General features: G+C 40.8%; 1 protein-coding gene across 1 annotated transcript; it reads left to right on the top strand.

Moving 5' to 3' along the window:
• Window positions 1-12,209: 12,209 nt before the first annotated feature.
• Window positions 12,210-108,003, top strand: top3b (DNA topoisomerase III beta). The gene is made up of 18 exons (XM_031300899.2): window positions 12,210-12,493; window positions 46,508-46,639; window positions 47,019-47,125; window positions 47,250-47,324; window positions 61,400-61,596; window positions 63,683-63,839; window positions 63,927-64,040; window positions 72,603-72,693; window positions 74,538-74,692; window positions 74,880-74,985; window positions 76,171-76,317; window positions 77,247-77,420; window positions 79,059-79,187; window positions 81,866-82,015; window positions 92,430-92,530; window positions 102,770-102,971; window positions 106,184-106,371; window positions 107,601-108,003. Exons 1-18 carry the CDS (start codon window positions 12,424-12,426, stop codon window positions 107,871-107,873), a joined length of 2,568 nt encoding a protein of 855 aa, XP_031156759.1. The 5' UTR covers window positions 12,210-12,423; the 3' UTR covers window positions 107,874-108,003.
• The last annotated feature ends 22,008 nt before the right edge of the window (window positions 108,004-130,011 follow it).

Genomic DNA, 130,011 nt, shown 5'->3' with positions numbered 1-130,011 from the left:
CGACCGTGTCACCTGCTGAAACTGTCAGCTGGCCACACTGGAGCTATTCAAAGACACAGAGCAAGCTCTCAAATAAAGCCTCAGACTGCTAAAACGATAAGGGCTATCGGTGAAATGATGTAATCGTGACGACAACAACGCCTTTGTGAACGTATTGATGTAAAATTTATGTTGATAAATTTAAAAATATGGGCATATCAGCGATTTAAAAAAGTGGTTCGCTCTGCGTTTCGCTGGGAAATGTGGAGGCCGTTTACTATGGCAGTGAATGGAGGGAGATATGGAGATCTTGTCATTTGGAAGCTCATCAAGCCAAAAGTATAAGGGATATCGCATAAGTGAGCACATTGCCTGAAACTAGACAAAAATACCTACGTTTTGATGTATAAATTGTTTATGACAAGTAGATATTGTGGGCGTGAGAGCAATTTATAGAGAGGGGACAAAGATTTTTTTCCTAAGCTTCTGCACTCTAACGATGACATCATCCACTCTGCCAGACGCAATACACAATCACTGGAAACGCAGAAAAATCCTGAAATGATCACTAAACTTAAACAGCTTTTTCACAAAAACTGTAAAAGATATCAAGCTGAAAAGCCATAGCCTAATACCTGAATATTTTGTGAACATTTTAAAGTTTGTTTGGCGTTTGTAGGTGAAAGCATGAAGGAGCTGAAAATTTTGGGAGCGGAAGAAGATTTGAAGGATTTGAAGCATGCTCTCATTCACTTCAATGTTAAAAAAAAGTCATAAAAAGCTTAATATTTTAAAAAGTATAAATGGTAGAAAAAAAGTTGAAGAAGTCCCATCATTAGCTGAAAGAGCTGAACATTTTAAAAGTTGAATGGTTTTAATAGCTGAACGTATGCAGAAGTTACAGAGAGCCAAAAAACGTACGGAATAAGAAGATTAAGATATAAGAAGAATAAATAAAGAACAGAATAACAATAGTTGGAATGCTGTTGAACAGCATTCCCACTAAAAATAAACAAAATGGCCGACAGGAACAACAATAGTTGGAATGCTGCTGAACAGCATTCCCACTAATAAAGAACAGAATAACAATAGTTGGAATGCTGCTGAACAGCATTCCCACTAATAAAGAACAGGATAACAATAGTTGGAATGCTGCTGAACAGCATTCCCACTAATAAAGAACAGAATAACAATAGTGGGAATGCTGCTGAACAGCATTCCCACTAATAAATAAAGAACAGGATAACAATAGTTGGAATGCTGCTGAACAGCATTCCCACTAATAAATAAAGAACAGAATAACAATAGTTGGAATGCTGCTGAACAGCATTCCCACTAATAATAAAGAACAGGATAACAATAGTTGGAATGCTGCTGAACAGCATTCCCACTAAATAAAGAACAGAATAACAATAGTTGGAATGCTGCTGAACAGCATTCCCACTAATAAATAAAGAACAGGATAACAATAGTTGGAATGCTGCTGAACAGCATTCCCACTAATAAAGAACAGAATAACAATAGTTGGAATGCTGCTGAACCGCATTCCCACTCATAACAATAGTTGGAATGCTGTTGAATAGCATTCCCACTAAAGAACAGAATAACAATAGTTGGAATGCTGCTGAACAGCATTCCCACTAATAATAATAAGAGAGAGAGAGAGAGACAGACACAGACAGAGATGGACAGAGAGAGACAGAGACATAGAGAGAGACAGACAGAGAGACAGACAGAGAGACATAGACAGACAGAGACAGACAGAGACAGACAGACAGACAGACAGAGACAGAGAGACAGAGACAGAGACAGACAAAGAGAGACAGAGACAGACAGACAGAAGTGGAACACTAAAGATATAGACTAATGTTCATATTACTGCATGTAGTATTCAAGTTGATTGTCTGTGAAAGGGTTGTCATGGTAATGTATGACCAGTGAAAACACCCTTTGTAGTCTGTGATGAGATCTCTTTGATCTTTAATCAGGTTAACGACGGTGTCACCTGCTGAAACTGTCAGCTGGCCACACTGGAAAACTGAAAAGCCATAGCCTAATACCTGAATATTTTGTGAACATTTTAAAGTTTGTTTGGCGTCTGTAGGTGAAAGTATGGAGGGGCTGAAAATTTTGGGAGCGGAAGAAGATTTGAAGGATTTGAAGCATGCTCTCATTGACTTCAATGTTAAAAAAAAGTCATAAAAAGCTTAATATTTTAAAAAGTATAAATAGTAGAAAAAAAGTTGAAGAAGTCCCATCATTAGCTGAAAGAGGTGAACATTTTAAAAGTCGAATGGTTTTAATAGCTGAAAGTATGGAGAAGTTACAGAGAGCCAAAAAACGTACGGAATAAGATATAAGAAGAAAAATAAAGAACAGGATAACAATAGTTGGAATGCTGCTGAGCAGCATTCCCACTAAATAAAGAACAGAATAACAATAGTTGGAATGCTGCTGAACAGCATTCCCACTAATAAATAAAGAACAGGATAACAATAGTTGGAATGCTGCTGAACAGCATTCCCACTAATAAAGAACAGAATAACAATAGTTGGAATGCTGCTGAACAGCATTCCCACTAATAAACTAGAAAATGCATTTCCTGCGGAAAATGCGTGGGAATGCTGAATTGCTAAAGCTAAACTGGATGAATAGCTTAAATCAGTAAGAAGAAGTTAAAGTAGTGATAATAGTTGAAAAAGCTTGAGAGTAAAACGCCATACAGACAGACCTGATATAAAGAAAATAAATGACAGATATTCAGATAGGGTGTATATTTCACATCCTTTAAGATTTTGATTCCATCCTTATGTAGTTTTATATCTGGTATTCTTTATAATCTTATCTACCTCATTGCTACATATTGTATACATGTAGTACTTATGTACTTTAAAAAGTTAAAACTAAAAATAAATGAAGAAAAGAAATAAAAGTTGGCCCCTTGAAACAAAGCAGTCTACCTCACAAAGACTGTCAGAACACGGGGAATACCAATGAACATCAGGTTTGGGATTCACTATGCCTTTGCCTTAGGACAAATTGGTGTGTATTAGCTAACTGCAGATGTTGTTGCCATTGCTTGTTTGGCCCCTGAATCTGTGATGTATTCAAGTTGATTGTCTGTGAAAGGGTTGTCATGGTAACGTATGACCAGTGAAAACACCCTTTGTAGTCTGTGATGAGATCTCTTTGAAAAACATTCCTACAGTTTTATTTACATTAAGATGAAGGTAGGAACGATTTAGCCTATCGGTGATCTGATCCATGGCTGTGGTAAGTTTAGCAGCAGCCGCCAGATGTTTTGTCTTGGCATGCACATATACTATGGTGTCGTCCGCATACATTAGTGTTTGGCCTTCAGGGCAAACAAACGGCAAATCATTAATATATAAACTAAACAAAAGCGGTCAAATATCGATCCTTGTGGTATCCTGTGCATAAGCCAAGAGCTGATTAACGATAACCGCTCACAAAAACATATTGTTCTCTACCAGTTAGATACGACTCAATCCATTTTGTTGCTAACGGGGAGACATTAAAATAAGACAGTTTTGCAATAAGGACCTGATGGTTAGCTAGCATGGTTAGCAAGGTGCATATGTAATTCAGGTTAACTGTAATATTAATTGCTTATTAATTTTGGCTAGCGAGAAACAGGCTTAAAACAAAATGTACTTACAAGGATAAATGAGTAGCTGTCTCTAGCTGTCTGCCTTTTAGTACAACCGGACGCTCACACACCCCATCCAGGGGGTCAATAGCCAAACTTGTTTACACATGAAAGTGTCCAGCAAAAAAATAAAAGTCAAGTCACTCTTCCAATGTTCTTTTGGAAGCTTTAAACGTGAAAAGTATGTAGTTACACAAGAAAATTAGACCAATATTAAAAAAACATTTACATTTCTGTTATTTGTTACTGCACTTTGTGGTGTTTATTGGCTCAAAACTTCCTTGAAGCCAAAGTAAAACCGCTTTCTTTTGAATATGATGATTTGTTTGAAGAAGTTGTGAATATCAGTGACCTTAATGCCCCAGTGTGAGCTGTGAATATTTGAAATTGACGATAGTACTCTCACTGGGCATTGTTAAGTTGCTGTATCACGGTATGTCAAATATTTTATATGTGAGTTTTGTAACACATTTGAAGTTTTTTTCAGTTTTATCCTGTTTGAGTTTATTCACCAGTAAAAATAGAAACATGGCTAATTTGTTTATCTTTAAAAAAAAAAAAATACAACGTAGATAGCTATTAGCAGAAAATGTCACACTGTAATATAATTGTTTCTCCATGATTGCTAATTTTAAGAAGTAGTTATAGTTATTGCAAGGTTTTTGACAAGAAGGCGATAAGAAGCCCTAAGTGCCATTAACAAGCACAGATTTCACAAGTTTAAGAGGGCAATTGTTCATGAGTAATGTATGTTAAAAAGGGGAAATGTTCCACTCAAATTAAGTAGTACTTGTAATAACTCCGACAACAACAGATCTTATCACGTATTTGCTTCTTTCTTTGGTCTCCCTAAAGGTGCAATAGAGTACAGTGTAACATAATGCATATGGATAAGAAGTTATATTTGTGTTTTTTTTTATTTGCATTACAGCTAGAGAGTAAAACGCCATACAGACAGACCTGATATAAGGAAAATAAATGACAGATATTCAGATAGGGTGTATATTTCACATGCTTTAGATGTTATAATGAAAAAGGTTATTCGTTATTGAGAGACGTAATGAAAGGTTACAGTCACAACCATCCCATGAGCTGAACCTATGATAAGCACATGGAGTCTCACAGGGATGCCAACTTAGCCACTTGAATCACTGTTATTCAAAGACTGTCACTATTTCTGTAATTACATTTAGTTGAGAACTGCTTAAGATTTTGATTCCATCCTTATGTAGTTTTATATCTGGTATTCTTTATAATCATTTATACCTCATGCTACATATTGTACATGTAGTACTTATGTACTTTAAAAAGTTCAAACAAAAAAGAAATGAAGAAATGAAATAAAAGTTGGCCCCTTGAAACAAAGCAGACACAAAGACTGTCGTTAGAACACGGACCCTTATACCCTTCAAATCAAGACACCCCCTGTAGGATGGTTTAACACGTTTAACTAGTTTTTAACACCCTTCAAATCAAGACACCCCCTGTAGGATGGTTTAACACGCTTAACTAGTTTTTTACACCCTTCAAATCAAGACACAGGCGGGGCTCCCCAGGGAAACTGAAACTGTTTCAGGGGAGGCCCAGTGAAAGGAAGTGAAAAAGATCTTATTGAATAGCCTAAAATGTATAGATAGATCAGAGATTACAGTATTTTTGGTAAAAATGAAATAAGATGAACAGGATGACTAGATGGTTAAAAACTGTTTGGTCTCAACTAAAGAAAGGACACCCAAAACTTTGCACTAATGTTTCCAACCTCCCCCTTTAGCACATTTAATTATATTACAATCACAATTACTATGGTGCAGCCTATTTGTCAATCAGTGCCCTAGCTGTCAATCAATGTCAGTGGATCAGAACTATAAACAAAGTCTTAAAGTAAGTCTTAAATAAGAACTATTGTTCTTAAAATATAAACAAAAGCTACTTTTTGGCTCCTACAGTACTGTTTCTTCCCATTTTTCCCAGAGTCAGAAACTAAAAAATGTCTGAGGACAGACCTTTTTTTATGTATTTGGTCTAAAGTTACATCAAACAACATTATTATTAGGCACCCCACAATGAATGGTAGTGACATTAGTTACATTACATAAGTTATCATTAAAAGATCTTATTGAATAGTCTATAATGTATGAAGAGGTAGATCAGAGATTACAGTACTTTTGGTAAAAATCAAATAAGATGAACAGGATGACTAGATGGTTAAAAAATTGTCTGGTCTCAACTAAAGCTAGGACCCCCAAAACTATGCACTCATGTTTCCAACTACCCTTTATTACATTAATTGTATCACATTCATAATTACTATGGTGCAGCCTATTTTTTCAAGTGGCCTAGCTGATTAGGTAAAATATCAGTGGATCAGAACTATAATCAAAATAAGGTAAGTAAACTGTTTGGTCTCAACTAATGTTAGGACCCCCAAAACTTTGCACTAATGTTTCCTACTTCCCTTTATTACATTAATTATATCACATTTACAATTACTATGGTGCAGCCTATTTGTTAATCATTTCCCTAGCTGTCAATCAAAATCAGTGGATCAGAACTATAATCAAAATAAGGTAAGTCTTAAAATAATAACTATTGTTCTTAAAATATAAACAAAAACTACTTTTTGACTCCTACAGTACTGTTTCTCCCCATTTTTACCAGAGTCAGAAACTAAAAAATGTCTGAGGATAGACCTTTTTATGTCTTTGGTCTAAAGTTACATATTATTAGGCTATAATAGCTCAGATGGTTGAAAACTAATGCTAGGACTTCCAAAAACTTATTTGGAGCCTAAGATATAGTTAGGTGTATTATATCTAATTGAATTGCCTAAATGTATGAAGACATAGCACAGAGGCTATAGTATTTTGGTAAACTCTTTTTATAAAATGAACAGGATGACTAGATGGTTAAATTAAAAATAAAAAACAGTTTGGTCTCAACTAATGCTATGACTCTCAACAACTTTTTTACACCCAGTTTATGGTTGAAAACTAATGCTAGGACTTCCAAAAACTTATTTGGAGCCTAACATATAGTTAGGTGTATTATATCTTATTGAATTGCCTAAATGTATGAAGAGATAGCACAGAGGCTATAGTATTTTGGTAAACTCTTTTTATAAAATGAACAGGATGACTAGATGGTTAAATTAAAAATTAAAAAACAGTTTGGTCTCACTAATGCTAGGCCTCTCAACAACTTTTTTACACCCAGTATTACACTACTTATAACAACAACCCATTTTCCCCAGAGTCAGAAAAACAAAATAAATGTCTGAAGACTGACCTTTTAAGTATTTGGTAAAGTCTAAAGCTACCTGAAACACCATTATTAGGATATAACATAATTTAGTTAAGTGTGCACATTCTCTCCAAGATTTTGATTCCATCCTTATGTAGTTTTTTATTATCTGGTATTCTTTATATTCATTTCTACCTCATTGCTACATATTCTACATGTAGTACTTATGTACTTTAAAAAAGTTAAAACAAAAAATAAATGAAGGAAAGAAATAAAAAAGTTGGCCCCCTTGAAACAAAGCAGTCACAAAGACTGTCAGAACATGTTTAACTAGTTTTTTACACCCTTCAACTCAAGACACAGTCGGGGGCTCCCCAGGGAAACATGAATCACTTTTATTTTATTTATTAAGACTCACTATTTCTGTAATTACATTTAGTTGAGAACTGCTTAAGATTTTGATTCCATCCTTACGTAGTTTTTTATTATCTGGTATTCTTTATATTCATTTCTACCTCATTGCTACATATTCTACACGTAGTACTTATGTACTAGAGTTTGAAAACACATAGTTTAACTAGTTTTTTAATACCATTCAAATCAAGATACCAACCCACTAGCCTAGTTTAACCAACAACACCTTGTGTTTCGGATTTACATTTTCCGGATATAACGTTTTTTCTGATTTCCGGCTTCATAGACACACCTCTTCCGGTCAATAATTTACATTTTCCGGATATGATGATTTTCTGACTTCCGGTTTCATAGATACGCCCACCTCCGGTTTACTATTTCCGCTTCCGGTTTCATAGACACGCCCCCTTTCGGCCGCCATGTTTGCTGCAGTATATAACTACTCATGGTAATGAAAAAAAGAATAAAAAAATGATTTCAATGATTTTAAATTAGGGTGAAATTATTAAAACAGCTCTGACCTTCTTGGTGGAGTCCATTTTTAAAATAGACCCATAAGTGGAGGTGATGGCTGCCTTAATGTCGTCCAGCCTGGTGAGGATGTTCTTGCTGTACACAGTGAGGAGCCACTTGTAGCTCGGCACTTCCATAGGTGCTGGAGGTTCCTGAAACGTCAGCTGTTGGAGGCCGTTCTTTTTTTTTTTTTTTTTTTTTAAAAAAACCTATTCCCGAGGTGGAGGGGGAAATTGTCGGATCTAAGCCCATTAGTTAGAACCGCCGCTGTCGGAGTATTATACAGAACGCCTAGGCCAAATTCCTCCAGGGCATAGAACAAATACAACCACTCGACCCGGTCGATTGCCTTCTCGGCGTCGAGAAGGCAATACTCCAATACTCCGGCTCCGGTTTACTATTTCCGCTTCCGGTTTCATAGACACGCCCATTTCCGTCCGCCATGTTTGCTGCAGTATATAACTACTACCATGCTTCAGGCATTATTTTGATAATTATAATGATGATTACTTGTATGTTTTCTATGTTAATAATTTGTTTCTTTCAGATCACAAAGAAATTGAGTGGGCTTCTGCAAAGGGAACAGTACTGTGGATGACGTCTGTGGGCAATGAAAGTGGTCAGGTGCTGATTAGTGTCCTGACTGCAGATGAAGGTGGTGGAATCGATGCAATGCCAGCTGGGTTGGTGGAGCGATACAGGAAGGCAGGTGTTGCTCCTCTGACTTTGCTCTATGTGGACTCCCACTGCTGCAAGGAGGCAGGAGACACAAAGCTGCAGCTTTAGTTACTTTGCAGATTCAGATTAATAATACAAAATAATATGAATAAATTATGATGTATATAGTGGATAAAGATGAGACTTTGTTGATCCCGTGGTGAAATTCACAATCTACCTGCCAAGTCATACTTCCGTTTTTATTTTGGTGAAAGTAACTCAAAAGTAACGCAAAAGTAGTGTAAAGCATTACAATCCAGAGACAGTAATATTGTAATATAACTAATTACTCTAAAATGACATGGTTATCAATTAATCAGTGTCTGGGAAAGAATTGCTCAAGGGCAAGGAATGCCTGGAAATATACTACGGATAGAGTGGAAAAATCATATGTAACTCAGCCCAGTCAATTTCAATAAAAAAACAAAATATAACATCCTAAGCCTGGTCACTCTAGTTCTTTTTTCAAGCGTTACTCAAACAGGACAAAATTGTGCCTTTGTTGGGGACTACTTTCAGCGGTGGATGAATCCACATTTGGTGCTGTAGTGAGTATTTGTGGCAGCAGGATGGTGTGTGTGTTGTTGAGTCAGAGTAAAGAACAGTGTGTGTTGATGGTGATGGAGGAACATGTTAGCCAGTGCAGCAGTGTGTCTCACTGATGACATGTTATGATCCATCAGGCTGTGATACACACACAGGACTTGTTAGCAGAGACATTCACTGCTGGTTTGGGTCTGCACACGGGATTGGTTGACTATAAGACAAATATACCATGTAATCAGCCTCATCCTGTAAATGCATTACTAGAGTACTTTATTTTCCTCTCATTCTTGAGAATGAAGAAGTCTTGAAGAATAATTCTGGTTTATTCAGACTTAGTTCTTGTACTCATTGTTTTGGCAATCATCCCCATCAGTACTAACAACATTATATTCATCACCTATTAGAGAAAAGAACCACTTCATCCAATGTTTAAAATGAATAAAATCGTTTGCCAGCCTACTTACTGGAGGTCCACAACTATCCTTTACAACTGTACTATTTTGTATGTATTATCTGTGTCAACTTCAAAAATTGCTCTTGAGAAATGTCATGTTTATTGCCCCACCCTTCCAACTGTTTCAATCTTTTTTAAGTATGTTAACACCCTTTTTCTTTTAATAGGCCCATTTAAACCATTGACATTGAAGCTGAGGCAGGAAAAACAAACAAAAGAAACCAAAACCTCCCCATTCCCTCAAGCGCCAACCCCTTGAACACTCGTCACCATCCAAAACCACAAACCGGGACCTAAGTTTAACGCTCTGAAGCTGTTCTGTTTTTAAAACATGTTATTACTCGGTGTACAGACAACATTAAATGAATATGCAATAACACCCTCATAACAGTAAAAGTAAACTTGGTAATAGAGATTATCTTTCAAGTGCAGCCACAAATATCTTAAGTCAATAATGTCCAAAAAAGAAGGGGATAGCATTGCACTTACATAGTAGTCACTCAGTAAATAAACTGTAGAAAGGATATGGGGAATGTCACTTTCCTCTCCTTAGAGAGGTTGCAACACTGCACCCGCACTTTCAGCTAACTGAAGATCAACGTTTGCGTTACCGTTGTACATGATGGGCCCACCTTTCTCTCTGGACATAATACAAATACATGAAACAGTATTTTACTATTATTGTTATCTTTATTGTATACATCCTTAAATACAACTACAGCAATATTACATACATTATGTATTTTTTCTTTCAGACTTGCGTCACTTTCTAAGAATCCTGGTGGGTTGGACACTTTTTCCATGGTGCATAACTTACTGGAAAAACTGAGCAACTATTGCCATGGTTGCTGTTGACAAAATCACTTATTAAATATGTAAATTGAAGTGATATTGGCTTTACAGAGCTGTCCGATTGTCTGATATGAATGACCGCATTGCATTATGGGATAAATATGCCCTCGTAGTTTCCTGTCTTACCGCATACTGTAATATTTCGCTGGTAATAAAACCGAGATAATAATATTAAAATAAAGTAATAAAAACCATGGTGAATAAATGCTGATTAATGTAGCAATTATAGTTTTAAAAATATAAAAAACAACTAAGCAATAGCCTACCTACAGCTGCTGCAGTCTCTGAAATACATTAGTTTTAAATTTGGGCTGAGCATTACAAAAAACCCTGCTTTCAGATAATTTAGATTTTATTGCCTAATTAATATTATAAAAATAATGAAGTCAACTACTACAACCCATTTTAGGGCACATTACAGTTATTCTCTTCAGCAACTTCAGTGGGCATTTGTTTCTCAAAACTGTGGCAAAATGTAGGCTACCTGACGGACGTATTTGTGGCACTGCAAAAATGTGGCCAGAGGTGCATTTATCCAATGAGACCTAAGTTAAATCAACACCTCTCTCAGCACTTCAGGTGGAAGTTGGACAAATGCCAATGCAACTAAGAAGGAAACAGGTAAGGGCCAGTAATTGGGCAAATCTACAGAGTCAAAAGGATTCACATCTTACAAAAGGGATAGGAATGAATGTGGGGAAAGCAATAAAATAAAAAGGAAATATTTTGAAATATGATTTCAGGAATTAGGATTCAGTGATTGGGTTACAAGCCCAACCGTTTTAATGCCATCTGTTCTACCATGGTTACTGCCTTAGCCTATAGTTGATTTTTCCATATTGAAACAAGTACATTCAAGCAAATGTAATTAATATGCAAGCTTATGTGAACACTGCTGCATGAGAGATATGGATATTGTGTACATTTATTTACCGATGGTTCTAAGAATATAGAGAATGGAAAACAAGCTGTGCTTTTTATATTCCAGACTTAAAAGTAAAGGTGTATAAAAGATTAACTGATGATGAAATGATAGCAATTTCATTTGCTCTACAGTGGATAGAAGAAGTCAAACCGAGAATGCTATGTTCAGATTTATGTGCAGCTCTGGCCAGTCTTAAGCATGCTTCATCAAGATGCAGAGAGGACATTCTTTATTAAATTATATTATCCTTATATAGAGTCAGTAGCCTGGGAATAGATTTTATGTGATATACAGTATATGATAGTTTTTATGGGTACCAGCATAGGCATCTGAGGGAATGAGATAGTAGATACTGGCTAAAAATGGATTAAAAGCAATATGTGAGGATGTGACAATACCAGTAAGCAAAACAGATGCAAAGCTTAAGATACAGTGGCAAAGTCTATGGGACACTGATACTAAAGGAAGACATGCATTCCAGATTCACTGGAAAGTGGGGGAGGAAAGGGTACTGGGGAAGAATAGGAGAGAATAGTACCTGTTTAGCAGAATGAGGTCACACAAAGGATCTCTGCACCTTATTAGGAAACATCCCACTGGAAATTGTGATGCCTGAAATCAAATGGAGACTGTGGATCATGTACTTCTATTATGACCTAAATACTCAACTGAAAGACTGGTGTTAAAGGATGGACTGGAACGTGAAGGAATTAAGCACATTCACATTAAAACAATCTTTGCAAATAACTCTAGAAATATGGTGTTTAAAGTCATCTTCACATAACTAAAACAAACTTGACTTATCACAAGAATGTAAGGAAAATATAACAAGGATACAGTAGGCGGCGATAATGCTCCGACTGGTTACAAGTCGCCTTTAAAAAGAAGAAGAAGAAAGTCCACGCACCGGAAGAGAATCGTGTATAGGGTTTACTGTCGTGGTCTATCGTGGTTCCTAAAACAGCATTTTAGCAAGCAATTATATCCAAAATTAACACTTTTCTTTATCGTGGATTGGTTGTCGCTAGAACCCATTAATCAGGTTTAAGGTAGTAACGTTAAGACTGCTTGTGAGCTGAGTTTGATAGTGGAGCTGTTCGCACTTCATTCAAAATGAAAACTGTTTTGATGGTGGCAGAGAAACCATCCTTGGCTCAGTCTATTGCCAAAATCCTCTCTAAAGGTGGGTACGAATTTATTTCTATGTAATATGCTACAACGTAAGACTTTAATTTAACACAAAGGGACAATCCCCAGGTTAATAGCAACAGACTAACGTTGGAGTAACGTTATCATTTTGCTTTGTTATTGAATACAGTGCCTTTATAACTAACGTTAGAAACCGGGGTGAAGTTAGTTTATTAATGTTTGACATTCGTCGGTTTTCATGGATGTTACCTTCAATAGGTCCGTGTCAAAGCCTAGATTTCACTCAGTTTCAGGGTATGCTGGAGAGCTAGTTTAGACAGACGTTTCACAGATTTTTTTTAACTCGAATTCATCTATAAATGACAACGCAGTTAAGAGCGCAAATAACTGAATGTCTGTCCAACGCGCCCGTCACAATAGACGTACTTACAAAACAACTGAGGTATAAAGGAGGAACAGTCAAGCAAAATAACAACCTAAATTTGTTTGTGTATGTGTGTCCGTGTGTATTAGAGCTTAGATCGGCCCAAAAAATAAAGCCCGAACCTGCCCGAGCACGTTGTGTCCGAGCCGGCCGGCCCGAAACATTAACTGTAATTATGAGCCCGAGCCCGATTTAAACCCGACAATTTTTTAATACGTGGGCCGTTATAACTGACGTTCTCAACTACAATTCAGAGTTGTTTGAACTGCAGAAATCTGTTTAGAATAATACAACAAGGACGAAGCATGTAAACTGCGCTGTTTGTTTAGAATGGAACGGATCGCAATTGGATCCGAATGAAGAAACGTAAAAAAAAAAAAGAAACAATGATGAACAACATATTGTTGTCACTGCCCACGACTTGTTTAAACTGCTTCCATACCTCCGACTTGCTCAAAGTTAATTCTCCTGTTTTTCTTTTTTTCTTTACATCTTCAAGCTCCCTGATGCGTGCGAGAGGAGGAGACTCCGCGCATGACACGTGCTGCATTTTGTAACTGCAGCCTAACTTTTGTACACATTTGTTACTTTTATATAGCCTATATATATATATATTTATAATATTTCTGATTATGGCATAGCTATCTCCCCACCCAAATAGGATAATAAGGTAATGGATAAAAAAAAAAAAAAAAAATTGCTTGATCAAGGGTCCGGCCCAGGCGCGGTCCGGCCCGGGCCGAGGATGTGGCGGAAAATAACGGCCCGAGCCCGATGGTCGGGCTTTGGCCGAGAATCTAAACTCTAGTGTGTACGTGTGTGCGTTTATGGGTGAGTGTATGTGTCACTAGCTATGTTTCCATCCACACGTTTTTATCAGAATTAAGTGATATCGAATGAAAAATGCCTTATGGAAACAGTAAAATTCGATTGAATATCGACTCAAATGAAATACGGTTGGTCTCATCGGATTTTATCTTGATCGATATACGGCTTATGCGATAAACGCTGATGGAAACGTTATTTGCCGAATAAATAATGATTTTGCGATTAAGTTTTAGGTCATTTTATGGTTGCAACCCGCCACAAAACAAAGAAGAAGAAGTTTTAGTTCATTTCCGCCCAGTATTTCCGCTCTGTTTGTACACAGATTGGCGGGTGTCAACAAAGACAGATGTAAGTGGACGAACAAGGAGACGCACTACCGGGAGTGCCAACACAAATGTCCCTTATGATGCAACGATCGTCTACCACAGCCTGTAGTACGATTGATGGCCAGCCCTTTCTATTGACTAAATCCCTATAGACTTCAGCAGGGGGTCTAATCGGGACGTGAGTCCCGTCTATTGCGCCATACACCTGTGGCACAGGGTGCACTCTGGAGTTATGCAGCAAGATATCATGCACCTCATCCACTCCAGGTAGGTATATATACCTTCACATCATCCTCGTTCGTATGGCATTGCACACGGCGTAAACACTGTCTAAAATCTATTCGATATACCAATTTGATCGCAAAACAGCATCTGACGTCATTACGCACAGGTTTTTATTCGCTTTAAAGCCGTTGGATGGAAACACACTTTCACCAGCTTTATTCGCATGAGTTTTTTTTACCGAACTTCAGATAATTCGATTGACAAGTGGATGGAAACTTAGCTTATGTGTGAATAGCCAATTCACAAAATAACAGCTGTGAAATGTGTAAGAAGATGTCTGAGACCTATTACAGGTGGTTTGATGTCAATATATTCATATATGAGAAACCTATTAAATTGATAACCTTTTATATATGCATTTTATATACTATAGGTCACTGATGAGGATGCTAAGGGATTTGCTAAAGACTTTTTCACAAAATAACAGCTGTGAAATTTGTAAGAGGATATCTGAGACCTATTACAGGTGGTTTGATGTCTATATATACATAAATGAGAAACTTATTAAATTGATAACCTTTAAATATGCATTTTTATACAATAGGTCACTGATGAGGATGCTATAGGGATTTGCTAAAGACAAACTAAAAGCTGTGAAATTTGTAAGAAGATATCTGAGACCTATTACAGGTGGTTGGATGTCAATATATTCATTAATGAGAAACGTGTTGAAATAATAATCTTTAAATTTGCATTAAATAGCTACCAGATCACTGATATTGATAAGGTATTTTCAAAGGATTTTTTCACAAACTAACAGCTGTGAAATTTGTGAGGGGATGTCTGAGACATATTACAGGTGGTTTGATGTCAATACATTCATTAATCAGAAAATGGTTTAAACTACCATCATTATTGGTAACTATAGCCTACATCTTTATTCGTTATTTATTTTTACTAATTCACAAGTGTGAAATGTGTAATGGCTCCCCCTCTATAATGGAAGTGGTTTGAGATTTCTATGTTGTAAAACAAAAAAGATAAAGATTAAAATGAGTGGAGTTGTAATTTTACAACGGTCCCTAACTACCTCTATAGTGACGGGCGCATTGGACAGACATTCAGGTATTTGCGCTCTAAACTGCGTCGTCATTTTTGGTGATTTTGAGTTAACTAAAACTGTGAAACATCTGTCTAAATAAGCTCTCCAACATACCCTGGAACTGGGGGGAATCAAAGTATTGACACGGAGCTATTGAAGGTAACCTCTACGAAAACCGACGAATGTCAAACATTAAACTAACTTCACCCCGGTACGTTAGAATACTTATAAAGTAGTACAGTTTGAGTGCTAATTATTTTGCATTTATTCCGTTCTGCATTGGTTGCTCCCATGTGAATTTAGTGTATTTAGTCAGGTTGTTGTCGGAACATCATACCGTTTCTGGACCTTGTCTTGGTAGGCGGTCTCATGCTCTCCACCTGAGATGAGTCCCACCACTTTCGTGTCATCTGCATATTTAATAAGAGCTGGAGGTAAGGATTGGTGTGCAGTCATGTGTATAATGTGAGTACAGTAGTGGGCTCAGCACCCAGCCTTGTGAGGAGCCAGTGCTGAGTTTGAGTGTGAAGTTAGGTTGACTGTAACCACGGTGTTCCCAGCGCGCAATATTTTTTCCCTACTATGGCCACGCCAAGACCCGCCCTTCATTAACATTCACACACTACTGGCCAGGCCAATTTTTTTATTTATTTAATAATGTAATATGAAAGTAAGTATGCAAGTAATAAATTAAACAGAAACAAATAAAAATATATATATGTAAAGAAGTGACAGTCTTACAAACCGCAGGAGTTCCCAATTAAAAAATTGTGAGTAGACATCAGATATTAAAATACCTTTCTTATTGGTTACTAATTCAAGAGACTCAAAGTATATGTCAGTTTCAATTTGGAATAGTTTAAAACATGGTGTTGCTTTGGAAAATTTTGCTTTGTGAATATGGAGTTTACCTAATAAAATAAAGAGGTTTACAATATTACATACATTCCTATCTTTACATTCAAAATATGTAATAATATGTTTCCCTTCAAGTGTAATTGTATGTGTTGTTTTAGATACCATATAATTTTCAAAACTTTTCCAGAAAGTAATACAGAATGAACAACCATTAAAAAAGATGGGTTAACGAAGAATCGTTAATTCTGTCTTACAAAACTACAATAAGTATCAACAGGCATGAATTTTGAGATAAACAGGTTGGTAGGATATATATTATGCAATATTTTCAAATGTAATTCCCTTACTTTGTTTGTGATACAATATCTAAAAGGAACAAGCCACGCCCTATGCCAGTTAATATCAGTAAAATGAGAATTCCAGAAAAATTTCCCACGGGGTGTTATTTTCTTTATATTTAGGAAGCATTTTCTAATGTGCTTATTAGTACATTTGCTGCTCAAAATATCAATACCATTTATATAAAGAGTAAAATTAAAACCAGGAACTTAATTTTGTTATAACTTTTCAATTCAATCTTGTAATGTTGTAGTTACATTTCAATAAAAATGTAAGACCTCCTACACTATTAAAAATGTTATTGGGGATAAAGTACCATAAAGACTTTGGTGCTCTCAAACATTCCTTCAACTATTTCACCTTAAGGGTGTAATTCAAGTCCCAAAAGTCCAGAAGTTCAAATCCACCTTCATCCTTAGAACCAGAGAGCACCGCTTTTTTTAAATGATGGGGTCTGTTTTTCCATACAAAATTCATAAATATGGTATTTATGTCTTTACTAGGGCTGTCAAAATAACGTTAATTTCGATTAATTAATCTGAGAAAAAATAACGCGTTAAAAAAAATAACGCAGATTAATCCATTCCATATTGAACTTTGACCCAGAGCCATTCTAGTCACCATTCGACTGTAAAATGACGGAGGGAGACGAGAAAGCGCTGCCTGGATCATTGATTGGAACATTTACTTATAAAAAATCTTCTTCCTGAATAGGGTTGGGTACTGAAATCTGGTGCTAATATGGCACAGGTGCCTTTATGACCTGCATCTACCAGACTGAATAGCGACGCGGATTTCGGCGCCTCATTTCGGTGCCACTGATATGTCTGTGCTTCTCTCGGATGCTCTAAAACAGACGTTACAGGAAACAGAAACATCGCAGCAGCTAACGTTAGCCTACCGCTAGCTAGTAGCTGGATTAAACACGGTTACAATGCTGACGGCTAACGCTAAACGGTGTAAAGTGTGACTGTATTTTACTGTAGAGGATTCAACAGCGGGATGTAACAATGTGCAGTTGCCGTTGTCGGAAAAACACAGATGGTGTGTTCAATGAAACTGGTAATTTACAGTTAAAGGCCCTTTTCCCATCTGGTAGTTGTTTTCCTCATTCAACAGCAATTTACTAGTGAAATCAGTTATTGTTATAGTTATTACATTATTATTAAATCATTTAATTTTGACCATATGGCCTTAGCAATAAACAAGTCTTCTTTAATGTTGCTTACTGTTGTTTAGTACCCTTCTTTTTTTTTTTTTTTCTTTTTAACTTTCTTAAAAAGTATCGGTTAAGGCACCGGGCAAAAATTATGTATGCGATTAATTTAGATTAATTAATCACAGAGTATGTAATTAATTAGATTCATTTTTTTAATTGATTGACAGCCCTAGTCTTTACATGTTGAATCATGGACATTAAGAGAGAGAGGGCAGGGTAGACAAATCTTGAAATCCCTTCTGCTTTAGTCAGAAGAATCCTTCCTAAAATAGAAATGTCTCTTTGAAGCCATACATTCAGTTTTGTTTTAGTCTTCTTCAATTTAGACGAAAAATTAAGTTGTTGACGTTCCATGTGGTCCTTGCAGATATGAATACCTAAATATTTTACACATTTCTTAACAGGTATATTAAACATTTTTTCCTCTTCAGTCTGATACAGACATAACAAATCTAAAATGTGAAATGTTAAGTGTTAAACCTGAAGCAGCTGAAAATTGGTCAGTTAGGGTTATAACATATTCAATCTGATATTTGTCATTCAATAAGAGAGCTGCATCATCTGCTAGTTGAGTTAATCTAATTTCCTTACCAAAAATAGACAAACCTTTTAATAATAGGATTATGTTGAATATGTAATGACAGTAATTCAACAACCAGCAGGAACAATAATGGTGAAATAGGGCAGCCCTGGTGGACTGATCTCAGTACAGGAAAATCTGAAGTGCTTTGAGTAAAAAATAGTGTTCTACCGTATCAAATGCTTTATAAAAATCAAGAAATACTATCAGTACATCAGTATTGATGTTATCAGAATAGTCCAGCAAGTCTTATATCTGAGCTAATGTGACAGTTAGACATAAAACCTGTTTATGTCTCACTTATCTCATGAAGACCTCTTTTTAACCATTTAGCAAAAATTAATAATAAAATGTTGTCAATATTTAAGAGCGTAATAGGTCTCCAATTTTCTATCATTAAGTGATCTTTATCAGGTTTAGGAAGAAGACATATTAAACCTTGGACGTTCGCAAACCATTTTAAATTGTTCAGATATAGTTGGTGTAAATGCTTTAACTGACTAGACAAATCTATCACAATCACCAAATTGAATATTTGACTTGTATATTTTACTATAAAATGTACCAACATATCTTGAAATGTCTAAAGAATTAGAGGTGATGTTATCATTAATTTTAAGAGTAGTTAAATTATTTCTCTTGCGATTTCGCTTCTCTAAAGCAAAGAAATAACTCAAATTTCTTTCCCCTTGTTCCAGCCATTTTACTCGAGACCTTACAAATGCCCCTTTTAGCCATTTCAATGTAAATGTTATCTATTTCCTCTTTAATTTTTTCATTGTTTCTTCTTCCTCTGAAAGATTATCCTTAATCATTAAAGCATTTCATTTATCCATAATACTTATCTCTTTGGCTGTGGGGCATAACTATGTGATGATTCTGACACAAATTGCAGACAAGAGGGAGATATAAGCCATAGATCAATTCTAGACTGTAAGGATCTACTGACGTTGCTCCAGGTAAATTCGTTAATGTCAGGGTTTAAAAATTGCCAAACATCTATAATTGCCAGTTGTTAACAGATATATACAGTACTTTTGAATCTTAAATGTGGGATTAATCTAACAGGTACTCTATCTACAAGATCATCTGGAGCATCAGTATAATTGTCTCCAGTAATCAAGTGTGCATCCTTATATTTGTTTTTAAAGGCTTCAAGTTTCATACAAAGTTGTAAAAGCATTATTTTTGCTAGAGCTGTATTGTTAGTTATATAAATTGCAAATTATAAAGAAGGAATTGTTGAAAACCAAGATTATCCATATACCCTCATTTGAGATCACTGATTCAACTATATCTCCTTTAAAATTGTTAAGGAGAATGGTGACACCTGCTGATTGTTGAGAGGCATGACAGAAATAACATTGATCGCCCCATTGTGCTTTCTAAAATTTCACATCACTGTCCACCGAATGAGTCTCTTGTAAAAATATCAAATCAGCATTTTTTCGTCTACTGATCAAAAAGATTGATTAACTTTTGGTGCTGTCACGGATACCCCTGACATTAAGAAATATAATTTTTAAGGAACTAAAATGGAAGTCTGTCATAATGAAAGAAAAAGAAAAAAAATCTGAACTGGATGTCTGTTAAGGTTATAGGAACTAGTTAAAGAAAAAAATACTCTGAGATAGGAAATATCAGAGATTTGCTTACCGTCAAGTTGAAAGCTCTGAACATGAGTACCTCAATTAACTCCTGAAATTCTTATTTTAACTATTAAATGAACATATTGCTCTTTTAATTGTATACAGGGCGAACAAAATAACCCATTAAGATTGGGTGGCATATTTAACTTGAAAATTTTACCTCACATTAAGGGAGGTTTAACAAGTTATGCAGTGTGTCTCACACCGTTAATGATGACAGCAGGACCCTGCCATTTAGTTTTCTTTCCGTCAGCGCGCGCTTGCTTCACAAGAGGCCACAGTTTATTTCTGCACTGTCTCGCCTGTTGGGTTAAATCCTCAGTCATCCGGAGGTTCTTCCTCTTCATGACATCAGCGTTGAGGGAAGCTCTCCATAGTTTGAATCTGAAGGTGCACATGGTGAATTGAATGTTGATGGGACGTGTGCTTTTATCCTCTCACGGGCGTCCGACCCTGTGCACGGTGTCCACCATGAATCCAAGCTTGATATTTTCCTCTGGAATGATTTCGGTGATAATCTCAGCACCTCCTTCCTCACCTCCTCATTGCTGCGTTCTGGAAGATTCAGAAGACGAAGATTCCATCTCCTACTGTACCGCTCTGACTCTTCTTGTTTCTTCACTGTGTCATCAGTTCTTTTCCACTGGATTTCCAGCCCTTTCACCTTTTCCTGCACTCTAACAATCTCGGCTGTATTTTTCATTACCATTTCTTCAAACTTCAAAAAAACGGTCATTCAAGCCATAAATGGCTTTCAGCATTTCAGCATTTGATACCGTTTCCTCTTCTTTGGTGCAGACCTTCTTAGGATTTGGGCTTTTCGAGGGAGTATCAGGAAGAGGTTTACATAAACTGGGAAACACATTTTCAGCATCTATATCCATTATCAGGCCTCCCTTTCTCACATTCTTGGCATCTATCTTGTACATCTTAGCACATGTGTCCTGGCTGTTAGAAACTTTGGTTTACAGCACACTGCACACGTGTCCTGGTTGAGCAAAACTTTGGCTAACAGCGAACAGTTCGTAAGCTAGTTGCTATTTCACTAAATTTGACCAGCTAAAGTCCTTTTGTTCGGCCAAATTAACTTAGTGGATGCAAGAGCAATGTTCCACTCCTTTGTTTATCGATGATATAGTCTCAATAAGCCAATTTACATGTCGGTGGCCATCTTGGACCAACCCCAACAGCCAACAGCTGTCGTTTCCAGCCCGAAGGAAAGCTCCGCAAGCTAAGCTTGACAGACTGGGGGCGGTTTGTGAGAAAGTCCATAATCCAAGTGCAGATGTGAATGGGTAGGCCTAGGTGGTCCAAATCAGTATGTCTGGTATAATAGTATTAAATGCTGAGCTGTAATTTATTTATATGGCTGCTAATGTTGTTAATTTCTTCCCAATTTTGGGTCAGATTACTACATATACAACATATCCGGTAAAGTAGTATTTGGTTTAGAAGCCTTTATTGGTGATTTTTTATGGTACAAAGTCCTGCTCCATTGCATTCAGTCTCAGGCTCACATTGCAACAACAGTGGAGATTCCAGAGACTCGAGGACATGCGGAATCACGCTGACTGGGCTTTTTCGGGAGGGGGGCTTAAAGACACAGCGCTCCAACAGAGCGTCTCAGACTGAGGGTGAATACAGGTGCAGCAGCCATGGGCAGTATGAAAAAAATAAATTGTTTTTTGAACATTAAAGCATGTAAACATGTTCTAGTAGAACCACAAAATACAAGTATGAAACAATATATAATAGGTTTCTCAAAGTACTTCATAACATTGGGAGTGAGTGCGATAGGTCTCTAATTATTTAGACATAGTCTGCAACAGGCTTTTTAGGGACTGGGATGATAGTGGCTGTTTTAAGGCAGGGTGAGAGGATGGCCTGTGCCAGATACAGGTTAAAGATATAGTTTAGTTTAGTTTGTGAAGACAGCAGCAAGTTGGTAGGCAGCCTTCCCTGGGTAATCGATCTGAACACCTGTCTCACCTCATGTTCCTGTACAGCAATATCATCATCAAGACAACAAGCAGACGCCTGTCCCGGTCATGGATGTATATTAACGGTTGGCTCATTGTTCAGATGCTACACCTAATGGGGTGTTTACACCAGGACAAAAGCAAATATTAGCGTTGCACCATTGATGTGTGTTTAATCGTTGGATCATATTTGGATCATGGTGTTTTATTACGCTACTCATGTTACCTGCTAGTGTAGAGTTGTAGGCACCAACAAAGTTTCTTTCTGTCATCAATATGGCCAAAATGACCACTATTGCTTAGGGGTATAAAGATTCATCAATATGAAACAAGTTCCCTAGCCACATGCTAACACTCACAACAGTATTATTGTGCTCATATGTGTACTCACGTAATATTCTTTATGATTATTATTGGAGTGCTCACAATGGCTGTGTAACATGGACCTATGTTGAGTTACTTTCTCTAAGATTACAGCAGCAAGGAGGCTGTTAAATTGAATATGGAGCTGATGTAGGCCTGCACGATATTGGGGAAAAAAACTGACATTGCGATATATATTGCTATATGAAAAAAAGACAAATTTTTACAAGATGACATAAATAGCTCTATTTGGAAATAGATAATTCTTGACTACTGGGGTGATTTTGTAGGGGAGTGCATCTACATAGAAAATAAAAATGAAAGGAACTTTTCTAATGTGAACTAGAGCTGCAAAGATTAATCGATTTAGTTGTCAGCTCTTAAATGAATCGCCAACTATTTTGATAATCGATTCTGTCGAATCTGTTTGAGTAATTTTTTAAGACAAAAGTAAAAATTATTTGATTCCAGCTTGTTAAATGTGAATAATTTCTAGTTTCTCCTCTCCTCTGTGACAGTAAACTGAGTTGAATTTGAGTTGTGGACAAAACAAGACATTTGAGGATGTCATCTTGGGCTTTTGGCAAACACTGATCCACATTTGTAAGCATTTTCTGGTTGCTTACAATATCATCTCTCAAAAAACTAAACATATTTAGTGCAGTTAAAAAACATTTTCTGAAATGCAATAACAACCTCAAACTAAGGCATACATTAAACATACATAAAGATTACCTTATGTTGTGCAACTTAACTTTCAGAACTACAAGTTTCAACCTGAGACTGATCTGTATATAGGCCTATATCGTAAATATTACTTATACTCAACATATTTTCATTTATATATTTGATAACAATGTCACACTGCTCTGTTACACTTATGCTAGTAGATTGTTGATCAGCTGTTTCTCCGTGAAAAGAGTGAGTGAGAGAAAATGGTGCACAACAATCAGCTGTTTTTCTGAAGGGATAGTCAACAAGTCGGCTCTTTAGATCAAATTGTGGTCACCACTACGTATTTTCTTGTGTTGGTTTTTGGTAGTTGTTGTGTTTGGTGTAGTTTCATTGTCCATACGACTGTGATTTACTTTTGTCAGGTCCACTTTGTGGAATGGATGATTAAGTTAGACTCTATGTTTTCTGTTCAGATGCTGAAGCATTGACGTTGTGCTATTATTGTGGTAAGCTAGTTCGATTTCGCAGTAGACACACTGTACAGAGTTTTTGTTTTAATTACATTTGAACTAATTCCAAACTTTGGACACTTTCTGTCGTTTCCTCCAGCCTGTCTCTTTTCTTAGCCCCTCACTATTTATGCTCACTTTCTTCATTTTGTAATCTGCGCCATCAGTCTTCATGGCATGTGTCGCCAGCAGCGTCAGCCCAGTGTGCGACAGTAATCATTCGTGTGGAAACACCGTGAGCGATACAATGTTGGTAACGTTGATTAAACGAAGCTTCGAGACGAATCATTTTGCATCGAGGTTTTTTAGTAATCAAATTATTCAAGTTACTCGAGGAATCGTTTCAGCCTAGTAGAAATACACTGATTGACTGACATGACGCCATTGTATTCATATAATGCTATCAATCCAGATTAAAGTGAATGATATTAATAATGCATGCATGTTGCTTCCTCTAATTTTCAGGTTGTGGTCGACTAGCAGGGCCTAGCCTTGGTTGTTTGATAAATTAATCAACATTGATTGTGATTGGTGGTTTGCTGTGCGTGCAGAGCCTGCATGTCACACACTATCAACAAACTATCCAAGAACACTTAAATCAGTGTAAAAAACGTTATATCAGACACAGAAATTAGTGTGTGTTTATTCTATGTTGGCCCGCCATGCTAAAATTTCTGCCGCCACGGTATCAGAAATAGGGCAGACGGGGGGTTGCACGTGACCTGCAGACAAGATGGCTGCGTAGCGCGGTTGCTCTTGCCCTTTTCCCCCAACTTTTACTTATTATCCATCCACCTCGCATTGTTAACTTAACAACTTTTTGCCCCGAGTCTCCGTAAGCCCCGTGTACACGATGGCTGAAGGTTTGAGAAGCAAAACAGGGTTTGACCCTCTGAAAGACGACGAAAAGCTTGAGTCTTTTAAGCTAGCTGTATCGTCCATGCTAGCTGCCGCGATGAAAGAGCAGCAAACCTTTATTGAGAAACAGTTTGCGAAGTTTGAAGAACAGCTGGACAACATAAAAACAGAGGTAACGACTAACTCAAATGAAATTCACTCACTAAATGGTTCCCTGCTCTCAACGGTGAGAAGATGGAGGTGATGCGGGCTCATCGTATTGGTCCAGAGCGCAACACCGGATCCCGCACCTTGATCTGCAAGATGCTACGTTACACAGACCGGGACCGCATCTTAAAGGCAGCCAGAGGCTCTCGGATAGAGGTCAGCGGCAAAGAGATCCGCTTCGCCGCGGACTACAGTAACTACACCATCAAACGGCGCCGCTCATTTTCCGAAGCGATGGAGACAGCGAGGAAACTCGGTTTCATTCCATTCCTGATTTACCCCGCTAAACTGAAGCTGTCCCGCAGGTCAGAAGTGCACCTCTTTGAGACCCAGGCAGAGGCTGAGGACTTCCTAACAAAGGAATCTGATGTCTGGTATTCAAACTACTAACATATGATCTCTAGATAAGTGAACTATTATCCCGCACAGCCATAACACACCTCAGGGGCATACTCAAGGTAACTGTAACTCTATATGTTACTTGACAAAATGAGGGATGCTTGTTTATTATAATACTTGCTTTACGTGATTTAACTTCCAAGAGGCTCTGATATGGATGAATATTTACAGTTATGTAGTTGAGTTTCATATCTTTTTTTTTTTTTTTTTTTGTAAATCTCAAAAACTCTAACTTTGGATAATTCTCATTTTGTACTGTGGCCAATCTCTGCTGTTTTTCTTTTTATGACACTTGACTGGTTATACAGAATAATGTACCGGGGGTGGGCTTTTGTAATGGTGTGATAGCCGGCTTTCTCAGTTCAGGTGCCCAAATAGTGTGTGTTTTATATGTGGCTACTGCCACCTTGTTATATGTTTATAATGTTAGATGCAAGTTTGTATTTTTTCTCCTTTTTTTTTTTTTCTTTGGCGACATGGGGTTGAATATTTGGATCTCCACATTTCTGACTATAATGTATATGCAGGAAAACAAAACTTTGCCCAGCCTTGTCTGTAATAATGACTATGCTACACATAGCTAGCTGGAATATAAATGGCCTAAATGCCCCCATTAAGCGCTCAATGTGTCTTGATTGGCTTAAAAGACACAGGATAGACGTGGCCTTCATTCAAGAGTCACATTTTAAACACTCTGATAAACAACGCTTGTCGAACCGTTATTACTACACTTCAGCTGCGGATACTTTTGATTCTAAAAGCCGCGGTGCCCTGGTGGTGTTAAGGCGTAGCCTGTCCTTAACAATAATTGGAAGCTATGGAAGTGAGGATGGTCGAATTGCTTACGTTAAAACCAATATATTTGGGCAAAAAATTGCATTTCTGTGTATATATGCCACAAATCATTTTAGCCCGGAGTTCTTTGGCACAATTAGCAAGACGTTATGTGACCTGCAGGACTTTTCAGTTATTATTGGCGCTGACATGAGTGCTGTCCTGGACCCCTTACTCGATAGATCTAGTGCACCTTCTCAACATATTCCTCCTTCGACAGTTGCCTTCCAAGGTTTAATTGACGATTTCAGTCTCACAGATCTATTTAGAGCTATAAACCCTTCTTCAAGACAATATAGTTTTTATTCGTACAGACACAAAACCTATTCAAGGATAGATCATTAGCCAGTAGGCTTCTGCAATTTTATACTCTGAAATTCATTCAGCTGTGATTTATCCTAACTCTTTATCTGACCATTGTGTTATCGCATCACAGCTCACACTTGCCAAGACTCCAACTAAGGCCACAAGATGGCGATTTAACACCACATTACTTAAAAACAATGATTATTGTGACCATTTCAGAAATTCTTTTAAAACATTTATCTCAGAGAATGCTAACTCAGTAGAGGACCCTCGAGTCTTATGGGGCGCAATTAAGGGATTTGTGAGGAATATCACTATTTCCTTTTGCTTCTTACCTTAATCGAACAAGGCTGGGCAAAATTAATTCACTTGAAAATGAATTACAAAGGCTAGAACAGGCTCGGCAGAGGGATGGCGCATCAGAGGACAATAAAAAGAAAATTGACGCAGTCAGAATGAAGTTGAACAACATTTTGAGATTACGAGCTGAATTTCAAATTCATAGGACCAGAAGGAACTATTATTTTAATGGCTCGAGGCCAAGTCACTTGCTCTCTCTTAATCTGCAAAAATGTGAAAAATATTCCAACATTACAGCTATCAGCTCAGACCAAAAACTGCTGACTGCTCCCAAAGAAATCAATACTGCTTTCCAAAATTTTTATGCAGACCTATACAAATCTGAAATATCATTGGATAATACAAGATTTAGAGCTTCCTACGCTTACGCCAGAAGATGCACAGCGCCTTGGTGAACCAATCACTCTGACTGAGTTGAGAGGTGCGATAGCTGGAATGAAAAAAGGCAAGTCTCCGGGATGGGATGGAATTCCCCCAGAGTTTTATATCACCTTTTGGGAAGAGCTGGGACAATACTTTTTAGCCATGGTTCGTAAAGCTGTTGAAGTTGGTGCCTTTTTTAATGACACGAATGCTGCCTTGATAGCTGTATTGCCCAGACCCAATAAGGACACCACTAAATGTGGGAACTATAGACCATTGTCTATCCTCAATGCCGAGATAAAAATCTTTGCCCGTATACTGGCCTCGCGATTGGACCCCCACATAACTACGCTAATTAAGAGTGACCAGACGGGCTTTGTGAAATCACGACTTGCTTCTGACAATGTACGGCGTCTGCTTCATGTGATTCATGCTGCCAAGGATATTCCCTCTCCATGTGCAATGCTGAGATGCAGAAAAAGCCTTTTGACAGGCTAGAATGGGATTACCTGTGGATGGTTCTACAGCGCTTTAAATTGGGTTCAACTTTTATTAATTTAACTAAACTACTATACAATAACCCATCTGCAATGATAAACACGAATGGCATCATATCAAACAAGTTTAATTTATCGCGCTCGTGCCGACAGGGATGACCATTAAGCCCTTTTCTTTTTATTTTGTCATTAGAGCCCCTCGCACAGAAAATTCGTCAACACCCATTTATTTCCCCCATAACTTTTAACAATACCACACACTCCATTTCGCTGTATGCTGATGATATATTATTATTTTTTGATAGAGCAGCCATATCATTACCGCATATTTTGGATACTTTTCACGAATTTAGCTCTCTATCTGGTTATAAAATCAATTGGACCAAATCGGCGCTTCTCCCTTTAAACTCTAAATTGAACCTGAGCTCATTACCTCAGCACATCCCAGTGGTCAAACAATTTAAATACTTGGGGGTAGACATTTTTCCTTCATTAGCCAATATTGCCAATAAGAATTAACAGGGCATCTATAATAAAGTTGAGGCGGATCTCAGTAGATGGTCTCACTTGCCAAAATCATTACAAGCTCGTGTGTCAGTTGTTAAAATGGATATTTTACCATGCATACATTTCTTTTCCTCAATGTTGCCCTTACCACCCCCAATTGATTACTGGAAAAGAGTCCACTCTTTGGTCTCTAAATTTATTTGGGGAGGGAAACGGCCACGGGTGAAGTTAGCAACACTTCAACGGCATAAAACAGTGGGTGGTCTTTCCGTGCCTAACTTTAAATATTATTTTTGGTCATTTGTACTGAGACCACTTTCAGATTGGCTTAACCCCAATTCTGTTCCCTGTTGGAAACCTATAGAAAAGGACCTGGCATCCCCACACAGACTGGAGGATCTGATTTACTGATTTACGGCTTGGTCCCATAATGAGTTTCCTCTTATCAACATGGGTTATTGCTGAGAAGGAATCTAAGAGCACATGTAAATGGCACTTGAATAGTCCACTCTTCAACAACTATTCCCTACTCACTGGGGGGGTCTCATTCTCATCCCCGGATTGGAGCTCTAGGGGTATATATGTTTTAGCTGATGTGTATAACGAGAACGGGCTTCGTGACTTTAATGATCTGAGACTGTCTTACCAATTGCCTGGAACATCTTTATTTCTGTACTTTCAACTACGGTCATCTATGAAAGCATATGGAGTACCATGGAGTTCTCCTCTAACTACTCACCCTTTGCACTCCATTCTGTACAATAGAGGCCGAAAAACAGGTTTGGTCTCCTGAATATATTCACTTATCCGGGATGCCTCTTATAAAACCCTCCCCATCTTACATGTATGGTCTAGCGATCTGGAACACTATATCGGAGATGATTCACTGGACTGGGAAAAGATTTGGTCCTCGATTGTCTTTGCTTCTAAAAACCCGGACCATCAACAGATCCATTTCAATTATATCCACAGAACTTACCTCACTCCTAGGAGAAACTTTCTCATGAAACGTTTAACATCTCCAGTCTGCACCCTGTGCTCAGATGGACTTATAGGCTCATACATGCATATGTATTGGGAATGCAAGGACGTGAGGCTTTTTTGGGGTGAGGTCTGTGCTACTTTATCTAATGTACTGGATGTCACTGTACCATGTTCTCCCACTGTGCTACTCTTGAATGATACCTCCCCACTTAAGTTGACATGTGGGAAAAGACATATGCTCTTAACGGGCATCACTGCTGCCAAGAAGTTGCTAGCTTTACGCTGGAAACCTCCACATACAATCACTAAGTCCCAATGGATTAACACATACATTGACATAGTTGATATGGAGCTATCAGTGGCAAGAATGCACAGTGCTGGAGCTGATACTATTCTAGCGTGGCAAACAATGGCAGATAAGATTGAGGAAATGCTGTAATTACTACCTGTAAGTGCACTTTTCTTTTTTTTGTTACGTGGTCTCTCATGTCCTGTAAGAGTTTTACAGAGATCCAGTTTTAATGGGGTGGGTGGGGTGGGGGATGGGGTGTCGCCTCTAGATCTTTTTTCTTCTTCTTTTTGATTGCAATTTACCTGTACTGTTGTCTGAATGCTGTACATGTTTACATTTAAAATAATAAAAATGTGTTCACAAAAAAGAAATAGGGCAGACGCACAACAGGGTTTCCACTATGTACAATGCGCACCGTAATTGCACGACTCTGCAGAGCCGTCTGCTCTACTGAACTCAAGCGAACGGTCATCCGCTCTCTCTCCCCATTTTAGGGTGAGCAACTGGAAGAGTGACAGGATGTCATCACTCACGAAGTCATGGCAACCAAATAAACAGGGCGAGTACTACTTGCCACTCAATCTTAGGCAAAGTGACAAACAGCGACGAAAGCCGCGACATGAAATCCGTACAACAGCAAAAAAGTTTTGGTGTCAACATCACAACTTCTGAGATGTGACTATCGCGCGTACGCACATCGCAATGTAGACAATGACACAAAATATCGTGCAGCCCTAAGCTGATGTTTATGTTACAGTGCCCCCCCCCCCCAAAAAAAAACGACCCCCCGTCCACCCAGAAAAAGTGACAAATAATATAATTATGCTTTATATAAAAAAAATAAAAAATAAAAAAACGGATTCCCGGGATAAAGCTGTTTTTACACCTAGAGGCAATTCGCTTCTCGTTCCTATCCTTAAAAGTAAAATTCATTTTAACTTAAGCTGGCGTCTGCGGAGCAGACGTTCCAACACTACGCTTTCACTGCAATCAATGAAACTGGCTACACCGTGATTGGGAGGAACGGCCTCCCTGATCTAAACCAGAGTGGTTGTTTGTTGTTGGACTTCTGTGCTAGTCATGGATTGTCTAGAACGAACACCATGTTCGAACATAGGGATGCTCATAAGTGTACTTGGTACCAGAGCACCCTAGGCCAAAGGTCAATGATCGATTTTATAATCGTTTCATCTGATCTGAGGCCGTATGTTTTTGGACACTCGGGTGAAGAGAGGGGCAGAGCTGTCAACTGATCGCCATCTGGTGGTGAGTTGGGTCAGAGGGTGGGGGAAGACTCTGGACAGACCTGGTAAACCCAAACGGGTAGTGCGGGTGAATTGGGAACGTCTGGAGGAGGCCCCTGTCCGACAGACTTTCAACTCAAACCTCCGGCGGAGCTTTTCGTGCATCCCTGTGGAGGCTGGGGGCATTGAACCCGAGTGGACAATGTTCAAAGTTTCTATTGCTGAAGCTGCGGCGGGGAGCTGTGGTCTTAGGGTCTTAGGTGCCTCAAGGGGCGGTAACCCACGAACACCGTGGTGGACACCGGTGGTCAGGGAAGCCGTCCGACTGAAGGAGTCTTTCCGGGATATGTTATCCCAGAGGACTCTGGAGGCAGTTGCAAGGTACCGAAGGGCCCGAAGGGCTGCAGCCTCTGCTGAGAAAGAGGCAAAGCAGCGGGTGTGGGAGAAGACATGGAGAAGGACTTTCGGTCGGCACCAAGGTGCTTCTGGAAAACCGTTCGCCACCTCAGGAGGGGGAAGCGGGGAACCATCCAAGCTGTGTACAGTAAGGATGGGACGCTGTTGACCTCAACTGAGGAGGTAATAGGGTGGTGGAAGGAGCACTTTGAGGAACTCCTAAATCCGACTAATACGCCCTCTATGGTAGAGGCAGAGCTGGATGATGATGGGGGATTGTCGTCAATTTCCCTGGTGGAAGTTGCTGAGCTAGTTAAACAACTCCACAGTGGCAAAGCCCCAGGGATTGATGAGATCCGTCCAGAAATGCTTAAAGCTCTGGGGAGGGGTTGTCTTGGTTGACACGCCTCTTCAACATTGCGTGGAAGTCGGGGACGGTGCCTAAGGAGTGGCAGACCGGGGTGGTGGTTCCCCTTTTCAAAAAGGGGGACCAGAGGGTGTGTGCCAATTACAGGGGTATCACACTTCTCAGCCTCCCCGGTAAAGTCTACTTCAAGGTGCTGGAAAGGAGGGTTCGGTCGATAGTCGAACCTCAGGTTGAAGAGGAACAATGCGGATTCCGTCCTGGTCGTGGAACAACGGACCAGATCTTTACTGTTGCAAGGATCCTGGAGGGAGCCTGGGAGTATGCCCAAACGGTCTACATGTGCTTTGTGGATCTGGAGAAGGCGTATGACCGGGTCCCCCGGGAGATACTGTGGGAGGTGCTGCGGGAGTATGGGGTGAGGGGGTCCCTTCTCAGGGCCATCCAATCTCTGTACGACCAAAGCGAAAGCTGTGTCCGGGTTCTCGGCAGTGAGTCGGACTCGTTTCAGGTGAGGGTTGGCCTCCGCCAGGGCTGCGCTTTGTCACCAATCCTGTTTGTAGTATTTATGGACAGGATATCGAGGCGTAGTCGGGGTTGCAGTTTGGTGAGCTGGGGATCTCATCGCTGCTTTTTGTGGATGATGTGGTCCTGATGGCATCATCGGCCTATGACCTCCAACACTCACTGGATCGGTTCGCAGCCGAGTGTGAAGCGGCTGGGATGAGGATCAGCACCTCTAAATCGGAGGCCATGGTTCTCAGCAGGAAACCGATGGAGTGCCTTCTCCAGGTAGGGAATGAGTCCTTACCCCAAGTGAAGGAGTTCAAGTACCTTGGGGTGTTGTTCGCGAGTGAGGGGACAATGGAGCGGGAGATTGGTCGGAGAATCGGCGCAGCGGGTGCGGTATTACATTCAATTTATCGCACCGTTGTGACGAAAAGAGAGCTGAGCCAGAAGGCAAAGCTTTCGTTCCTACCCTCACCTATGGTCATGAAGGCTGGGTCATGACCGAAAGAACAAGATCCAGGGTACAAGCGGCCGAAATGGGTTTCCTCAGGAGGGTGGCTGGCGTCTCCCTTAGAGATAGGGTGAGAAGCTCAGTCATCCGTGAGGAGCTCGGAGTAGAGCCGCTGCTCCTTCGCGTCGAAAGGAGCCAGTTGAGGTGGTTCGGGCATCTGGTAAGGATGCCCCCTGGGCGCCTCCCTAGGGAGGTGTTCCAGGCACGTCCAGCTGGGAGGAGGCCTCGGGGAAGACCCAGGACTAGGTGGAGGGATTATATCTCCAACCTGGCCTGGGAACGCCTCAGGATCCCCCAGTCGGAGCTGGTTAATGTGGCTTTGGAAGGGGAAGTTTGGGGTCCCCTGCTGGAGCTGCTACCCCCGCGACCCGATACCGGATAAGCGGATGAAGATGGATGGATGAAGACTTCTCAAGACCCCGCAGATTTTTGCACGTTGTCCATTAGATGGCAAATGTACAACAAGATATAGCCTTCATAACTACTTGTGTAGGTGTATTTATTACAACAATAACATGTCTTTTAAAAGATCTCTACATACCCACACATTACAAAATAAACTTTAATAAACTAATATCCTATACCGAGATATTTAATATAAATATCTATACCCTCTGCACCACTAAACAATTAGCCCCCTAGCAAGCAAGCTAGCTTTCTAGCCAGCCGGCCAGCCTCTCAATTATTTCAATGTAACAACTTAATGTTTATTTCACACACTCTTGTCACATCGTAGCGAAAGCACATTGCAATTTTTTTTCAGTAACTAGTGTATGATGAAGGCATGTTGGGTGGGTGAAATTAGCAAGCTAACGTTAGTTAACGAGCCAGCAGCGTGCTGTTTGGTCCCTCCACTCCCACTGTAGGGAGACTTCTTTGCCGAGGGAACGGATGACAGCCCAGGAGAAGGACAGTCTGGTTAGCCATCTCCCAGTGTCCGCCGAACCGAACAGAGCCTATTTATACGTAGGCTCTGTTCAGTTCTACCGCTGCTCAAGCAAACATTGTTTGTTCTGGGTATCGTAGCAAAGTTTTTATACCGGTTCACCTTGTTGAATGATGAATAGATTAATGCCGCCTGCTGGTATGGAGAATTATTTTACTCTCACGTGGGCGCAGAATGCACGTGGTACTTGGCCATCGGCTGTAGTCTCTGCGGTGTGTTCCAGTGCTAATTTTTGGCCAAGACAAAGGCAATGAGGGCCGACGTGAGGCACACAAAACTTGGCTGTTTTGTTGCAAAATCATGAAATATGCTACCCCAGAAAGGGTAGAACCCTATTGAGTTTGTCCTGGTTTATTAGGGGTCCAAGCCCGAGTCTGTAAGAACGGGCAATAGCAAAGCTATGCCGTTCGTACAGCAGGGCTGTAGAACCCTATTGTTTTTCTAAAGATTTTTTAGGGGTCCAAGCCCGAGTCTGTAAGAACGGGCAATAGCAAAGCTATGCCGTTCATACAGCAGGGCTGTAGAACCCTATTGTTTTTCTAAAGATTTTTCATTTTTAGGGGTCCAAGCCCGAGTCTGTAAGAACGGGCAATAGCAAAGCTATGCCGTTCATACAGCAGGGCTGTAGAACCCTATTGTTTTTCTAAAGATTTTTCATTTTTAGGGGTCCAAGCCCGAGTCTGTAAGAACGGGCAATAGCAAAGCTATGCCGTTCATACAGCAGGGCTGTAGAACCCTATTGTTTTTCTAAAGATTTTTCATTTTTAGGGGTCCAAGCCAGAGTCTGTAAGAACGGGCAATAGCAAAGCTATGCCGTTCATACAGCAGGGCTGTAGAACCCTATTGTTTTTCTACTGATTAATCGTTATTTAGGGGTCCAAGCCCGAGTCTGTAAGAACGGGCAATATCAAAGCTATGCCGTTCGTACAGCAGGTCTGTAGAACCCTATTGTTTTTCTAAAGGTTTTTATTATTATTCTTCTCCGCCTAAAACTCCGACTACAGCCTAAACCGTACATGGTGGGGGTTGCCATTTTCAGGACTGGTCTGAAACTCCGCAAGGACCTCAGGCGCAACAAATGACCCACTTCCACCACTAGGTGGCGCTATAGCAGAAAAACCGCATTTGGCCCTATAACTCGTACACCGTACATTCAAAAACCATACATCCACGCGTTCCCTGGATCCAACTGAATCACGTGAGATAGGCCACGCCGATTTCCGCCTAAACTTTTATGCGTGAAAAATCACGATTTATCAAAAACCTACTTTTTCGAACTCCTCCTAGACCGTGCGACCGATCGGCACGTAATTTGGCAGGTAGCATCTCCAGATGGGCCGAACAAAAAGTTAATAAAAATAATTTTGATAGGATAAAAACTGCGCATATTACCCACAAAATAAATTTTGTAGCTAAGTATGAAAACACCAACTTTGCCATATCTCGGCCAAAATAAATGCCATCAACGCCAAACTTTAGATTCTTGTTTAACATGACCCTCTGAAGGTCACTTACCCGTTTTACAAAAATTGGCCACTAGGGGGCGCTACAAGTACAAAAAGTTTATATTTCATGAACCGCTAATCTGATTTTTACAAACTTTGATGGGTACCATCTAGGGCCACTCCTGAGGCCAACCCTAGAGTGGGGTACCGAGGGGTCAAAGTGGGCGTGGCCTATGGGACCCACGTCTACATTTACTACTTACACTAATGTGAACAACTTTAAATTTACAGGGTAGATAGACAATGGGTCATGGACCACACCTACCAAAAATTGCACATGTGGACCACTAGGTGGCGCTATAATGGTTTTTTGCCTTTAACTCCCACATTACACATCGCACATAAAAAATACTTACATCCACGTATTCCTTGAATCACATCATATAGGCCACGCCCATTTTCGCTTAAATTGTTTTCCGCAATATCGCACAATGCGCAAAACCAACTTTTTCAAACTCGTCCTAGGCCGTGTGACGGATCAGCACGAAACCTGGTAGGTAGCATCTCCAAATGGACGTGACCAAAAGTTACCCAAGGAATTTTGCTACGTTGAAGTTTGCGCATTTGACGACCAAATTTTCCTAGCTAGCTACCACACACGTATCATATCATATCTCGGCCAAATTAAATGTTATCAGCAAATAAATTGTTCATCATCCCACTACGATGCTCTCTACCAAATTTGGCAAAGATCGGCCTTTAGGGGGTGCCATAAGCAACGTTTTGTTTTGGCCAATAACTCAATGCATTTAAATGGGGAATTTGCAATTGCAATATCTCTGCCACAGTAAAAGCAATCAACACGAAACTTGTAGTGCTCGTTTGGCATGCCACTCTGAGGCTCTGTACCAAATTTGATCGGCCATTAGGGGGCGCTATAATCAATGTAGACGAGTTTTGGCCCTTTTACTCAATGTTAATGGGATATTTGCAATGGAAATGTACCACAGACCTTGCAGCTCACACTTTTAAAGCTCACACTTTTAAAATAAACAAACTACTTAACCCACTTGACAAAGTTGCTACAACCTTCACAGTGGACAAATGCAACTCTTTTCTCTCACTTTTTCAATCCAAAATCAACACCATTCATAGGCTACTGTGCAATTAAACATTGCAGTTGGTGCTAAGTGGAGAGTCTGTCATAGTGTGATTGGTTATGTTGGTGGCATTGATTCTTAATTTCCCACGAAGCACCCACGGAGGAAAACATAAATCAGCGCCTATGACGCCATTTGCAACAACTTGACCACCTCCCCTGCTCCTTCATCCACCACACCTGCCTCCCCCCTCCACCCTCTCGGTCACTCTGTCATTTTTCTCTGCTGTCTCCTGCGGTCAGGGGGGTTAAGAAGTTTGTTTATTGTAGAGAATTCTTAAAGGTAGTCCGTATATGCGTGGAGGTGAACTGTTGACTGCTACATTTCCAACGGCGGCGTACCGCAGACGTCGCGGCTCGCGCCTCTCGATGTTTAGCGACGTTTGCCTCCCCGCCGCCCGGCTTCGGCTTCGGCCTTCGCACGTTCCCCCGGGCGTCAGGGGCGACTGGCGTGGGTGGCTTGGGCCCCGTCATAACTGCTTGCAGTTCTAGTTATTTTTGAGTTTGTGCCGGTTAGGGTTCAAACCCCAAAGGGGTAGCAATAGTAGGGGTGTGCATCTTTCCCTTATAAGACAATTTACTATTATTTTTTTTACTGTAACGTTACATCAAGAGCAACAGCTTTCCTGACCTCACCTGGAACTCCCAAACTGCAAGTAATACCTCTTTCACACCACCTACCAGGGGTTGGGCTAGGGTTGTTCAATTCAAACCAAGCCAGTCAACATGGGTATTTCCCTGGTCATGACAATTCAGAATTCACCTGGGTCAACCAGGGAGCAATGCATAACAATTACCTTAAGTGCTAGAAATGGGCGGGGCTTTCACATCATATTCAGTGAACGGGACAGCTAACATCACATACTCCAGTCCATCTGTATACCAGCAGAACTAATGTTTTGTAGCTACTTGAATCTGTCATTGTACAGATAGATAAATAAAGCTTAATTTATGATTGTTTTGCAGTGATTACGTTCTAAACCACAAATAAATAACCATCAAACATTTCTCAGATGATTTTTGTGCAAAGTGATTTCTCCTTCCCTGCATATTTATTGCAGCAGCTGGACAAGGAAGTGGGTAACTCTAGTATTGATTTTTGACTATTTTAAGACAAGGGGAGAACATTTATTAAAAGTAAAGTTGGGCTTTGCTGTTGGCTTCACGACTCATTTTAAAAAAAAAAAAATGTGCGCTCCCCAGCAGCCGCACTGAACTGCAGGCTGGAGATGGGGGGTCTCGTGCCAGAGAAAGGGAGTTTAGCAACAGTTAGTAACAGTTGGAAAAAAGGGGCAAGGTTGCGCAACTTCGGCTACATTGAACAGGTAACGTATGCGGACTAGAGCCAGACCATATATATATATATATATATATATATAATAATGTCCGATAAATGAATATTTAAAAAATAAAATAAAAACGGACGAAACACCAAGGGGGTAAGCGTCTCCTCACAACCCGAACCTCCTATGGCGCCATTTTGATGCTAATAAGCACTCACCCCCCGTTAGCATTCCATTAACTGCCATTCATTTTGACGTCACTTTGACAGTGAATAACTTTACATCTGAAGCGTTTATAGACTCTATTTGTCCATTGTTTATTTCTAAAGAAACACGACAATGTATAAAAGGTTCCATTACCTTGTACCTCACGTTATGGCTCTGTAGCAGACGTTTTTGTAAAAATAGGCTAACAATTGTGTCATAACCATGCGACTTTCTGTCGCACAGTAGAGAATTACTGTATAGTCAGGAGGAGCTCGCAGGCAGTTTCGACTTACATTAGCTGTTTAAGTTTAATTACTAATGTTAACTAGCATTTTACTTAGCTCGGCGCTCACCGGAAAAGTGCTTCTAATGGCCTTCACTGGTCTCCGTCCAGAGCAACGGGATCTGTTGGTCCACTCTTATATACTGTTTATGCAAAACACCCTTCAACCATGATACAGTATTAGGGGACCACTAAAGCCTATATAAAAGCATCCAAAAAGCAGCATGTCATAGGACCTTTAAAAAATAAAATAACAACAGACAAAACACGCTTCAACCATGTTATGAGTGTTGGCGTTGCATAGTTTGTCCACCAGAGGGCACTCTACAACGTCCCTGTTGGCAACACTCGTGTTTAACCCTTTAAGTTTCATATCTTAAGTTTGTATTTTTATTAGGGCTGTCAAAATAACGCGTTAATTTCGATTAATTAATCTGAGAAAAAATAACGCATTAAAAAAAATAACGCAGATTAATCCATTCCATATTGACGTTAGACCCGGAGCCGTTCTAGCCACCATTGGACTGTAAAATGAAGGAGGGAGACGAGAATGTGCCGCCTGGATCATTAATTGGAACATTTACTTGTAAAAATCTTCTTCCTGCCAACCCTGGCTACCGAAATCTGGTGCCACTAGCTATGTTTCCATCCACACGTTTTTATCCGAATTAAGTGATATCGAATGAAAAATGCCTTATGGAAAGAGTAAAATTCGATTGAATTTCATGAATATCGACTCAAATGAAAAGCGTTCGGTCTCATCGGATTTTATCTTGATCGATATACAGCTTATGCGATGAACGCTGATGGAAACGTTATTTGCCGAATAAATAATGAATTGAAATGATTAAGTTTTAGGTCATTTTATGGTTGCAACCCGCCACAAAATAAAGAAGAAGTTTTAGTTCATTTCCGCGCAGTATTTCCACTGTGTTTGCACACATGGCGGGTGTCAACAAGTGGACGAACAAGGAGACGCACTACCGGGAGTGCCGACACAAATGTCCCTTATGATGCAACAATCGTCTACCACAGCCTGTAGTACGATTGATGGCCAGCCCTTTCTATTGACTAAATCCCTGTAGCCTTCAGCAGGGGGTCTAATCGGGACGTGAGTCCCGTCTATTGCGCCATACACCTGTGGCACAAGGTGCGCTCTGGAGTTACGCAGGGAGATATCATGCGCCTCAAAAATTACAACCAAAGGGTTTCCGTGAAGTGTCTCTGAACCACGATCTCCCAGAACAGTTTGGAGTGCTGTCGTTCCCACACCACAGGCCGCCTCCGTTGTCGTCGGGCATTTACGTGCATCTGCATCATCATAGCAATGTGTTGATAGCGTCGTTGTTTTCTTATTATAGCTTGATATGTCGCTATCAGCTGGCACATAAGCACTATTACAACTTGTACAATATTTATCATTTGTTGGTAGATGGCATGATCTATTTTGTCTAGCAAAATTTTGTTCGCAAAAGTTAGCTTGAATGTTGTGCGATTCAGTGCGAAAATGAATGGAAACACCTTAAAATGTCTAAAATCAATTCGATATACCAATTTGATCGCAAAACAGCATGTGACGTCATTACGCACAGGTTTTTATTCTCTTTAAAGCCGTTGGATGGAAACACACTTTCACCAGCTTTATTCGCACGAGTTTTTTTACCGAACTTCAGATAATTCGATTGACAAGTGGATGGAAACTTAGCTATAGATATGTCTGCACTTCTCTCTGATGCTCTGAAACAGACACACCGCTGCACGTGACGCTAGTTAACACTATACTCAACAGCAGCTAACGTTAGCCTACCGCTAGCTAGTTAAACACTATACTCGACAGCAGCTAATGTTAGCCTACCGCTAGCTAGTAGCTAGATTAAAAACGGTTAAAATGCTGACAGCTAACGCTAAACGGTGTAAAGTTTGACTGTGTTTTGCTGTAGAGGATTCAACACCGGTATGTAACAACCTGCAGCTGCCGTCGGAGAAACAGACGATGAAACTGGTAAACTACAGCCTCGTGGTGCATTTGAAGTTATTGTAAATGGCCTTTTCCCATCTAGTGGTTGTTTTTGTCATTCAACAGCAATTTACTAGTGAAATAATTTATTGTTATTGTTATACATTATTATTATTAAATCATTTAATTTTGACCATATGGCCTTAGCAATAAACAAGCCGTTCTTTAGTGTCACCGACTGTTGTTTAGTACCCTTTTTTTTTTCTTTTCTTTTTTTAACTTTATTAAAAAGTATCGGTTCAAGCACCGTTAATTATGTATGCGATTAATTTCGATTAATTAATCACAGAGTATGTAATTAATTAGATTACATTTTTTAATCGATTGACAGCCCTAATTTTTATACATTTTATTTATCAGAACTTTAATATATTTTGATGTTCTGTTCTGTTGTGACAATAAAACAAACAAGTTTATTTTTAAACTGTGTAATCATATTATTTTAGTGAGGACTCATAAATACAAATAAAAAAGGTTTGGGAAATCTGTTTGTTTTGTTATGCATTTCTGGATTTTTTTTTTAAATGTATATCGGCCGATATATCGGAATATTTTATATTTTTAAATCGCCAAATATTTGTATCGATATCTGCCTTAAAAATCGGTCGGGCTCTAATGCGGACCGTTAGCGGAGCGTATGTGCCGCAGAATGTAGGTTTTAACTGGCTACACCTGCTACGCACACACGGCGTAGGATTGTGTGAGTCACAGGCAAGACGGAGAGCTTTTGCTTTGGGATTTTTGCTGTTGATATTTTGTGAAAACACCAATTGTCAACCCTACAATATTGTCGCAATATCGACATCGAGGTATTTGGTCAAGAATATTGTGGTATCTGATTTTCTCCATATTGACCAGCACTAGTTCAATCCCTTCGTGATGAAGAATAAACATGCTAATGCCTACTCAACCATTATGTTGTGGATTAGAGAGACATGATTTCAAAGATATTTTCAATTTAAGATTTATGATAATGTATATTTATTAGTCCTGGCAGTTCTGGTAATGGGCCCTCATGTATTTGTCGTTCTCATTTGTCTTCTTCCTCTTCTTTTTTCATCTTCCTCCTCTTCCTCCTTTTTCTTCTTCCTCTGCAAAATGCCCAGCCCCGACAGCAGCTATAATTTTACTTATATTTGAGGAAAATGTATTTTTCAGAACATTACTTTTAATTGATTATAATATTCTAGTACTGTTTCCAACCCTGCTGAACTGTACTGTATGCTACTGTAATGTGTACTGTAGTGGAGAATACTTAATACTTCTCTTTTGACTGGATAAAGGCTATACAGAATGGACCACAATTAATACAGGAATCAAAGTTGTGACAACCAGGTTTCCAAAATGCTCCATATGGACACAATAATTATATCAGTTAATGTAAAATTGATAAGCTATTAACAGCCATGTATGGAATGGTGCTAGACAGCCAGTGTCTGAAACTGGAAAACAATAACAATGAGTAAAATTGACTATTTCTCAAAAACCACCATCTTTACCTCGTGCTGCATCTGAACAAACATATTTTCTTGTTTTTCACCAAGGTCCTAAATTGACATTAGAGCACTTAGTCCTGTTTAGCTGTGCCTGGAGATAGCACATATACAAGCTATGGTGATAAGCTCAAACTCCAGAGAGTAGCTGGTCGTGGGGAAGCAGCTGGGTTTTTTCTTGAGCACAGGCATCCTCAGGGACACAGGGATGGTCTCTAGACCAAAAGTGTTGTCGAGTCCCCTGCAGGAGTGGCTGGTGTGGCAGCTGGCCTCATGGATCACCTGAGGCACCCGGTTCAAGTCAATGTTCTCCCTGGTGAGAGATGAGGAGCAGGGAGAGATTACAGACAGGCTTTCATTCAGTCATTTGTTAATTTAGTGGTTCATGTGGTAAGTAAGCAGTTGGTTACATCTTCGACTGTGAAGAATTCATTTTAAGATCCCCCTGTTTGTATTTAAAGCTGGCCCCTATAATGGCCTCTCTCAACTCTTTCGTAGGTGAAAACTCAACTCAAAACCTAAAGTCCTGATAAACTGGAAGTTTGGATCTAAGGATAATTTGCAACATGTATTCATGTAAATAGTTGTTGCTGAATGTTACAGTATTCAAATTATAAAATTTTTTTTTTTGACTCTGTTTAGTATTATTTTTAAGTTATTTGGTCCTGCATAAACAGTTGAGTGTTGCAAATCTTGCTAAATATAGCTTTGGAGCTGATATTTTGACTGAATATTTTTCCAAGAAGGAGTATTTTAATTTCCTTTTTAACCTTTTTTTTATTTTTTTTTATGGGAAAGTCAGTGTTAATATTCATTGGAGTTAATTTTTTCCCTACTTTTCACTGGCTGTAATATTACATTCAATGGTTTTATTTCATAGGTAGATATTGTACTATGTTCACTTCAAGGTTTTCTACCTCTATGTGATTCCTATTTTTTAAGAGTTCAGGCCTGAGGAAAACTATATGCCAATATTGACTCATGGACATATTGCCACCTGCTGGCAACAGGACATCAGCCTTATATTCAACGCGCTGTAATTAAACTCCATTTAATTAATACAATTCTGTGCAATCTAACAACCTTTTTAAGATGAAAGGTTGTTTAAAGCTTAAGTTTTCGTTGAATGGCGCTGCTATGGCGTGGCAGCCATATTGAGTGTTGAGCCATAAAACCGAAAGATGTAACTTGAGTGAACATTGGCCAATCTCATGCTTGATAACTGTCAAGGCATCATTGCATTCAGCAGAGACTTCCTTTTTAGTTGGAGATGGTTTATTATTATGACGTAAGCACTTTAAAACACAGGAAGTTGTACAACATTTGCAAAACACTATTTTCAACACTGCACACTCCACGCGGTAAATCAAGTCTAACTCATGTGCACGGTGCCCAATGGTCGGTCACATGCATGCGGTAAGGTGCGAGGGCCTGTTGGTCGCTGATTGCAGCTTAAATTATGGTTGCACTCTTTTGTATACTTATACTCACACGTAGCTCCAAGTTGCGATGCTGCGCTCGTTGATGTGGCTGGGCAGGTTGACCAGCTGGCTATAATAGTCCTGCAGGCTGTATGTGCAGAATGATTCATCCACACACTGACTGCCCAGTGGCATGGCCAGACACTGGTGGAGGGCCAGCAGGCACAGCAGAAAGACTCGCAGCAGCTGGACACAGAAAACAACTAGGGTTGTGTTAGTGTGGACAAATGTTTCTGTGTCAGTTACTTTGCCAAGTTCCCCGGTAGAGTGTAGGGTAGGGCTGGTCGATATGGCCTGAAAATAAAATCTTTATAAAAATTTTGGATGCTCCAATTGCAAAAAATTCAAGAAATAAGCTAATGCACAACATTCCCCGGTTGAGTGTAGGGTAGGGCTGGGCGATATGGCCTAAAAATAAAATGTTCTTTTTCTCATGTAAAACAAAAAATTATTTGTTTTGATTTTTCAATTTTCAATAAACATGATTACCAAAAGCAAACCGAGATCTACTCAGATTGTCTTCACTGTTATTTGTAAGTGATCAGAATGGACTTGTGTGTCATTATTTTCATGGTCCAGACATCACCAGCCTGTGTATGGGTTGCCGTTGTAATGACCTAGGCGTCCATAACAACGTAGCTACGCTGGTGACGTGGCTTTCCAACGCAGGGGCATGAGCGAACTAGCGAGCCAGCCAACGGCTAAATAAGTAGAATTTACCAACTTATGCCAAATGCTTCATCATTACACTCCGGTCACAGCGCCCTCAATCACATTGCTATTGCCTTACGAGTGAAAACTCATTTTCTGTTAACCATCAGCATGAAAGCATGGCGGAATTGGCCAATAGTCCAATCGTGGTTACTCAAGAACGCTGACTGATGGAGCTTTGAAATAATCAAACATTTAAGCTTTCTGGAAGAAATACAGTTAAAGTTATGTGAATAAACATTTATAAAAGAGTAAACATTTTATTTTAAACATAAAAAAAATTATTCAATAGCAATGTGTCCTCCATTCAAACATTGGCTCCCTTTTAAAAAAAATCCATGTGTCTGTGCTTGCTGCGACAATATCACAGTATCATGTTCCGTTTAACATTAGCTTTATCTTTAATATCGCAATCAAAATCATATACTGTACATAGTGTTAATTACTCCTATGGAGTGCAAAGCAAAGTTTTGGTTAGCAATCATATGGAGAAGAGAGAGGCGGTGTGTCAGATCCATGGAAAAGATAAGGGAATTCACTTGTCACTTGCTGATTAATGGGGCTCAGCGGTCAGACATCACCAGAAACATCTCTAAATGCTCAGTAGGGCGCAGATTCTAGAGATTATTTTATAACGTTGTTTTGATAAGTTAGTTATAATTGCCTTGTCGGGTAGGAAAAACAAATCGTGATCAGCCCTTCAATTGTAGGTAAAATTTGATAAAAAGAAAAATTATCATTCAGGATATTTTGGGCTCCGTACTCTACAGACCTGTGCAGGAATCTTGTTCTGCTCAACACTTATGATCTTTAGCCACACTAGTGCAGGCTCTAAACTTTACAATGCAGTTTTGCACCGATGAGAATGGATTTAGTCCCCAATCTCTTGTTATGCTAGGAAGGGATCTCACAGCCAGTATGGATAGAAAGGATAATTACAGCTACCCATATCTATTTCAATGTGGAAATGGGTGTGTGAGTATTGCATTAAGGTAGACTTAGAAAATGTGATCATATCCTTCAAAACCATAACTAGTCTACTCTAAAGTCCAGCCAAGTGTAACCATGTGGTAGCTGTCAAAAACACCATCAACAATAAGGCAGGGTTCTTACCTGGATCTGTTCCATTGCTGAAGTTTATGACTGCAGATTGGTGTGATTGTTTCTGTTTTTTGTCCTGGTGATGTTGATGTGTGCTATATTTTTTTTCTTTTGGTGTGTCGTTTGCTTGGAGTTGATCTGCAACCTGTATCTCAACATGCCTCTATTTATATGTCCTGTTCTTCGTGTGTATGTGTGTGTGTGTGTGTGTGTGTGTGTGTGTGTCACAATTAGCCTTGACAGAATAATTTTATTCAGATCAGACGTCAGCGTGTAGCATTGAGCCCAGGTAACTAAGGACCCTCACTTACTGGAAAAGGGGCACCGCTGTCAGAGGTCTCATGTTCCTGCCTCACTTGCCATCACTCTGACCTCAAACTCCATGCATGACTCATTACCTAGTGTAGGCTCTAGTTTTAGAAAATTATACTAAGTCATTTTATGTGTACGTTTTGAGTGCATTTCAAAAGTTCAACAAAGAAATAGACATTTTTATTCATTTTAAATTTTCTGAAGGATTAATAGAGCCAACAATCTTCCTCTGTAATGCCATTCGAATTCCATTTATTATTTTTAATTGTCAAATTATTTTAACAGTTAATCCTGAAATTCAGCCAATTATTAATATTTACTACACTACTTGGCCTTATGCATTACAAATGCTATAGTCTCTATCTACGACGTACCACTTCCGGGATTGCTCCATTGCTGCCTGAAATTCCGTTGGATTTCACTCTTTTCGGCCGGATGTCCGTTACGTTTTGCTTTCTTTGTGTTGAAATTTTAAACTCGTTTAACTTCTCCTCAGATCTCTGCAGGATAAATCGAGACAGCTAGCTTTCTGTTGCATGTTTAAAACAACTTTTGAACGTACATGTTCCACCAAAACAAGTTCCTTCTCCGAGGCTATTTTGCAGTGGCACCGGGGCTCCGTGCTGTGCTTAGCTGGAAGCAGCACTTTTTACCATCAAACATCGCAGATAAAGCCTTCTGAACCAAACACTACTGTTAGAATAATTTCATTATCAAGTAATAGACAGAGACCACTGAAGAGAAATAAAGTTCATTTTACTCGAGAACCCAACGAGGAGGCCTTCTCCGCACTACGGAATAGTACAGACAATGACCGAAAAGCTCTCTACAGCAGCTTTTGTAATACAACGTAAAATGTAATAATCATGATACAAGAGTTGGTGTCGTCAGTTGTTTATCTTGTCAGAGTCAATGACGTCTCCCCTATCTGGTCTGAGAGGGCATCTATGCCCTCTGGAACACACCGTGCTTAGACAAGGACACGCAATGGCTCCAGTTATCTTGTTTAGAGGATTCAGTATAATATTATTCTATGCAAACAGTTTAATAATAACAAGAGAGAAAGTATGTAAATCAAAATTTCTCTAACAACTACCCAATGTTTCAGCAGGAATGCAACCCGAAATTGGGGAGAATTTAACAAATTGGCAGCCAAGATGACAACTTTTACTGCCGTTAGCATGTAGCTACTATAGTTAGCACTGGACACTAATAGAATATAGTAGCACTTTTTACAGTCAATAATCGCAGATAAAGGCTTTTTAACCAAATACTACATAACCGGGAATGTTTAGGAATAATGTGACCCGGAATTGGGGAGAATTTAACAACACTGGCAGCCAAGATGACATTTTACTGCCGTTAGCATGTAGCTAAATGCGACAGTGTTAACACCACCACAGTAGCGCAGTAAAAAAACAAACACTCCAGTCCTACCTACCTGGAGCAGATGACCAATCATAGCAGGCCGGCTTAGAGTTGCGTAACACTTAGCCGAGAGTAGAAAAAACTGTTGAAACTGGAACGTTCAGAACATCTGAATGTTTTAGCTCACGGGGTTTCTCTAAAATACGTTTACCTCATTATTTGACATGAAAATCCGACATTATAACATTGTAGATGTGACAGAAAATATGAAAAAACATAATGTTTTCACTTTAAATGCAGATGAAAAGTCCAGGAAAATAGCTCTGGCATATGTTTTATGCTGGCTAATGTAGGTAGTAATACACTGACTATAGATAAGTACCTCATACAACCCCACTTCAAAAAATCGGAAATATACCTTTTAAGCTTTAGTACAAAGAAGGGCATTGAAATGTTTTGAGGCCTACAACATCCTGCATTTTTAAATGACTTAATTGACTAATTACTATCTTATCTGTTCTCTTTGGCCTTAAGGAAATTGTACAAGTCGCAAGGGGCTCAACGGAGCATGCTCAGTGCACGAATACACCGGCAGCTTCCAGGGCCAAAATGTACGCTTTAAGATGACTTCTGTTTGTGGACATGTGATGAGTCTGGATTTCATCGGTGGGTATCATCCATATTAATTCCTGCTCACCCTAACACCCTTACTCAACTAACCTTTATTGATGACATTTCCTTGCAGTGCTAAAATGTAATCTCATAGTATATACAGGAAGAAAAAAGAAACAAGCTGATAATATATTCAGTACAACAAAACCTTGAATGACAGCTGTAAAGCAGCAGTCTGACATACAATGAAGACATTATGTTTATCTTTTTACAGAACTGTTGAATGTGATTGAAATACAATGTGTAATTGAGTATAAAGCACCTTTAACATCTTTATTTGGGTTTCAACCTCTTCAACCTCCTAACTCTCTTGATTTTGATTTCTTGTAATTTCTTACTTAAACAGTTTAAGAGCTTAGTCCTTTTTTTCCAGGGAAGTACAACAACTGGGACAAGGTGGACCCTGCAGAACTCTTTAGCAATGCTCTCACAGAAAAAAAGGAGGCCAACCCCAAACTCAACATGGTCAAGTTCCTCCAGGTAAATGAGCTTGACCCAGTATTGGTTTTCTCAAGACATTGGTGCTCACTGCATTTCGTGTGATTTGATGTGTCTTATGCCTTCTGTCTTTGGTGCTCACCCCAAGTTTCTGGTGTCATGTCAGGTTGAAGCCAGAGGCTGTGATTACGTGGTTTTATGGTTGGACTGTGATAAAGAAGGCGAGAACATCTGTTTTGAGGTAATTCAGGCCTGGTATACACCTGGTTATAACATGCAAGCTGTATCTGGATATGTTATTTGTATAATGGCATCCAATCCATGGCTCTTTATACCTGTTATTAAAAAGCGTTTTCTTTCTCCTGATTGTGATCGGCTCTCCATATGCAATTTTGAGGGGTTTTTTCTTAACAATGTGGTCACGCTGTACATATTGCATTTACACCTGCTGAGATCCAATCACAATGTGAGCATAAACATCTCCAACTGTTGTTTACAGCTTGGGGTTCCGCTAAGGCAAAAATAAATCAGTAAATACATTATGCAATGCTTTAATTGTCAGTTTATGCAAATTATGAAAAACAATGTTCACCACCTTTAGTGGTATCTCTCTATGTAGATAGATTTAGTTGTGTTTGGCGAGGTTATGAGATATATGTCGCTGAAATTTCTGCCTCCACCTCAATACAAAGGAGGTAAATGAAATTGCCTTTTTTGGTGATTAAGGCACTGTAGATTTCTCATATAATCTCTTATCTCATCGAAAAAGCTTATTTAGTTCACAATGGGGGCTGGTGGAGCAAAATGTATGTTCTGATGAGAGGCAAATATCAACAAATCTATAATAAGTAAATTTAATTTGGTTGATTGAACTCTCCAGTGACAATCTGACTGGCCCTGTTGCACAAAGTTATCACTAAGTGATTCCTTTCACATTATACATAATCATTTGACACTTTGTATAAAAAAGTTAGTGCAACTGTAAAGGTAACATATTGTGCTCATTTTCAGGTTCATACTTGTATTTTGTGTTTCTTCTAGAACATGTTTATAAGCTTTATGTTTTTTTTTTCTCATACTGCTCACCCCTCTACAGTTTTTCCGTGGATCTAAAAAGTCTAAAATTTAAAAATCAAAAGTATCGTGTTCTAGGTTTTTAATTATTTTAATTAACAGGTCTTAATTTTCCTACAGCCATGTAATGTTATCTCTAACGCTCGTTGAAATGCTACCGCAGTGCTTTAGAATGTTTGTTTTTTTATTCTTTTTTATTCCGTGGTGTTGCAGTTCTTTCTTTCACTAGTCCAAATATAATTTGCTACAAATGGGACCAACGTGCAACTTATGTTGCAGCCAATCAGCTTTTTGTGTTATTGGCACGAGTCTCTTTCTGATTGTACCACAGACATAATAAAAATTGTATTCTTCAGCTATGGAGAAGTGCAAATTTAGCGATACTTGGCTTGAAAAAAAAACTGACTTTAGTGCTTGGTTAAAGCCAGTTGCTAACGATTTGAAGCCTACTGTTTCTTATGCAAGAAAGCAATTAAACTGCTAATTGGTGAGAGATGGTATCAATGTTATCAATCCTCCCTTTTTTTATCCTGGTTGGAATACAACATATCATGCAATACACTAGAACATACAATACATTTTACCCAGAGAATACATTTACATGATGGTTACAAAGATACAACATTTTCCAATTACATCCTTCATCATCTCTGACATGGTCTTAAACCCTGTTACATTGAATTTGGTTTGTCTATGATTCTGATACACTGTTTCTATCCTTCATCCATACACTCTCCCTTTTTCCATGCACACCTTATTACAATTAATTAACTCCAACAAACATTTCAACCAATCAGTGTACATCTTGAACTGTGAAAATTATCTTAAACTCTTCACAATTAACCTCTTTTACAATTTTCATTCTAAACACAAAACAAATTCTCTTTGCAAACGTAATGTGGAACAAAATTGTTCCTCTTTACTACATAGTTTCTGTAATCAATAAGCAAAATTGTAATCACTATCAAAATCAATGAATTGCACATCTTCACTCTGGAGTAAGTGTAAGTTATTTTACCCTTTAACATTTACAGGCTTAAGTAACATCACTGCAACTTATGCAGAATAGTGATATTAAAATCAGATGTCTAAACCTATATGACAAATGCTAATCCATCATGAGGCTGTAATGAACTGATTTCCTTTCATGGATCTGTACTTTAGAAAGAAAAACATGAACAAATTACTGATACACGATAAACAACAAATTAACCAATGCAAAAAACTTTTCATTTGACTAGAATATATCTGTGATTGGGAGTTGTCTTATCTTTTCCCACATTATCACTGCTACTGTTTTCATGCATTCCATATGGTCCTAATGACACTTATGATACACCTTGCCCTTCTTTTTTCTTTTTTTTTTTTTTTTTTTTAAAGATAAAAGGTGCATTTACAAACAAATTCAGTTTACTGATATTAATCTTGATAGGTTATTTTCCATGCTAGTCACTCCCAGTCTTCAGACTTTAGCACTCTCAATTTGCTTACAGTATTTATATCAACCCTACTTCACTTCCAATTCAAATTTTCCAATAATTTATCTAGGCAGCACTGAATCATACAACATGTTCAAAAACTGCCTATGTTGTTGGTGCACTAAAATAGAACAATGAAATTAACTCACACCAACACCAACTGAATTCCCCTCTTCGTCACTAATCTTGGTAGAAGCTGTCACAGGAACATGACATTCAACATAACTTTTACAGACAATCACCAGGTACAGACAAAATGTTAGTTTATTTTTATATATATATTTTTTTATTAGCTTGACATGTCTTAACCTAAAATAAAATAATTAGAAGTAAAAATAATTCCTTCTTTAGAGAAAGTGTCTTTTTCCAAATGTGTACTTGCTTGATGCAGTACCTCCTTATCCTGCGTCGATGAGTCAGAGCACATCCGCTCTCTCACTCCCCCCCCTCTCCTCTCTCAGTCCGTCTGCAGGCTGTTCATCTGCTCTCCCATCAGACAGTCTCTTGATAGGTGAAGAATACCTTAGGTCACCAGGTTGACCTTTCTGAAATCTTCTCCTCCACGCTAGCCTCCTGCTCACAGTCTCACTTATGTGATCAGCACTGAACTGTGGATATCTTTATCACTTTCAGCATCATACCTCTTCTGAGTTCAGGCATGTCAGACTGAACTACTCAAACTTCAGTTCATCTGGATGTGTTTCACCAAAGTACTTTGTGGACATGAGGGACATTACTTCCTTAATGTCAGCCTCTGATCATACCCCTAAAACCATGTGGGTGACCACCTCACCCGTGGGCAGTTGAAAATCTGCGGCTCCTCCCTCTCAGCCTGTTCTGCAGCACCAGATGTGTTCCTGCTGCAAGTGTGTGAGGGAGAGAGCACGTTGCCGATTGAATTGAATACTGAACCCAGCATTCGTCGAATTGGACTGCTGGTGGTTGAGTCCACTGTTCTTAATCTCCTGGTCGTAGTCCTGGTTCTGGAACAGCTTGACACTGGTCTCGCAGCTTGTAGAGGGAGTGAGACGGGCCCGCTCTGACCACCATCGAGGCACACTGAATAAACACATAACACACAACTCTCCAAGAAGCATTATTTATACCTAATCATACTCATTTTAATTTTCTTGATTTTCTTCCTACATTCTCACCCATTACATCATTGATTCAAAATGTTGCTACAAAAATATTACCTAAGTACGAAAAGTATCATAAAGTATGTACTTAAAGTATCAAAAGTAACAATGTAGAAAAATCCTCACACTTCTGAAACTAGAAATGATCACAACAGTCCTGTCAACTAACTAAGCATTTAAACAGCTAAACATTTCAACCAAACTTGTAGGCCTATATATTTGTTGAACAGTCTAACAACAATAAAACATCATATTCCATAAACATATGTTTGTTCTACACAAATCCTAATTCATTTTTTATGATATGTCAGATTACAATAATATCCAAAAGCAATTTGTCTTGAAAATTAGCACTAGTCATTCCTGAAAATTACATAATTTATCTCTTTTTCCCTAAGTTTTTGGTGCTTGTGGTATAGCAGTTTTTACTATTTTCAACGTTTACCCTCCTGTAGATTGTAACCCCAATGCTACAGTTGTCTCTGTAACAACAATATTAGTATGAACTCCAGTATCCTAATTCAAAAGTACATTTATCTCTTTCTTTGTCTTTCTGTCACTTTCACAACACTCACTTTCTGTCTTTAACCACCTTAGTACCTTATTGTACCCTGAACTTTCCCTTAAAGTCATGCCTTTTTTCCATTATCCCGTAAAACTTTCTTTTCCCTTTCTACAGCATACACTTCTTCTCTCAGCTTTCCTGACCATCTTTTGTAACAATTGTTACCCATCATTAACTCAGTCTGTTTCATTAGGATTGAATTGACTCGCTGTTTCTTCACAGGAATCGGATTCATTCATTCTGTTTCCCACTAGGGCTGAACGATTAATTGCATTTGCGATAATATCGCGATATGTTAAAACGCGATTTCCTAATCGCAAAGGCTGCAATTTGGTCACATGACTCGCGAGAGCAAATCAGTCTGCACTCCGCAGAGAAAGCATCAACTAGCAACGCTAACGCTACACTGTACCTTGAGCTGATTTCTGTCATTCAAACAACTCTGAGTTGTAGTTTAAAACTTTTACGGCCATTTTAATAAAATAAAGGGTTTTATTCTGGTTCGAGTCCATACGTGCAGTTAATGGATACAGGAACGCAGAACTGAAGGCTCGGTTGGCAACTAGCTCTGATTAGCTGTTAGCTCCGGTTAGCGGTTAGCTCCGTTATAAAGATATGGAGTGGAGGAGCTGCCACTGAGAGGGGTAACAACCAGACTCTGATAAATGACGTTCGGGGAGCTTTCACAGCAGCGTGGCCGCGGTGTTTCAACGGTTTTATTAGTACAGTTAATCCCACGGCAAGAACACCAGCAACTAGCTAACGTAACGATAGCCTCTCTGAGCAAGTGCACACGGCAGCACGCAACTTCACGAGGGGGAGGGGCTGGAGGCAGCTCCTCTCTGTGCACTGTAAAAAATTACAGTTGTGTGTGTGTGTGTGTGTATATATACTATATTTTTACTTTTTTAACTGTCTAGTGTGTAATTGTGTGTTGTTCATACTATAAAATGATTTATTGTTTGTCTTTGTTGAATAATACAGAAGACAAAGTTTAAAAAAAAAATCGAATCGCAATATTTGGGAAACAAATCGCAATTAGATTATTTTCAAAAATCTTTCAGCCCTATTTCCCACCTTCACAAATGTCACTCATTTCCTTGGTGCAATGACATAACCACAGGTAACCGTGGAGAACTTTAGCAAAATCAAAAACCTTATAGAATTATCAAGTTTTGAATTATTTTATTTTTATTCAACGTAAAATCATTTTAGATGCGTCACCACTCAAATCATGACAAAGTGATGTCCTGGAGCCAAACATTCAGTCCCCTCGTCTCTAACTTTCACTGGAGGTAGGGGCTGGAAATTCTCTTCCAGGATGATCAGTCTCCTGCTTGTTTGGGCTCCAGACACAAATCACACATCACATGGTTAATCATTCACTTTTTTTTTTTTTTTTTCTCTTACTGCTGCAGCTGGGGTAGGGGTCAAAGGACAGCAAACTGCAGCTCCTTCTCTCCCCCTTAGATTCTCTATGGCTTGAGCCAACATAAAATGTTTAAATAAGCGTTTCTCTTTCTTCGCTTTCACCTTACGTACATTATCAGGATACTGTGACACTAACAAGTCCCATGCATTAAAGACTTCAGTCATGTAAGAAATGTCCCATGTCGAATCTACCACCTTCACCTTATCAACCAAATATTCCCTTATTAAATCCAAATCTTTCCTCTGAAAACTTCCATCAAGAGGGTAAACTGAATCAGACCATTTATTTAACTCAGTCAGATAAGGTTCGACATAAAATATCCGTAATTTATTTAAAATCCATTCTCTCTGTGTCATATCTCCTATTGGTTTCGTAACTTCTGCTTTTAAATGATGGTTTGTCTTTAGCCATCCTTTAACAATTTTCCTTTGTTTCTGAGGTAAATCATGCTCTTGTTTTCCTCTGTAATGTTAGGGCCTGACATGAAGTTGTACTAAGAGTTTGAGCCATTGTCAAATTGCAAATTTATAACAAATAAAGCAAGACAAGACAAAAATACACACAAACACGTACGCAGTACTTAATCTGAAATTTGAGTCGGTAATGGTCAGTTTTGAATCTTTCCAGCTATAAATCCCATCATCAAATTCACCTCCTAAACTCCTCCCTCTATCCTGTGTCCCTAAACTAAACATGCATCCAAACTTCCCCTGTCTTCTGTCCACCTGTCTACAGGGCTCTCGAAAATAATAAACTCAACACATTCATTGCTCGACTCTGCGCTATTCCATATACACAGAGAAGTCCTGCACCAAACTTGCACAAAAATCAGTTTATACCCGAACGGCATACCGACAAGTCTGGGCCACAATCACACACAGAGTCCTCTTAATATACGTCTCTGTTCTTCAACATTTATCTATGTTGGCAGCTTCAAACATACAACACGCAACAGACAACATACAACATACAACAGAGTCCTCTTAATATACGTCTCTGTTATCACATTTACCTATGTTTGAACCTTAAACTCAACAAAGACATCTCAATATACATCTCTGTTCTTCAACATGTATCTATGTTGGACCTTTAAACTCAACAAAGACATCTTAATATACGTCTCTGTTCTTCAACGTCTCTCCGTTGGTCTCCCAGCTGTCTTAACTAAAAAAAATCTTTCATATAACCTCACTCACAATCTACCTAATCGTGTTGGCCAACACTTGTCACAGGTCTGGATTTGATGATGACATTAGCTGTTAATCATAAAAACACCATTGACTCATTCTGGAATTTAATCATTCATTTTAGTATCCCCCAATTAATAATCTCCCAACCAAATCTTGTCTCCATCTTTTCCATCCCCACACACAGATCTTTAACAGATAAGCAACAAAAGGGAGCAACTCTTCATTCAAAAAAGAATGAATATTTACTCGCCTCCCGCTTGATCTGTATGTGTTCCGTGACGCCAATTGAGAGATGGTACTCTCTCGTTCTCTGAAGACAGATGGTGGAGACTTCATCATGACGAGTCAGATTTCAGATTAAATACAGCTTTATTCAATATTGCACCCACACAACATTGAAGGAGATAACCATGTGTACACACAAGATGCATGTACCCAGAGTGTCTCTCAGATCATAGGATTGCTATAGATTTTATACTTTCTGGGGCCGCCCCCCAGGAAACCCCATCTGGAAACCCTTACATGATCTCATCATAACAACGATATATTCCCATATGCTATGAGACACACAGCTCCTGTAGGCCTCTTCTCAGGTCACAGGTTAACTGTGCCTAAAGTTGTTGTTTACTCTAGAATGACAGAAAACCTAACACTCTTGACAGCTGTTCAATCAGGGCCTCTTCTGTATCTGTTATTCTCCTATGCCAACATCTGGATCAGATCCAGCTTCTCACGCATAAGACTGCATAACATCATTCTGAACTTTTACCTAGATTCTTTCAATAACACATTACAAAATATGAAATATGAAAATACATTTGGTTTGATTATATCACTTATCAATTGGTGTTGGGTGTAAGCGCGCTGGAGTCCCATGCAAAAAGTGAGCAACATCTAACTGCTGTGAAGGGTCTCCAGCAAACGAAACCCTGCTCTATCTGAGACACTGTTGTAGCACCTGTTTCTTTAATCCCACTCCCGAAAAAAAAAAAGTCTGCTCTGATTGGTCAGCGTTTCAGGCTCCGCATATGTGCTCCGCTCTCCTTGTTCATGTACTGTCAGTCACCAATCAAGGTTTCTAAAAATGTATGGCGTCAGGATTATGTCATATCTCCCGAGTGCGATAAAACACACAGATATTACTCTTCGCGCACCAAATAAACAAAGAGTTGTACAGGCAGCTGCTAGCGTGAAACAAAATATGGAGAGAGGGAAAGAATGGCACCTGCGTGTATAAAAACTAAGCATGCGCACAGAGCAGCCACCACGCGCCCGCGAGTGTCTGATTTGCGAGAGCTGGAGGCATACACGCTCTTGCAGGTAAACTCTGCTCTCAAAGTTGATTTCTGCTCCAAGGAAACCAAGGAGGCACTGGGCCTCTTATGATTGGTCACTTTCAAGGCGATCCCACCCCCGGACCTCCTTAGTTTACCTTGATTGACAGCTATTGTTCAGGAAGCACAAAGGTGTACCCAAGGGGGTAAGCGAGCATCCGGAAAGCGTACCTCCAATGGGGAGATTCTAGGCTAACAAGCCATCACCTTCCGTTAGCATTCCATTGACTCCCATTCATTTTGCTGTCACTTTGACAACGAATAACTTTACATCTGAAGCGTTTAAAGACTCTATTTGTCCATTGTTTATTTCTAAAGAAATGCAACAATGTATAAAAGCCTCCATTACCTTGTATCTCACGTTATGGCCCCGTAGCAGCCGTTTTTGTAAAAATAGGCTAACAATTGTGTCATAACCACACGACTTTCTGTCGCACAGTAGAGAAATTACTGTATAGTCAGGAGAAGCTCGCAGGCAGTTTCGACTTACATTAGCTGTTTAAGTTTAATTACTAATGTTAACTAGCATTTTACTTAGCAATAATTAACCTGTGCCTATATTATCTCCTTACATATACCTACACTCTCCGTCTCTGCAAGATTCGGAATAATTGAGATTTCTCTTGGCACAGCGACCAGAAGACTCACAACTTTCAGACAGGTTGCTCACGTTCTGTTGTTGGGATATGTGCAATGCTTTTGATATGTCCGTAAATCCTACAATCCTAAATCAGAACGCACGCCGCGACTAAAGAGTCCGATAGACGGTTAACCACAGGTCGACGTCAGGTTGCAAATTTCTCCATAAGTTGAATCAGACTCATCCAGCTAGTGCATCACTGGATTGGCATTATGTGCCCTGCCGTTCTATCTTTACCTTTTATCAAATCGCCTAAAAATGACAACAGGCTGCTACAGTATAACCATTCAATTCAATTTTATTTATAGTATCAAATCATAACAATAGTTATCTCAAAACACGTTACAGATAGAGTAGGTCTAGACCACACTATAATTTAAAAAGACCCAACAATTCCACTAATTCCCCCAAGAGCAAGCATATTGTGCGACAGTGGCGAGGAAAAACTACTTTAGGCAGAAACCTTGAGTGGTGAGGAAAATTCATTTTAGGAAGAAACCTCGGACATACCCAGGCTCTTGGTAGGCGGGTGTCTGACGGTGCCGGTTGGACAACATAGTGCTGCATAAATTAGCAAGCGGCTAGCCAACATTTAGCAAGCAGCTTAATCCCCATAAATACAACAATGAATTTCAGCCTGCATGCACGTTTAAAAAACAAAACAAAAAAAATGAATATTCAAATCCCAAAATTGAAAGTCGAATACCTACCCATCGAACGAATACTCAAATATTTGGATCAAGCCCTACATCACGCCCTGGGCCAATTAAAAATTGCATCGCAAGTAAATTTTTTACCGATTAACGATTCATCGTTACATCCATACAAGGATCCCATAAATGTGATGGCAGATATTTCACAACAATCGAACAATGGACTTTATTATCATTTAGTACCAAGTCGAGTTGAGTAACAGTTGATCAGATATTTTCTTTGGATACACTTTAGATGTGGACCTACAAATTTCTTTCATTGTATTGTAAATGAAGAGGAAATGTCAGACAAAGTAGGAGCAACAATACTGAAGTGAAACATTTTTCACCTACTTAATATTTTTTGTACAATTTAAAGGCAGTGGTCTGGGGCTACATGTGAATTGTACATCAGTGGTTTTGTTTCCAAAATGTTTAATTGTAAGATATGTAATCTACATTTACTACTTTAATTTAAAATGTGGTCACTTTAATGAAAGCATATTGAAACATTATGCAAGGAATATGAAAAAGGCGATGGATGATATAGGGGTACCAAGTTTGGTTGCACTGAGCACTCACTTCAGCTGGCTGTACACGAGAGTCTGCTCTCACAACGCAGCATCACAGACTCACTCGCCAATGCAAGGAAGATTGTAGGCCATTTTAAGCACTCACCACAAGCCTGCTCACGACTGGAAGATATCCAGAATGAAATGAATATGTAACACGGGAAAGTTGGGTAGGATTGAAATGAAATACTCGTTAAAGTGTGGAGCCGACAACGCCACCTAGGATTTTTTCGTGGAGGCATAGGACCTCTTTAAAATCAACTCAAGATTAAAATGGGGTGGGCGCCCGGATAGCTCAGCTGGTAGAGCGGTCGCCCATATATAGAGGTTTACTCGACGCAGCGGGCCCAGGTTCGACTCCGACCTGCAGCCCTTTGCTGTATGTCATTCCCCCCTCTCTCTCCCCTTTCATTTCTTCAGCTGTCCTGTCAATAGCCTCCCTTTGGGGGGGTTCCCCTTGGCTCCCTTCGGCCAAGCCTGCAGATGGAGAAACTCAGGGCCAGTCAACTGTCCTTTTTCCAACAACTACAACACCTACAGCATGCAGCTACACACGCAAACACCGACCTTAAAAGGAACTTACGCTCTCCCACTTTTGCCGCTAGTGGTCAGTGTTTGTCTTTGTTGCTCTGCAGCTTCCGTCACTTCTTTTGCCTCTTTTTTTTCTTGTCTGTTTCTCCCGGTTGCCTCCGTGCTGCTGCTGCTTCTTGTTGTTCCTTCTTGCCACCGTGCTACTGTGGCTTCTTCTGCTGCTCCTCGTGTTTCCTTTTTTTCTTCTTTTCCTCCCAGCTCCACACCTGCTTTTAAATAGTTCCTGCCTCCCCACCTGTTGCTCGTCTGGTTAATTTGGGTTACTGGCTGCCTGGTGAGTGTTCAGTTGAGGGGCAATCGAAAAAACCACGCTGTTAAAAACACTGCAAAAAACACTTAAAACATGCAGATAAAAATATGCCAAATAAAACAACTTAAAACGTGCAGATAAAAACATGCCAAATAAAACACATCATGTCGTCAAACACATCCATCCATCCATCTTCGTCCGCTTATCCGGGGTCGGGTCGCGGGAGCAGCAGCAGCTCCAGCAGGGGACCCCAAACTTCCCTTTCCCGAGCCACATTAACCAGCTCCGACTGGGGGATCCCGAGGCGTTCCCAGGCCAGGTTGGAGATATAATCCCTCCACCTAGTCCTGGGTCTTCCCCGAGGCCTCCTCCCAGCTGGACGTGCCTGGAACACCTCCCTAGGGAGGCGCCCAGGGGGCATCCTTACCAGATGCCCAAACCACCTCAACTGGCTCCTTTCGACGCAAAGGAGTAGCAGCTCTACTCCGAGCTCCTCACGGATGACTGAGCTTTTCACCCTATCTCTAAGGGAGACACCAGCCTCCTGAGGAAACCCATTTCGGCCGCTTGTACCCTGGATCTCGTTCTTTCGGTCATGACCCAGCCTTCATGACCATAGGTGAGGGGAGGAACGAAAATTGACCGGTAGATCGAGAGCTTTGCCTTCTGGCTCAGCTCTCTTTTTGTCACAACAGTGCGATAAATTGAATGTAATACCGCACCCGCTGCGCCGATTCTCCGACCAATCTCCCGTTCCATTGTCCCCTCACTCGCGAACAAGACCCCAAGGTACTTGAACTCCTTCACTTGGGGTGAGGACTCATTCCCTACCTGGAGTAGGCACTCCATCGGTTTCCTGCTGAGAACCATGGCCTCAGATTTAGAGGTGCTGTTCCTCATCCCAGCCGCTTCACACTCGGCTGCGAACCGATCCAGTGAGTGCTGAAGGTCACTGGCAGATGATGCCATCAGGATCACATCATCTGCAAAGAGCAGCGATGAGATCCCCAGCCCACCGAACTGCAACCCCTCCCCACCCCGACTACGCCTCGATATCCTGTCCATAAATATTACAAACAGGATTGGTGATAAAGCGCAGCCCTGGTGGAGGCCAACCCTTACCTGAAACGAGTCTGACGTACTGCCGAGAACCCGGACACAGCTCTCGCTTTGGTCATACAGAGATTGGATGGCCCTGAGAAGGGACCCCCTCACCCCATACTCCCGCAGCACCTCCCACAGTATCTCCTGGGGGGCCCGGTCATACGCCTTTTCCAGATCCACAAAACACATGTACCAGGGAGCCCGGTTGGGCATACTCCCAGGCTCCCTCCAGGATCCTTTCAAGAGTAAAGAGCTGGTCCGTTGTTCCACGACCAGGACGGAATCCGCATTGTTCCTCTTCAACCCGAGGTTCGACTATCGGCCGAAACCTCCTTTCCAGCACCTTGGAGTAGACTTTACCAGGGAGGCTGAGAAGTGTGATACCCCTGTAATTGGCACACACCCTCTGGTCCCCCTTTTTGAACAGGGGAACCACCACCCCTGTCTGCCACTCCTTAGGTACTGTCCCAAACTTCCACGCAATGTTGAAGAGGCGTGTCAACGGATCTCATTAATCCCTGGGGCTTTGCCACTGTGGAGTTGTTTGACTACCTCAGCGACTTCCACCAGGGAAATTGACGACAATCCCCCATCATCCTCCAGCTCTGCCTCTGACATAGAGGGCGTATTAGTTGGATTTAGGAGTTCCTCAAAGTGCTCCTTCCACCGCCCTATTACCTCCTCAGTTGAGGTCAACAGCGTCCCATCCTTACTGTACACAGTTTGGATGGTTCCCCGCTTCCCCCTCCTGAGGTGGCGAACGGTTTTCCAGAAGCACCTTGGTGCCGACCGAAAGTCCTTCTCCATGTCTTCTCCGAACCTCTCCCACACCCGCTGCTTTGCCTCTTTCACGGCAGAGGCTGCAGCTCTTTGGGCCCTTCGGTACCCTGCAACTGCCTCTGGTGTCCTCCGGGATAACATATCCCAGAAAGACTCCTTCTTCAGTCGGACGGCTTCCCTGACCACCGGTGTCTGTTGTAGCTGATGAACTGGACTCATTAACACTGGGATTTGGCTAAGGGGGTTGTTAACCATTGCTAAATGGTCTTGTATTGTGGCTGCTCTCGGTGGCTATAGGGGTTTTTGGATGTACTTTGACTGTGCAGAAATACTATCTTGTGGTGGGTGTTCCTGGATGGGCTTTGAGCATGCACATAATTCGGAGGGACAGCAACCTTCTCTCCGAACTCGTGCTGAGCAGGTAATTTATGTACTTCGTATTTGCTGATCTCACTTGACTGCTCATTTATTTTCCCTTATGTAGCTTTTAGCTGCCTCACTGTCGCCACATCCACATAATACAATCCTTCCTTGATCACGCACCGCCCCCACCCCTCCCCCACGCAGTTGCTAGTAGCCAAGAAGGACACGGCGGATTAAAAAAACTTGATGGACTCTTCAGAAGAGGTAATTATCTTCACTTGAGTCTCTGCGCGGGAAAGTCACCGGACGACACAATCTTCTGAACATAGCCATACTGAGAAATACAGAGAGAGTTGTGTGGAGCTGATAGTCTTAATTAGCTTTGTAGCAACTCATTTGGCAATGGCTTGAATGTAACGGACGTTCATTAATATCAAAAAGTTACTCACTAGTTTTTCACAGTGTTTCAGCAACCATTCCAGGTAAGTTTCAGCAGAAAAAAAATATTCAACTGACATGCATTCTTTAGGGTACAGCAGAGAAAAATTAGATATATATGATATAAAAACTTCAGCGGCTTTTTTAGTACAAACAACTACGGTGAGTTTGCATGAACAGAGCTGCACCGTCAAAACTGCCAACTTTCCTAAGGGGGCAGCAAAATAAGTATAGCAGTGGGTATAATAGAATATGAACAGTAGCAATAATAATGGCAATAATTCTTCAACCTTTATTTATACTAAATAATCATTGAGGGGTGACCCTCATTTACAATGTCACAGAGTCAAATTACAGACAAAAGACAAAAACAAAACAACAAAACAGAAAAAAAGCTACACCATCATAAGAAAAATAGAAAGACGTAGAAATATGACTAATAATTCCTTATCCATGTTGACTTAACCACCGGTAGTCAAGGCTGATTTTTTTTCAGAAGAATTATGTGTTTTATGAACATTAAAACATGTAAACATGGTCTTGTAGAAATCCAAAATACAAGTATGAACCTGAAAATGAGCATATGTGGGACCAGATGAGTAAAGGGTCATGGAAAATATACTGTAGTTATTTTCATTTTCTACCACTCGGTCATTATTTTTCTTGCCTCCCAGGTACTGGATGCCATTGAGCCAGTGATGAGCAAGGGGAGTGGCAGGGAGCGGAGTGTTTACCGTGCCAAATTCAGCTCCATCACTGACACTGATATCTGGAATGCCATGAATGGTCTGGGAGAGCCTAACCGCAACGAAGCCCTGTCAGTGGATGCACGTCAGGAGCTGGATTTGCGCATAGGCTGTGCCTTCACCCGGTAAGCTGCTTTCTACAGCAACACATTGGCTCTTGGCACCTTGTGTTAGATTTCCTGCAGCCGAAATTCAGAGCCTATAACCGACGTAATTTTACCAAGTCGGTTATTTCGGTCTTTTAATCCTATTAATATTTCCGCGGCCGCCCACTGTGTTAATGTACTTTCCCCTTAAAACATATTACGGCCGCCGCGTGTGTAGTCACGTGACTCTGCCCCATCCAGTCTGCGACCATAGGTGCTTTCCGATCGGATAGTACTTGTACTTTTTAGAGGAAAAGTACACTTCTAAGCAGTTCTAAGAACTACTCTCCCCCAAAATCTTTTTTCCCGTTTGCATTCCCACTGGCCAAGTGGCCATAGGGACTGGTAGGAGGGGTAAGGGAGTGACGCAAGCACAGCAACGGTCTTTATAGCATCATCACTAGACCTTAGCGCCACATACAACAACAACAAATTATGCTAATACTTGTGCACTTTTCCTATATTAAATGTACGTCCATTCTCGTAGTAATTCACGTAATGTTTTGCTCAACACAGACCAGGCTTTATTATACTCAGAACAGACCCCGCCTCTGCCTGCTGCGCTGTGGACGTGTGTGTGTGTGTGTGTGTGTGTGTGTGTGACGGCCGGCGAGCTGCAGGAAACGCTTGTGGAGTTTAACTCCGAAAAGACAGTTAACCTCAGGTTCCCGTTAATCTTATGATGGACATTTATTATTTATTTCCTACATTTTTAGGAAACTTTTTTTTTTTTTTACATTAAAACTTAAATTACTTTTTTATAAGACATTTTTATTTCATTGTAAAATCTACTGTTGTAGAGTTCAGTTCAGTTGTTTGAAATATTTAATAAATAAGCATTAATTGCTATCTGTGTGTTGTTTCCTTATTTTAGAATCACAAAGATAGGATTATGCACTCTTTCATTAGAAAAAATGTAATGTAATGTAAAAAAAATAACCGTGAACATATTTACAGTATAAGAAAAGAATTTTTTTTTTTAAATAATCGTTCAATAATCGTAATCGAGGTAACTTGTTCGATTAATCGTGATTATGATTTTATCCAAAATCGTCCAGCCCTAGTGTGTGTGTGTCTGTGTGTGTCTGTCACATCACACGCATGGAGCTTCACTACTCTCAGTCAAGTCTGTCTTTGCAGCTGGCTACAGGTGTCGTGCCAAAAAGTGAACAAAACTGATTGCTGTCTACCATACATGCAAATAATGAAATTATTCACAAACACGTTAGATAAACGCCCAGGCTCTTGTGTTTTCCAGCAAGTTGTTTTGTTGCCAGCAGTTGCGCACATTTTACCTGCCCTTTCACCTGCCCTTTCACCGGTTCAGCGCACTCTAGTGGCTTCCCCAGCCGCACATTTCTTCGGCCTTTCTGCGCAATGTAGCATTTCCTCAGCCGCACATTTCCCCTGCTGTTCTGCACACTGTAGAGGCTTTTCCATCATGCTGAGCCAGGCTCCCTGCCTTCCCTGCTCTGGCCACATCGCTAAATACTACCTCAATCTGTGACTGCTACACGAAAAAAGCGGACACGCCAAATCTCTAGATAAGCTGCAGCCTGATTGAACAATTCTGTCATATCCACATGACACAAGCCTTCCGTGATCGCGCACCACCCCCACCCCTCCTCCACACAGACTCTTCAAAAGAGTTAATTATCTTTGAGTATCTCGAGTTTCTGCGCGCGAAAGTTGCCGGACGACACCAATTTCTAAACATAGCCATACTGAGAAATACAGAGAGAGTTTTGTTGAGCTGATTAGCTTTGTATCAATTAATTTGGCAATGGCTTGTATGTAACGGAAGACTAGGAAGGAACATTAATATAAAAAAATACACTAAAGCTTTAAATAACACTCCAAAGATACATTTTGGCAAGGGAAAAACATGGCCATTTTAAAAGGGGTCACTTGGACTCTCAACTCAAGATATCTGAATGAAATGTTACTCGAAACTCACGGACTGTAAAGTCTGTAGAGCTGCACTTATTGTATATGTATGTATAACTTATTACAACTGATCTAAGGTAATAATAATTAGCCTGTCTTTTGTTTATATATTTTTCAGGTTCCAGACCAAGTATTTCCAGGGTAAGTACGGTAATCTAGACTCCTCCTTGATCTCATTTGGACCATGCCAGACCCCAACATTAGGCTTCTGTGTGGAGCGCCATGACAAGATCCAGTCCTTTAAACCAGAGACTTACTGGGTCCTCCAGGCAAAGGTAGATCCCCTGTTTCGCTCCCCCTGACACAGTGTCAATGATCTCCATCTGCGCTATATACTGACAGATATGCTGTGTTTTGGTCAGGTGTTTAAAGGAAAGGACAGCCCACTGACACTGGACTGGAACAGGGTGAGGGTCTTCGACAGGGAGGTGGGTCAGATGTTCGTCAACCTGACCAAGACTTTTTGGGAGGCCCAGGTAAGAGCAAATTGCAGAGCATGCAAGTCCTTTCCCGTCAGCAGAAAGTGTAACCAGCAGTGGCAGTGCAATTCCACTAGGAAGAATTCACGTGAACATAAAACAGCCTGCCTGATATATTTTTGTTAAGAAATTGCAGTAGAGATGTCAAAAATATGTTTGAGGTCTTTTAAATATAGTGTCTCAATCACATAATTTGCCCACCAGAGAGCACTTAAAATTAAAATAACAAACTTAAAGCTGGGGTAGGTACACACACACATGTACGCACACGCGCACGCACACGCAAACGCACACACACACACACACACACACACACACACACACACACACACACACACACAGATTTGCTCTATGGGTGATTAGAAAACGGCAGAGGAGCAGAATCGATTGATTGATGACCGTTGCAGAGAAATGCGCTTTTGGTCGAAACAGCGAGGCAGCTGCTTGCGTGTCCCTGGACATATTGTCCCTGATGTTAAATGTTTATCATGCTTCTTGCGGTCGGGGCAGTGCAGAACCATCTGGTCGTTTATACGGATTGCGCTCAAAGCGGTCAGCATCGGCCATAGTGGCTCCAAAAACTGACTTCTTCTCTTCTGTAGCCAATCATTGCAATGCGGTCTGTGAGACCGCATCGCCTTGTTACAAAATCTTGAGAACAAGCTTTTATGCTTCTTGCAGTCAGCACGGTCTGAGGGGTCACCGCAAACCATCGCAGTCATACTGATTGCGGTCAGAGCAGTAGTCAAAGAAGCTCAAAAAACGGCTACTTCTCTTCTGTAGCTAATCATTGCAATGGTGTCCGCATTACTACAAAATCTCGGGCGCACAGTCGCCCAGGCCGCAGTTGCGTGATATCATCACTAACTCTCATAGAATGATGTATATGACTATATCAGGATGAAATGAATAGCTAGTACTTGTTAATGTATGAACATGGTCCATATACCCGTGCTCATCTAAAAGCAGGTTAATGGTCGCCGTGGTGTTCCTGGTGCGAGGTGCGTGAGCCATAAAATTACATCAACACAAGTTTTCGCGGCACATGGTCGTCCAACAAATTTTTGTAACTCGCCGCACCCTGTGCTTTCCGTTTCAACATGGTCAGCTAGGAAGACTGGTCGTCCAGGTTGGCCTGTACAAACATCTGTATGATTGTTCTGTTGTCTCTACTACTTCTTGCTTATTCACAGATTATTTTGTTTGTATGCCACCTGGTGTTTCATCAAATACTGCAACGAACAATGCTTGTAGCAGGCATCTACGAAGGCCTTTTTTTTTTTTTTTTTAGAAGCAGAGAAATCCACCGTTCACATAAATAAATAACTATGAATCAAAAAAATCAACACACAAATCTCCGTTTTGCTCCGCAACCTTTCAACCCACGTCTTGTTTTTAGCTGTGGAGCTCCACCTTCCCAGCAATTTGTTTGGTGTCTTTGTAGCCCTTCCAAAAGCGTAGTAATCCGACCAAGAAGACCATAACTTTTTGGAGACATTTGCTCTGATGAGTAATTTCAAAGCGATAAATCCATCTGAATGGCTATTTAGTCATCGTTCTGTATGAAATTAATAATAATACTTTGCTCCATTCGCCCAGGAGCCAAGATGGCGCTGACTGACGGGTCTATGAATCAGTCATATGCAGTTTGACAGATAAATATGGCTATTAGTCAGCCAATAGAATTCCCTAGCAGGAGGGACTTGTATTCGGTGTATGTGTATTGAGGAAATAGACACAGACAGGTCAAGAGGATCCCTGGAGTGGGGTTATGCCGATGGACAATATCATCATCCATCGTGATTACTTTGTCAAGATCTGAACATGACTATTCTCACCAGACTTTACACAGGCTTTCCGCCAAATACATTTACCAGTGGCGCACCACCATAACAAAATTGTTGCCGCCGCTCCTTTAGCTATTTATGAAAAGTCGGAATTGCACGACTCTGCAGAGCCATCTGCTCTACTGAACTCAAGCGACCTGTCATCCGCTCTCTCTCCCCTTTAGGGTGAGCAACTGGAACAGTGACAGGACGTCATCACTCGCAAAGTCATGGCAACCAAATAAACAACAGGGCGAGTACTAGAGGTGTTGAAATTAATCAAATAATCGATGCATTGAATCGTGGACATGGACGATGCTGCATCGATAATCGGCCGGGCCATAATCGATTATTTCTGTTTACAATTTAAAGTATGCCTAACAACCTTTCTGTTTACATATTCTGTTATGTTGTGCACATTCAGGAAATGCCATGTGCTCAGTGCTGTAGTTTTATGTATCCAATTGATTTAGTAGTGGAGCACTGCAGAATGTTTTGTTTTTGAAGCTTGAAAAGCTATGAATTAAATATCCTATATGGCTTTAATAGAAAACTGTATTTGACGCATTGTGATGCATCGAGATATCGAATCTGTGTTTTCCAGGTTAGTGGGGGTGCATACCGCTCAAAACCAACATGAAAAACGTAGCTAGTAATGTTTACTCAGCGTTTTGTTTTGTGTGTAAACTGTGTGTAAAATGAGCAGTGACGTTAAATCACCGGTTTCAGGTGAAGGCACCCTACGGTACAGTCTATTTGATGGATGGTTTCAAGGTGATGGTCGGTAGCTAACATTAGCTGATAAGCCCGTTGACAGCGACGTTATTGTTCATATTTTGGCACAATGTTTCTGACCGTAGTAGTGGTCATAGTGACTGAAAGTATGATGTGAGATGCTAAAAAAAAAATACACGCTGTTTTCAGGTAACGTGACTTTTTGACATGCCCTACTATGCCATGAACTACTACAACTACTATTTCTAGTCAATGTTCCATTGTCTTTATTGTGACTATTATTGCCACTGTTCATCACACCCCCAACCAGCACGGTCAGACACCGCCTACCAAGAGCCTGGGTCTGTCCGAGGTTTCTCCCTTAAAGGAACACGCCGACTTATTGGGACTTTAGCTTATTCACCGTAACCCCCAGTGTGTCTGACGCCCCCAGCGCTAGCTAAACCTAGCACAGACCCTGGAGGTAACCGGTTCCAATTAGCCTACTGCTCCGTATAAGTGACAAAATAACGCTAACATGTTCCTGTTTACGTGTTGTGATTTGTATAGTCACATAGGTGTACAAATAACAAGGTCACTATGCTTTTACTATCTAGTAATTGTTGACTCTATTTCTCCAACTCTGAGCGAACTCTAGGCGAACTCTCTGCTCCTCACCACAGGGCTTTTGGTGCTGCTTGCAAATCACTCCGCCCAAATAGCAGAAGTAGCCTTCGCCTTTCTGAGAATATAGTTCCCAATTTGTATACGGTTAGAAGACGGCTGTGTCTCATATGACCTTGTTATTTGTACAACCTGTGACTATACAAATCACAACATGTAAATAGGAAAATGTTGGTGTTATTTTATTTTTATTTATTTTATATTATTTATTTTATTATTTTATTCGGAGCAGTAGGCTAATTGGAACCGGTTACCTCCAGGATCTGTGCTAGGCTTAGCTAGCGCTGGGGGCAAGTTACAACACGCACGGAGATGAGAAGAGTATGTATCAACTTGTCTAACTCTGGGGGTTATGGTGAATACGCTAAAGTCCCAATAAGTTGGCGTGTTCCTTTAAAGGACGTTTTTCTTACCACAGAGGTTTCTTCCTAAAAGGGAGTTTTTCTTTGCCACTAAATGCTTGCTCTTGGGGGAATTACTGGAATTGTTGAGTCTTTGTATATTATAGAGTGTGGTCTAGACCTACTCTATCTGTAAAGTGTCTTGAGATAGCTCTTGTTATGATTTGATACTATAAATAAAATTGAATTGAATTGTTCCTAATAATACTTTAGGTGAGTGTACAACCCCATTCAACCATATCAAATGCCTTTCCAGCATCAAGGGAAATGGCAGCTGTTGGGGATTGTCTATCAGCTTCAGATCACGCAAAAATAATGAGAGGCCTGATAATATCTGACGAGCTACTCCCGCTACCGGGCAGTCATTCTCTTTGGTCTTTACCTTTCTTAGGAACCAAAGTTATCAAAGCCTGCCTAAAAGTTGTGTTCCCTTCTCCGGTGCCTCTCTATATACCTCTAACAGAAGTGGAGCCAGTTCAGTACGACGGAATATTAACCGTTTATTAGCCCAACAGCATGTTTTTACAACAGCATGGCTAGCACCAACAACGGAAGCTAAAGTTACAGACAATCCATCAGGTGTATCTCAACTCAATTAAAACATTATTAACACTGTGTTTCTCTATGCTACCTTAGGGGTGAGGGTAGACTACCCAAGCCTCTGACTGTGTCCATTGGGATTATGCTGCCCCGTTGACTTGGGTCAGTCACTATTAAACTGCTGTACAGTAATAATTCAGTTCAGGTCGCCGCTCTCTGGTGGGGTATCAGCGTTCTGCAGAAACATCTTTTTGTTCTCACATGGAGAGCTTATTTCTGGTGCTGATGCAAAAGAAGATGTCAGTCTCTTTCCCAGCCACATCTGCAACTGGAATGTTTGTCTCTGATGTGGTTGAGTTCTGCACTAGTGTAGGTAGGTGAACTGGTGTGTTGAAAAGTGCATCTAAAGAATCTCCACAAGCAGTTCTGCAGGCATTATGTAGGAGTTGATCCACGTGCCTTCTCCAGACACTATCAGTGCTTTAGAATAGGATATTAGTCTTGTTTGCGCAAGAACAGTTGCAGGGACCCACTTAGGTTTGCCTATGTAGTTCCTGGCCAACACAGGTTCTCCAGAAGTGAAATATCTGTTCTTGGCCTGATGTTTTCTTCACATAATCTGCTTCTCTTCTCTGCTTTTGAACGGTGTCCTTTACTGCTGATGGTTTCAAGAGATTGAAAGTGGTGCGCAGATCTCTCTTAAACATCAGGCTGGCAGGAAATATCTTTGTTGTTGCCTGTGGACTGTTTTGGTAGTTCAGCAGAAATTTGTGCAGTCTCTGATGCAGTGTTCCTTGACCTTGTGATTGTTTCTATGTATGTTTCATTGTCTGGACGAACCTTTCTGCAAGGCCGTTTGTTGCAGGATGGTATGGAGCTGACTTAATGCGTTGCAATCCATTAGCTGGCAGAAATGCATTCATTTCTTATGAGACAAGTTGAGGTCCATTGTCTGTGTAAGAATAAGAAATGACTGTTGTCTTCTCTGTGATGGTTGACCTCGTGATAGCCACTTCAGGTCATTTACTGTGTGTGTGTGTGTGTGTGTGTGTGTGTCAACCTCTACAAGAAACATTCGGTCTTCAAATGGATCTGCAAAATCAATATGCATGCGGATGTCATGGCTAATGTGGAAACTCACAGCGATTAAGAGGAGCTGGTGGCGGATTGTTTCGAACCTTGAGACAAGATGAACAACTTTTTGCTATCTGTTCAATCTGTTTGTCTATGTTTGGCCACCAAAAATAGCTTCTCGCTATCTCCTTCATTCTCACTATTCCACTGTGTCCTGCATGAAGTTGCTGCAATACTGAATGTCATATGAGTGTCCTGACAACAGCAACGCCCACCTCTGCATTCGGGATCCAGCAAGAGATGGTATCCCAGTGTACAGTCCGAGAATGGTCGTGAGAGGTCGGTGGTCTGTAAACAGTGTAAACTTCCTTCCATACAAGTACTGATGACATTTTCTGACTCCAAATACAATGCTCAGAGCCTCTCGTTCAAGTTGAGCATAATTAGACTCTGCATTGTTTAATGTCCTTGATGCAAAAGCGATCGGCTTTTCCTCACCGTCCTGCAGTATGTGAGAGATCACCCCCCGTATGCCGTAAGTAGAGGCATCGCAGGGAAGCTGAATCGGAAGCGATAGTTTGAAGTGGGTTAGAACCTCTGATGTAGTCAATGCATCTTTTGCCATCTTTTATACTATTTCATGTTACTAGTAGGGCTGTCGATCGATTAAAAAATTTAATCTAATTAATTACATACTCTGTGATTAATTAATCGAAATTAATCGCATACATAATTAACGGTGCCTGAACCGATACTTTTTAATAAAGTTAAAAAAAGAAAAGAGAAAAAAAGGGTACTGAACAACAGTCGGTGACACTAAAGAACGGCTTGTTTATTGCTAAGGCCATATGGTCAAAATTAAATGATTTAATAATAATGTATAACAATAACAATAAATTATTTCACTAGTAAATTGCTGTTGGATGACAAAAACAACCACCAGATGGGAAAAGGCCATTTACAATAACTTCAAATGCACCACGAGGCTGTAGTTTACCAGTTTCATTGAACGGTGCGTCTGTGTTTCTCCGACGGCAGCTGCAGGTTGTTACATACCGGTGTTGAATCCTCTACAGTAAAACACAGTCGAACTTTACACCGTTTAGCGTTAGCTGTCAGCATTTTAACCGTTTTTAATCCAGCTACTAGCTAGCGGTAGGCTAACGTTAGCTGCTGTTGAGTATAGTGTTAACTAGCGTCACATGCAGCGGTGTTTGTGTTTCCTGTAACGTCTGTTTCAGAGCATCAGAGAGAAGCGCAGACATATCAGTGGCACCAGATTTTCGTCTGTATGCAAACGTCAATATGGAATGGATTCATCTGCGTTAATTTTTTTAACGCGTTATAAATTAATCGAAATTACCGCGTTATTTTGACAGCCCTAGTTACTAGATATAACAATGATAACCTGGACTACGACGGAATATTAACCGTTTATTAGCCCAACAGCATGTCTTAACAAAAGCATGGCTAACACCGACAACAGAAGCTAAAATTACCCACAATCCATCAGGTGTATCTCCACCAATGTGATTGTTCGGCTGGGTAAAAGTGACAGTGACAAGTGCAGCTGTTTAACCAAAATTGAACACTCTTCAACTTTCTGCTACCAGAAAAAACACTCCAAATGTGCAAAGCTCAGCACAGAATAAACGCTCATCGCCTCGCCTCGCCACGCCACTTGTGTTGGTAGCATTGTATAAATATGTGGCGCTCCAATTTCAAAGCATTAAAAACTGATAGTGGCCTCAGGAAAAAACGCTTTAATGGACACACAACCAGGTACAGTGCACCTTGACAATTTAGTTAATATAGAGCTACTGTGCAGGTGTTTTTTCCCTATCCACCAATCAATTGGTTGAAGAGTAAGTGTAAATGGACTGCATTTATATAGCGTCTTAATGCCTACTCAAAGTGCTCTTACATAGTACAAGCACCACTCACCATGACACACATGCATACACTGGTAACCGAGGCTGCCATACAAGATCACATAAACCTTCATCAAATAAACATTTACATGCTTTTTGTCACCGATGGCGCAGCAACGGGAGCAATTCAGTGTCTTGCCCAAGGACACTTTGACAGCTAGACCGCAGGGGCCAGGGATCGAACCACTGACCTTCCAATTGGTAGATTCCACCTAAGCCACAGCCGCCGAGTAGGTAGAATTTCAGTCGACCAAGATTTTCTTTGGTTGAATACAGCCCTAATTTGTTGATATGTATTTGTGTCAAGTATCAGTATTATTATTGGCCAAAAAAAACTGTATTGGTCAGGCCATAATCCTGATAAAGATTTTGTATTTTTTTTTTAGTAAACTAGAACATGAAAATGGATTTAAAATCAACTTTATTCAAATTTTTGTTTGTTTCCTCAATTTGAAATAACAAAATATTAAGGGAACTTAAAACTGGCAAAACTTGGCAATAGAATTTACAGGTGTTACACAAGTAATTTTCCACTACCTCTGTCACGGTCTTGTTCTAGGCCAGTTGGTCGTTGGACTTTTAAGTTTATTTTCATTTGACCAGGCGACAAAGACAAGACACTTGTGTTTAACTCATGTGTCTCTGTAGTCCTTACCTGCCTGTCTCACCCTTGTCAGCCTGTCTTTGTGTTATCGGTCCTTGTTGTATTGTTCCCACTGTCATGTAATTTAGTTTCCTGTTTTATGTTGTAAATTGTTGTAAATCATTCCCTGTTAACGTTTCCCTTATTTGCTCTTGTTTGTTTTACCAATGTTCTTTCTGTGTTCTCTGTGTGGGTTTCCTCGCTTCTTCCGTGTATGTTTCATGCTTCAGTTTCCTGTTTTATTTTGTAGTCCCTCTGTTTCTCCTGTGTCATGTCTTGTTTTACTTCCTGCCTTGTGTTTTCCCGCCTTTTTGATTGTCTGCCCCACCCTGATGTGTTTCACTTGTTCCTCAGCCCTCATGTCACCTGTCCCTCGTTGCTACCCTCATTACCTGTGTATTTAGTCTATTTGCTTTCTGTGTCTGTTGTGGGTTTGTCGTCAGTCTTTTGTTGTGAGTTCCCTTCCTGTGCTAAAGCTGTATTTCCGTGTTCCTGGATTTCTCTGTGTTTCTGGACTTCTCCTGTGTCGGGATTATTCCTCAGCTTATCATGGTTTGTAAATTCTCCTTCTGTTAATTAAATTATTCATACAAACTGCTGCTCCCTCCTCACCTTTCTGCACTTGGGTCCAAGCCTCACAAATCCTGACAACCTGATGGATTCATCCAAGGCACGGTCATCCAGAATTGGAACTTACCTTAGTTGACAACTGATATAAGATATATCTGATACCTCTCTTAATACAGGTGGAGTCAGTGAGTAAGAAAGAGAAGGCTAAGCAGAGGCCCCAGGCCTTGAACACAGTGGAGATGTTGAGAGTGGCCAGCTCTGCCTTAGGTATGTTCACATCAACATGAGCAGCGTTTCATTAGTTGTCATTTCCCCATAACTATTAGTTCTCCTCTTGGTAATGAAATTAATGAGAGTGAATACTTGGAAATTTGAGAATGTGTGTAAGCATGTAATAGTGGCTCGTATCGCAGCTGCTAACTGCAGCGATCTTGCTTAATACTGGACCATTGTCAAAGATTGTTGTTCCCATCAGTCACTTAGACACAACAACATAGGAAATTAGGGTCCAGGTTGAAAACTACACAAATAAAAAATGAGCCCTCACAATTGAAAAGCTGGAACTAGGGAATGTTAGGCATTTTTGCTTTAGAAATGAGTGTGAGATAATTTTTCTGTCAATTGACTAAACAATTAACTGACCAATTGCTTCAGCTCTAGTTTAAAGTAAATTTATGAATAATTTAAGAGTCAAGTTTTAAAGGTTTAAAGGATAAGGCTGGCATTCTATATTTTTCTTCCTGTCAACAAATTCCGTAAAAAGAGCAAAACCAACAATGCGTTACCCGGATTTTCCACTTTCCATTACCCACTGGGCCATCTGTGCTGTGTAACAGCTGCGCCGTGGTTTTGTTCCGTCCTCTGTCACGCACCATACCAAACCGGAAGCGTCTCAGAAGCACAGCGTCATGCCTGCCCGACTCACAGATTTTAGTAGCTCTACAAGTACTAGAAACACTCTAAGCACTCCTGCAATTAAACTTCATGCCTTCTCTTTTCTGGCGTTGTCCTTTTAAAAATGATCTGTGGTGTCTATTATGTTTTCCCACCTCCAAGATGAATCTCTCGTCGTGATGTTGTAGAGGAAACATACTATATATATATATATATAAGTATTTTGCCTTCCAAGCAATTCGTGTTGTTTTAATATGTTCTGTATTTAATGTAGTTTAGCACCCCCTGCTGTATAGTGGCGGTTTTGCATCACTTCCTGTGAAAACCAGAAGTAGGACAGATATCAGTAAGTTTTAGGATAATAGAAGATTATGTTTTTTTGGAGTTATTTACTGGAGATTCTGCTCTTACCTAAGAACAAATCCCAAATAAGAAAACACTGATGAATGTCAGAATCTTTGTGAAAACTGCGTAAGTGGGTTATAAGAAGAAATTTCGGTTACACTTTACTTGAAGGTATCTACGTAAGAGTGACATGACACTGTCATTAACGTGTCATAAACATAAACAAGTCATAAAAGTTTATGACATAACGCTTCTTTCAGTAAGTGTCATTCGGTTTTTGTCATGACAAGTTGTGGTTAGGGTTCATGTGTCATGACTGTGTCATGACAGTGTCGTGTTCATGACAGTGTCATGTCACTCTTATGTAGATACCTTCAAGTAAAGTGTTACCAACATTTCTTCATATGAACGGTTGAAGAATAAGCCTCTTGTTGATTTGTTTGTTTTAATGTGATTTGTTGACTATAAGAAATATTTGGAATATTCAGCCTTATTATATATTTAAAACAAATGAAAAATATGAAAATATAGGATGTGCAGTTTCAGAGATTATTCAATAGAAGGTATTAGGCAAATTGCACAGTAGAACTCATATATTCCATACTGTGGTTAAAAGAAAATCCACTTTTAAATTATATTTACAGCATTTAGTCTAGGACACAGTTGTCTGGAAATCTAAAAATGACTGTCTTCAAAAAGATTCTACTCAACTTTGATAGGATAAAACAAATGTGGAGTCCGGTATCCTGATAGTCCAACCATCACCCTAATTCAGACTGAGACCCAGTAAGATCAAGTAATAAAATTACAGCTCCAGTTTTGTGAGGGTGTAAGAAAAGAGAAAACATTTTTGATAATTTTTGATGCCTCAGGTATGGGTCCCCAGCATACCATGCAGATTGCAGAGCGTCTGTATACACAGGGCTACATCAGCTACCCACGTACTGAGACTACCCACTACCCAGAGAACTTCGACCTGAAGGGAACACTGGAGCAGCAGACCAACAATCCCTTCTGGGCAGAGGAGGTGAGCACCACTGTGGGGCCAAGGATACAAAAAGGAATAATGCTCTGATACATTCAAGGCCAGCAGTTTATGTATACAGAAACAGATTTATTGTAATTATGTCCATAGGCAGGCAGTTACAATTTGTGGATTGAATGTGGATACATATCAATGTGTGATTCTAAAACATGTTTTAACCCTCCATCAGGTGAAGGCTCTGCTTTCAACTGGATTAAACCGACCCAGGAAAGGAGCTGATGCTGGAGACCATCCACCTATCACTCCCATGCGTGCTGCCTCAGAACGGGAACTGGGTGAGTCATACAACTAATTAGATAATAGATAATACATATCACCTCAGATCAAAAAGTAAGGGCAAGACATCAGCTGTCAAAATAGCCATTTTATTGCATATGATATACTGATGACAGACTTATATACCGTATTTTGTTGTTTTTACTGTTTAGTGTTTGTGTGTTTTTAACTCTTTTATTCAAACATCACAAAGCCACACACCATATTTTTGCCATATTCACATGCTTTTCAACAGTCCCTACTTATGGCATTTTTTTTTCTCCTTGTATTCCAGCTGCCACAATAATTAGTCATTTTTGCACATACATCTTACAAAACCAATACAGAAATGACTGCCATGAAATCATACTAATAAAAAAAAATAAGGGCGGGGTGTAAATGACTCAGCCTTGATCATATTAGATTAAAATATTATAATCTATATTATCATTACCCTTATATTATCAATGCAGTAGCATTTTTTTTCTCCAATTCGTACAGCTCCCATACCCTTTGGTCCAAACATTATACGTTGGGGGTTATACACTTGATGGCTGCTGCTAACGTGATATGTATAAATATGCCTTATCTCTGCCAACGACACTGTCTGGTAGCACACCTACGAGAACCACTGTAGGGTCTTAGGGTATCTCATAGTGAAAGACTACTTTACATCAAAGACATCCTTCCTCACTTAATCTTGGGCATGACCACAGAATATTACCAATGTGCTGTCCACTGTTTGGTGCTTTTTATTGTGTATAGTGTAACCGTACATGACAAAGCATGTTAAAGACTTTTTACACTGATCAGCAGAACATGTTTTAATTGATTAAAGCGTCAATTTACCCAGATTTTTTTCCACTTTACTTGTTTTTATTAGTTTTGAGATTTTTGCCTCAACCCCAATACATATAATTTGTTATTACTTTTAGTCATGTGTACACACTAGAAGAAGTCCTTCAGGAGAGACTGTCTGAAAATCTCCGCTATTATACCCCATATTTAAATGATTAATATGTGTGTCCCCTCTTATGACTGCCGGCTTTTCACTTTGTATTCGAGTGTGGCCGTTTGGAACAACTACAAACAATTTGGCCTTCCGGTGTTGTCAGACAACGACACTCCCTGACCTTTAAATTCTACCATAGACGCCTTCATGTTCAGCCTCTAACCCAAGTTCTTCCTCTTCTGCTATTCCACAGGAAGTGATGGCTGGCGGCTATACGATTACATCACACGGCATTTCATTGCCACTGTCAGTCAGGATTGCAAATACCTACAGACCACCATAGACTTCAACCTTGGCACAGAGGCCTTCTCATGTAGTGGCAAAACCCTAATATCACCAGGTAAAGCCAGCTGGGCACACATTCAGCTTGCCTCTTGAGTACCAAGCTGCTGTTGGCACTTTGCACATTTGTAGCTCCTACTTCAGTAATATCTGCTGCTTTGTGTTCGACACAGACCTGCACTCGCTCACCTGAGCAGCTTTGAGTCTATGGTACTGGTACAGCAGTCTTCATGATAGATTGGCTTGACAGAGTGGTGACTACAGACCATACAGACAGAGAGGCCGGCTGCATACACAGGAGAGGAAATTAATTTTTACCGGACATTATGACTGGAGAGAATTAAATATGTCAGACTTTAACAGATTTACCGGCTAAAAACCGGTAATTACTGATAAAGGAAACACTGCTATGAGGGTTTTTGGACAATATTTGTCATGGTTTTGTTGGTGTCAATGAATTTCCAATAACAAATATACAGTAGATACATTTGCATAAATCAAGCATATTTGTCCATTCCCATGTTAATTATTAAGTATTAAATATGTGACAAATAAAAAATTAAGGTACATTTTGAAAAGACAAATGTGATTTATCATGCGACCAATCGCGATTAACTATGGACAATCAGGCAATTAATCGTGATTAAATATTGTAATCGATTGGCAGCCCTAATTGCTATATCACACATGTATTAGACAAATGTTTGTAGTCCTAGTTAATTTGCTCAGTGTATTTTTTTTCACTTTTAAGAGGTTGCTCGTGACCAACTGCAAAGACTAAAAACAAGGCATTACCTCCAAAGATCAGGGTTTGGGGGATCATTACATCACAGTCCTCTACAGGCATTACAGAATTTATATTAGACAGATAATAAAATGAAAAAAAAATGTTGAGCTGTTTTAAGAAGGGAGACTCTGCACTTGTTTCATGATATGTAATGATGGATTTATGAATAAATGCAATTTAAATGCAAATTCTATTCCCAGGTTACACAGCAGTGATGCCGTGGCAGGGAATTCCTCTTGAAGAGGCAATGCCAGCTTGTGAGCGTGGAGACACTTTCACAGTAGACGAGATCAAGCTTTTGGAAAAGCAGACCAGCCCCCCAGACTACCTGACCGAGGCTGAACTCATCACCCTCATGGAGAAACATGGCATTGGTATACCAATACTTTCTGTTTAATTGTAAGAGAGGAAGCAGCCTTTGCAAAGTGCTGGCCTCAAGGTGTTGCTACAATTATTATCTTGGGTTTAAACATGAGCACAGCAGATTGTTTTTGATTGTTTTTATTCCATCTGTTTTGTACATTCTTCCAGAGAAATGCATGTATTCAGAACCTTGCATAAAAAATTTCAACAAACTGTCTTATCACTTAAGACATGGTCAGGATATCTTAATATATTTTGCTTAGGTCTTATATGGACTCAGGATACAAAACAAAATAACTGTGGTGACAAACTGATGCCCTTCACTGAGGCATCCCTCTCTTGGTCACCTATACTAATTAAAAAAAACTAGTCAGACATTCTCTGCTGAATAGATTTTTTTTCTGGCCTTTGTATGTGCAAATAGTAGTCCTGTCAGTTAAACGCATTATTAACGGCGTTAACGCAAACCCATTTTAATGGCGTTCATTTTTTTATCGCAAGATTAGCGTTCTTTTTGGCCTAGCAAACTTTGTAGTTTTGCTGTTGCAACAACTAGTAACGTTAGAAAAACTACAACATTACTACTACATTCAACAACAGACACACTTGTTTGGGCTTGCAAGCCAGCCAAAGAGTAGCTAGTACATACCTGCAAACTACTCGCTTTTCGGTGAAAATCGCCGTTTTGAATGGGAAAATGTCATCCACGTGAATTGTGTAGATCCGAAGAGTTTTTATTTGGGGGGGTGGGGTCCGAGACCTGGTGCTAATACGGCACCGGTGCCTTAATGACCGTTATCTACCGGACCGAATAGCAACGCGGATTTCGGTGCCTTAATTAGGTGCCACTTAAATGCCTGCGAATCTCTCTGATGCTCCGAAAACGGACGTTAGAGGGAACTGAAACATCGCCGCACGGGACGCTAGTCAACGCTACACTTAGCAGCAGCTAACGTTAACCTACTGTTAGCTAGCAGCTGGAGTAAACACGGTTAAAATGCTGACAGCTAAACAGTGTAAAGTGTGACTGTACTTCACTGTAGAGGATTTTAACACCAGACTGTAGCTGCCGTTGTCTGAAAAACACAGACTCAGCCTCGCCTCGCCAGCCTCGTGGTGCATTCACAGTTATTGTAAAATACCCTTTTCCCATCCAGTGGTTGTTTTCGCCGTTTTGTGCTCCTTTTTTTTTTTTTTAGATCAACTTTTTATTGTTTTAAATTTTTGAACATACAGAACAGACAAATACAACTGAACAAGCTCGTTTTTTAAATATATATATAATATAAATAAATAAATATTTCGGTTCAGGTACCGTTTTAAAAGTATCGTTGTATCATGTTGATAAGAGCATTAAAATGAGAAAAAATAATGGGACAAAAAGAAATCAAGGGACATTTAGAATAGAGAAAAATGTGTGATTAATTGCGAGTTAACTATGACAATGCGATTAATCGCGATTAAATATTTTAATTGTTTGACAGCATTAGCAAATAGTATTAGTTATTAAGTCAATACTCACGACTTGATGCTGGTCGTTATTAAGCATTATGTTTTGAATAGGAACTGCATGACAACATTCATCTGCCAATGGATAATACTAATAATTAACAGTTTTACAAATTTGGCTTCTGTCCTCCACCCTCTAGGTACTGATGCCAGCATCCCTGTCCACATAAACAACATCTGCCAGAGGAACTATGTGACTGTAGAGAATGGACGCAAGTTGAAGCCAACCAACCTAGGCATTGTCCTGGTACATGGCTACTACAAGACAGGTCATTTACCTTATATTATTCTACATTCTATGACATGTATATGGGATTTGTGGCTGTGTGGTTGCACTTTTCTAGAACATTACTGAATCATATCTGGACACTGTGTCAACATATGCAGATAGTCCCATATAATCAATCCTTTGGGACATGGGACCAGACAGAATGGTTAATTAAATTTCATGAGCCACATTATTAGTCAGAATTGAAATTTGTGAGTGGCTTTTGTAGAATGCTATTAGTGTTTCCCCTGAGGCCAAAACAACATAACCGATCTGGTACAATATGTTCTGAGGCCTGCACTACAAAGCAAGATCAACATGCCCTGGATTTATTTCAGTTACCCGGCTTCACTTAACCTTACAACCGCGGTCCCGCATAAGCTGTGTCACGACGGTGGTTATCAACTAGTTCAATCAACCCAGGGTTTCCCAATCGCAAACATCTACAGAGTCGCATATTTTACATAAGAAGAGCAAACTATAATTCTACATAAATATGAATAACACAAACACGGTTTTACGAGCAATACACAATACAGTGTTCAGTGCTTCCTAAAACAGGAAGGAAAGCTGGCAAAAAATAGCCAACGCTATGGTCCAGGATTGCTGTTGTTAAAATGAACATAGTTCCTCGTGTGAATTTCTTATGTACAATGATCCCCTTACCCCCACCAATAAATTTCTGGAAGAAACTTGATACCATAATTCGGCAGTATATTTGGAATAATAAACAACCTAGACTAAAATACTCTACCCTGCAACATACCACAAACACGGGAGGCCTGGCCCTCCCCAACCTTAAAGTGTATTACACAGCCTTTCAGCTACGGGAGTAAGTGTGGATGGACCCCTCATCTACAGTTCCATGGAGAGAAATGGAGCAAAACCTCACTGGAAGTCTAAGACTGCAAGACCTTGCCTTTGCAGGTGTGTGTCCAAAAAAATGTATGTAAGCCTATGGCCTATTATCACCAACACACTGACCAACAACAACAGGTAGAAGAGCAACTACGCTATACCAATAAGTGGCATTTGAACACCCCAATATGGCACAACGCACACTTAATGTCTGGGAACAAACCCTTTGCTTGTAACCAGTGGAGTGACAGAGGTATTTATACTTTAGACCAACTATTCAATGAGAAAGGTATGTTGAGTTTTGAGGACCTGAGAGCTAGTTTTAAGGACATTTTTCTACCTTTATCTTTGCTTAAGATCAGCCCTAAAATGCTATGGAGTGCCATGGGGAAACAGTCTTGAGGTGCACCCAGTCATTAAATGGTTTGTTGATTTTCCTGTGAGAGGATTAGTGTCCAGGATTTATGCAACTGATGAAAGTATTTATAGGAGAACTCCCAATAGTAAAGAAATGGGGGTGAGGGCTGAGCCCTGAGAGGAACCTAATTAATTGGGAGACAGTTTGGGACAACATTTTCCACTGTTCCAAGAACCCAAATCACCAGTATATCCATTTTCAACATATGCCATAGGACATATTGGACTCCCCAGAAGAGATATGTCTCTAAAGTCATTCCCACTCCCTATTGCACGTTATGTCAACCTGAAAAAACTGGAACTTTCCTGTATATGGTCTGGAAGTGTGAACAGGTGCATGAACAACATCTTTTTATATCTGATGTGATAGGATGTGGAATTCCTACTGACCCGATTGTTTTGTTACTTAATGACGAATCTAAATTACACATGCTGGGGAGACAGAGGGAAATTTGGCTATCCGGCTCAACTGCAACTAAGAAAATGATAGCTCAACGCTGGCTCCCCCCCCATTCACTTTGTATAAAACAGTGGTTGGCGTATTTTCTGGACATAGTTATGCTTGAGCTTTATACAGCAAGGATTAACAAAGCCAAATCATCGACTATCAATCTATGGAAAAACACAGCAGCACAAATATCAGACCTAATGACCTCAGTGCCTCAAGAACTAGAGGAGAGAGATTAGGCAAGGTGTGATTTCTGTTTGTTTTGTTTTCCTCGAGACCGCAGACCGTAGGGGGTGGGAGAGGGTTTGTGTTCCTGTTTAATTTGTGTTTCTTTGTTCGGTATGTTTAAAGTTAAAAAAGCAATACAAAATTGATCTTAAAAAAAAAACGACACTGTAAATGCATAAATCAACGCTTATCAATATCACTTCCCCATCAGTCAGGCACAAGATCTGACCATAATTACACTTGTGCTTTCCATAAAGTGTTGTTGCTTTAGCCTATTATGTCAGTTGCGACAAGTGATCCACCGTTGTGATACACAAAACCCTGGGTTGAACCTGAAGTTACCTTGTTAATGCCAAATCTTGCTTCGTAGTCAGGCCTCTGGTCCAGCTCAGCTAAAAACACAAACAAAGAATCCATCATCACGTTAGCGTGACATTCACTACCAAGCCTGTTTGTAACTGTTGCTACAGCAATGTTTCAATTAACTTTAGCAGTTAAGGTAATACACTTAACTGTCCTGCGGTTACAGACTTGAACTAATCACAGACCGTTGCCTCATTCATTGACTTAAGGCAAAATGAAAATAGGGGAAACACAATAGATTTGTCGTTATTTTTGACAGGAAAAAAAAAAAAAAAAATGTATGGCCTGGCGCAGGTTCCACAGTACTATTTTAGGGGAAACACCGTATTAAAATACCAATGATTGGCTTTGTGTGCACTTTGCAGATGCAGAGCTGGTGCTACCCACCATACGTAGCGCTGTGGAGAAGCAGCTAACCCTTATCTCTCTGGGTAAGGCGAACTACCAGCAAGTCCTGCAGCATACGCTGGATATCTTCAAGAGGAAGTTTCACTACTTTGTGGATTCCATCCCCAGTGAGTTTACTGCAGCCACAGGAGCACAGTGTCACAATTTCCTTCAAGGGATTTTCTGCAAAAAGGGCAACATTGTGTAAATCCTAGTGACAATGGGCTTTTAAAATTTATAACAAGGATTCAATTACATCATCATTAATCTAGTCTCACTTTGCCAGACCACCCACACGATTGGAGGAGGGTCTGGCTACTCCACATAGCATTCCGGGATGGGAGAAAAACATGCTGTGGTTTATTGCCATTTCTTTAAACCAATCACAATCATCATGGGCGGCGTTAAGCTCCGCACGGAGCTGCTGTAAAATAGTAGTGCAAGATTGGACAGATAATCTAGCTAACTGTCTCAATTTACCATGCAGAGATCTGAGGAGCAGTCAACCATAGCCTTTATATAGCCACTGGAGTTTAAAATTCCAACACAACTGATTGATGAACATTTACCTTATGTAATGTAAAGACTCAATTGACTCAAATTATAGATAATACATGAATCTAATCTACTTCACCTGTAGCTGTAAATAACATCATAACAGACAATAAGTACTCTACTGATTTACAATTTAACACAACTGAATGGGACATTTGCATTTCACTAATGTGATGTTTCCCCCAAACTTTACCCACTCTAAACACTAATGTAACCCATATTTTGGTAAATTCACCTTTATTCTAGGTTCATAAAGAGCTAAGGAACATACACTGTAATAACCAAATGAACCAAATGAAAGTGCACAGACAACAAGGTAAATTGAAAAATGAAACACTTTGTAGCTTAAATTTGAAGGTAATAACTCAAACATTTGAATAACACAATGAAAATAAAAAATAGCCTTTCAAAATAAACGTCTTTAGTTTTGTCTATAGTCTGTAAAATGTTTGCGTTCACTTTCAATGTCTGTTTCATCAATCCACTGTCTGTAGTTTGTTAAATGTCTGTTACTGTTCCTGGGGCAGTTTCTTTTGATAAGTGCACCCTGTAGATGTGTGACGCAGTCCTGGTGACTGTCACCACCCTACCACCAGGTGGAATATTCGATGAGTCACTTCTTCATTCCAGATGGAATCACGCTGGTAGGATCGATAGGCATGGATCTTCCAAACTGGTTCTGGGGGACACGTGATGGCGGTTAGCTGAACAGACGCTTTTGCCAGAGCTCCGTGCTCCTCAGTGCTACTTTTCCTATTATCCTGCTAATGACCAGGCGCTATAAGACATGTTTTATGTTTTGAACATAACAGGCTATGTCCTTGGAAAACGTTTGGCCACAGTCTTTTGGTGAAATGGGAAAAAACAGAGGAAATAAAGACAAAAAAGATGTCCCGTCTGACCCCGGCAACGACACACAAGATGGCGACCAGACCGAGCTTGATACCATTGATGGGCTTGACCCTGCCCTTGCTAAAGCTCTGGGCGTAATGACTTCCAACATTACTAAAGTTATTGATAAAAAACGTAGCCCTCTGGCCGAGACTATCCACAAGCTTGCTACAGAGCTCATGGCTGCTAGCAAGCGGCTAGATGAAGCAGAGGCCAGGCTACTGACAGTTGAAAATTCCACCGCAGCACAAGAGCCGAGGACTGTGGAGCTGGAAAAGCAGGTCAACACCCTCACGGAGGATCTGGACATGGCCGAGAACTATAGTAGGCGCCTAAACGTTCGGGTTGTCGGCTTGGCGGAGGGTACGGAGATTGGGCAGCCGGTGGAGTTTTTCGAGTAATGGCTACCCCGCGTCCTAAAGATGACCACAAAGGCCGGACGCATAAAGCTGGAGAGAGCCCACCGCACCCTCGCACAGAAACCGGACCCGAACAGGAGCCCCAGATCGTTGCTACTATGATTCCACTCATTCAGAGACAAACAGAGGGTCATGGAAGCGGCGCGCTGGGCGAGCCAGAACGGTGGCTTAATCCACAACGAATCCAGGGTCTCTTTTTAGCCCTCGTGCTGTCTCTCGATGCCGAGAAGGCATTCAACCGGGTTGAGTGGTCATATTTGTTCTACGCTCTGGAAGAATTTGGCCTAGGCGACAATTTTGTGAATTGGATTAGGGTTCTGTATAATACTCCGACGCGCGCGGTTCTGACTAATGGGCTTAGATCCGACAATTCTCCACCGCGGGAATAGGCAGGGCAACCCCCTCAGCCCCCTGCTTTTTGATATCGCTATTGAGCCGCTGGGCCTAAGCAATAAGGCAAAACACTCTAATTTCTGGTATCTTCGTTGGTGAAAAGGAACACAAAATTACCCTATACGTGGATGACATTTTGGTACACCTATCGCAACCCCAAACTTCTGTTCCCTGTCTGATTAAGGTCATTTCATCTTTCAGCGTCTTTTCAGGATATAAAATTATCTTCGCAAAATCCAAGGCTATGCCTCTGGGGTCGTTAACATGCATTCCAGACATGGTTGAGCCCTTCCCGTTCCGCTGGTCTCCCACCAGTTTCTTTTACTTAGGAGTGCAGGTAACACCCACTTTTGATCAGATGTTTAAGTCCAACTCTCCCTTGGAGCAAAAGAAGGCCCTGTCTCAAGATGTCAAAACTTCAAATGGCGGGTCGTGATGGAGGGCTAGATGTGCCAAATCTTAGATTTTACCAGCTGTCATCACACCTGCAGGTGATTGCTATCTGGCACAACTGTGACCCAGCCTCAATTTGGCATGATATTGAATCCTCTCAGTCGAATTGTCCATTGTTTAATCTATTGTTTATGAATAATCTTGAATCTGTTAAACACTGCCCTAACCCTATTACACTCAGTACCATCAGAGCCTGGAGATCCATTCGCTCCATTGAAGGCCGGGCTCAGTTATCATCTCATCTCACCCCCATTCTTGATAACCCGGACTTTTTGCCAGGCTGTAAGGACAAGGGCTTTAAAGTGTGGTGCACTCAAGGGCTAAAGAAAATAGGTGATCTAATGTAATGGCAAAATTATATTTAAGCATGATTGTTTATATTCTTGTCTTATTTCTGTTTTACTTTGTCTCACAATGCTGAAAGTGAGTTTTTCTTATTCTCACATGTTCAAAGTAAGAGCCACAAAGTCTGGGAACGTAATGTGTACGCTGAACAGATAGGGACTACAAGGTCACCCTAAACTATCTGTTATTTCTCCCTGAATAGTTGAGACTTCTCACATAGTTGAGATAAAAGGGATGTCTAAACCTTGGGGTAGAAAGTGGTACAGAGGGGAAGAAGTGAAGTGGCTCCTGAATGTCTGACTATGTTTGATTGTAAGAAATGTTGAGTCATGTTTAGAAAGGGGGGCCTGTCTTTCTATCTCACTGGAGATGCATATATACTGTGTGCTTTTTGTTATTCGTTGAAGAGACCTTTCATACCAGAGCTGCGTGCCTTTTGTGAACCGTGTGCTTCCTGCATTTGCAAATGTAAATAAATACTCAAAGGTTTAATCCTCAAATCGTCCTTATTTGTTTCATCTGGTGTTTTTGATACGCACTCCTGTTGCTAACAAGAAAAACTTCCACTACACTATTTAAAGGCCAGATTTTATTATCCTTTCAACAGTTGTGTCAGCAATTTGGCTTATCTAATCAAGGGGACTTCTAGGGCCAGTTGTTCAAAACATTTAATCTGGATCAAAATGATCCGGATTTGGAAATCCCATTTTTTGCTATTCAGGATCAGCTAATCCATTTTACTTTTATGCCAGTTTTTCAAAGCAACATTGGACTGGATCACCCTGATCCAGATACACAGTTTTCAAGATTACCAAATCTGGATTACCAGTGCTCTAAATGGGACAACATATCACAATGTGGGCTACCAGCTATGTAAAGAACAGGTAGAAGAGCCAACTAGGATGCTTCAAGCCTCTTTTCTGAGCTCCTGTGACTGCTGGCTCTACCAGTGAGGATCCAGGTTGTTCTTCAATAATAGGGCTGAGATCCAGAATGAATGTTTCCTCTGCATTATGAGGAACTGGCTCACTTTCCTCTACAATCGTAGGCTCACCATCCCCTACAACACCTTGAATCCTGTGCAGAGCTTTAGAGTTTTCACCTCCAATAATATCGAGAACCACATCTGTGTATTCACCTTTCTTAAAGGGCTTGTTGCCTGTTTGGGTGTTTTTTACTTCAGCAAGGTCCTTTGTTGCTCTGGCCCTCAGATTCTTCCATCTAAATTTCACTTGCTCCAAGGTCCTCTTCTGGCCAGACCCCATTGCATTCACATTCTGGGTGATTTCAACCCAAATGTCTTTCTTCCTTTTGTTTTTCTGCACTTTTGTTAGTCACCATTCCACCCGCAACAGAGCTTCCTACTATTGAGGCATAATGGCACTTAACACCCTCCAGCAGTGCATGGGTTTCTGAATAGTGAAATTAGGTCCTTTTGAGTCCATGGTTCCACCTCATCTGTTGTAATGAACATAGTATTTATAGGCCTTGGGCATGATTGACTTAATTGAACACAAGCCACAGCACGTCAGCCAATTGGTGTGTGGGTATTTGACAGCCATCTTATATTCAGCCTTTGTCAGTGGACTTAGAGAGAGGCACTGACATGGCAGGTATTGTCCATCGCTACCACCGTTTTGGTGGAAGAGGATACCGTCAAAGGGTGTATGTTGAGCGTGCACAACCACTGGAGCAATACACCACTGAAGAACTCTATCCTCGCTTTCGCTTTGGGAATGCTGATATTAAGTACATTGCAGACCTTGTCAGGCCAAAACTTCAACGGAGAACCCAAAGGAGTCACTGTCTGTGGAAGAACAGGTCCTCATTGGTCTGCGCTTCTGTGCATCTGGGACTTTCTACCAAGTTGTTGGTGACAATATAGGAGTGGACAAATCAACTGTGAGTGATGTAGTGAAAGCTGTGTCAATTGCATTGGCCAGCCTGGTCAATCAGTTTGTTTCACTTCCAAAGGATGTCCAGATTGCCCAGACAAAGCACAATTTTTTTTTCTTTTGGGGAACATGCCCAATACTATTGGGGTTATTGACTGCACTCATGTGCATATCCAAGCACCTCATGAGAGGGATTGGGAGTACATTAACCGAAAGGGGAGGCGCAGCATCAACATCCAACTTGTGGGCGATGCTGACCTCATCATCACAAACTGTGTCGTGAAGTGTCCTGGGTCTCTTCATGATTCACGTATTCTGAGAGAGAGTGCTTTATACAGAGAGCTCCAAACCAACCGACCGGATGGCAAAATATTAGGAGACAGTGCCTATCCACTCCTACCATGGCTGATGACTCCTTTTCTTGCAGCAACCACACCTGCGCAGGCACGCTTCAACACTGCACATTGCAAAACAAGATGTGCAATTGAGCGTTTAAATGAGTTCTGAAAGACGCTTTGCATGCCTTAACTACTTGCGAGTGGAACCACAGGGAGCATGCAACATAATACTTGCATGTATCGTCCTGCACAACATCGCTACCAGGCGCAATGTCCCTCTCTGTGATGATGTTTATGATGCACCTGAGCCTGTTGAAGAACCAGACCAACCTCTGGCGTTCTGTCAAAATGAGGGACTGACTGGACGTATAGTAAGGGATGCAATTGTTAGAAATTATTTTTGACAGGCTCATCTCTGATGATTGATTCTTTGAAATTAATATACGGTGATAAATGACAGAAAATGGAATATATTATTTTTGTTTGTTATTGAAATCTGTTTGGGGGATTATTTCATGGGGACAAGATTTTTTTCCTTTACTATACTGAATAGCTTAATTGGTAGCCTATGTCTACTTTATCTACTTTATCACTGTTACAACGGTTACACAAGTCAAGTGCAAAATATAAATAAAAGTATATACACTAAATGATACAAATGTATTATTTGACCAATTTTAAAGTTTTACTAAATTTTCTTCCTGGAATCCACCTTGAAATCCTACCCCCTGTTGGGATCAGGATAATCCAGTTTTTTTGGATCAAAGTTATCCAACTCCTACTGACAAGTTTTGGACAACACAAACTGAAGGTTTGATCCAGATTAAAACTAGGATTGGATTCCGTGATCTAATCTGATTTCAGATTCCTTCTTTCTTCAACTCACACCTCCGGCGGAGCTTTTCGTGCATCCCTGTGGAGGCTGGGGGCATTGAACCCGAGTGGACAATGTTCAAAGTTTCCATTGCTGAAGCTGCGGCAAGGAGCTGAGTTTTTAGGGTCAAGGGGCGGTAACACACGAACACCGTGGTGGATACCGGTGGTCAGGGAAGCCGTCCGACTAAAGAAGGAGTCTTTCCGGGATATGTTATCCCAGAGGACTCCAGAGGCAGTTGCAGGGTACCGAAGGGCCCGAAGAGCTGCAGCCTCTGCCGTGAATGAGGCAAAGCAGCGGGTGTGAGAGAAGTTCCGAGAAGACATGGAGAAGGACTTTTGGTCGGCACCAAGGTGCTTCTGGAAAACCGTTCGCCACCTCAGGAGGGGGAAGCGGGGAACCATCCAAGCTGTGTACAGTAAGAATGGGACGCTGTTGACCTCAACTCAGGAGGTAATAGGGCAGTGGAAGGAACACTTTGAGGAACTCCTAAATCCAAATAATACATCCTCTATGTCCCCTGTTCAAAAAGGGGGACCAGAGGGTGTGTGCCAATTACAGGGGTATCACACTTCTCAGCCTCCCTGGTAAAGTCTACTCCAAGGTGCTGGAAAGGAGGGTGAATGAATCGAAAGATGAATCGGACGAGGTAGGCGGAGAGGATTGCGCAGCTTGGGGGGGAGAGACCATGCTTGCTGCGGAGGCCTGCTGGGGTGCGGACAACACCCGACTCCAAACTTTTTTGTCCGTGTTGGATGGCGCCCAGTAGCTTTTGAGGCTGGATTCACACCTGCAAAAAAATTAAATAAAAAATGTATATTTGCAGTAGGCTTCAGGTAGGCTTCAGGTTATTATTACCACAATGAATGTATAACCTAGGCTTAGGCTTACCTGTGTCCCGTAACAGACATGATTTGTCTGGACTCCAGCCCGGCCTCAGACAGACGACGGACAGCCGTGCTTCTAAGATTGTGGTTGGTGTATCTGGTGGTCAGACCAGCTGCTATGGACAATCGTGGAAGCATGTCCCCCAGGTAGTTCTTCCCCATCGGCTGTGTGGAGTACCAGAGATGTGGTTGGGGGTCCTTCAGTGGATGGAGGTAGAAGGCGGTGACACCCGACGGACGTCTGGCGAGATATTTTTTGAAGCTCAGGACTGGACATCTGGGGTTGCCTGGCTCCGCATACATTGCGCCTCGGAGGTTTTCCTTGTTTGGATCATTTGGATGTTTGTGGTTCTTCGTCTCCGGATTGAACGACAAACTAACGTATTCATCCCTGGCGTCATCCACTTTTATGGCGAATGAGGACGCAGTCAGCTCCCGAGTGCCCTCCCTGCCTCGCCAAGCAAAGCTGGAGGTCAAACCAAACTTTGGAGGCTAGACCTAACGGAGTGTCCGGGGAGAGAGCTGTGGATTCACGCAGCAATTTCAGGTCAGCCTCGGTGACGTGGGGATGGTGTTTCACCTTGTCTTGGCCATTCTTTCGATGGGTTTTCATTATGGATTTGCTGGTGGTAAACTCACTGTCCGCATATAAATTGAACCTTGAGAAATGACAGTTCAGTGAGGCTCTGATGCCGGTCATCGTTGCCACACTGTATGGCTTGCCTACTGCGCTTTGAACTGTAGCATAAAAACGTCTTAAGAAATCGTTTAGTTCTTCGGCGCTGCAGGTGTCCGGGTCAGTTGTCACTGTCAGTCTATCCTTCTGGTGGCTCTTCCACTCGGTGAAAACCTTGATAGCAAAGGCAGTTGCCTTTTTCGTGTTTGATTCAAGGGCCCCGTCTTCAATTGTACGCAGCTCCTCATCTGTCAGATCTCGGAAACGGGTACCCTGGGCCTTGTCTTTTTCTGTTGTCATTCCGTCGTCCTCGTCGCTCTTTAACCAGTCCTCAAATGTCTTCCCTTCTCCGAATATATTAAAATTCTTTGTCATTCCGTCATCCTCGTCGCTCTTTAACCAGTCCTCAAATGTCTTCCCTACTCCAAATATGTTAAAATTGACAATGAATTTGTCCATTTTTAAAACACTGTAGGCTAATGTTTAGAACTACGGCGAATAACGTTAGCTGAACTGTAGCTAACGTTAATTAGTTTCTATAGCAACCACACAAGGCTGCATCTGATCACTAACTTTAGTTTAATAACGTAGTTGCTACATTGTATCTTGCTTGCGAAACTATGTATTGACTGACCCCCCGATAGATTTACGACACATTTTAGAAACTTTTTTAAACAAGGTTTATTTTTAGAATGGACCTCAAGTTTGAAATTTCTGTGATAGAAAAAAAATACAAGCGGTGTATTGATCTACTATTTGATGACGCTGTGCTCAGTCAGCGGGCAACCTGCCGGGTTAATGCCCTCCTCCCAGCCAATCAGAATCAAGCACTCTTAAACGAAGTAGAATAACTTAGATTAAAATAGGGTATTTCGTGAAACCCATGGACGCTTTACACAAGTAAAGTTACAGGGGGACAAGGGAAAAGAAAATAGTAGGCCAACACAAACGCAGAGTAAAAGGAATAAAATGTCCACGCTAAATGGAAGGGGGCGTAATTTAATGTTGGCTACTGATGCACAACCACATCACGCATTTTAAAGTTATTTTATGAATGAAATAGACATATTACATACCTGAGGGCCAATTCGGGGTGGGTTTTGAATCATTTACAATCCCATAATTGTCTCCATCTGTTGATAACCCGATCGACAGATGTTATCATATCATCTAAAAGGCCTTTTGTCTTTTAAAAAAAAAAAAAAAAAGCCTTTTCTCTTTCACTTTCCCTTTTAGTTCTTTGTTTAATTTCCTTCTTTTCTGTGATGGTCCTGCCCTATCAGCCATAACTACAGTAGATAACTTGTAAAATAACATTAAAATACAATTAGGCCTATGTAAAGAAAAGGCTGGATACGCTAACACACGCTTTCCGGTGTTAGAAAGAAATCTGTGACCCATTAGAATGTGTTACTGTAGCGCCGTCTACCTGCCGCAAATCATTGCGACTGCGCGGGAAAAATCGAACTCGGGCAGAGGCCTTACTAAAAACTACATAAAAACTGTCCCTTTTACTGTTAGTTTTGTTTGCTGTTTCTCTTTGAAAATGATTATACTGAACAACGTTGTATCTCTCTAGCATTTGCTTTACTAACCGAAAGCTTATTGCTTTAATCCATTAACATTGAACAACTACAGCGCTAACGTTACGCCACATTTCCAACTCAATAAACATGCAGGCAACGTGATGCAGCACACTCAACTAGCAATATTAGCATCATACAGCTAGCTTTCCAAGATAGATGAAGAAGGAAAATGGGACTTTTCAAAATTCCGTTTTTTTCTTCTTTAGTTTTCTTCTCTTTTTTAATAGTTTGATTGTGTTTTACCAACTCGCTTTTTAATTCTAATGTCAACTTTTTGCTGTTAATCTGTTTTCTTTGCTGCGGTTGGTATCTTACAAGCACATGTCCACTCTTTTACGCAATCGTGCAGGTGATCTGTCAATCAATAGAGCTAGACTTGGCCAACGTATCTCTGAGTGGCTGATGCCTCCACATTCGTTCAGATAAACAAAGCCACACACATAAATACATAGGCTATTTTAACCACTTTCTGTCACTCAGTTACACCAAATTGATTTTAAATATTAGACTACAATGTATTACAACCATGAGAAATACACTATGATCCTTGAAAAAAGTAATGTCATTGAGTGACAAGCTCACTTTACAGGTGAAGTAGAAATGGTTTCAGGTATTATCTATAATTTGAGTAAATTACATTACATTACTGAAATGTCCTATCATTCAGTTGTTCTTTACCAAAAAGTTGTTTGAAATTGGAGTACTCAATTTCTGTTATGACCAGTAAACATATCAATACATTTTACAAAGTTTTCTCTGTTCTTCTTGCATAGATTTAAATGTTTTTTACTTAAAGCAAACAGTGACCACTTATAGTAACTTATGATCACATTATAATGCTTTATAGCAGTGATTATTATTCATTATAAAATTATTGTAATGTATTAGACTTATGAGAATTATAATACACATATGATCCTGGAAAAAATGTAGTGAGTGATGAGCAATTATAAAGTATTATGATACTTGACCTTATCAATTAAGTCATTATAAAAATGCTTTATATTGTGTTGCGATTATAGTTATAAAGCATTATGACTATTCATGGGTACTTATAACTATGCTTATAGAGCGTTATGAGCAGATTATAACACATTATAACTGTGTTTATAATACATTATAGAGACAGGCTTCATAGAAAGTGTTACCGAAATTTTATTTAGGAAAATGTTAGTTTGGTCCATTCCTATGGAACTTTTGCCCACAGTATCTGCCTGTTGTGTTTTACAGGCATGGATGAGTTGATGGAGGTCTCCTTCTCCCCAATTGCTGCCACTGGGAAGCCCCTGTCCCGCTGTGGCAAGTGCCACCGCTTCATGAAGTACATCCAGGTCAGCAGAACAGTCAAAACTAGAGTTAAAATTTGAAGAAAGCATGATTGTAGATTTGATCATCAACAGGACACTAGAGTGTCTGTGCAATTTGAAAAGAGCAATGTCAAAGGTGAACAATGCACATACCAGAACACAAGACACCTCTTTAAAGTGTGGGAACCCGCCCTTTTAAGATATGAACATAGCAGATGTTTGGTGGCTAAGGCAGTACAGTTTAACATCACAGGACAAGACAATGGAGTACCACTGTATTGGGTAATAGTAGATGCCAGGATACCTCAAGTGCCCACACAAGGACACTACAGTCCCCTTGTTGAGTCACTGTGACCTCAATTATAAGTGCCAAAGATTCAGTTTCTGGCTTGAGAAATATGGCTTGTTAGCCTACAGAGCTTACTTGTTGCTTGTTGTTCTCCTCTGTTGAACAGCTGCAAATGTCATTAAGTGGGGTAAATGGATAGGGGGTATCTTAAAGTTGTCTTTTGATATATATTTGGTTTACACTCTGCTGCAACAGGTTGTAATGTAAGTTTTAGAATCCAGCTGTCTTTGCCAAGAAATTGATCAGAAACCTTGTTAACATCTTGCATTCACATTGTCACAATCAGGTGATTCTTTAGTCCACCCTTAAACGCTCTGTAAAAGTTTTGTTACACTGTGTTGTTACACCTAAGTTTTTACTTCATCAAGGCACCATTTATGTTCCTTTCTGGACCACGTGATGTCTAGCTGTTGAGCACTGGCCTTCAAAGTTCAGCTCAAAAAAGAGCTTTAAATGCTGTAGCTGAAATGCTCCCTTTATTACCATATCCACCTGACGACAGAACCACTTTAAATTCATGAATGAATCATGAGGCTGCAGCTATTTAGGTCATTGTTATTGTATCTGAATATATGTATAGTGGGTTGCGTGTGACTGTTAAGTGGTTTACAAGGTAACCCTTGTATGAAGTCCCCTAGGAGCCATGTAAGATATGTTCAAATTTGATTCATTCAATTATAAATTATTATTTTGTCTTCCACCAGCCATTTTTATATTATACCAGCATTTGCAGCATCCTGTGCCTTTTTGGTAAGGTTACTTGGAACACTTAGCCCAGAGTAGTTTTATTCTCCTTGAAACAAGTTTCCTTTCATTTTTAAAGAATTATACCCAAAAAAATCTTTTTTACAATTTTAACTGTCTCCCGCAACAAAAATACATGAGACTTTTGCAACTTTTATCGCAAGGTTTTACAAAAGTTGCAGCAAAATCAGGCATTTTGTCCAAAATCCTGGAGGGACTGAATAATTGCTAACATTAATCTGTCTCTTAAAAAAAGACTGTTAACAGTAATTGTTTATTTTACCTACATATGCCAGATTGTAATTATATCAGTGATTATAGGTCAGACTGTTAAAGATATGCAAGCAGCAGCTGTCACTTGTTGCTATAGCAACTCCAAACTTCCTGCGCTGTAGATGCCTCAAGCCAGAGCTATTGAACATGCTCATGTTTCTGGCCCTAAATCTGAATGGTTTTAATTAAGTTGAATAGCACCACTAATGTAAAAGCTAATCTGGATTGCTGGTTAAAATGTGTAAGATTAAGGTGAAGTTGTAAGAAATGTGGAAAAGTGATAATTGTTCTAATTAATAGAAATGTCTTTAAAAAGTTGAATAATAGCCATATTGTATGAAAGTTGTAGGTGTTACAACAGTGGCACAGCGGTGGCAAGCGAGCAACATCCGTTCGGCACACCGCGGCACCAGTGGTAAATGTCCGCAGACTGCATTTCAGTCTCTCTTTTTTTCTCTGTCTATTTAATCTTTTATCTTTACTTTAAATGTAATCAAACAAAGAGAAATGTTCTCCCCTCGTCTTAAAATAGTCAAAAATCTATAGAGTAAATTACTTCCTTTTCCAGCTGATGCAATAAATATGCAGAGGAGGAGGAGAAATCAGAATGTAATCACTGCATCATCAAATAGCTTTATTTCTCTCTCTCTCTCTCTCTCTCTCTCTCTCTCTCTCTCTCTCTCTCTCTCTCTCTGTCTGTGTCTCTATCTCTATCTCTCTCTCTCTCTACTGTACAATGACAATTCCAAGTAGCTATAAAACAGTTCTGCTGGTATACAGCTGGATGTTAGTGTGTGTGATGTTAGCTGTTCACTGTTCACTGCGGTTTCTGAATTGTCACAAACAGGGATATACCCATATTGACTGGCTTGGTTTGAATTTCCAAAAGGAGGGTTGAACCCTGATCAGACAACCCTGGTGAAACCCTGGGCATTGGTGTGAAAGGGGCATAACGGGCAGGCCATCTGTATATCTCTTTGCCAGACCTATCTCCACAACAACACAGTGCACACAGCTCGCAGTGTGAGCCAAAGTTTTTGAAAAATACTGGCTGTATTAAAAAAAGCCAATGCTGGGCACCCGGATAGCTCAGTTGGTAGAGCTGGCGCCCATATATAGAGGTTTACTCCTCAACGCAGCGGGCCCAGGTTTGACTCTGATCTGCGGCCCTTTGCCTCATGTCATTCCCCCTCTCTCTCCCCTTTCATGTCTTCAGCTGTCTGTATAAATAAAGGCCTAAAAATGGCCAAAAAATAATCTCCGTTAAACTTAATGGTTTGCAGTAGTGGTGTAAGTGGGGCTTCCTTTTTGTTGGTGCATTCTGGTGGAATAAATCTGCTTTTGCTTCAGCAACATTCGATCTTTGTGTGGGACAGTGTGCCACGCTGTGTGATATGCTCTGATGCAGACATTGAGTGAAGTTTCTTTTTGTTAATTAAGACACACCTGTGCACAATAATTAGTTAAAATGACACGTTTTCTGTGGAGTCAAGCACAAAGGGGCTCTGTGTGGTGGCTTGGCCGCAATGGAGTCAGCTGTGTTCGACGTGAGCTCCCGTTAAACCTCTATTTTAACCGAAAAACGTAAGGTGTAATCCTTCTCACACAACAGTAAACTACTACTAAACTCGATCGGATAGTGGAACAAATCCACAGCGGGGCCCTGATGGACACGAGGCTGAAGAAATTCAAGTATACTGAAACCTCCAAAACAAGGCCTAATACCTCCTCGGACCAGAGTACTGCCAAGAGCCCAGCTAGAGCGACACCGCCCTCACCTGCCTCTGGAGAGATGGACGTTGAAGGCTTAAAATCAGAAATCCTTCTCTCTCTGAAAGCGGACATCTCAACGGTGATAAAGTCAGAGCTGAAAAATGCCCTCACTGACGACTTCGAGAATGCTCAAGAATGAGCTAAAGGCGGTGAAAACGGAGATAATAAATAACACCGCGGCGCTGAAGTCCGAGATCGACCAGGTGAAAGTTAGCATCAAGGAGGTAGAGGGGGGGTGGCTATCAGCATGGTCAGATGAAGTGGCTACTTTACAAAAGTCTGTGAGTGAGATGAAGGCAGAAATGGCAGAACTGAAAACGAAATGTGAGGATATGGAAGGGCGGATGAGGAGATGTAATATAAGAATCATTGTAGTACCCGAAACTCCCAACTCCAGCACTACAGCCTCTGTATCAAAGTTGCTATCTGAGGTGCTACAGTTGGATAAAGAGCCGTTGATCGACCGCTCGCACCGGAGCTTAGGGCCAAAGAAGCCGGGCGGGAAACCTCGCGCCATCGTTGCTAAGCTTCATTATTACCAAGATTGTGTCCAGATACTATGACGCGCTCGCACTCGGGGTCCGCTCCATTTCAACCGGATCCAATTACCATCTTCCTGGACTACACGGCAACTGTGGCTAAAGCTCGGACTGCATTCACAGAGGTGAGGAAGCTACTTCGCGACCGACAGTCCAGTACGGGATTTTGTTTCCAGCGCAATTTTGGGTCACGTTCAGAGGGGAGGACAGGGAGTTCACTGACCCGGACAAAGCTATGACCTATGTCAAGAAGAATATTCTCCCATCCACGGAGGCCGCAGAATGTACATGAGTCTGATCTTTTCAACTGAACATAATACCTCTATCGATCAACGGGTATGGTAAATGTGTTTTTCACTGCGCCAGATGTCATCAGGTACAAATTCATAGCACAATGTTTACATTTTCTATATGCTGTCCCATTTTCTTATTGGTAATGATGACCAGCTTGAATTGTGTGCTCGTAGACTGACAAACTATTTTTATGTTCAGCTTAGTGCTACTACTAAAGTACTGCTTTGCTGTTTTTGCTTAAAGGATATCCCAAGATAAAATGATAGACATGCTGTTTCAGTTCCTGATTATTATTATGGGTTAATTGGGTCAGCCATAGTTGGTTATCTGTAAAGGGTCATTACACCTGATGTAAGGTTATTTAAGGAAGTTAATGCGGTATAGTCTTGATACTCAGCATGGTTAATATATTCTCTACCAAGAATTATAATTTAAGTTTACTGTGCATTGTACTTAGAATTGTTTCACTTTACACTTTACTATTCCTTATTTTCTTTTTGTTGGAGGCTCGACGGGAGCCCGAGTGCTTAGCTTTAGAGTTCCCAACCACAAGCACTTAATGTGTGGAGTTTTTTTTCTGAGGGTTGTTGTGATCACCTTGTTCATGTGGGTGATAGGGGGGGGGGGCTAACTACTGGACCTATCTACGAACTGATGCTACTCTGTCAGACTTTTAATTTTTGTTTGTTTGTTTTTATGTTTCTCTGTCTTTGGGTTTCATATATGGTGCTTACCTCTATGTATACACAATATGGCCAATATAAATAATGCAAGAGGTTATGATGGTTGCCCTGCTAACTTCATAAGTTGGAATGTTAAATCACTTAATCACCCAGTGAAATTTAAAAAAGTATTCTCACACCTAAAACAGCTCAGTGCAGACATTGCATTCTTACAAGAGACCCATATACGTTCTTGTGATAGTTCTCGCCTTGTTGGGGGTTGGGCTGGCCAGGTGTATCAATCCAATTTCTGCTCAAAGGCTAGGGATGTTGCTATTATGATAAGTAAAAATGTACAATTCACGGCATCTCATGTGCAATCTGACTCTGCAGGGCGATATATCATTGTGGTAGGAAAATTATAGTCGCTCCCAGTTATTTTAGCCTATATTTATGCCCCGAACTGGAATGACTCTACATTCTTCGCCAATTTTTTTTCTCGCTTACCAGACCTGACATCACATCATCTTATACTTGGCGGTGACATTAACTGTGTACTTTCTCCTCTTTTAGATAGGAGTATTTCTAAGAGGGCATCCCTGACGAAGTCAGCTCACACGATTCAGCTCTTCCTGAAGACCTATGGTGTAGCGGATGTGTGGCGGTTTCGCAACCCCACCTCCAGGGAGTATTCTTACTTTTCCCCGGTGCATAAGACCTATTCACGTATTGATTACTTTTTCCTGAACAAAAGAATTCTGCATCTCACGAAAGAATGTGATTACGGGGCTATGGTCATCTCGGATCATGGTCCCTTAATCATGAAAATGTACATTCCCAATACATAATCTACATATCGTTCATGGCGGTTTAACCCTCTGCTTCTGTCAGAAGATGAGTTTACTAAGTTCATATCATCTGAAATTAAAATGTTTCTCGACATCAATCAAACCCCAGGGATGTCGTCATCTACTGTTTGGGAGTCGCTAAAGGCATATTTAAGGGGCCAAATTATTTCATACTGTGCAAATAAAAGAAGGACTAACACTGAGCGTATTAAAAAATTAGCAGATGAGATATTAGAGATAGGCTACATGGCTATTCCCCTTCAGCAGATGTAATTAAGAAACGCCTGTCATTACAGACAGAGTTTGTCCACCCGACATGCTGAATACCTTATTTCCAAATCAAGGCATGGTTATTATGAACATGGGGAAAAGTCCGGCCGATCGCTTGCTCACCAGTTGCGCCAAAGAACTGCTAACCAAACCATTCCTGAAATGAATGATGAATGTGGTTTAAAATGCACTGATAATGAGAAAATCAATTCCTGTTTCAGGAAATTCTACCAGTTATTATATACTTCAGATGGGCCCACCAACCCTGCTGTCCTAGAAGACTTTTTTAAATCCCTGAAAATGCCTTCTGTAGGTGTAGAATTCTCGGCTGAACTGGAAAGGGATTTCTCAGTTAAGGAGATAGTGTCGGCAATCGGTGCCATGCAAAGTGGCAAATCTCCAGGGCCAGATGGCTTCTCAACCAAATTTTTCAAAAAGTTTTCTGACCAGTTCTGACCACATCTCCTCTGTTATTGTTAGTATTTGAAGAATCTTTAGCCACCAACTCTTTGCCCCCAACCATGCGTCAAGCAGTAGTCTCTCTATTACTTAAAAAGGATAAAAATCCCCTTAATTGCAGTTCATACCGCCCTGTCTCGCTGCTGAATACAGATGCAAAGATTCTTGCCAAGACTTTGGCGTGGCGCCTTGAAAACGTTATCCCCTCTATTATTGCGTCTGACCAGACAGGATTTATAAAAAATCGATATTCATTTTTCAATATCAGGCGTCTATTTAATATCCTATATTGTCCCACTCCGCCCGACCCTGGGAATATCGAGGTGATGTTGTCACTTGACGCTGAAAAAGCGTTTGATAGGGTGGAGTGGGACTATCTTTTCAAGACTTTAGAAGCGTTTAACTTCGGCCCTAAATTCATTTCCTGGATCAGACTCCTATATACGCTCCCAGTGGCTGCGATACGCACCAGTAATAACTTATCCACCTACTTTGAGCTGAAGCGGGGCACGAGGCAGGGGTGTCCTCTTTCACCACTTTTGTTCGCCGTTGCACTTGAGCCACTTGCATTAGCCCTGAAGCAGTGCCCCACCATCAAGGGGATACACCGGGCGGGTTCGGAGCATAAAGTGTCACTTTATGCGGATGACATGTTATTATTCATATTGGACTCTCAAGTCTTCCTGAATTATCGAGTCTACTCACAAAGTTCGGAAGAATATCTGGTTATAAAGTTAACTTTCAGAAAAGTGAACTTATGCCTATTTCTTCTGTAGACAGAGCATATCTTGGGTCAATCCCTTTTAAATTTAGTCCTAAAAAAAATAAATATTTAAGCATATGGGTCCAAGTAACCACAAGGATCTTTTTAAGGCTAACTATCATCCTCTCTTAAGTAGCCTCAAACAAGACATTGTGCGCTGGGAACCTCTGCCTCTCTCCTTAGGAGGGAGGATCAATACGATTAAGATGAATATTCTCCCTCTTTTTTTTGACGACCTAGTTAAGGTGGTAGGGTTCCCCAGCTTAGGCGGCCGCCCGAGCTGCAAAGTGCTGCGGGAAACCCTGCTTTATATGGCATAAAAGGCAGCCCAGGATTAATATAAATATATTACAGAGGCCACGCGCAATGGGAGGTATGGCACTTCCAAATTTTATGTATTACCATTGGGCTGCTAATATAAGAGCACTGCTGTATTGGTTGAGGAATTATTGCACGGATGTCAATAGTACTGAATGGGTAGTGTTAGAGGGCATCCATTGGATCTACCTCCCCAGCAGCTTTATTATGTTCCAAATTACCTTTCAAACGGCCTATATCAGCCTTCACCACTAATCCAGTTGTTATCCATTCAATTAAAACCTGGAACCAGTTTAGAAGGACCTTTATTCTCACTGATCTTTCACTTGTTGCACCATTGATAAAGAATCATATGTTTGTCCCATCAATGATGGATGAAGCTTTTAATGTTTGGGCAGGAAATGGAATAGGTACATTATCTGACCTCTAAATTGGAAATAGGTTTGCCACTTTTATACAATTGCAACAGGAGTATGGTCTTTATAAATCGCATTTCTTCAGGTATTTACAGCTTAGAGGTTTTGTGGTTTCTAACTCTGACTGCTTCCCGTTGAGCCCTTCTGAATCTCTGCTTGAAACAATTTTAAAATGTAAAGTTAACATTAAACAAGTCATAGGCAGAATTTATACATTGCTCAATACACATAACATGAATAGTCTCGATAGCCTTAGAATTAAATGGGAAACAGACCTAGATGAAACGATTTCAGAAGAAATTTGGCAAAAAATTATACAGCGAATCTACTCTTCCTCTATATGCCTCAGACACGCTGTGGTTCAGTTTAAAATAGTGCACCGTCTTCTTTGGACCAAGGATAGATTGTCTAAGATTAAAGCGGGTATTGACCCTACGTGTGATCGGTGCAGGCAGGTTCCTGCCACACTACTGCACATGTTTTGGTTGTGCCCTAAGTTACACAATTTTTGGCAGTCCATCTTTGAGGCATTCTCTAGAATATGTGGAAGAACAATACACCCATCTCCTCTGATTTCACTATTCGGTGTAGCTCCGGCGGACGCCACCTGGGCATGATGACCTTCTGCTCTTTGTTGGCTAGGAGGCTTATCCTGTTTAGGTGGAAAGATGCTCTCCCCCCAACATATGGCCAATGGATTAGGGAGGTCATGAGTTATGTTCACTTAGAAAAAATTAGATACACTGTAAGAGGGTCCACTAGAAAATTCTATATCATTTGGCGGCCATTTATTTCCTTTGTAGAAGGCACGGCAGCTACTAACATTTCTATGTAACCCAATTGGGTGAGCATTCTTTTTTTTCTTATTTTTATTTTAATAATATATATATATATATATTTTTTATTATTTATTGAAGATGTCTTTTTCTTTTATTTACTTAGATATTTGAATTATATATGTATGAATCTGCATCATATCTGAGCTTGTCGGGATGTATGGAAACTTGCCGGGGGTCCAGTACCTGTGGGTGGGGGGCACTGGGGAGTTGTTTGGGTTGTTTGTATGGACAGGAACTAGACTTGACTATTTCATGTGTGAATTGTATATCTTTTGTTTGTTATATTTGAAAATAAAAGAGACCTTGATCAAAAAAGGGGCTCTGTATTTAGTTCACAACAGTCTGATGCTGGTAACACAACATTTAACCAGTGGATCTGCTGTGCGTAATTGTGGCTTATCAGTGACTTATTCACTCCTGTTTGACTTTTTTCCTGTTGAGGCTTTATTTTTTGGCTCATCCTGACTATGTGGCGTATGCTGACCATCCCTCCTTCTCTACAGTCGGACCTGGCATATTGGGGAAACCCCCAGACTCTGTCATCCAGGGTTTTTTCTCCTGGGGAGAGTGACGTCACACACATTACGGTGTACACAGACCGGCTGGGGAGGCATGTGTGAATCACAGGTGGTAGGGGGGAAATGGCCAGTTTCACCTCATCCCCACATAAACTGCCTGGAGCTGTCCACGGTGCTGAAAGTGTTGCAATATTTCCCCCAAGTGGTGGCAGGGAGACATGTAATGATCAGAATGGACAACATGACTGCGGCGGCGTACATAAACCGTCAGGGTGGCGTGCGCTCGGCTGTTGGAGATAGCCAGGATAGCCTCACAGCGAATGGAAATTGAATCCACTCTCGTGCAGAGGCTATGGAGCAGGTTCGGGGGAGTGAAGGTGGATCTGTTCACTTCACGAGAAAATACGGAGACGACGGAAACCTTCTGTGCGTTCTCTCACACCTCAATGGGTTTTAGCCCTGGTGCTGTGAGCTCTGGGGAACCCTCCTTTTGAGCCTCTGGCACAAGCCCCTCTCAGGACGCTGTCACTGAAAACAGCGCTCCTCCTCGCCTTGACGTCGGCTAAGAGGGTGAGTGATTTATGCGCGCTGGCGGTTTCATTGTCCCGCCTCTCCATTAGAGGGGACGGGAGCGTGGCCACTTTACAGCCAAATCCATCATTGCACCGAAAGTTTTAACAATCCTTTTCGGGCAAGGGGGTTTTTCCTTCCACCTCATAACAACGATGCGGAGGAGGCATCTCACCGTTTGTTCAACCTTTGTTGAAGGTTCTGCTAACTGTGGCCAAAGGCTGCAGCTAATTCAAAGCTAAACTTTCAGATAAGAGTTTATTTTCCAGGGAGCAAACATTTGTTCTAAAAAAACAGTCATGAGAGCTGGTCTGCTGTGGTAAGCCTTTAGCCTAGCAAGAAAACCGGCTTGTTTGTTATGTTTACGTTTCCGCTCACACCGCATGTGTGTTCAAGCTGTGTTAAACTGCAAATAACTAAAGCTACAACACCGACTACAGACACACTGAAGTTGGTGATAATAACAGCCCATTTTTTCCTTTGAAAAGTGGCCACAGTACAAGGTCTCTGAGGTTGAATAGGTAAGGACCTGATGATCAACCCTTGTTGTTTTAACTGTCCAGTCTGTAGGATGCACTTAAAAGTGAATAACCCTTGCATCACATCTGATCCTTATGTCTATCTACAGGCCAAGCCCAGCAGGCTCCACTGCTCCCACTGTGACGAGACCTACAGTCTTCCCCAGAATGGAGCCATCAAGCTGTACAAGGAGCTCCGCTGTCCACTGGATGACTTTGAGCTTGTGCTGTGGACCTCTGGAGCCCGGGGCAAGAGCTACCCTCTTTGCCCGTACTGCTTCAGCAACCCACCTTTTAGGGACATGAAGAAAGGTAGGACAAAACTCTTGTCCTACTAATTACTCTTGGTAAAAATTGTGGTTGTTATATATTGGCTAATTAGCTTGAATAGCCCTAACACTAGTGCATTCATTATTACTTTTTACAAGTTTGTAATAAATAATGATTAAAAAAAAAAGTATATTTTTCAAAAACCTTTTTTAATGGCCTTTGATGAAGAAGTAGCAGTTCTGAATTGAACTGATCTGTATTTTAGGATTACTAGATTAATAATAAACTAGAAAATATAGATAATAATAATAATAATTATTATAATAATAAATAATAAAGAAATTTTGACAGTGTGCCTACTACATGGTGCACATCCAAATAACAGTAAATCTGCTGTTTGACATGTCCTGAAAAGAGAGGACAACACGGCCTACAGTTAAGAGTCTCCATGATAGAAGGTGTGTGTGTCAGAACTTGTTGCTATGGTGATTTCCGCAGTGAGGGAGTAGAGGAAGGAGGGGGAGACAGTATCTTTAATGGGTCAAACATGTCCATTTAATGATAATTATACCTCTCAAGTTTGTTCTGTAATTCAAAAACGTGGGTCCAAACGGCAAAATTATTATCACAAGAGAGATAAAAGTCTGGCAAACGCATTGATGTGGTTTTTATGTTTGTGGTGTCAAATATATACGACACAGAGCAGGTAACAAACAGGGAACCGTCTGCGTCCTTCCAGATATTTTTTTTCATTGTTTCTATCGGCAGTTGGTATGAACAGAGCCAAAAGTTTAGGTCCGATGGATTCCATAGTTAGATGTCTGCAACCGGCACAAAATGTCCTACATTTTGACCATTCATGATGTATGAAGAGTGAAAACTGTAAGGGAGAGCAATTTGTTTAGAAAATAATATATATAATAATAATATAATACATTTCAGAAAATAGAAAATTTTCAGAGAATTGTACTGCAGCTTCACCCTCTGTCCTCCCCTCTGGCTCTCAACATTCCGTCCCATACACACACATTGGAAAATCTGAAATGGTCTGAAAACTGGAAGATATTTAAACTTTTAATTATTTTTCTACATTAAAGTATGGCGATATAGTATGGCCCCAAAGAGGGGTTGTTTTGAGCTATGTTAAGCGATTTGCCAATTTTGTGAAAACCGCGCAAGCAAATCTCTTATTCAAATGATAGCACACCATTCTCAGTCATTAATAAGTATGGGGATGATACTCATTCTGCCGATTGCTGCACATCGGCACACTGAATAATTGACTTTTTCTGTGTCGATTTTTTTTAATCTTTGATTTGTATAAAGATTATAGAGTATATAGAGTAATATTTTCAGTAACAACACAGATAAAACAGTTTTTCTCAGGTGAAATTGAATTCATCATCATCATAATGATGATGATCATGGTCACTCAAAACGAGTAGGTCGATCCACATATTTTGGTGCAGTGTGGGCAGGGGAAAGTGGAGGAAGTAAGTGGTGAAGGAGCCTTTGTCTCTGCCACACGGCGGGGCTCCATTTCATGGCGCACAGGTCCTTCCTGCACAGTTGTCTTCCAGCAGTGTCTGTCCAAAGCAATGCACTCCCAGTTGCTAAATGGAATTTGGAACTTCTAGGCTGATCTTAATATTGTCCTTGAATCATTTCTTTGGACCGTCGGGGCCCGCTGAACTTCCTTCAACTGGGGAGTATAGGATCTGTTTAGGGTGGCGTGTGTTTGACATGCAACTGCCACGGCCAGTCCATCAAAGTTGATGCTGCATTATTGTGGTGGTGATACTGAACATGTTTCGTCCTCACAAATCCAACCCCAATGGATCCTAGGCTCATTTTTTAGCTTTTCCTTTTCAGAAGAAAGTGTAGCCACTCTTCTCCTCCTTTAGTTGTCCTGCTTGTCAGGTTTTGGAGAAAATTACTGTAGTGTTTTTTTAACACCATTCAAATTGATTAGAGAGAATTATTTCTACCGGTCATTCTGACCGGAGACCATTAGAATTTCCAGTCCTCATTTGTTTTCCGGACAACAGAAACTCAGATACACACACTGGTGGGCCTGCGCGCCTTCTCTCTGGGGCCCACTGCTGCCAAAGTAATTATCGCTACATTTTTTACGATTTCTTTTGAGTTTTTAGAAATCCCACTGCTGAAATGTACCACAGTGTGCGTCTGGAGGTCAATACCAGGTTCAATCCAGGAGCTGACTGCATGTTGAGCTGCTCTCCTAGTAAATCAGGTCCTGAATACACATACACTCACCTAAGGATTATTAGGAACACCATACTAATACCGTGTTTGACCCCCTTTCACCTTCAGAATTGCCTTAATTCTTTGTGGCATTGATTCAACAAGGTGCTGGAAGCATTCTTTACAAATGTTGGCCCATATTGATAGGATAGCATCCTCCACACCATTACACCACCACCACCACCAGCCTGCACAGTGGTAACAAGGCATGACGGATCCATGTTCTCATTCTGTTTACGCCAAATTCTGACTCTACCATCTCAATGTCTCAACAGAAATCGAGACTCATCAGACCAGGCAACATTTTTCCAGTCTTCAGCTGTCCAATTTTGGCCTCATTTTCCTATTTTTAGTGGAGATGAGTGGTACCCGGTGGGGTCTTCTGCTAGTGTAGCCCATCTGCCTCAAGGTTGTGTGTGTTGTGGCTTCACAAATGCTTTGTTACATACCTCAGTTGTAACGAGTGGTTATTTATTTTATGGTTTTATTTATTTCTCCTCTGACCTTTAGCATCAACAAGGCATTTTCGCCCACAGGACTGCCGCAGACTGGATGTTTTTTCCTTTTTCAGACCATTCTTTGTAAACCCTAGAAATGGTTGTGCGTGAAAATCCCAGTAACTGAGCAGATTGTGAAATACTCAGACCAGCCCGTCTGGCACCAACAACCATGCCACGCTCAAAGTTGCTTAGATCACCTTTCTTTCCCATTCTGACATTCAGTTTGGAGTTCAGGAGATTTTCTTGACCAGGACCACACCCCTAAATGCATTGAAGCAGCTGCCATGTGATTGGTTGATTAGATAATTGCATTAATGAGAAATTTAACAGGTGTTCCTAATAATCCTTTAGGTGAGTGTAGATTGCAATCACAGACTCAATGAAAACAGTAATGCACATTTGCACACCACCTCATTCTTGGTAAATTTGGCATTTAGTCTCAGTCTTGTAAAGCCTTCTGACATTCTGACTCTGATCTGCTTTTCCTAGGTATGGGATGCAATGAATGTACACATCCGTCCTGTCAGCACTCTCTCAACTCGTTAGGCATTGGGCAGTGTGTGGAATGTGATAGTGGGGTTTTGGTGCTGGATCCCATTTCTGGACCAAAATGGAGGATGGCCTGTAATAAGTGCAATGTTGTGGTGCACTTCTTTGAACATGCACACAGAGTGCAGGTAAGAAAATTGTCCTACATTCTGTCCTCTCAAGATATCTTATTTATATGACCCAATTTCAAATACAATGTCTAAATAAAGCTGCAAGCAGCGATGAATGGGACCTCGTCCTTCCCAGCACGTCGGGGTACTGGCGCGATGCCTGTGCAATGTACTTACATTTTTGCACACTGCCTCAGTGGAGCATGGGGAACGACTTTGCCGGGTTCCGTGTAATTTGAATAACTGTTGCCAAGATCAGCATTTATCGCGATTTTACGGGGAAATATCCCATCTCTAATGGGTGTTTCCTAGGCCGTATGATTCAGCTTCATTCAAGGGGCGCGTGGATTTAAATTGAAATATGTGATATGTAATGTGGAAGTTATAGACAAAAACGCATCAACGTTTATAGCGCCCCCTAATGGCCAATCTTCGCCATATTTGGTCCATAGCCTCCGAGTGGCATGGTAAACAAGAATATTAAGCATTTACTTTGGACGAGATTTTTAAAAGTTTGTGTTTGGTAGCTAGTTAAAAAAAAATAGTTTATACAGTAATTAGCTCAATTTGTCATGAGGGTCCACAGATTCCTACGGTCTAGGAGGAGTTTAAAAAAATGTGCGTAAAATACGTGAAAAATGCATAAAATACAAAATGGCTGACTTCCGGTTGGGCAAAGCTAATGGAAGTAAATTGGAAATATGTCCGAAATGATGAGAGCAATGTGTGTACTAAATCTGGTGAATATTGAAGCAACTATGTCCAAATAAAGGCCTTGCACGCATTAGGGGGCGCTATGGAGCCCGCTTACATGTATGGACCAAATCGCTGTACAGTCTCGCAATGCTCACAGGTTTTAATTTGTGCACCGATTTTTGTGAGTATTCGAGTATATTAAGGGCGTCAAAAATGTGGTAAAATGCTAAAACTGATTAGGATAGACTATAGAGAGAGAGTTTTTGTGCATCCTAAAGTCCTCAAACAGGTATTTGACTTGACTGTTTGACCTTCTGTCAGGCAAAAAAATTTCAAAAAAATTGTATATGAGACCAATCTTCCCACAAAATTTCGTGAAGATCAAATAACCTTTATGCAGACCATGGCGTGCGTTAAGTGGCGCTATGGACCATGCCCGAGCCAATTCACTGCCTTTATATTTATGTTGTCTTGTTTTTGTTTTTTTTATCGTTTCAGCTGCTACAATTTGTCTTATGTGCTGCTTCTATGGTTCTTTTCTCTTCATGTAGGTTGCTCAGGAGAGCTGCGATGCCTGCGATGCCTCTCTGGTCGCCGTAGACTTCAACAAGACTCGCACTCCACTTCCTGCCGGCGAGACCCAACACACTGGCTGTGTTTTCTGTGATCTGGTCTTCCAGGATCTGGTGGAGCTCAAACATGCCACCATGAGGCACCGGGGTGGGGGGGCGAGAAGAGGAGGACGGGGACGGGGCAGGGGACGTCGTGGCAATCCTAAAAAACCTAAAGACAAAATGGCTGCCTTGGCAGCCTACTTTGTATAGTGTCTGTGCATAGTGCATCCTGTTATTTGTTGACAATGGTATGAAGGTGTATATGTCAGTAAATGGACTTCTGTTTTTCCATGTGTATCTAATTACACTTACAATTATTAAAATATGTATTTTAAAAATGTTTGATGTAAAAGTTTTTTTCACCATCGCAAAAATAAATGAAGCTTCACTACACTGAAGCTAACGTTGGCCCCTAAATAAATGTAGCAAGCTTAAAGTTAGGCTTGGTAACATGTTTTTTGAAATGTTCTTTACACCCCGACAGCTATAAATAACTTATGGGCTCTGAAAAAGGAGCCCATGACCAATCAAACCGATTGGTTTAGAACCAAAAAAAGGCCCTTCTTGCCACGCTGCGTGTACTCTAGCCCTCTGGTACGAGCCCAAACTCAGTGCGTGCCATGTCGTCGCCGGAGTTACTGCAAGTCTGCTGAAGAATGGAGGAGAAACTGGTTACGTTTTGTTTTGCGTATTTGGGAAGGGGGGATGATTTGTTGTTTTCAGAATTGTAATTGTTCAGTTGTAATTATCCCAAACATTTCTAACAATGTTCAAACCCAGAAAAATCAATGACACGGGACATTTCTTTGGTTGCCCGTCAATGGCGTCATATAACCATTGTCACCTCTAGATACTCTAACTTCCGTTAAAACACAATAGCTTTGTTTTTAATATTTTTAGAACCTTCCGCTGATTAAATCACTTAGGCCTATTCACAAGATGTTATGTTTTTATGTTTTTTATTGTAATGTTATTATGTTGGTCTTACCAGTGAATTATTAGTTTGCTGTGTAAGACAGAACACTAAGAGCATGTATCATTCCAATGCGGTCATTCAAATCAGACAATAGGACAGCGAGCAGGCATCTCTGCAATGCCAAAATCGCTTCACTGTACATATTTAATACGGGTTTTGTAACTATGGTGCTAAAACAGTCTCACAAGTATTTGCAACTTGTAAAACACAATGCACAAATGAATACAGAGTGATTTGTATCCGTAAATCTATGTTGTATCTGTGCCTCTAATTTGTGACTTGTGAAACACTGCAGAAATGAATGCAGAGCGATTTGTTTCCGCAAAACACAATTCACAAATGAATGCAGAGCGATTTGTATCTGCAAACACAATTCACAAATGAATGCAGAGTGATTTGTATCTGCAAATGCGTATCTGTGTCTGTGTGTCTAATTTGTAACTCATATTTCATCATTTGTAAATGAACTTAGTATTTTTCAATGTAAATATATTTGTAAATCTCCTATTTGTGTGGGTACTTTTGAGACGGTTTTTCCGCGCCGTTGTTGTCACAAAACAATTTGTGTCTCAAGTGACGATCCCAGCGCTATCCAGTAAATGGCGGTAATGCAACACTTATGGATGCCAACCGCTGTTAAACGACTATGAAGAAGCCTTGTCAAATGTTTCAGAGACGGTTGGCAGAATCTACTTGACATTCCTCTGGGTAAGTTGATATTATTAGGACTTTGTCGTCAAATAAATTACATTTATGTTTTCAGCATCATTGTTGCAGTGCATTTACAATTTGCTTTGTGTTATAGCGGCAGAGACAGTTTGCTTCTTTTTGGAGCGTGCTAACGTTCATGTTCTTGTACAGCTTGAACAGCGACGCTAACTTAGCTCGTTAAAGTCTACCCTGTAACATGGGCTTTACCTGGTCTTTGTATGGAATTGGCAGTCTGAAATGTAATTAAGCCCAGCTTAAACCCATCGGCGAGCTAGTGAATATATAAACTAGACAATCTAAGGAATCCATTGAGACCAACCATGTCATGCTTGTCCATAACAGGGATATATAAAATAAGGTTCCAAAGTTAAAGTGCTCATATTGTGCTTTTTGGCTTTTTCCCTTTCCTTTATTGTGTTATCAGAGATGTACACAAGTCATTTTTTGGAAGTCCAAGTCGAGTCTCAAGTCTTTGAGCTCGAGTCCAAGTCAAGTCTCAAGTCTCTGGCCATCGGATCAGTCCCCAACACTGTATTGTTAAATCTTATGAATTCAAAGAACGTCCTGTAGCTACCATCCATCCATACAGTACAGTACAGTAACCTTTTGGTATCTGCACCAAAGAATACATGTTTGTCTGTTACTAACTGGCTGTAAAGCCCAACCTCATCATGCATTACATTTTTCAGTGTTCAAAGTTTGAGGGAAACATCTGTATTGAAAGATAATACACCAACCATGGTGAAAACATGTGAGAACTGATAGTTTCCGTATTGCTTTTTAACAACAACCTGATGAAATATTAAGCTAAGTCTGTCACATCATATGGATACAACTATAAAGATACAATTTGCCTGTTCCCAGCATTAGCACAACACTTTGCGATGGTTGGCTTGTTACTGTGACGATATATGCTAAATTTAACGTCTCTTTCACATTAGCAAGTGACTGACCTATCTGGGTGCGTTTTGAGATGCCTGATGAAGTTCGACATTGTTGATCCGGCATCATTTATCTTGGTGCCACACACCTTGCATGTAGCTGTTCGCTTACTGCCACTGTTTACGAAGTTATTGAAAGCAAAACTAATGACAAAGGCACAACTCCGGGAGGACTTTGCGTCGCCATCGTCATTGCATTTATGTGTGTGCGTAGGCATAGCGCATGCGTTACGTTGCACATTATGGCAAAGGGCAGGGGACATGCAGCTCGTCATACGTTTCCCCAACGTATATGCGCCAATAAAAGAAAATAGAAATACATGAATGAATTTAGATTTAAAAAGCAATAATTGAGCATTTTTTTTAAGCCATTTTCAAAGGAGTCTCTCTCACTTTAAGATATCAGAATAAAAATGGATTTATCATGTTTTACACGGTAGCTGTTGCCATAACTACAGATTTCAGGTGATTGAAATTTAAACTATAAATAATAAAAATTTAACATTTGCTCCACATATTGTAACCATGTTTATTAATACAGAAATACAGTTGTGTTCAGAATAATAGCAGTGTGTTTAAAAAAGTGAATAATGCTCAAAATCCTAAGAATAGTTTTTATTTCCATAATATCAATGCATTGGGAACACTGCACATTCAATTCCAAATCAAAACATTACCAAAATTGATCAAGTTTGTGTTATACCTTTACAGAAAGTGAAGAAAAAGGAATATTAGACTGTTCAAAAAATAGCATTATTTGCATTTTTCTTTACAAACTCAAACATTTACTGTATAAACTGAAAAATGTCTCAAGGGTTTGCTTTACTTTGAATCACTGCACTAATATTTAGTTGCATAACCATTATTTCTGAGAACTGCTTCACATCTGTGTTGCATGGAGTCAACCAACTTCTGGCACCTGTGAACAGGTATTCCAGCCCAGGACGATTGAACTACATTCCACAATTCCTCTGCATTACTGGGTTTTGCCTCAGAAACAGCATATTTGATGTCACCCCACAAGTTTTCTATAGGATTGAGGTCTGGGGATTGGGCTGGCCACTCCATAACATCAGTGTTGTTCATCTGGAACCAAGACTTTGCTCGCTTACTGGTGTGTTTTGGGTCATTGTCTTGTTGAAAGACCCATTTCAAAGGCATTTCCTCTTAAGCATAAGGCAACGTGACCTCTTCAAGTATTTTGATGTATTGAAACTGATCCATGATCCCTGGTATGCGATAAATAGGCCCAACACCACAGTATGAGAAACATCTCCATAACATGATTTTTGCACCACCATGCTTTACTGTCTTCACAGTGTACTGTGGCTTGAATTCAGTGCATGGGGGTCGTCGGACAAACTGTCTGCGGCCCCTAGACCCAAAAAGAACAATATTGCTCTCATCAGTCCACAGAATGTTGCGCCATTTCTCCTTTGGCCAGTCAATGTGTCCTATGGCAAATTTCAACCTATACAGTACAGTCTTTTTTTCAGCAATGGGACTTTGCGGGGGCTTCTAACTGATAGCTTTGCTTCACATAGCCTTCTTCTGATCGTAACAGTACTCACAGGTAACTTTAAGTCTTCTTTGATTTTCCTGGAGCTGATCATTGGTTGAGCCTTTGCCATTTTGGCTATTCTTCGATCCATTCGAATGGTAGTTGACCGTTTTTTCCCACGTTCAGGCTTTGGATGCCATTTCAAGGCATTTGAAATCATTTTGGCTGAGCAGCCTATAATTTTCTGCACTTCTTTATATGTTTTCCCCTCTCCAATCAACTTTTTAATCAAAGTCCGCTGTTCCTCAGAGCAATGTCTGGAACGACCCATTTTGTATTTCAGTGTGAAATGCACTATAACCAGCATGCACAACATTTGCATCCTTCCTTCCTTAAATATGGGCCATAATTGACACCTGTTTCTTCACAGAATCAATCACCTCACTAATTGAACACAACACTGCTATTATTTTGAACATGCCCCTTACAATTACAGATTCAATTACACAGAATGAGCAGCATGCATGTCATGACTGTTGGGTCTGTTGGTTTTCTATGACTCTACAACACTTACTAGTAAATTATTTGCCATGTAGAAATATCACTTCTGCCAAAAAAATTGATTTATGAGGTTAGTGATGTTGGACTGCTATTATTTTGAACACAACTGTACATGCTTCTCCTGTAAACAAAATGTATGTGCAGTTGTACACCCTGATAAAAATGATAGTTTAATCACTGAATCTGCCATGTTTTACAGATCTGACTGATCAGATATTGTTCTGAACACCTGTTTGACGAGGTTTACCTGGACCCACAAGACTCTCCTCACAGTATGAAGGTATTGTGGGACAGGTGTCATTCTTCTGCCAAGCGATGGTCTGAAGACAACACAGCAGCATCAGGAAAGATTCAGTATCCACAGGATGACTTCTGTGACCTGAGAGCCTACATTACCAGCTGACACATCTTCAGTAGAAAATAAACCCTTTAGACTGGTGGAGGACATGATCTGGACAGTTAACATCTGCTACTCTGCATTATGTATACACACTTTATATTTCCATTTCATTGACTATGAATAAAGTCCTTTATTCATAACACATTTGTTTAACAGTTAAACTTTATTGTTTTGACAGATAACAATATGATTAAAATGAAAGTATTTTGAAAGGGTATCAAATCTAATCTGCACCTTGAAAAAACATTTCACAGCATAAATATGACAATAACTGACGAATAAAAACTTCAAGTGAAAATCTCTAAGTTACTTTGTGAAACAAGAGTCCCTTTCACACAGCCTGATCAATGTCTATGAACACAGTACAGTCCTCACAGTAGCTGTTGATACTCTAGTTGCTGAGCAGTTGAGAAGTATGACACCTGTCAAGCAATAACTTCCTCCTGATGGTTTCTCATACTGTGAGGAGAGTCTGGTGGGTCCAAGTACACCTCATCAGTGGTCAGTCAGATCTGTAAAACGTGGCAGATTCAGTGTTAGATTAAACTAGGCTATCATTTTACCATCAACCTACCCAGAGGAACGTCAAATAGATTCTGCCAACTGTCTCTGAAACATTTGACAAGGCTTCTTCATAGTCGTTTAACAGCGGTTGGCATCCATAAGTGTTGCATTACCGCCATCTACTGGAGAGCACTGGGATCGTCACTTGAGACACAAATTGTTTTGTGACAACAACGGCGCGGAAAAACAGTCTCAAAAGTACCCTCACATATAGAAAGAGATTTACAAATATATTTACATTGAAAAATACTAAGTTCATTTGTAAATGATGAAATAAGAGTTACAAATGAGATGCACAGACACAGATACGCATTTGCAGATACAAATCGCTCTGCATTCATTTGTGAATTATGTTTGCGGATACAAATCGCTCTGCATTCATTTGTGAATTGTGTTTGCGGATACAAATCGCTCTGCATTCATTTGTACTTTGTGTTTCACAAGTCACAAATTAGAGGCACAGATACAACACAGATTTACGAATACAAATCACTCTGTATTCATTTGTGAATTGTATTTTACAAGTTGCAAATACTTATGAGACTGTTTTAGCACCATAGGTTGCTGTCAAAAATAACTCCTGATGTTGTGAATGTGTGAGGAGGTAGACAGAGTGGAGTTATAGATGCTGAAGCCAAAGTTGTGAGTGGTTTTGAAGAGGAATTGTGGACCGATGATGATCATGTCTGATTTGACAACATTTGAGAAAGTTGGTTTGCATCCATGATTTAATTTCACTGAGGCCAATGGTCAAAGAGGGGTGAGTTGCAGTGGTGATGGATTTGGTGGCGATGTAGAGCTGTACAACATTGCCGACGGCGTATCATTGTCAGGTGTCATTTCATTTCAGGAAATTATGACATAGAATAAAATAGTTGCCACAAGTACAGCTTTCCCTTTAAGTCCTGACAACTCATTTTAATTATGCACTACTCTGCCCCCTTTTCTCACTGTCCTTGCCGTCTCCTAGTACCCAGCTGCTCTGATGAACCTCTGTGCCATCCTCAACCTGAATGGGAGACTTCCTAAAGCGGCTGCTTGAACCTCGAACTAAGGCATACATTAAAATAATAATACATAACCATTTCCATTAAGTTGTGCAACTTAACTTTGAGAACTACATTTCACGCTGACAGTGATCTGTATATATAAGCCTATACGTAAGTTATACTCAACCTATTTTCATTTATATATTTCATTACAATGTTACAAACACAGCTCTGTTACACTTTAGGCTAGTAGATCATTGATCATCTGTTTCTCCGTGAAGGGGAGAGACAGTGAGAGAGATAAAAAGAGGTGCTCAACAATCAGCTGTTTTTCTGAAGTCAGCTCTTTAGCTAAAATTGTGGTCACCACTAGCTTCTCCTGTACTATACGGTAATTCCTCTACTATGCGACAGTAAGTCGCGTGGTTATGACACAATCATTAGCCTATTTTTACAAAAACGTCTGCTACAGAGCCATAACGTGAGATACAAGGTAATTGAACCTTTTATACATTGTCATGTTTCTTTAGAAATAAACAATGGACAAATAAAGTCTTTAAACGCTTCAGATGTAAAGTTATTCGCTGTCAGTCAAGTGACGTCAAAATGAATGGCAGTCAATGGAATGCTAACGGCGGGTGCTTGCTTGTTAGCATCAAAATGGCGCCATAGGAGCTACGGGTTGTTGACAGACGCTTACCCCCTTGACTTTTCACCTACTGAAAGACCCAGGGCATGCTGGGAAACGCCGGCCTCTCAGCTGATCTAACAGCTGATGGTTCAGAATCAACTCACCATGATGACGTTTTATATAAACTTTTTATTGATTTTGAATTGGAGGGATTTTAACTGCTATTTGTCTGTTTTAAAGGCTTATTATGTTCAGAACACATGTTGTATGGCTGATAGTGACATTTAGAAGTCAGAGAGACTAAATCTGTTCAGATTACGGATCATCTACAGTGTGTTGTTAATTAAAATCAGTAACAGATCACATGTAGAGCATTTTGAGAGCTACTCTGTCATAATTAAAACAACTGCATATGTTATTCCTATGGTCTGAGACAGCCAAAAATATTACAACATATTAACCATGAACAACTATCTTCACAATCCAAACACTAGAGTGCTAAAAGTGCTCAGCACCCAAACACCTTCCAAATGCTGGTAGAATTTGGCAAGTGGCATGTAGGCTTATATATTTATTATTGTAACACTGGAATACTGTGCCACCACACGACACAGGAGCACAGCTGTGGTCCAGTGCGCAGACCATGGCCTGACAACAGATGCAAACACTGGCACGGCTTCATGGAGCAAACAGGTTATGTAACGTAACATCAAACTATATCAACATAGTATTGTCTCATCCTATTACGTTTCAGAATATATATATATATATATATATATATATATATATATTGTACCTTAAAAAAATCAATATACCCCCAAGCTATAGTAAGCAGTTCACCCGGTTACTTATGGTAGACCTTTTGATCCTATGTCATTAGATAGTTGCTTATGGAGCATTGTAAATAATTGCGCCTAATAGTAAAAAAGCAGGTAGATGTTTTTGTATTATATAGCTAAGCATGTTTATTTTTAATTCAGGTTTAAACTATAGACCTATTAACAAACTACTCATTTAACAGTTAAACTGCAGGCTCCACAAGTAGGAACAATACACCATTTATAACAATTTCAAGCATTTGCAGTATGTTTGGTGTATGTATGGTGAATAGTTTGTGTTGAGTGTGCATACAAGAAAACACAGACATCTGAATGTTTCCCCTAATTTTAGCAACACTGATAAATGTAAAGTAAGGCTATAGTAGTAGTGTTCTACATAGCCGCCCAAATTGAAAGCGAACAATATAATAACGTTACATCAAATGTAAATTGACCATAGACTGACACGATTATTGCAAGGACTTCTAAAAAATATCAGGCTTCCTAGGACTAAGACGAGTACGTCACTGACTTCTTCGTTGCTCTTCTACCAGACAGACATAAAAGCAACCCCACGTGTGTCTAACGTACATCAAAGATCCTCTGGCTGTCGAAAATATGTTACAAGCTTGAAACTGGGTCAGTGGGAGCAGTGTTCGGGGTCCTGGCAAGGGTTCCCTTCCTCCCTCTATCTTTAGGCTTCAAAAAGCAGTTTCCTAGTTGCAGCGGCTGTCTCCCTCTCCAGCGTATTGCTTGCAGTCGTAAGCCTGATGGGGCTCCTGCTGAGCGCAGACGTCATGTCAGCTAACAGGCAGACGAGACACCTCTGGCAGGTTGGATTAATGCCCCTGCTCTCCCCACTTTGGTATGGAGGAGGTAGCGGATTCAAATGTAGAGGTGACATCAATGCTCTACTCTGAGGGCGGTGTAGTGTCCTGTGGACCAAATACGGACAAAGGCGGTGACACCATTGTCAATGATTTTGAACGGCTTCTCGGCAGGGCGGCCATATCTCTTGACATTGCCTTTCCTGTAAACCTGACAGTGCTCCTCTCTCAGTTAAAACGAAGAAGGTACGAGGGTGCAAAGGTGAGCTCACTGGTAGAATCATGATTTCACAAACCTTGTGGCCTCTAAAGTGGTCTAGATCCTAGGGAGCAGGTTGCCTGTGGGCCGCTCCCTCTGATGTAGGCTATACAGCCCTCCCTCCTCTATTTCTCCCTCAGCTCAGTAAGACCTATTGTGAAAGGAGGTAAGAAGGGACCTCCGGCAGAGCCCTTGTCCTGCCAGCGGCCTCTGCTTCTTCCTCTTCTGCAGGTGACTGCCGCTGTGCACAGGAGATTTTAGGACAGTGTCCTTTCCAGGCGTGCCAGGGGCTGTAAAGGGGTGTGGATCTCTGAACCTCAGCCAACACTCAAGGTTGTGGCATGAGACCAGGAGGCCTCAGGCCCTGACTTAAAGCTGTGCGAGGGTGCAGTAAACTACACAGTAAGCCAGATTATGGTTGGTCTCGTGGAGGCAAGGAGCCTTCTGCTGGTGGCTGACTTTGAAGCATAGCAAAGAAGTGCACTGTGACCAAGGGCGTAAATCCCAGGGGGGTCGGGGGGGTCAGGACCCCCCCCCCCATCTAAGGGTTGTCCCCCCCCTAGAAATATCATTAAAACAATGCTGTGTATTGTAAATAACATAATGATGTATACTTAAAATATCTGTGTAAGTATTAAAACAATACAAACCCCAAAAAATGCTTTTTAAGTTTAGAAACATTTTAGTAAGTAAGTAAGTAAGTAAGTAAAATGTATTTATAAAGCGCTTTTCACAGATACAATCACAAAGTGCTGTACAAAAGAATAGGTAAAACAAACAATATAAAATGTATATACATATGTAAAATTTAAAGTGACACTAGTGAAAACCCATCAACCAAAAGCTTTCCTAAATAAACATGTTTTCAGATCCTTTTTAAAAGAGACAACAGAGTCTGCCAGACGCATGGACAGGGGCAGGGCGTTCCACAGTCTGGGAGCAACAGTCTGAAAAGATAGGTCCCCTCGGGTCTTATAACAAGTCTTAGGGACTACAAGCAAGTTCTGACCAGAGGACCGAAGAGTCCGGCCAGAGAAATACGGCTTCAAAAGGTCCAGGATGTACTGTGGGGCCTGACCGTTTAAGGCTCTGAAAGTCAGCACTAAAATCTTAAAATCAATCCTGAATTTTACAGGGAGCCAATGGAGAGCCAACAAGACTGGAGTGATATGAGACCTTCGAGGGGCACCTGTTAAAAGTCTAGCAGCACAATTTTGAACAATTTGCAGTTTGTTCAGTGCAGACTTATTCAGACAGGTAAAAACAGAGTTGCAGTAGTCAAGTCTTGTTAATATGAAAGCGTGAATTATCATTTCCAGATCCTTCTTTGACAACATTTTGCGAATTTTAGAGATGTTCCTAAGATGATAAAAGCAATTTCAGACAAGCTGTTTTGAGTGTGTCTCCAAAGACATGGCCTGGTCAAACACAACCCCCAGGTTTCTGAGGCTGGATTTGACAGAGGGGCCCAGAGAGCCAAGGTGCTGTTTGATCAGCGGGATCTTATGGTCTGGAGCAAAGATCAGCGTTTCAGTCTTGTTTGAATTTATCTGCAGGTAGTTAGTGGCCAGCCAGTCTTTGATGGAGGACACACACTCTAGGAACAGAGACAAACGATGGAACTCAGCGTCATTAAAAGAACAATACAAATGGACATCGTCGGCATAGAAATTATATGATACATCCTTGAAACAGCCAATAATTTGACCAAGTGGCAAAATATAGAGTAAAAACAAAATAGGACCCAAAACTGACCCTTGTGCCACTCCGCAGAACAAATTGGTCACATCAGACTGTACATTGTTTACAGCAACATTAAAGGTTCTGTCATGAATATAGGAAGAGAACCAGTGAAGGACAGATCCTGATAGTCCCATCTCATTCTGAAGCCGATTGATCAGTATACTGTGATCCACAGTGTCAAAAGCAGAAGTCAAATCAAGAAGTACAAGTACAGTGTAACGGCCAGAGTCTGCTGCCATCATCACATCACTAGAGACTTTGATAAGGGCTGTTTCAGTGGAGTGTAATTTTCGTAAACCAGACTGAAAAGTATCAAACAAGTTGTGCTGCTCCATAAAGGAGGTCAGCTGGCATGCCACTACTTTTTCCAACATTTTGGAGATAAATGGAAGTTTAGATATGGGCCTGTAGTTTTTAGGTTCTGAAGGGTCAAGATTGGGCTTTTTAAGGCTCGGGTTTACCACAGCATGTTTGAAGTAACTGGGGACTGAGCCGGACCTAAGTGACAGATTAATTATTTTTTCCACACAGGGGCCGACAATATCAAACATTTTCAACAATAGAGTTGTTGGGACAATGTCAGTGGGGCTCGAAAATGGTTTCATATTTCCTGTTATGGTCTTCACATCCTGTAGGCTGACAGGAGTGAAGGACGACCAAGACGACACCGGTGAAAACTCAGTAGAACAAACACTAATGAGTGGAGAATTAACACTGGACCTAATGTTATGTACTTTATTAAAAAAAAACGACAAAAAGTTGTTACAGTCCTCATGCGTGTACACAGGCACAAGAGGAGCCGAAGGTGTAGTAAGATTTTCAATAGTGTCAAACAAGACTTTTGGATTTTTCTTATTTCCTGACACAAGATTGGAAAAATAAGCTGAGCGAGCATGCTTTATCAATTCATTCAGATCCAGCATCATGTTTTTTAAATGGAGTCTGTGTACCTCTAATTTAGTGGCTTTCCACAGACGCTATGTCTTCCGACATTTTCTCTTAAAACTACAAATGTTATCATTTATCCATGGGAGGGCCTTTTTCTGTGACCCTGAAATCTTTTATCCAAAACCGACAGACAGTGGTTGTTGAAACTTTGCACAAATGAGTCAACATCATCACATTCAACAAAGGAGCGAGAGTCAAAAGAGGCAGAGAAATCACTAGATGTTGTCTCAATGATGCGTTTTTGTGTTACAACATTACAGAGGCATCATGATAAGTGACAAATTAAAAGAAATACAACAATGGTCACTAATTTGAAATTCTTCAACACTCAGTTTATCAATGTTTAGGCCACAAGAGAAAACCAAATCTAATGTGTGGCCTTTTTTATGCGTGGGGCCAGAAACATGCTGTACAAAATTGAAAGAATCCATACTAGTCAACAGTTCAGCTGCAGTCGAACAAGAGGGATCGTCAATATGCAGATTAAAGTCCCCAAGGACTAAAACGCGATCTAGTTTGATGATAGACGTTAAAAACTCAGAGAAATCGTCAAGAAATATACGTGCAGGACCAGGAGGTCGGTAAACTAAAACACAGTAAAAGGGGTGTATTTTCCCAACCTTACACATCTGCAGCTCAAAGGAGTTGAACGAAGCGGTGTCCATCAAACTGCAGCAGAAAGAATCCTGAAAGACCAGCGCAAGTCCGCCTCCACGGCGCGTGAGCCGAGGAGTCCCAAACACGGAGCAGTCGGGGGGGGGGGGCATAGTTCTTTAAGATGAAAGTGCTCGTTCTCCCGCTGCCACGTCTCCATGAACAGAAAATCCAAGTTCTCCTTTGTGAAATGGTCGTTTAGGGTAAAAACCTTGCTCGCAATGGAGCGCGCATTGAGAAGTGCAAACCCAGTAGAGCGTGTGCATGACAAGGGCTGGCCTGGGACATGCTGGATGGCATGATCCGTCCGACAGGTAACCGGGCACAGGACACACTGGCGGGGCGCACGATGGCAAGCAGGCCGGGTGGGGAAGATCCGGTCGGAGGTGCTCCACACAGGTGATGACGCACAGACCGCGTCCCGATCTGACTCGCAGACCCGAACCGGCCTCACATCGGATGAAGTTTTTCTTTTCTCAAATAGAAATGATGCTGAGTAATTAATGAATTAGTCATGACAAAAAAGTTTGCTATGTTAATGTAATATAATGTAACGTTACCTAGCTTGTTTAATAGCTTGTTGGATAGAAATGCACCCACTACGTTATGTGTGTGAACTGATATTAGGGTTAATATTGAAGATCTTTTGTGTTTTGCTCAATATGAAGTTAAGTGGCTGATCAGTTAAATATATATCCTCTGTCCCAGACGAAACCTAATATTTATGTGGAGGACGCAAGATCATTTTAGAATTATAATATGACTGCATAGTGAACCTATGAACCTAACTCATATTTAGATATCTGCCGTTAAAGATTTGTGTTGTTGTTGCCCAGATAAAATGACAAGAGAAAAGAAAAACAGACATAAGACCCTTTTTCAGTAGGCCTACACCAGCCAAGTAAGTACAATAAGTCCTCATATCAAGACAGTTTGGTAACATCTTTATAAGAATGGGTGTGTAACCCATATGACCTTGGGCTAATGGAATATATGTATATGTATATAGTGGTGATTAATGGCTGAATTGGATCACTGTGTGCATGCATGTGGACAAGTTGCTGGAGAATGCATGTGGGTATGTGGGTTTGAGGCGTTGTCCAGTCGCGGTGAGCGGGCTGGGTGATTGACATGTCCGTTTGGGCCAATCGGGCGCGGGTAGGAATGATGGCACGGCCTACCGTTCGGAGCTAAAGAAAAAGAGCTGCGGGAGGGAGACTAGCGTGAGGAGAGATAACATGAGTTTACAGAGAAATCCTGCCGTTTTATTGTCAAGAGCTTGAGAAGTTACATATATTGGTGTTAGATTTTGCAGACATTTTGACGGTTAGTCGGTTCTTTGCATCCGCGGGGCCTCGGTGGAACTTGACTGCTTTGCTATTGAATCTGTTGGGCAAAAGAAAAAGAAAAAAAACGCGCCGGGAGTTTCCTCCGTGTTATCTTTCTTCAACTAGTTCGACAAGCAAGGTAAAACACCTACATTGTGAATTAGGATACATTATCAAGTGTTGTTCGCTATATTTCTTCCGTGAAAGAGTGCATATGTTTAGTAAGTTTATTTTTATTTCGCTAGTTGTGGAAATCTCGGTTGTGCTGGGTACCGCCATTTTGGGTGTGTCCAGGCTGCTACACAGAATCGGTGAGAATGTTGATTCAATGAGATTTTAATTTATAATGTTACTAACACAGCACTTTTGTATATTGTGTATTTCTTTTGAAAATGTGAATTTGTGTACATTGTAAAGCAGCTAGTTTTATATTGTTCATTATAATGCTGTTATTTACCAATTATGGTAAATAACATTGAAATTAATAGTTTGACATAATTGATACTTATGATATTTCTCTGACTCTGTCTATTGACAGGTCAGGTTTTTTTTTTGTATGTTTTGTTCTTTTCTGGTGAAGTTGTGTCACCCAGGATTGATGGCGAGCCTTCCCCCCACGAGTCTGGAAGAGTTTTGAGTCTGTTCATGTACACTGCTTCTGCCGGTGCGGTAGGACAGCTTTTGCACACATTAATTTCTGTACACCTGGACTGAAACATACACTGGTCTTACCAGCTCAATTATCTTGAGACTGTACTGTACTTGGTTATACAGGGGTATATGATTGTGATTTCAATGAATGTTTGTATATATATATATATATTTTTTTTTTTTCCATAGTAACTTGAACATTGAACTGTGAACCTGAAGTGTAGTGTGACAGGTTAGAAAGGTGCACCTAAAGAATTAGAAAACAAAGGACTGTAGGATCTTTATTTGCCAAAATTGTGAATCTTGGCATTCAAGCTGTTGTTCTTGTCAAATTGTATGTTGTATGTGGATCCATTTACCATTTCTTTATATAAAAAAAGCCGGCATTGTTCAACTTCAAAACACCATTGTCTGAGTATCTCTGTGCTCCAGTAGTCAAACCTAAGATTCTTCTGGGCCCATAGTCATAGAAAGTGAGTATCTGTTACAAACAAGTGGCGAGCCAGCCAGGAGCACAGTTGTATACTCTTTATTGTTGCATTTCTCCTTTTATACAAAGTAGTTTAACTTTAGTCCGGCAAAATGGAAATTGTAATGCAAGAATCGATCAAAGTTCCCAACTCGGTAATAATCAGCGGGTTAACACAGACAAGTGTGGACAATGAAGTTTCTAATTACCTTGAGAAATATGGGTCAATTAATCGCTATGTCCGTGTAGATGACCCTAAATCAGAATATCACCGACACATGATAGTGGAGTTTACATATGGCCATGCACTGGAAACACTAGGGCCCCTATTGCCATTAACGCTTCCAAGCTCAGCACAACCCGATGTCGTTTATGAGGTGAGGAGTTTGGAAAGTGTATATTCGCGTGAGGCTTGCAGTAGGGCTACTAGTACATACAAGGATGAGCTACAAGCTATAGCTCGCTTGAGTGGAAAATCTTTGGACCAGATACTTAAGGAAGAACTGGCTAGCCTTGTTGTGCTCTCCACATCGTCTCCTCTTCAGGGTTGTCATGACCATTCTCCTGAAATGAGTGCACCTTCTCAAACAGTGCTCATACAGGATGATCCAAATCCTCTTCCGAGCATGAGCGCTGAGAACGTCATAGGATTCACTGCTGCACAACATTCTCCAGGGTTAGTGCAGTCTTCTTCTACTTTAGCATCTAACAAAAACCTGATCGATTCCACTTCACCACCTGCGCCGCCAGCAATCAACAATGCCAAGTCTCAACCCAAACTGAGCGTAGATGCTATCCATCCCCCTGATGTTCAGCGAGTAGTGGTGGAGCATATCGTGCGCAGTAGTGAAACTGCATCACACTCCTCAGTGCCCAGTAGACTTAGAGCATTTTCCGGGAGAAGCCCCCGCCCTAACAATGAGATAGATTATGACACGTGGCGCACAAGTGTTGAAGTTCTCATGAATGACCCTGCTGTGTCCGACTTACACCGCACTCACCGAATACTTGATAGTCTCCTTCCTCCAGCTTCTGAATTAACCAAGCATTTAGGCCCACAATCGTTACCTTCTAACTATCTTGAGCTTCTTGACTCCGCATATGGGACGGTTGAAGATGGCGATGAACTCTTTGCAAGGTTTATGACTACATTACAGAATGATGGTGAGAAGCCATCCGCTTACCTACATAGGCTCCACGTCACTTTGAGCCTGACTATGAGGCGCGGAGGTGTGTGCGCGGAAGAGTTTGACAGCCAACTCTTGAAACAGTTCTGTCGTGGCTGTTGGGACAATGCCTTGCTAATCGACCTTCAACTAGAGCAAAAGAAGAAGCATCCCCCTTCCTTTGCAGAACTTTTGCTCCTCCTAAGAACAGAAGAGGATAAACAAGCAACAAAATTGAATCGTATGAAACAGCATTTGGGCTCCATCAAACCTGCTTCAGGTTTCACTAAGCCACGTGTTATGTCTCACTTAATGACAGCAAATGCTGCGGACTGTCCTGATCCCCTCATGGAGCTGGAAGCTCTAAAGAAACAAATCACCAATATCAGCTCTCAGCTTTGTAATATGTCAAGTCAAAGCCCAAAGCAGACGAAACCCAAGCAGCAGATGGATAAGACAAAACAAAGTTCAGCAAGTGTCAAAGTTGATTACCAGTCAGTCAAAAAGAATGACACAAAATCTCAAAGTCCATCAGTGAAGACCAACAGTAGACCACGTCCATGGTATTGCTTCCAGTGCGGAGAGGATGGTCACATCGTCTCAGCGTGCGAAAACGAGCCAAACCCCTCTCTTGTGGCATTAAAAAAAAAGCAGCTGAGGGAAAAGCAGCATCAGTGGGACGCTTCCAACTCGTCTGAAGATTCCAAACGTTTAAACTGAACTATGCTTCTATTGAGGGACAGATGGGAGCGACACCTAACATAACCAGTCCCAAACATGAACAAACTGTTTTAAAGAGAGCACAAGTTAAAGAGCAGGTAGTCAAACTTCCACATGGTCTCATTGGAACAAAAACCACAGCTCAGGTAACAATTGCAGGGACGAGTGTGAAATGCCTTCTAGATTCAGGGTCTCAAGTAACGACAATACCACAGTCCTTCTACGATCAACACCTCCCGGAGCTAACTATCCACCCACTCTATGATCTTCTGGATGTGGAAGGTGCCAATGGCCAATCAGTGCCCTACTTGGGGTACGTCGAGCTATCTGTTACTTTTCCCAAAGAATTTGTAGGATCTGATATTGAAATCCCAACTTTGGCATTGGTCATTCCCCCTCTTCGTACTGCAGCTCATGAGCAGGTACTTATTGGTACGAACACTCTCGACATCCTATATGCTTGTTACATCGAGCAGAAGCCTTCTGGATTCCAACCTTCCCTTTATGGTTATCGCGCAGTGCTTAAGATTCTTGAACTAAGACAGAAGAGAGATGCTAGCAGTAGTCTGGGATGGGCAAAACTGCAAGGGAAGAAACCTGAAGTGGTCCCTGCACAGCAAACTGTTGTTTTGGAAAGTTTTGCACACATATCTCATGCTTATACAGAGAAATGTGTTATCATTGAACAGTCATCAGTGTCTTCCCTACCGGGTGGGCTGCTGGTTGTGGCTAGCCTAGTCAACCTTCCAGTGAAGCAACCATGTAAACTACCTGTTGTCTTAAGAAATGAAACGGATCATGACATCGTCATACCACCTAGAACGGTGATAGCAGAGATAAGTGCCATTCAGCGAGTTCTACATAAAGAGCAATCAGCGGGTGAGTCCATTACTGCTGCACCGCAAGAATCTGGCAATCCCACGAAGTTAAATATCAACTTTGGAGAATCGCCCCTACCACCACAGTGGAAGGAGAGAATAACAGCCATGCTGAACTCCATGCCAGAGGTCTTTTCACAGCATGACTTGGATTTTGGACGGACCGATAAAGTCAAGCACCATATCAAATTGTGTGACGAAACACCCTTTAAGCAAAGAGCACGTCCCATACACCCCAATGATGTTGATGCTGTTCGACGGCACATCCAAGAGCTTCTTGATTCAGGTGTGATACGTGAATCAGAATCCCCATTCTCTTCCCCTATCGTCGTCGTGCGGAAGAAAGATGGCTCGGTTAGGCTATGTATAGACTACAGAAAGCTCAACCTGCAGACCATCAAAGATGCGTATGCTCTCCCAAACTTAGAGGACACATTCTCCGCCTTGGTTGGATCAAAGTGGTTCTCTGTGCTGGATCTCAAATCGGGATACTATCAACTTGAGATCGAGGAATCTGACAAGCACAAGACTGCATTTGTATGCCTGCTAGGTTTTTGGGAGTTCAACCGGATGCCCCAAGGGATTACCAACGCACCCTCTACCTTTCAACGGTTGATGGAGAAATGTATGGGTGACCTGAATTTGAAAGAAGTTCTTGTGTTCATCGATGATTTGATCATCTTTTCTTCATCCTTGGAAGAGCACAAACAACGTCTGCTGAGGGTGTTGCAGCGGTTGAGAGAATATGGGCTAAAGCTTTCACTGGAAAAATGTAAATTCTTCCAGACTTCAGTTAAGTATTTGGGCCATGTAGTCTCTGAGCATGGTGTGGAAACGGACCCAGAGAAAATAAGTGCTCTGACCACTTGGCCTGTTCCCACTAACTTGAAAGAACTCCGGTCATTTTTAGGTTTCGCTGGATATTACCGGAGGTTCATTGAAGGGTACTCCCACCTTGCAAAACCTCTTAATGAACTTACATCTGGTTATCCTCCGCTCAAGAAAAGATGCAAGAGGTCTGAAAAGGCTGAAAAAGTGGAATACTTCAACCCCAAAGATCCTTTTCTTCAAAGATGGACACCACAGTGCCAAGAAGCCTTCGATCTGATCATTCAAAAGCTCACGTCAGCTCCAGTTTTGGGTTTTGCCAATCCAAAGCTTCCATATATCCTCCACACAGATGCCAGCACCATTGGATTGGGAGCTGCTTTGTACCAGATCCAAGATGGCCTACAGAAAGTTATAGCTTTTGCGAGCCGAGGACTTTCCAAGAGTGAAACGAGATATCCGGCTCATAAACTGGAATTTTTGGCTCTTAAGTGGGCAGTGACAGAAAAATTCTCTGATTATTTGTATGGCACAGACTTCACAGTGGTAACTGATAGCAATCCGCTAACCTACATATTAACCTCCGCAAAGCTGGATGCTACAAGCTGCAGATGGCTATCTTCCCTGTCCACTTACTCTTTCCAACTGCAGTACCGAGCAGGGAAGCAGAATGTCGACGCCGATACATTATCGAGACGTCCGCACAGTACCCCTCAGGATGACCTCATTTCGCAAAAGGAAGGTGAAAGAATCCAACAATTTGTACTTCACCATCTGCGTGATGCTGACCCTGCTGGTATCCTACACCAGAATGAAATCCAGGCTATTTGTGAGAGACATATGATCACCGCTGTTGAAGATGGTGATGGTAACATCACAGAATCAAGTCTAGCGCTAGTAGAGTCCCTTGCTCATCATGTTGTTGCCATTCCTGACAGCTATCAAGAAGAACAAGTAGATGGTCTCCCTGTCATTCCTTCTTTTTCAGAAGAATACCTGAGAGAGAAGCAGAGCAATGACCCTGTTATTAGAGAGGTCCTTCTTCAGTTCGAGACCGGTCAAAGTCCAGCTCCCAGTCTCAGGACAGAACTTCCTGAACTAGCACTATTGTTGCGCGAGCTGAGTCGGCTGGAGCTGAAGAATGGAGTGCTTTATCGTCGGAGGCAAGACGGACCTAACACAGTCTTTCAGTTAGTACTTCCTACTGAACTGAGACCTCTAGCCCTTGAGAGTCTCCACGATGAAATGGGTCACATGGGAGTGGAGAGAACAGTGGATTTGGCAAGAGCCAGGTTTTATTGGCCAAAAATGCATAATGCCATTGAAGACAAGATCAGAACCTGTGAGCGCTGTGTCCGTCGAAAGACTTTGCCCGAGAGAGCTGCTCCACTAGTAAATATAAAGACCAGTAGGCCACTAGAGTTGGTGTGTATGGACTTTTTATCCTTGGAACCTGATTCCTCCAACACTAAGGACGTATTAGTTATCACAGATCATTTCACCAAGTATGCAGTGGCTGTACCAACTACAAACCAACGAGCACGTACTGTGGCGAAGACCCTCTGGGAAAACTTTATAGTTCATTATGGTTTCCCTGAACGATTACACAGCGATCAGGGTGCTGATTTTGAATCCAACACCATTAAGGAGCTATGCCAATTCACTGGAGTGAAGAAAGTTAGAACTACACCTTATCATCCTCGAGGGAATCCGGTGGAGAGATTCAACCGGACCCTCCTACAGATGCTTGGTACGCTTAGTGCAAAAGATAAGATGCATTGGAAAGATTTTGTGAAGCCTCTTGTCCATGCATACAACTGCACTAAGAATGAAGTGACGGGATACTCTCCCTATGAGTTAATGTTTGGAAGACAGCCAAGGCTTCCTGTCGATCTTATCTTTGGTCTGCCTGTTTCTAACATCAAAAAGACTCACTCTCAGTATGTTGCTGACTTGAAGTGTCGACTAGAGGAGAGCTATAAAATGGCAATTTCCAATGCTGGGAAGAATGCACAGCATAACAAAACACGGTTCGACAAACGTGTAACAGAGTCAGTGTTGCACGTGGGAGACCGAGTCCTTGTTCGCAATGTCAAGTTACGAGGGAAGCACAAATTAGCTGACAAATGGGAGGAGGACATTTACACTGTCCTCAGAGGAGCTGGTGAAACACCAGTCTACACAGTCAAACCTGAAAACAAGGATGGACCAGTGCGCACTTTACATCGTGACCTGCTTCTTCCCTGTTGTTTCTTACCCGTAGTGTCGACAGATGAACCTGAACTCCAACCCTTGGTCAGGAAACCCAGGACCAGGCGACATCCTGTCATTGAGGATGACAAAAAATGTGAGGACTTGGATTCAGACTCGGATGAAGTACTGGATTGGATGCCTGTACCTTCAATGACCTCAATCCCTGATGTGTCCATACCAATTCAAAATAACCCCAAGTTGGGTGGACTTCCTGGTGTGGTTTGGACAAATGATCATGTATCTCCTCCGGTTTTTCCTGCTAACCCGACACCAGTTGAAGTTGAAGTCGAGTTACCCGCAGAGATCATAGACAAAGAACCATCTGTTCAGGACTTACCTGAAGATGGAACTCAACCTGATTATGATGATTTACCAGCGAATAACCCCCCATCTGACGAAGACAAATCACCTGAAAATGTCAATCCATTCTTGGATCATAAAGAAACACCTCGAACGGCAGGTGGTACACCACCAGTTATGATGGATGTATCTGGAGGTGAAGAGGAAACAACGGAAGCTCAGGACACTGTGATATGTCATCAGCCTGAATCAACCCATGAAAAAACTACAACTCCACCTCGTCGTTCGCAGAGGCATCATGAGAAGCCTGAGAGATTGCAGTATTCCAGATTAAGTGATCCATTACTGGCGGTGGTGAACTCCCTCTTTCAAGGGTTGAGTAATGCATTCACTACATCCCTGTCAGGATTTGAGAATTCAGACGTGAACTGATTGACACTTTCCCACTCTGTGAAACGTAGTGCTTGAACTGCTTGTAAAATGCACGCGGACGCGCATACAGTCAGGAGGGGAGGGTGTAACCCATATGACCTTGGGCTAATGGAATATATGTATATGTATATAGTGGTGATTAATGGCTGAATTGGATCACTGTGTGCATGCATGTGGACAAGTTGCTGGAGAATGCATGTGGGTATGTGGGTTTGAGGCGTTGTCCAGTCGCGGTGAGCGGGCTGGGTGATTGACATGTCCGTTTGGGCCAATCGGGCGCGGGTAGGAATGATGGCACGGCCTACCGTTCGGAGCTAAAGAAAAAGAGCTGCGGGAGAGAGACTAGCGTGAGGAGAGATAACATGAGTTTACAGAGAAATCCTGCCGTTTTATTGTCAAGAGCTTGAGAAGTTACATATATTGGTGTTAGATTTTGCAGACATTTTGACGGTTAGTCGGTTCTTTGCATCCGCGGGGCCTCGGTGGAACTTGACTGCTTTGCTATTGAATCTGTTGGGCAAAAGAAAAAGAAAAAAAAACGCGCCGGGAGTTTCCTCCGTGTTATCTTTCTTCAACTAGTTCGACAAGCAAGGTAAAACACCTACATTGTGAATTAGGATACATTATCAAGTGTTGTTCGCTATATTTCTTCCGTGAAAGAGTGCATATGTTTAGTAAGTTTATTTTTATTTCGCTAGTTGTGGAAATCTCGGTTGTGCTGGGTACCGCCATTTTGGGTGTGTCCAGGCTGCTACACAGAATCGGTGAGAATGTTGATTCAATGAGATTTTAATTTATAA

The sequence above is a fragment of the Sander lucioperca genome, chromosome 2 (assembly GCF_008315115.2).
Source record: "Sander lucioperca isolate FBNREF2018 chromosome 2, SLUC_FBN_1.2, whole genome shotgun sequence".
In the NCBI taxonomy this organism is placed as follows: domain Eukaryota; kingdom Metazoa; phylum Chordata; class Actinopteri; order Perciformes; family Percidae; genus Sander; species Sander lucioperca.
This window is presented reverse-complemented; position numbering and strand designations above follow the sequence as displayed.

Excerpts from the sequence above, each read along its gene's own strand:
- top3b (XM_031300899.2), top strand. The coding sequence starts at position 12,424 with ATGAAAACTGTTTTGATGGTGGCAGAGAAACCATCCTTGGCTCAGTCT. Across the intron at positions 64,041-72,602 it reads AGACTTTTTGGGAGGCCCAG|GTGGAGTCAGTGAGTAAGAA; the intron begins GTAAGAGCAAAT and ends CTCTTAATACAG. Across the intron at positions 72,694-74,537 it reads AGTGGCCAGCTCTGCCTTAG|GTATGGGTCCCCAGCATACC; the intron begins GTATGTTCACAT and ends TTGATGCCTCAG.